At 46.9% G+C, this 132,280-nt stretch overlaps 1 protein-coding gene, 1 long non-coding RNA gene and 1 other non-coding gene across 4 annotated transcripts; 2 read left to right on the forward strand and 1 right to left on the reverse strand.

Moving 5' to 3' along the window:
* Positions 1 to 11,356: 11,356 nt before the first annotated feature.
* Positions 11,357 to 31,852, forward strand: LOC129394043 (uncharacterized). Its single transcript, XR_010109958.1, has 4 exons — positions 11,357 to 12,660; positions 13,089 to 13,207; positions 22,982 to 23,101; positions 23,561 to 31,852. It is a non-coding gene; the product is annotated as an uncharacterized LOC129394043 (long non-coding RNA).
* LOC112437346 (small nucleolar RNA SNORD77) lies at positions 12,584 to 12,653 on the reverse strand. The gene has a single exon (XR_003025969.1). It is a non-coding gene; the product is annotated as a small nucleolar RNA SNORD77 (small nucleolar RNA).
* A 30,267-nt stretch (positions 31,853 to 62,119) lies between the features above and the next one.
* ARID3B (AT-rich interaction domain 3B) lies at positions 62,120 to 121,310 on the forward strand. 2 transcript variants are annotated; one of them, XM_014341544.4, is made up of 9 exons: positions 62,120 to 62,268; positions 64,799 to 65,454; positions 96,038 to 96,109; positions 96,308 to 96,380; positions 112,979 to 113,162; positions 114,310 to 114,587; positions 114,714 to 114,968; positions 116,290 to 116,391; positions 118,774 to 121,310. In XM_014341544.4, exons 2-9 carry the CDS (start codon positions 64,876 to 64,878, stop codon positions 118,935 to 118,937), a joined length of 1,707 nt encoding a protein of 568 aa, XP_014197030.1. In that variant the 5' UTR covers positions 62,120 to 62,268; positions 64,799 to 64,875; the 3' UTR covers positions 118,938 to 121,310. The 2 variants fall into 2 exon arrangements, with proteins under 2 accessions (XP_014197030.1, XP_014197031.1); XM_014341545.4 differs by having other exon boundaries at positions 116,293 to 116,391.
* Positions 121,311 to 132,280: the final 10,970 nt, after the last annotated feature.

Below are 132,280 nucleotides of genomic sequence, written 5' to 3' on the forward strand. Positions count from 1 at the left end.
GGTTGCAGTGAGCTGAGATTGCACCACTGCACTCCAGCCTGCACAAGAGCAAAACTCTGTCTCGAAAAAAAAAAAAAAAAAGAAAAAAAGAAAAAAAATTATTTGCATCAAAGTTATACAAACAGGTTTTTTTTTAGTTTTAAAATCAAATTTATGGCCAGACACAGTGGCTCACACCTGTAATCCCGGCACTTTGGGAGGTCAAGGTAGGTGGATCACCTGAGGTCAGGAGTTCGAGACCAGGCTGGCAACATGGTGAAACCTCGTCTCTATTAAAAATACAAAAATTAGCTAGGCGTAGTGGCACACACCTATAGTCCCAGCTCCTGAGGAGGCTGAGGCACCAGAATCACTTAAGCCCAGGCAGAGGAGGTTGCAGTAAGCTGAGATCATGATACTGCACTCCAGCCTGGGTGACAGAGTAAGACCCTTTCTCAAAAAAAAACAAAACAAAACAAAAAAAACTTTATTTAGGCCTAATTTTCATGCAATAAAATTATTTTAACTGTACAATATGATGACTTTTGACATATATACACAATAGTATAAGTACTACCACAATCAAGATTCAATTATAACTCATGCCTCTTTGTCAGCACTTTTCATCCCCAATTTCAGCAGCTGGTAACTTTAAGGTTTTGCCTTTTCCAGAATGTCACATAAATGGAATCATGCTGTGTCCGGAATTGGTGGGTTCTTGGTCTCACTGACTTCAAGAATGACGCCATGGACCCTCACGGTGAGTGTTACAGCTCTTAAGGTGGCGCGTCTGGAGTTTGTTCCTTCTGATGTTCGGATGTGTTCGGAGTTTCTTCCTTCTGGTGGGTTCGTGGTCTCGCTGGCTCAGGAGTGAAGCTGCAGACTTTCGTGGTGAGTGTTACAGCTCTTAAGGCAGCACGTCTGGAGTTGTTCGTTCCTCCCGGTGGGCTCGTGGTCTCGCTGGCTTCAAGAGTGAAGCTGCAGATCTTCGCAGTGAGTGTTACAGCTTATAAAAGCAGCGTGGACCCAAAGAGTGAGCAGTAGCAAGATTTATTGCAAAGAGCGAAAGAACAAAGCTTCCACAGTGTGGAAGGGGACCTGAGCGGGTTGCCACTGCTAGCTCGGGCAGCCTGCTTTTATTCTCTTATCTGGCCCCACCCACATCCTGCTGATTGGTAGAGCCAAGTGGTCTGTTTTGACAGGGCGCTGATTGGTGCATTTACAATCCCTGAGCTAGACACAAGGGTTCTCCATGGCCGCATCAGATTAGTTAGACACAGAGTATCGACACAAAGGTTCTCCAAGGCCCCACCAGAGCAGCTAGATACAGAGTGTCGATTGGTGCACTCACAAACCCTAAGCTAGACATAAATGTTCTCCAAGGCCCCACCAGAGTAGTTAGATACAGAGTGTCAACTGGTGCACTCACAAACCCTGAGCTAGACACAGGGTGCTGATTGGTGTGTTTACAAACCTTGAGCTAGATACAGAGTGCCGATTGGTGTATTTACAATCCCTGAGCTAGACATAAAGGTTCTCCAAGGCCCCACCAGAGTAGCCAGATACAGAGTGTCGATTGGTGCATTCACAAACCCTGAGCTAGACACAGGGTGCTGATTGGAGTGTTTACAAACCTTGAGCTAGATACAGAGTGCCGATTGGTGTGTTTACAATCACTGAGCTAGACATAAAGGTTCTCCAAGGCCCCACCAGAGCAGCTAGATAGAGTGTGGATTGGTGCACTCACAAACCCTGAGCTAGACACAGGGTGCTGATCACAGGGTGCTGATAGGTGTGTTTACAAACCTTGAGCTAGATACAGAGTGCCGATTGGTGTATTTACAATCCCTGAGCTAGACATAAAAGTCCTCCAAGGCCCCACCAGACTCAGGAGCTCAGCTGGCTTCACCCAGTGAATCCCACACCTGCGCTGCAGGTGGAGCTGCCTGCCAGTCCCAGTGCCATACGCCCGCACTCCTCAGCCCTTGGGTGGTGGATGGGACTGGGTGCCGTGGAGCAGGGGGCGGTGCTCATCGGGGAGGCTCGGGCTGCACAGGAACCCACGGAGTGGGTGGAAGGCTCAGGCATGGGGGGGCTGCAGGTCCCAAGCCCTGCCCCACGGGAAGGCAGCTAAGGCTCCGTGAGAAATCGAGCGCAGCGCCGGTGGGCTGGCACTGCTGGGGGACCCAGTACACCTTCCGCAGCTGCTGGCCCGGGTGCTAAGTCCCTCATTGCCCGGGGCCAGCAGGGCTGGCCGACTGCTCCGAGTGCGGGGCCGCCAAGCCCACGCCCACCCGGAACTCCAGCTGGCCCGCAAGCGCCTCACGCAGCCCCGGTTCCCGCTCGCGCCTCTCCCTCCACACCTCCCTGCAAGCTGAGGGAGTGGGCTCCAGCCTTGGCCAGCCCAGAAAGGGGCTCCCACAGTGCAGTGGTGGGCTGAAGGGCTCCTCAAGTGCCGCCAAAGTGGGAGCCCAGGCAGAGGAGGTGCCGAGAGCAAGCAAGGGCTCTGAGGACTGCCAGCACGCTGTCACCTCTCAATACAGTATGTAGCCCTTTGAGTCTGTTTTCTCTCACTCAGCATAACGATTATGATATTTGTCCATGTTGATGTGGGCATCAATTTATAAAAACAATTTTAATGCAAACATTCAATAGGGCTTCTTTCCCATTTTCCCAAGATTTCATCCCTCTCTCTGCTATGGACACAGATGGCTTCACTCCATCCTGTATTCTCCGGACCATGATAAAATTCCAGACTCTCGGTAGTTTTTGCGTTCCAAGAAGTAGAGCCTAGAGTGGTGGCCTATAATTACAGTTACTCAGGAGGCTGAGGCAGGAGGATCCTTTGAGTCCAGCAGTTTGAGGCCAGCCTGGACACCACAGCAAGACCACCAATAAATAAATAAATAAATGGAACATGTTTCCCTGTCATGGTCATTTTCATCCATTCCTCTGGTAGAAGCATCAGATTCCTTCAAGCAAGGGTTTATGTTGGGGTCTCTCAATCTCTGCGTTAGCACAGGCATCCAGTCTTCTTATGGAGGGGGACGGGGAGGTGGAATGGAGAAACGAGAGAGGCGAATCAGAGACCTCACTGCCTTCTGCCCATTGGTGCTGCCCGTGGACGGCTGGCACAGGGGAGCACCCCATGCTTCTGCCTTCAATGGTGCGGAGAGGGGCAGAGGACAAGGAAACGCAGGAAACTAGGAGTGGGGCAGGCAGACATGCTTCAAAGGCTGGAGCCAAGGAGGGTGCAGGGAGAGTTGGGAGTTCCTGGACCAGGCAGGGGTCACCTCCTCACCACAGCCAGAATAGCTCTACCAGTGCCCATGCCATCTCCAGCTCCAAACACCGTTTTTTCTGTTTCCTAATTCATTAATTTCTTTCTTTTTTTTTGGAGATGGAGTCTCACTCTGTTGCCCAGCCTGTAGTACAGTGGCACAATCTCAGCTCACTGCAACCTCTGCCTCCCAGGTTCAAGTGATTCTCCTGCCTCAGCCTCCTGAGTAGCTGGGATTACAGGTACGCACCACCATGTGCCTGGCTAATTTTTGTATTTTTAGTAGAGACAGGGTTTCGCCATGTTGCCCAGGCTGGTCTCGAACTCCTAAGCTCAAAGTGATCACCTGCCTCAGCCTCTCAAAGTGCTGGGATTACAGGCGTGAGCTACAGCCCCCGGCCCTCACTTATTAATTTCTATTTATGTCTATATTCATTCCTACCTTCTACTTTCTCTTGGTTTACTTTGCTTTTTTCCTTTTTAGTTGATGTTTACTTTTACTGATATGTGTATTTGATGTAATACATTTCCTAACAATGCTTTTGCAGTACCTCATAAATTCAGATAAGCTGTGTTTTCATTATTGTTATTTTATAAAATTCTGCAATTTTGGTTTGTATTACCCTGTTGACTCAAGAGTTGCTCAATCGAGTTCTTTAAAATTTCTAGGCTGGACATGGTGGCTCACACCTGTAATCCCAGCACTTTGGGAGGCCAAGTGGGGCAGATCACTTGAGGTCAGGAATTCGAGACCAGCCTGGCCAACATGGTGAAACCTCGTCTCTACTAAAAATACAAAAATTAGCTGGACGTGGTGGCAGGCACCTGTAATCCCAGCTACTTGGGAGGCTGAAGCACGAGAATTGCTTGAACTCGGGAGGCAGAGGTTGCAGTGAGCCGAGATCGCGCCACTGCACTCCATCCAGCCTGAGAGACAGAACGAGACTCCATCTCAGAAAAAAAAAAAAAATTCTAGTTCGAAAAGTCTTTTTGCTTTTAATTTTGTTAATTTGTCATTGTATTGCATTTTGTGATCAGAGAATGTTGTTTCTGCTATTGCTAGTTCACGAATGTTTCTTTCAATTACTCAGTAGACAGTTCTCTGATCCACCAATTCTCAGGATAGGGTCCTCTCCTTCTGGGGCTAATTCTAGCCAATGCTGTCTGTGTGCTGCCACCTCCAGGACCTGGCTGCACTCTGCTGTCTTCCACACAACCCTCCTGACTTCCCGTTCAGAAGTGAGCTCTAGACCTAGCTCTGCTGGTTTCAGATATTTATCTCCCCATTTATATGTAAATTGAAGTTTGAGGTATGCCCTGTCTCCTAGTGATGCTGTGAGGGATGGGGTGATTTATTTAAGTTGCTTTCATTGTCAATCTGTATGGTTTGTGAAGGACTGTGAAGGGATTTTAGGCATCTGCCATTATTCCACAAGAATCAGGAAGCTTTGTGCTTTCTTTTTATTGTATCTTTGCTGCTTTTTCTTCATTCCTGCCTCCCATTGGCTTAATCAAATTTTCTTTTTTGCCCTTCCCTTCCCATCCACATTGAAGTCATAGTTCCATTTCGGTTCTCTCAGTGGTATCCCTTAAAAGCACAGCATCCACATTTAGCTTAGCAAACTCTAAAGTTAATCAGTATCACCACCTCCCTCCCAAACAGTATGAAGATCTTAGAATGCTCCAATTCCCAGCCAGGCATGGTGGCCCATGCCTGTAATCCCAGCTCATTGGGAGGCTGAGACAGGAGGACCTCTTGAGGCCAGGAGGACCCCTTGAGACCAGCCTGGGCAACATAGCAAGACCTTGTCTCTACAAAAAATAAAAATATTTAGCTGGGTGTGGTGGTACGCATCTGTAATGTCAGCTACTCGGGAGGCTGAGGTGAGAGGATTGCTTGAGCCCAGGAATTCAAGGCTGCAGTGAGCTATGATAGTGTCACTACACCTCAGCCTGGAATCCTGTCTCTTACTGAAAAAAAAAAAAAAGTGCTTTTTTTTTTGAGATGGAGTCTTGCTCTGTCGCCCAGGCTGGAGTGCAGTGGCATGATCTCGGCTCACTACAACCTCTGCCTCCCGGGTTCAAGCGATTCTCCTGCTTCAGCCTCCCAAGTAGCTGGGACTACAGGCATGTGCCACCATGCCTGGATAATTTTTTTTTTTTTTTTTTTTTTTTTTTTTTTAGAGACAGGGTTTCACCATGTTGGCCAGGCTGGTCTCCAACTCCTGACCTCAGGTGATCCACCCACCTCAGCCTCTAAAAGTGCTGGGATTACAGGCGTGAGCCACTGCACCTGGCCAAAAAGAATGCTTTGACTCTCATCATCTCCCTCTCACCGTATTATTAATTCAACAAACATTTGTGAGTGCCTACCGCATGCCAAGTTGATACAGTAATGAAGAAAAGAAGAGGAAAGGGAGGGAATGGGAGAGAATCTCTGTGCTAATGGATTACATTTTGGTGGGAGAGATAAACAAGATGCAAAATTAAAATCTGTAGTGTGGGCCAGCAGTGGTGGCTCACGTTTGTAATCCAACACTTTGGGAGGGCAAGGCGGGTGGATCATTTGAGGTAAGAAGTTCAAGACCAGCCTGGTCAACATGGTGAAACCCTGTCTCTACTAAAAATACAAAAATTAGCTGGGCGTGTTGGTACATGCCTGTAATCCCAGCTACCCAGGAGGCTGTGGCAGGAGGATCACTTGAACCTGGGAGGCGGAGGTTGCAGTGAGCCAAGATCACGCCATTGCACTCCAGCCTGGGTGACAGAGCAAGGCTTTGTCTCAAAAAAAAAAAAAAAAAATTTTTTTTAGTATGTTGCACAGTGAAAAGTACTAAGGTGCAAAACACTAAAGCAGGGTAGGAGAATATGAAGTGATGTGGCCACGAGAAGCCTCACTAGAAAAGTAAATTTTTGTTGTGTTTTGGAGACGGGGTCTCACTCTGTCACCCGGACTGGAATGTAGTGGTGCTATCACAGCTCACACAGCCTCAACTTCCCCACCTCAGCTTCTCAATTAGCTGGAATTACAGGCACATGCCCCACACTGGGCTAATTTTTCTATTTTTTAGAGATGAAGATTTCCCCATGTTGCCCAGTTGCCCAGGCTGGCCTCAAACTCCTTGGGCTCAAATGATTTGCCCACCTCAGCCTCACTGGGATTACTGGCATGAACCACTGTGCCTGGCCTGAATGTTTTCTTTTCTTCAAGACCGAGTCTTACTGTTGCCCAGGTTAGAGTGCAATGGCGCAGTCTCAGCTCACTGCAACCTCCGCCTCCTGGGTTCAGTTGACTTTCCTGCCTCAGCCCCCCGGAGAAGCTGGGATTACAGGTGCCCGCCACCACACCCAGCTAATTTTGTATTTTTAGTAGAGATGGGTTTCACCATGTTGGCCAGGCCGGCCTCAAACTCCTGACCTCAGGTGATCCACCCGCATCGGCCTCTCAAAGTGCTGGGATTACAGGCATGAGCCACTGCGCCCAGCTGAATTTTGTTTGTTTGTTTGTTTGTTTTGAGATGGAGTCTCGCTCTGTTACCCAGGATGGAGTGTAGTGACGCGATCTTGGCTCACTCCAACCTCTGCTTCCCGGGTTTAAGGGATTCTCATGCCTCAGCCTCCTGAGTAGCTGGATCTACAGGCACACGCCACCACGCCCAGCTAGGTTTTTTTGGTAGAGATGGGGTTTCACCCTGTTGGCCAGGCTGGTCTCAAACTCCTGCCCTCAAGTGATCCGCCTACCTTGGCCTCCCAAAGTGCTGGGATTATAGGTGTGAGCCACCGCACCAGGCTTATTTTTTATTTTTATTTTTTTTAGAAACAGGGTCTTACTCTGTCACCTAGGCTGGAGTGTAGTGGCATGATCATAGCTCACTGCAACCTCAAACTCCTGAGCTCAAGGTATCCTCTGTCTCAGCCTCCCAAGTAGCTGAGACTACAGGAATGTGCCACCAAGCTGGCTATTTATTTTATTTTCTGTAGAACCAAAAAAGGTCTCACTATGTTCCCTAGGCTGGTCTCGAACTCGTGGCCTCAAGCAATCCTCCCACCTCAGCCTCCCAAGCACTGGGATTACAGGTATGCTCCACCTTGCCTGGCTGAAAGGCAACTTTTGAATTAAGACATGAAGGAAATGAGAGCTAGCCATGTAGATATCTTGGGGAAGAACATTCTAGGCAAAGAGAATAGCAAGTACCAAAGACCTAAAGCACTTTTTGACATGTTTAAGGAACAGCAAGGAGCCCTATGAGGCTACAGTGAAGAGAAGGAGGAGAAGAGTGATAAGATTTTTTTTTTTTTTTTTTGAGCCAGAGTCTCGCTCTGTCGCCAGGCTGGAGTGCAGTAGCGAGATCTCAGCTCACTGCAACCTCCGCCTCACGGGTTCAAGTGGTTCTTGTGCCTCAGCCTCTTGAGTAGCTGGGACTACGGGCACATACCACCATGCCCAGCTAGTTTTTGTATTTTTGGTAGAGATGGGATTTTGCCATGTTGGTCAGGCTGGTCTCGAATTCCTGACCTCAAGTGATCCGCCCGCCTCAGCCTCCCAAATTCCTGGAATTACAGGTGTGTGCCACCATGCCAGCTAATTTTTGTATTTTTATTAGAGGCAGGGTTTTGCCATGTTGGACAGGCTGATCTCGAACTCCTGACCTCAAGTGATCTGCCCACCTTGGCCTCCCAAAATGCTGGGATTATAGGCGTGAACCACCACACCCAGCCAGAAGAGTGATAGGATTTTGAGGTCACAAACCTAATATGGAGACCAAAGTAGAATCGTGTGGTCCATATTAAGGATTTTGGTCTTTATTATGAGATAGAGACCCACTGAAGAGTGCTAAGGGACATGGTTTGGCATATGCTGTATCAGGATCATTCTGGTTGCTGTGTCAAGAACAGAATGACCAGGCACAGTGGCTCACGCCTGTAATCCCAGCACTTTGGGAGGCCGAGGTGGGCGGATCACCTGAGGTCGGGAGTTCGAGACTAGCCTGACCAACATGGAGAAACCCCATCTCTAGTAAAAATACAAAAATTAGCCGGGCATGGGTGGTGCATGCCTGTAATCCCAGCTACTTGGGAGGCTGAGGCAGGAGGATCGCTTGAACCTGAGAGGTGGAGGTTGCAGTGAGCCAAGATCGTGCCATTGCACTCCAGCCTGGGCAATAAGAGTGAGACTCCATCTCAGAAAAAAAAAAAAAAAAAAAAAAAGAACAATGCTGGAGAGAAAGCCAGCTAGGAAGTTACACTAATCCATGTGAGAGATGATGGTGACCTGCCCAGCATTGGGAAGTAGGAAGGCATGGGAAGTGCTTGAATGCTGAGTGTGTTTTGCAGGCAGAGCTGACAGAATTTTCTGACTGACCAATGAGGTGTGAGAAGTGAGAGGCCAAGGAGGACACCCAGTATTTTGAGCAACTGGAAGAACAGAGTTGCCATTAACTTCTTGTTGACTAGAATTTAATCACATGGCATAGGAGGCAGAATTCTAAGGATTCTTCCTATGATCCTTGCCTTGGCATAATCCCTTTCTTCCTTTTTGAGGATAGGTAGAAATCAACATGATCTCACTCCTGAGATTATGTTCTGTTATAAAGCAAAAGGATTATCCAGGTGGGTGTAATCTAATCACAAGCCCTTGAAAATCAGTTTTTCTGGCTGCTGGGCAGAAGGGGAAGACAGAGAGTGTATTAATCAGGGTTCTCCAGAGAGGCAGAACCAATAGAAAGGATGGATAAATAGATAGATAGATTAGATAGATAGATAGATAGATAGATAGATAGATAGATAGATAAAGGGGGTATTTTTTTAAAAAGAGATGGAGTCTCACTAGGTTGCCCAGGCTGTTCTTGACCTCCTGGGCTCAACTGATTCTCCTGTGTCCACCTCCCAAAGTGCTGAGATTACAGGCATGAGCCACCACACCCAGCCAGAAAGTATTTTTTAATTAAGGTGTGTACTATGTTTTTTTTAGGCATAATGAATGCTATTGCACATGTAATAGATTACAGTATAGTGTAAACATAGCTTTTACATGCACTGGGAAACAAAAAAATGTGAGCCAGTGCACCTGGCTGAGAGGGGATTTATTAGAGGAATTGGCTCGTGTGATTATGGTAGGCAAAAAGTCCCACAATGAGCCATATGCAAGCTGGAGACCCTGGGATGCTGGTAGCATGGCTCAATCCAAGTCTGAAGGCCTCAGAACCAGGGAGGCCAAGGGTGTAACTCTCAGGCCGAGCCCAGAGGCCTGAGAACTCAGGGAGGGGAGCCACTGATGTAAGTCCTGGAATCCAAAGGCCGAGAAGTCTGGAGTTATTGTCCAAGGACGGGAGAGGAAGAGTGTATCCCAGCTCCAGCAGGTAGATCAGCACATTCATTTTTTCCCTGGTTTTTCTTCTCTCCAGGCCCCCAGCAGATTGAATGGTGCCCACCCACATTGCAGGCAGATCTTTCCCACCTAGTCCACTCAGACTCACACACTAATCTCCTCTGGAAACACCTTCACAGAGACACTCAAAAGAATGCTTTAGTAGGTTTCTAGGTTTTCCTTAATCCAGTTAAGTTGACACCTAAAATTAACCATCAGAGAGAGATTCCAAGCATAAGAAAGGCACTGCACCAAGGCTGCCTTGAAGATGTAGGGGACTGGCCAGGTGCAGTGGCTCACACCTGTAATCTCAACACTTTGGAAGGTCAAGGAGGGCAGATCACTTGAGGTCAGGAGTTCGAGACCATCCTGGCCAACATGGTGAAACCCCATCTCTACTAAAAATACAAAAATTAGCCAGGCGTGGTGGTGCACGCCTGTAATCCCAGCTACTGGGGAGGCTGAGATAGGAGAATCTCTTGAACCCAGGAGGCAGAGGTTGCAGTGAGCCAAGATAGCATCACTGCACTCCAGCCTGGGTGGCAGAGCAAGACTCTGTCTCAAAAAAAGAAAAAAAAAAAGAAAGAAAAGAAAAGATGTAGGGACCACAGGAAGTATCCCGGAAGCCTCTGGGAACACAGAGCAGCCCCCGCTGCTCACAGCCAGGTAGGAATCAGGATCTCAGATCTACAGCCACAAGGAACTGGATTCTGCCAACCTGAATGAGTCTAGAAGTAGATTCTTCCCCAGAGCCCAGCCCATGGACACCTTGGTATCAGCCTTTTGGGACCCTGAGCAGAGAACCCAGCCAAGCCCAGACTTCTGACCTACAGAACTCTGAGATAATAAGTGGGTGTTGTTTTAAGCTGCTAAGTCTGTGGTCATTTGTCACACTGCAATAGAAAACAAACACATATGGCCACACCTAACTGAGAGAGGTTGGTAAATGGTGTCTCAAGCTGGATATTCATGTGCATTGCTAAACTTGGAGGAGGAGTTCTATGATGAAAGAAAGAGAAGCATGAATATTAGGGAGATGATAAGACATTCTTCCACACACTGTAAACCTGCCCTGTCCAATACAGCACACACTAACCACATGTGGGTATCTTTTTTTTCTTTTTTTTTGAGATGGAGTCTCGCCCTGTCGCCCAGGCTGGAGTGCAAGGGTGTGATCTTGGCTCACTGCAACCTCCACCTCCCAGGTTCAAGCAATTCTCCCACCTCAGCCTCCAGAGTATTTGGGATTACAGGCACCTGCCATCATGCCTGGATAATTTTTGTACTTTTGTAGAGACAGGGTCTCGCTCTGTTACTTAGGCCGGAGTGCAGTGGTGCAATCTTGGCTCACTGCAACCCCAACCTCCTGGGCTCAAGTGATCCTCCCATTTCAGCTTCCTGAGTAGCTAGGACTACAGATGCACACCACCACGCCTGGCTAATTTTTGTAGAGACAGCTTCTTGCTATGTTTCTTAGACTTGTCTCGAACTCCTGGGCTCAAATGATCCACCAGCCTCAGCCTCCCAAAGTGCTGGGATTGCAGGCATGAGCCACTGCGCCTGGTCTAAAAACACTCTTTTCATTCAGCACCATAGGTTTTAAAAGGCAGTGTTCCCATAAGAAATAATGGCAAAGAAAGGAACTCCCAGTCACATTCAGCAAACCTGTTTTCCCAGCTAATTCATGCACTGGTTGATGCAGGTAAGTGTACAGGGGAGGTTGATGGAGAGATAGGAGGGTCCTGGAAACAAAGGAAGACTGTGACATGAGATGACTGCAATCGTGGAGACTCAGATGGTGCTTGTACTACCACGGTTCATCTTTTGAGTATGGGCATGTCATAGTCTGGACCAGAATCTAAATTCTAGTAGCAAAGCAGGTAGGGTGGTTATTGCATAAGGAGGTATCACAACCTGTCATTTGGGGAGGGTGAGGGAAGGACTGGCTGTCACAGCTTGGCCTCACCAAGGACGTATGTGTAGTGCCCTCTGGTGGCCTGCAATGGCACGCAAGCCAGCCAAATCAGAATCCCCCATCTCTCACCCCCCACACCCCCACCCTCCTCCCAGCCACCCCCATCTCAGGCAAGACAAAGCCAGAGTCCTAACTGGTCTCCCTGCTTCCACTCCTGTCCACCAGAATGATTTGTTAAGATCATCAGATCATGTCACTCCTCTGCTCAAAATTCAGGGTAATTTCCCTTCTCCCTGAGTTATTTAGCCACAGAACTCACAGTGGTCTCCATGGCTGTACTCGGTATGGCGCCTCCCAGCAACCTTTCTGTCTCCACTTCCTGCCCCTCTCCCGGCTGCTCACCCTGCTGTAGCCACGCCAGGCTGCCTGCTCTTCCTCTGCCAGCATAACCCACCAAGCACACTCCCACCTCTGCATTTGCTGTCTCCCCCACCTGGAATGCACAGATGACTCCTTCATGTCCTTCATACATGTGTCAAATATCACCACATCATCTTTTGCACTAAATTAAAAAACAGCCCTCCTCCCAGCACACTATATCCCCTTTAGCTGGATTCATTTTTTGCCATAGTATTTAATACCATCTGACGTATTACATATGTATTTACATATATATATGTGTGTGTGTATTTATATTTATTACCTATCTCCCACTACTAAACTTTCTGCTTTTTTGAAAAAGCAGAAACTTTGTTTTGTTCCCAGTTGAATCCCCAGGATCTAGAACAGTGTCTAGCCTATAGTAGGTGCTCAAATATATATGTTGGGGAAATAAATGAATCAAGATCTGAATAATGAGCAGGCATTGTATGACCTTCATTGTTTCTTTCTTGAATATTAAGACACTATCACAAAAAGGACAACTCTACAAATATACATAAAATTCATAAAATTCCTATTATATCCCAGCAGCTGGGGCAAAGAAAAAAAAAGAAAAAAATTCCAGTATAATCCCAACAGTTTTTTTTTTCCCAACCACCCCAGATACATCAGACAGATGGTATACATCTCTTCGTGACTCAATCTGCTGAACGATGCAACTGTCACAGTATCCAACAGGTTTCTTTTTAATTGGATTAAATTATCTGATGATTTATTTGGAAAGAATAAAGTACTTGTAAATAGCCAATAAATGTAGAAAGAAGTACACTAAGGGTGCACTTGGCTTACTAGATCTCAGAAGACACTATAAAGATACCACAATAGCATCAATATAATATTGGCCTGGGCATAGACAAATAAACCAGTGGAATAGAAAAGAGAATCCAGGAATAGATATCTGTTTTTAAGAACATAAAATGTGAACAGTGCAATTTTAATTCAGTGGGATATGGATGGATTATATAATAAATGATGATATCTGTCAGGAAAATAATTAGACCTCCATTTTATATCATACAAAAACAAGTTCCAAGTAGATTAAATACTAAAACATAGCAGGTACTTTTATTTATTCATTTATTTATATTTATATTTATATTTTTGAGGCAGGGTCTTACTCTGTCACCTGGCCTGGAGTACAGTGGCACAATCACGCTTCACTGCAGCCTCAACCTCCCTGGCTCAAGCGATCTTCCTACCTCAGGCTTCCAAGTAGTTGGGACAGGTATGTGCCACCACGCCTGGCTAATTTTTTGTATTTTCTATAGAGACAGGGTTTTGCTATGTTGTCCCAGGCTGGTCTCGAACTCCTGGGCTCAAGTGATCTGCCCACCTCAATCTTCCAAAGTGCTGGGACTACAGGTGTGACCCACCATGCATGGCCAGCAGGTCCTTTTAGAACCCCAACTAAGTTCAGAATATAGTTAATTTGGTCCTCATGCCTATATGAAGAAATATTACTGATTTCATCAAAGTCACAATTTATAGTGTACATTCTTAATCTTTTGGTTGTAAAAAGTCCCATTTCACAACTGGGCTGAGAGTATGAAAGCCCAGATTGAATGAAGGGGGAGTCCGTGGTGTGGAGAGGGGGACTGGTAGTGGTAAGAATGGGGTGCTGGAGCCCAAGCATGAGGAGAGTTTCCATAGGAAAGTAGGGGTGGTGACTCTAGCTGCCCAGCTGAGAATATCAGAGTCCAAGCCAGGTAAGGAAATGGTTCATGGAGGGGCAGGACAAGAGATTGATCAAATAAGTAAATATTTTGAGAATAATGGGAGTGAAGCTTCTATTTAAAATGAAAGAATAAATATAGTAATGAGGAAACTAGAATAAACCCTGTGGCATTAGACTGGAATTGAAGGTATTGGGGGTGGATTCATGGTTTTCTTTTTTTCTTTTCTTTCTTTCTTTCTTTTTTTTTTTTTTTTTGGAGACAGAGTCTGGCTGTCACCCAGGCTGGAGTACAGCGGTGCAATCTCAGCTCACTGCAATCTCCGCCTCCTGGAATCAAGCAATTCTCCTACCTCAGCCTCCTGAATAGCTGGGAATACAGGCATGTGCCACCACACCCGGCTAACTTCTGTATTTTTAGTAGAGACAGGATTTCACCATGTTGGCCAGGCTGGTCTCGAACTCCTGACCTCAAGTGATCTGCCCACCTTGGCCTCCCAAAGTGCTGGGATTACAGGCGTGAGCCACCGCACCCAGCCCATGGTTTTCATTTGATCTAAATATCTTCACCATGTTGAATCTAGACAAGAGGATACATCAGACAAACGCAGATCAAGGGACATTCTATAAAATAACTGGCCTGTTATCTTCAAAAGTGGTCATGAAAGTAAAGGAAAGACTGAGGGACTGTTCCAGACTAAAGAAGACTAAAGAGGGATGAAAACCAAAAGCAGTGTTTTGATCTTGGGTTGTATTCTTTTGCAAGGACATTATTGGGACAATTGGTGAAACTTGAATGGAGTACATTGATGCGACTGTAGTAAAACATCATTGTCAGTGTCCTAGTTTGGATGGTTGTATTATACTTAGGTAAGGAAATGTTGCTGTTTGTGAGAAATACACACAGTAAAGTATTCTCGTGGGCAACAGGGCATGTTGTTGGCAACATACTCTTAAATGGCTCAAGGCAAAAAAAATTTTTTTGCCCTTGTCTTGCAATTTTTCTGTAAGTTTAACATTATTTCAAAATAAAAAGAAAAGGAAAAATTATTGTTTTAACTACTAACCCAATGAGGAAATAAACATAAAACAAAGCTGCACATGCACGATTAGAACTTCTAGGCTAGGCAGGGTGGTTCACGCCTGTAATCCCAGCATTTTGTGACGCCAAAGCAGGCAGATCACTGAGCCCAGGAGTTTGAGACCAGCCTGCATGCGAAACCCCATCTCTACAAAAAATACAAAAATTAGCTGGGTGTGGTGGTACATGCCTGTAGTCGCAGCTACTCAGGAGGCTTAGGTGAGAGGATCACTTGAGCCTGGGAGGTGGAGGTTGCAGTGAGCCGAGATCGAGCCACTGCACTCCAGCATGGGCAACAACTTCTAGTTACATGTACCTGTATACATACTTCAATACAAAATAATTGTCAACTACCAGAAAGAATGATTTGATGTATTTCTAGAAAGAAAGGAGCACTGGGTGCTGAGCGTGGTGGCTCATCCCTGTAATCCCAACACTTTGGGAGGCTGAGGTGGGCGGATCGCCTGAGGTCAGGAGTTCGAGAGCAGCCTGGCCAACATGGTGAAACCCCATCTCTACTAAAAATACAAAAATTAGCAGGGCATGGTGGCGCGCGCCTGTAATCCCAGCTACTCTGGAGGCTGAGGCAGGAGAATCGCTTGAACCCGGGAGGCAGAGGTTGCAGTGAGCTGAGATTGCACCATTGCACTCCAGCCTGGGCGACAAGAACGAGACTGTGTCTCAAAATAATAAATAAATAAAGTAAAATAAAATTAAGCAGAACATTTGTTACTGCCCATTAGTCTATATATATATATTCTAGTTTAAGGTCACTTTTCTTTCAACACAAAGTGGATCACCAAAGTGGATCTCCCAAAGTTCTGCTCCTGGGAGAATTCCCCTTCATCATTGTCTTTCAAGACTGTCTCAGAGTAATGCTGTCCATTGCCCACTTGTTTCCTGCACCTGTATACTAAGCTGACCTGCTGTAAAAAAGCACAGGCTTTTTTCTCCTCCTTCAGCTCCTTCATATAAGACTCCTCATAAAGGCAAAGGCATGAATTGAGGGAGAGTAATTGGTTCTACAGTGGTAGGGACCATGGGAGTCTGGGCTACCTGCTCATGCAGCTTTCCCAGGTCCTCTGGTCCTATTTGTGACTGATACTAGACATATCGCATCAATGGTTTTGTTTTGTTTTGTTTTGTTTTTTGGTTTTTTGTTTGTTTGTTTTTGAGACAGAGTCTCGCTCTGTCTTTCCAGGCTGGAGTGCAGTGGTACCCTCTTGGCTCACTGCAACCTTTACCTGATCTTCCCGCCTCAGCATCCCAAGTAGCTGGGATTACAAGCATGCACCACCACATCCAGGTACTTTTTGTATTTTTAGTAGAGGAAGGGTTTCACCATGTTGGCCAGTCTGGTCTCAAACTCCTGACCTCAAGTGATCCGCCCACTCAGCCTCCCAAAGTGCTGGGATTACAGGCATGAGCCACCACACCTGGCCCATGTCACATCACTATTATGATGGAGTGTTGCTGTGCACTGCTGACCTTATGAATTGGCTGTTCTGAGAGGACTCAAACCATAACGGGAAATTCCAGCTGCGCAGTCATTTGGTCATGATCCACCATTTTGTTTCTTCTAAGGGCCAGTAGCATACCAGAGTTGCTTTTTTGTGGTGTTTTGTTTTTGAGACAGAGTCTCGCTCTGTCACACAGCCTACAGTGCAGTGGCACGATCTTGGCTCACTGCAACCTCCGCCTCCCGGGTTCAAGTGATTCTCCTGCCTCAGTCTCCTGAGTAGCTTGGAGCACAGGTGCACACCACCACACCCTGCTAATTTTTATATTTTTAATATAGACGGGGTTTCACCATGTTGGCCAGGCTGGTCTCGAACTCCTGACCTCAAGTGATCCACCCACCTCAGCCTCCCAAAGTGCTGGGATTACGGGCATGAGCCACCACACCTGGCCCGGAGTTGTTTTTCAACAGCATGTTTAAATCTTCACTGCAGATGGTAGGGTCTTGCTCCAGAGCCCCAGTGCCACTTCCAAAGCTTGACACAAATTATACATAGCATCTTCTCCCACTTCTGATAATCTGCAGCACCATAGGATATGCTGAATTGTATTGTCCTAGGAGTAGGACTGTTTACACTGTAGCCTGTATCTACTGCAAAGCTCTGTCATGCTCTGGGCCCGCTTTAGGCCTTGCTCAAAGCTTCCAGTCTTTCGTGACACCTGGTATATAGACTACAGCAGCATCCTTAGGTGTAGAATATGCTGACTCTAGAATCTGAAGAGATCCACCAGGTGTTGCGCTTCCTTTTCTGTGGGAGAAGGCATAAAATGCAATAATTTGTCTTTTACTTTGAAGAGGATATCCCAACATGCCCCTGACAACTGTACTCCTAAAAATTTTAGGGATGTTGGGGCTTGGCGCAGTGGCTCATGCCTATTATCTCATCACTTTGGGAGGCCGAGGTGAGCAGATCACCTGAGGTCAGGAGTTTGAGACCAGCCTGGCCAACACAGCAAAACCCCCATCTCTACTAAAAATATTAAAATTAGCTGGGCATGGTGATGGGTGCCTGTAATGCCAGCTACTCGGGAGGCTGAGGCAGGAGCTGGGAGGCAGAGGTTGCAGTGAGCAAGATCGTGCCACTGCACTCCAGCCTGGGCGACAGAGCGAGACTCCATCTCAAAAAAATAAAAAAATAAAAATTTTGCTGGGCGCGGTGGTTCACACCTGTAATCCCAGCATTTTGGGAGGCTGAGGCGGGTGGATCACGAGGTCAGGAGATCGAGACCATCCTGGCTAACACAGTGAAACCCTGTCTCTACTAAAAATACAAAAAAATAGCCGGGCATGCTGGCGGGTGCCTGTAGTCCAAGCTACTCGGGATGCTGAGGCAGGAGAATGGCGTGAACCCGGGAGGGGGAGCTTGCACTGAGCCGAGATCACACCAGTACACTCCAGCCTGGGCAACAGAGTGAGACTCTGTCTCAAAAAAAAAAAAAAATTTATAGATGTAGAAGGTCCCTGAATCTTCACAGAGTGCCCTCTTAAGTTCCTGTCTTATTTACCAAGGCCTTCAGTGTATTATCCATCTCTTGTTCATCTGGCTCATTAACATATTGTCATCAATGCAATGGATCAGCATGAAACTCTAAAGTATGTCCAGATAGTTCAGAGGTGTACAATCTTTTGGCTTCCCTGGGCCACATTGGAAGAAGAATTGTCTTGGGCCACACATAAAATACACTAACACGAACGATAGCTGATGAGCCAAAAAATAAATCACAAAAAAGGCTAGACGCAGTGGCTCACGCCTGTAATCCCAGCACTTTGGGAGGCCAAAGTGAGCAGATCACTTGAGGTCAGGAGTTTGAGACTGGCCTGGCCAACATTGCAAAACCCCTCTCTACTAAAAATACAGAAATTAGCTGGGCATGGTGACGGGCGCCTGTAATCCCAGCTACTCGGGAGGCTGAGGCAGGAGAATCGCTTGAAGCCGGGAGGCGGAAGTTGCAGTGAGCTGAGATTACACTACTGCACTCCAGCCTGGGTGACAGAGCAAGACTCTGTCTCAAAAAAAAAAAAAAATTATAATGTTTTAAGAAAGTTTCAAAGCTCTCCTGTGCCATGTACAGCCTGCAAGCCGTGGGTTGGACAAGGTTGAGATAGTCCAAATCTCTTCAGACTATATTTTACATAGAGTGGAAGGCATAGCCCTGGGAGGAAAACCTCACATGTATATTGTTGCCCATTCCATGTAAATGCAAACTTTTTTCTGACTCTTTTTCTTTTTCTGATTAGGATAAAAAAGAACACATTTGCCAAATCAGTGGTTGTATAATATGTTCCCGAGGCCAAAGTAATCTGCTGTAGCAAAGATACTACATCTTACATAATGGCTGTAATCGGGGCTATAGTACTTGGTTGAACTCATGGCAGTCTACAGTCACCTTCCAGGATCATCTGGTTTCTATAAGGTCAAGAATGGTGAATTAAACAGATACGTGATAGAAACCACCATCCCTGTATCCTTTATATCCTAAGGATGGAACTAATTTCTGCTGTACCTACTCTCAACACTTTTCTTTGTTGTCCCCCAGGAGTAAACCAATCCTGGTTATGAACTCAGAGACTGGGAAATGACCACTGAGTGGCTCCAAGGACCCAATGGCTGTACTGTAAGCCAGGCCCAAGACAGGATTTCACTTACAACCTGGCCCCATGTGCTTCCCGCACTCTAACAAGGAGAGGTTATGATGGTGCTTCAGGCCTCGAGCATCATTGTCATCACAGACCCTATATCCAACAGACCCTGATATGTCTAGGTATTTTTCTTTCCCAGGTGCACAGTTACCCAAATAAATGGCCATTGGTCTTTTTGAGAAAGAACTGAGGGGATCATTATCACATATTCTTGTTATAGTATTGAGGGTCCTTCCTCCTAGGGACCCAGCCACCTCTTTAATCATGGGATTCCAAGTCTCAAGCTGGCTCTAGTCTGAACACTAGGAAAGGGATTGTGAATTTTTCTTGGGCTATGGCCTTCAGTCTTCTAGTCATCTTTCCTTAATTTCTTCTGCTAGTACAAGCTGAGTAGTACCCTTAACAATTGCCCATCTAATTTGCCCGTAGGGACATTTTGCTTTATTAGTCATCTCCATAACTCTCTGTTGGCCAGGTGTTCCTGGCTGCCACTCAAACCTCACCAGCCATGATGATAATTGCCATTGCCTAGCTTCCGGAAGTTAAGCACTGCCATCTGGCCTTTTGTTTGTTTGTTTGTTTCAGTGTCCCATTATCCTCATTGCTATCAGTAAGTCAAGTTCTGTACTAGTCTCTTCTATTATCAGTCCTAGCCTACAGAGGAGAGCGAGTACTTATCTTTTTAGTACTTTTTATTCTGGTGAGCCTCTCCCCAGCAAATTCTTTCTTTTTTTTTTTTGAGTCAGAGTCTTGCTCTGTCACCCAGGCTGGAGTGCAGTGGCACAATCTTGGCTCACTGCAACCTCCGCCTCCCAGGTTCAAACAATTCTCGAACCTCAGCCTCTCGAGTAGCTGGGATTACAGGCACCTGCCACCACACCCAGCTAATTTTTGTATTTTTAGTAGAGATGGGGTTTCACCATGTTGGTCAGGCTAATCTCGAACTCCTGACCTCAGGTGTTTCACCCGCCTTGGCCTCCCAAAGTGCTGGGATTATAGGCATGAGCCACCAAACCCAGCCCTTTTTTTTTTTTTTTTTTTTTTTTTTTTGAGATAGAGTCTCGCTCTGTCACCCAGGCTGGAGTGCAGTGGCACAATCTCGGCTCACTACAACCTCTGCTGCCTGGGTTCAAGCGATTCTGCCTCAGTCTTCCAAGTAGCTGGAATTACAGGTATACACCACCATGCCTGGCTAATTTTTGTATTTTTCTTTTTTTTTTTTTTTTTTTTTTTTGAGAAGGAGTCTCGCTCTGTCTCCCAGGCTGGAGTGCAGTGGCACAATCTTGGCTCACTGCAAGCTCCACCTCCTGGGTTCACGCCATTCTCCTGCCTCAGCCTCCCAAGTAGCTGGGACTACAGGTGCCCGCTACCACGCCCAGCTAATTTTTTGTATTTTTTTAGTAGAGACGGGGTTTCACCATGTTAGCCAGGATGGTCTCGATCTCCTGACCTCTTGATCCGCCCGCCTCGGCCTCCCAAAGTGCTGGGATTATAGATGTGAGACACTGCGCCCGGCCAATTTTTCTATTTTTTAGTAGAGACGGGGTTTCACCATGTTGGCCAGGCTGGTCTCGAACTCCTGACCTCAAGTGATCCACCCACTTTGGCCTCCCAAAGTGCTGGGATTATAGGCGTGAGCCACCACGCCCGGCCTAATTTTTATATTTTTTTGGAGAGACAGGGTTTCACCATGTTGGCCAGGCTGGTCTCAAACTCCTGACCTCAAGTGATCCACCCACCTCGGCCTTCCAAAGTGCTAGGATTACAAGTGTGAGCCACCATGCCGGGCAGCAAATTCTTCACGGCCTTGATAAGGAGTGTGTTGTTATGGTTTGAATGTGGCCCCTAAAAATCTGTGTGTTAGAAACTTAATTGTTCTCCCCTCATAAATGGATTAATGTCAGTTCTGCCCTCATGAATGAATATATGGAGTAATGAGAGTTCTGCCCTCTTGAATGGAGTAATGTCATTATCATGGGAGTAGGTTCGTTATCACGGGAATGGCTTTGCAATAAAAACAAGCTTTGTTTTTTTGTTTTTTTGTTATAAAAGCAAGCTCTATCATGGAAATGGCTTTGTTATAAAAGCAAGCAAGAGTAACCAGAATCTTTCTGGTTGCCCTCTCACCATGTGATGTTCTCTGCTATGTTATGACACAGCAAGAAGGATCTCACCAGATCCTGACTTCAGGCTCTTGGGCTTCCCAGCCTCCAGAACCATGAACTCAGTAAACTTCTTATAAACTACCCAGTCTGTGCTATGCAGTGAGAGCAACAGAAAACAGATGAAAATGTGTTCTCTGGGCCTTCTCATGAGGCATAATTAGCTAGGAGATCTTCTGGTTACCTATAGTCTATCCATTCTGGCACACCTATTTCCCTGAGTCTTTTCATTCTACCATCACTATCTGCCATAGCAATTCCGGCATGTAAGCTTTCTTTGGCATAGGTCATCACTTTTTCCATGCTTCTAGGATCCATCCTGGTAGTAAGATTGTACCATCTCCTATTGTCCTTGCCAGGATGTTAAATCTTGTATTTTGAAAGAGAGATTCCCGCCGGGCGCAGTGGCTCACACCTGAAATCCCGGCACTTTGGGAGGCCGAGGCAGGCGGATCACAAGGTCAGGAGTTCGAGACCAGCCTGGCCAACATGGTGAAATCCCGTCTCTACTAAAAATACAAAAATTATCTGGGCATGGTGGCAGGTGCCTGTAATCCCAGCTACTCGAGAGGCTGAGGCAGGAAAATTGTTTGAACCCAGGAGGCAGAGGTTGCAGTGAACTGAGATTGCGCCATTGCACTCCAGCCTGACAGGGTGAGACTCCATCTCAAAAAGAAAGAAAAGAAACGAAAAGAAACAAAGAGGGATTCCCAAGTCAATAAACTCTTCCCTATCCAATTTTATATTCCTTCTCCTTCATCAAGCACTCTCAGAATCCAGTTCCACATGTATCTCCCTGGCTCCTGCCAATACATGCTGGCTAGGTCTTGCTATTTCTGTGGCATATAGTCCCTTTCCACCCCTATCATACGCAGCACCTCTCCAGCTGGGTTATGCTGCAGCTAACCTAGTATAGGCTAGGAGGGAATGTGGGGGCAGATTCTGAGGGGGAGCTGTTGCTTTGTGGAGAAAGGCACTGCATTGTCCCTCAGCAGGGAGAGAGTGGTAGTTCTTACTAGGGAGGAGTGGGCCAATTCTGTAGGCTCAGGAGATTTAGAGGAATTTGTGGAGTCAAACTATTCAGGAGAGGCCAAGGCGAGTGGATCACTTATGGTCAGGAGTTCGAGACCAACCTGGCCAACATGGTGAAACCCCGTCTCTACTAAAAATACAAAAAAAACTAGCTGGGCATGGTGGTGCATGACTGTAGTCCCAGCTACTTGGGAGGCTGTGGCAGGAGAGTCGCTTGAATCCTGGAGGCAGAGGCTGCAGTGAGTCAACATCACACCACTGCACTCCAGCCTGGGAGACAGAGCGAGACTCCGTCTCAAAAAAAAAATCTTTAGGAGCATCCACTCTGATATCTCCATTCCACGTGTCAGGGTCCCAAGCTTTTCCAACCAGGACTTTGACTTTAGCATAAGAGATGTGCCTTATTTGGACATTTAACTGTCTTTGAAGTCAGTTGCTCAGATTATTATTATTATTATTATTATTATTATTATTTTAGATGGAGTCTTGCACTGTCCCCCAGGCTGGAGTGCAGTGGCACGATCTCCATTCACTGCAACCTCTGCCTCCCAGGTTCAAGCGATTCTCCTGCCTCAGCCTCCCTAGTAGCTGGGATTACAGGCGCACGCCACCATGCCCAGCTAATTTTTTGTATTTTTAGTACAGACGGGGTTTCACTATGTTAGCCAGGCTGGTCTTGAACTCCTGACCTGGTGATCCGCCCGCCTCAGCCTCCCAAAGTGCTGGGATTACAGGTGTGGGCCACCATGCCTGGCCAGTTGCTTAGATTATTAAGTCCTAGGCTTTGTCCTTGCTTTTCTCCACCCTTTCACTGCTAGAGATGTTGGCTTATTTGTATAAACCAAAGAGGCCTTTTCCTTTTCATAACCTGGATTTTTTTTTTTTTTTCTGAGATGGTCTTACTCTGTTGCCCAGGCTGAAGTGCAGTGGCACGATCTTGGCTCACTATAACCTTTGCCTCCCGGATTCAAGCAATTCTCCTGCCTCAGCCTCCCAAGTAGCTGGGACTACAGGTATGTGCCATCACGCCTGACTAATTTTTGTATTTTTAGCAGAGATGGGGTTTCGCCATGTTGGCCAGGCTGGTCTCAAACTCCTAACCTTAGGTGATCCACCCGCCTTGGCCTCCCGAAGTGCTGGGATTACAGGCATGAGCCATTGCACCTAGCCCCATAACCTGGATTTTAATGCATGTTACTGGCCCTAAGTTGTTTATTATCCTGTAGCACATCCATGGAGCTTGGCAATAGCCACCAATTCCATCATCCTCATAGCTACTACTCGCTCCATACATCTCAAGTACCTGGCACATTGTGCCCTTAGAGTATCCAGTTCTACTGGTACATTCTCCCAATTTGCTGCCATTTGTCTGTGCTCTGCCCACCTCCACTAATGGGATCCTCATCATCAGATGGGTGGTGATCCAGTTCCAAACCCCATCTTACCATCTCCTTTCTCATCTACTTTGGTAGCAACTGTGGAAGACCAGATTCTCAAGAAGGAGATGCTGAGATAGAGTTTGGGAGGCAAAATGTTTATTAAGGACCCATACCTGTGAAAGGAAGGAAGAAAAAGCAGGACTGGGCAGAGGGAAAGTCAACCTGTGCTGCAGGCTCGACCAAGCTCAGCCAATCAGCAGGTCACTCTAGAATGAGAAGTGCTCATCAGGGCTTTCCAGCATCAAGTTTAAATGGCTGGACCTTTATACCTCTGCCTTGCTCAGTCACCAAATGTGGGCTACCCCAGGAAGGGCATGACCTCAGGTGAGGCAGCCCTGCAGCTGAAGCAGGCTCTGAAGGAACTGAAAGCTGGTATTGTCTGCTGCCCTCTCTCTGCAGCTAGGCAGCATGTCCTTTCTTGAAGGTGATCTGGGCAACACATCACCATGTGTCTCACAATGACATACAGACATGAAGGGACATAAATCCTAAGTATACAATTTGGTGAACTCACCCAGCTCAAAAAGTAGAAATGATCTGCATCACAGAACCCCCATTTATTCCTCTTCTCAGTCAATCTCTCTTCCCAAGGTAACCACTATCCTTCTTCTATCACCATAGACTCATTTACCTGCTTTTTAAATTTTTAACTGTGGTCAAATACACATAATATAAAACTTACCATGTGAGCCATTTTTAAGTGTGCAGTGCGCCGTGTTAAATACATTCACATTGTTGTGCAACTAATCTCCAAAACTCTTCATCTTGCAAAACTAAAACTCTGTACCCATTAAACAAATCCCCATTATCTTTTCCCAAGCCTTTACTAACTACCATTCTACCATTCTACTTCCTTTTTTTTTCTTTTCTTTCCTTTTTTTTTTTTTTTTGAGAGAGAGTCTCGTTCTGTCGCCCAGGCTGGAGTGCAGTGGTGTAATCTCAGCTCACTGCGACCTCTGCCTCCCGGGTTCAAGTGATTCTCCTGCCTCAGCCTCCCGAGTAGCTGGGACTACAGGTGCCTGCCACCATGCCCAGCTAATCTTTGTATTTTTAGTACAGACAGGGTTTCACTTTGTTGGCCAGGCTGGTCTCGAACTCCCGACCTTGTGATCTGCCCACCTCAGCTTCCCAAAGTGCTAGGATTACAGGCGTGAGCCACCACGCCTGGCCTACCATTCTACTTTCTGTGTCTATAAATCTGACGCTCAAAGTACTTCATACAAATGGAATCATACAGTATGCATCTTTCTGTGCCTGGCTTATTTTACATAGCCTAATATCCTTAAGTTTCAGCCGTGGTGTAGCATGTGACAGGATTTCCTTCCTTTTCAAGGCCGACTAATATTCCGCTGCATCTTGCTGGGCACAGTGGCTCATGCCTGAAATCCGAGCACTTCGGGAGCTTGAGGTGGGTGAATCACTTGAGGTCAGGAGTTTGAGACCAGCCTGGCCAACATGGTGAAACCCCATCTCTACTAAAAATACAAAATTAGCCAGGTGTGGTGGCGCATGTCTGTAATCCCAGCTATTTAGGAAGGTGAGGCAGGAGAATGGTTTAAACCCAGGAGATGGAGGCTGCAGTGAGCTGAGATGGCGCCATTGCACTCCAGGCTGGAAAACCAGGGCAAAACTACATCTCTAAAAAAAAATAATAAAAAAATTCCACTGTATCTATATGCCACATTTTGTTTATCCATACATTCATCAATGGACACTTGGGTTACTTCCACCTTTTGGTTAGTATAAATAATATTGCTATGAACACAAGTAGATTGTTTACCTGCTTTTGAGCTTTTCATAGAAATGAAATGAATTCTACCATGTGTATTATTTTATGTTTGGTTTCTTTCCTTCAACATTGTGAAATTCATCTGTCTTATCGCATGTAGCAATAGTTTACTTTTCTCATTGATATATAGTAGTTCATTGTATAATCACATCCCAGTCTGTTTATTCCATCTACCAGTGATGGACATTTAGGTTGTTTCCAGGTTGTATCTGTTATGAATAGTGCTGCTATAAACATTCTTGTTGGTGTCTTTTATTATACGCATGTATGCATTTCTGGATGTAAACACCTAGGAGTTAAATTGCTGGGTCATAGATTATGTTTGTTTAGTTTTACTAGACACTGCCAAATAGTTTTCCAAGATGACTATACCAATTTACCTCCTCCGGAACACTGAATGAGCATTCCAGTTGTTTGGTATCCTCAATAACACTTGATGTCATCGGTTATTTTAATTTTAGTCATTCTCATTAATGTAAAGTGGTATCTCATTGTGGTTTTAATTTGTATTTCCCTAATGACTAATGAGGTTGAAAGACTTTTTATGTTTATCAGTCAATTGGATGTGAAGCGCTTGTTCATGTTTTCTGTGAAGTGCTTGTTCATGTTTCTTGCCCTTAATTTAGTTGTCTGTTTTTTTCCTTATTGATTTGTAGTATTGTGGTGTATGTATGTATTTTTCCAAGGGTGATTCTCCAGATGGCATGGGCTTGCTCCAGAACCCCAGTGACCCTGCTAGGACTTGCCACAAATTACACACAGTGTCTTCTCCCATCTCCCACACAAATGTGTGGGTGTGTATGTGTATGTATTTTTTGTTTTGTTTTGTTTTGTTTTGTTTTTAAGATAGAATCTCATCCAGTTGCTTAGGCTAGAGTGCGGTGGTGCAATCATAGCTCACGGCAACCTTGACCTCCTGGGCTCAAGTGATCCTCCCACATCAGCCTCACGAGTAGCTGGAACTACAGGTGCCCGCCACCACACCCAGGTACTTTTAAAAAAATTTTTGGACTGGGCACAGTGGCTCATGCCTGTAATAGCAGGACTTTGGGGGGCCAAGGTGTATACATCATCTGAGGTCAGGAGTTTGAGACCAGCCTGGCCAATATGGTGAAACCCCATCTCTACTAAAAATACAAAAATTAGCCGGGCGTGGTGGCGGGCGCTTATAGTCCCAGCTACTTGGGAGGCTGAGGCAGGAGAATCGCTTGAACCTGGGAGGCGGAGGTTGCAGTGAGCCGAGATTGCACCACTGCACTCCAGCCTGGGCGACAGAGCAAGACTCTGTCTCAAAACAAAACAAAACAAAACAAAACAACAACAAAAAATTGTTTTTGGAGAAATGAGGGTCTCCCTATGTTGCCCAGGCTGGTCTTCAACTCCTGGGCTCAAGTGATCCTCCTGCCTCAGCCTCCCAAAGTGCTGGGATTATAGGCATGAGCCACCAGCCTGCATGTATTCTTGACAAGGGCTCGAAGTTTAACATGAGGATTGCAAATATAGTCTCCCTCTCTATGGTTTGCCTTTTTTCCCTCTTAATGGTGTCTTTTGATTAGTTCTTCATTTTAATAAATTCAAATTACCAATCTTTTTCTTTATGACTAGTGCTTTTTGTGTTCTGCTCACTAATTATTTTTAAAATACACATAAGAATAAACATATACCCATCGACATAAAAATATTCTTCTGTGAACCATCTATGATCATATTGTGTAACACTACTGACCTCTTGGATGAAGCCCAACTGCCTACTATGAAACACCTGATCAAGCCCCTGCCAAGCCCTCCAGCCCCATCCCACTGCTCCCTGCCCTGCACTTCATCCTTCCACTAACCAAGCAACTGTCACAGAGCATGGCATTGCTAACCACCCTGCCTTTGCACCAGCAGTGTGGAAATAACAGTGTGTCGGACACTGTGGCCCACCCTCCTTCTCCCCTTTCCCACCAGAGCCCTGACTTTGCATAGGTGTCCACTCTCCCCCACATAGCCCTGTGCTTCAGGGCAAGATGCCCCCACCTCAGCCACAGGAAGGGCATCCTGATGGCCTAATCCAATTGTGGTTCCACATTCCTCCTGCCATGGACATAGGACCCAATTCTAGCTAATGAGATGCAAGAGGCTCCTGGGAAAGTCATCCTTGTTCCTGCCAAAGAGAACAGGAAGAGTTAGATCATTACTCATGTTGGATGTTGTTAGGCTGGATGATAAATCCCATACACTGAGGACAGCACTGAGACTTGTCTGATAGAAGCTGGGCCTTTGGTGACATGGAGTGCCAGTGATCATACTCTGCCTAAAGAACAACCTTCTGGCTGGGCATGGTGGCTCACATTGTAATCCTAGCACTGTGGGAGGCCAGGGCAGGAGGATCACTTGAGCCCAGGAGGTGGAGACTGCAGTGAGCCATGTTCGTGCCACCGCACTACAGCCTGGGCAACACAGCAAGACCCTGTCCCAAAATAATAAAATAATAATTTTTTAAAACACAAAAATTAGTCGGGTATGGTGGTGCATATTTCCCAACTACTTGGGAGGCTGAGGCAGTAGAATCACTTGAACCCAGGAGATGGAGGTTGCAGTGAGCAGAGATCGGACCACTGCACTTCAGCCTGGGTGACAGAGCAACACTCCATTTCAAAAATAATAATAATACTTTAAAGGCCAGGAGCAGTGGCTCATGCCTGTAATCCCGGCACTTTGGGAGGCTGAGGTGGGCGGATCACTTAAGGTCAGGAGTTTGAGACCAGCCTAGCCAACATGGTGAAACCTTGTCTCCACTAAAACTACAAAAATTAGCTGGGAATGGTGGTGCGCGCTTGTAATCCCAGCTACTGAGGAGGCTGAGGCATGTGAATCGCTTGAACCCAGGAGGCGGAGGTTGCAGTGAGCCGAGATCGTACCACTGTACTCCAGCCTGGGCAAATGAGCGAGACTCCATCTCAAAAAAAGATAAATATAAATAAATAAATAAATAAATAAAAGTGTAATCTGAAGCTCAGCATGGCATGGTGGTTCATACCTGTGATCTCAGCACTTTGGGAGGCCAAGGCAGGTGGCTGTCTGAAATAATAATAATAATAATAATTTTTAAAAACCAACCTTCTGCTGGTCTACATTTCCTTATGATTGAAGTCAGTTTGAATCATGGTTTCTGTCCCTTTTAACTGAAAGCACCTCACTAGTAGGACCTTAACTGACCTTGGATGAATTACTGAATGTGGATGTATTTGGTGTGTTATGATGTTTAGGACCAGCTTCATGGGTGTGCAACCTGTGCTGTCACACCAGGCCCACACTTAGTAGGGCCCCACGCTTGGTTTAATGTTCTGCTTTCATGGTTTTGAAATTCTTTTATATATATATATATATATATATTTTTTTTTGTATTATACTTTAAGTTCTAGGGTACATGTGCACAATGTGCAGGTTTGTTACATATGTATATATGTGCCATGTTGGTGTGCTGCACCCATTAGTCATTTACATTAGGTATATCTCTGAAATTCTGAAATTCTTAATAACTTACGAACAAGGAGCCCTGCATTTTCTTTTTTCTTTTTTTTTTTTTTAATTTTTTTTTTTGAGATGGAGTTTTGCTCTGTCGCCCAGGCTAGAGTGCAATGGCACGATCTTGGCTCACCGCAACCTCTGCCTCCTGAGTTCAAGTGATTCTCCTGCCTCAGACTCCCGAGTAGCTGGGATTACAGGCATGCGCCACCACACCCAGCTAATTTGGTATTTTTTAGTAGAGATGGGGTTTCTCCATGTTGGTCAGGCTGGTCTCGAACTCCCGACCTCAGGTGATCCGCCCGCCTCAGCTTCCCAAAGTGCTGGGATTATAGGCGTGGGCCACCGCGTCTGGCCTGGGCCCTGCATTTTCATTTTGCACTGGGCCCTCCTAATTATGTAATTGGTCCTGGTGATGTGACATTTCTTATCTCCTTGTTTTTCTTTTTCTGCCCTTTCAATCTTTGAATCTGCACAGCTTCATCCACAAGACTCTAATTCACATGCTTCATCTGCCAAATCCACCAGCTTAACTGCAAAATGAGGAGGTTGAACCATTATCTGATCTCTATGGATACCTTTTAGAACTGTTAAGAATTCACCACTGGGCATGGCGGCTCACACCTGTAATCCCAGCATTTTGGGAGGCTGAGGCGGGCAGATTGCTTGAGCTCAGGAGTTCGAGACCAGCCTGGACAACATAGCGAGACCCCATCTCTACGAAAAGTACAAAACTTAGCCAGGTGTGGTGGTGTGTGCCTATAGTTCCAGCTACTTGGGAGGCTGAAGTGGGAGGATGGCTTGAGAGGTTGCAAGGAGCCGAGATCGAGCCACTGCATTCCAGCCTGGGTGACAGAGCAAGAGCCTGTCTAAAAAAAAAACCAAAAAACAGACAAACAAAAAAACTTAAACTTTCTTGCAGATGAGCAGTCTGTGTTAAAAAAGAAAAAAAAAAGAAGGAAAAAGAATTCAACTTTCTCCCCAGCCATTTTGGTAAGCAATGACTTTTCAGTATTCCAGAAGGCAAAATTCAAGTGCCCTGGCCTGGCATTCAATATCTTGTTCCATATGTTGTTCTTGTTACTTTCTGACACCAGCACCCATTACTCCCCAGTAAGAATTACCCACTTTAACTAAAAAGAATGATGATGATAATAATAATGATAGTAACAATAATAGTGAAAACAATGCATTCAAATAATGGCTTATATACTGTAGTCATACATATTTACATTTGTTCCTCACAATAATTCTGTGAGATATTATGTGAAAAATAATTACTCTGGACCTTAATTCTATTACAAATAGAATTTACTAACAAGCACTATATCTCATGCAAAAGTTCAGAAATTTAATAAGTATAGTTAATTACTAGTCATTTATGACAACTTTTTTTTTTTTTTTCTGGAGACAAGATCTTGCTCTGTTGCCCAGGCTGGAATATAGTGGCAAGAGTGATCCTCCTGGGCTCAAGTGGTCTTCCTGCCTCAGCCTCTCAAGTAGCTGGGACTACAGACATGTGCCACCATGGGTGGCTATTTTTTAAATTTTTGTAGAGACAGAGTCTTACTATGTTGCCCAGGCTGGTCTCAAACTCCCGGGCTCAAGCCATCCTCCCACGTTGGCCTCCCAAAGTACTGGGATTACAAGTGTGAGCCACTGCACCTAGACTTATTACAACTTTTTATTTGAAATAATTTCAGACTTACAAAATGATTTCAGGAAAGGTCAAAGACATCCCATGTACTTTTTTTTTTTTTTTTTTTGAGACAGAGTCTTACTCTGTAACCCAGGCTGGAGTGCAGCGGTGCGATCTCGCCTCATTGCATCCTCCGTCTCCCAGGTTCAAGCAATTCTCCTGCCTGAGCCCCCTGAGTAGCTGGGATTACAGGCAGCTGCCACCATGCCCAGATAATTTTTGTGTGTTTTTGTTGTTGTTGTTTTGTTTTGTTTTGTTTTGTTTTGTTTGAGACAGAGTCTCACTCTGTTGCCCAGGCTAGAGTGCAGTGGCGCAATCTCAGCTCACTGCAATCTCCACCTCCCGACTTCAAGCAATTCTTCTCCCTCAGCCTCCTGAGTAGCTGGGATTACAGGCATGTGCCACCACACCCTGCTAATTTTTGTATTTTTAGTAGAGACAGGGTTTCACCATATTGGCCAGGCTGGTCTCGAACTCCTGACCTCGTGATCCGCCCGCCTCGGCCTCCCAAAGTGTTGGGATTACAGGTGTGAGCCACAGGGCCCGGCCTGTATTTTTTGTTTTTTTGTTTTTTGTAGAGACGGGCTTTCACCACGTTGGCCAGGCTGGTATCGAACTCCTGGCCTAAAGCGATCCGCCCGCCTTGGCCTCCCAAACTGCTGGGATTACAGGCGTGAGCCACAGCACCCGGCCCCATATACCCTTTATTCAGATTCTCAAAATGTTAATATTTTACCACATTTGCTTTATCATTTTCTTTTTTTCTTTTTTTTTCCCAAGACGGAGTCTTGCTTTGTCGCCCAGGCTGGCGTGCAGTGGTGCAGTCATGGCTCACTGCAACCTCAGTCTCCCAGGTTCAAGCAATTCTCCTGCCTCAGCCTCCCAAGTAGCTGGGATTACAGGTGTGTGCCACCACACCTGACTAATTTTTGTATTTTTAGTAGAGACAGGGTTTCATCATGTTGGCCAGGCTGGTCTTGAACTTCTGACCTTGTGATCTGCATGTCTCAGCCTCCCAAAGTGCTGGGATTACAGGCATGAGCCACCGCGCCTGGCCCCATATGACGTTTATTAAGATTCTCAAAATGTTAACATTTTACCACATTTGCTTTATCATTTCTCTCTCTCTCTCTCTCTCTATATATATATACACATATATATATACACACACACACACACAGGTAATATATATGCATACAGACATATATACACACACAAATATATGTATGATATATGGGATTATTTTTCCAGAACCATTGGAGAATAAATTGCAAACAGGATGAAATTGTATCTCTAAATACTTAAGTATGTGTTTCCTAAAACAAGAATATTGTATTCTCTTGTATAACAGTAGCACAATTATAAAATAAAAATAATAACATTGATATAATAATATTACCTAACCCAGAGACCTTATTCAGATATCCTCCACTGTCTTGATAATGTTTTCCACAGCAAAAAGAAAAATTATTTTTCTAAGGTCAGGCATGGTGACTCATGCCTGTAATCTCAGCACTTTGGGAAGCCAAGGTGGACAGATCATCTGAGGTCAAGAGTTCGAGACCAGCCTGGCCAACATGGTGAAACCCTGGCTCTACTAAAAATACAAAACTTAGCCAGGCATGGTGGTGCACACCTGTAGTCCCAGCTACTCAGGAGGCTGAGGCAGGAGAATCACTTGAACCCAGGAGGCGGAGGTTGCAGTGAGCCAAGATAGCATCACTACACTCCAGCCTGGGCGACAGAGCGAGACTCTGTCTCAAAAACAAGAAAGAAAAATTATTTTTCTGGCTCAGGATCCAATCCAGGATCACACACTGCACTTAGTTGAGAAATCTCTTTAGTTTCTTTTAATCTGGAATAATTCCTCAGTCTGACTTTGCCTCCCACGATCCTTTGTCACTTGAAGAATACAGGGCAGATATTTTGTCTGAGGTTCTTGTTTTAGGTTTATCTGTTTTTTCCCCTCATGATTAGATTCAGGCTATACATTTTTGGCAGGAATATTCTAAAACTGATGCTGTGTTCTTGGTTTATTAAATCAGGAGGCACATGATATCTATTTGTCACATTACTGACTACTGGTGATGTTAATTTTTATTTTTAGGTCAAAGTGGTGTCTGCCAGTTTTCCACTTTAAAGTTATTCTTTGTCGATTTTTAGTTAATAAGTATCTTTTTTTTTCTTTTTTTAGAGACAGGGTCTCACTCTGTTGCCCAGGCTGAAGTGCAGTGGCGCAATCATAACTCACTGCAGCCTCAAATTTCCAGGCTCCAGTGATCCTCCCACCTCATCCTCCTGAGTAACAAGGACTACAGGCACGCCACCAGGCCTGGCTAATATTTTATTTTTGTAGAGACAGGTCTTGCTATGTTACCCTGGCTGATCTCCAACTCCTGGCCTCAAGTAATCCTCCCAACTTGGCCTCAGCCTCCCAAAACTCTGGGATTATAGGCATGAACCACCATGCCTGGCCAATAAGTATCTTGTGGGGAGATATTTTGAGACTATATCCCGTTCCTCATAAAACTTTTACCCACTAATCTTAGCATCCATTGCAAAAATTACAAAGTCTTTCATTGAAAAAGTATACACAAGCCAATGGTTAAAAAATTCAAAACAATACAGTGAACAAGTATGTATACATACTCACTTTTTGTTGTATAAAAAAAGAGAAATAGAGTAAATAGTATAGTGAAAAGTAAATCTCCTGATATTAGATCCTCAGGACCCTTCCTCCTGTTACTTGTTTGTGTCTTTGTGGCAGACACGATGCCATATGATATTGAACCTCATTTCATTTCCTTTTTTCTGGGCATAAAGGATGACAACATTTCCTGTCCTGCTTTGCGGTGAGGCTGAGACCATGAGACTAGTTCTGGCTCAAGGGCTATGAACAGAAATGATATTGGGCACTCTTGGGCCAAAGCATTTAGTGCCATTTTATGACTCTCCAGCTCTCTCTTCCCCTGCTGCAGCAATTGTGAAAGCCATGCATTTAGATGGTGAAGCCACAAAATGGAAACAGCCTGGATCCCTGAGTCACCAGATGCAGAAACAGCTGCCCTGAAAAGTTGTCCATCTTGCACTATACATGCCCATGTACGAGAAATACAAGCCTTTTCTGGCCGGGCGCGGTGGCTCACGCCTGTAATCCCAGCACTTTGGGAAGCCGAGGCGGGCAGATCATTTGAGGTCAGGAGTTCGAGATAAGCCTGGCCAACATGGTGAAACCCCGTCTCTACAAAAAATATAAAAATTAGCCAGGCATGGTGGCAGGCGCTTGTAATCCCAGCTACGCAGGTGGCTGAGGTAGGAGAATCACTTGAACCCGGGAGGCAGTGGTTGCAGTGAGCCGAGATCACACCATTGCACTCCAGCCTGGGTGATAAGAGCAAAACTCTGTCTCAAAAAAAAAAAAAAAAAAAAAAAAAAGCCTTTTCTGTGGTTAAGAAATGAGAATCAAGTTTAAGATATTTGAGATTTTTCTTTTTATTATTTTTTTCCTTAGAGGTAGTTGTGGGGTGGAGGTGGGGGTCTTGCTATCTTGCCCAGGCTGGACTCAAACTCCTGGGTTCAAGCAATCCTCCAGTCTCAGCCTCCCAAGTAGCTGGGACTATAGGTACACACTACCACACCAGTTTCTTTGAGATTTTTGTACATCGGGATATATAGCTCATTCTTTTTAAGATTTGCCAAGTGTTCCATTGTATGACTATAATATATTTAGGAGGTACATTTCTTTAATTTAAATTTTTGAATTGATATTATATACCATATGGTTTTAAATTAAAATGGTTCAAAAAAGTATATATGTGAAAAATTCTCACTCTCATTGCTGCCCTGAGCCAATAAATTCCCCACCAAAGGTAACCAATATTTCCTGTTCCTTATGTGTACTTCCAGAGTTATGTCATACATAGGATATTTAAAGGAACCTCACTCGTCTCAAGTTTGGCCGAGACACCAAAACAATAAGGTCACACTTCAAAGTTACGGGCAAGTCCACCAATACAGGATTTGCAAAAGAAGATTATAGAAAACCAATTTTCATGCCAGGCGCGCTGGCTCACGCCTGTAATCCCAGCACTTTGGGAGGCCAAGGCAGGTGGATCACGAGGTCAGGAGATCGAGACCATCCTGGCCAACATGGTAAAACTCCATCTCTACTAAAAATACAAAAATGAGCTGGATGTGGTGGTACGTGCTTGTAATTCCAGCTACTTGGGAGGCTGAGGTAGGAGAATCACTTGAACCCAGGAGGCAGAGATTGCAGTGAGCCAAGATAGTGTCACTGCACTCCAACCTGGCGACAGAGCAAGACTCCATCTCAAAAAAAAAGAAAAAAGAAAAGAAAACCAGTTTTCAATCTTCATTCACTACCCATCCGCAGCCTGCAAAAGACGTTGAAGAGATTGAAAAAAAAAAAAAGACTCAAGGTTTTAGAAAAAGCTATTGCTGAACTGAGTCACTGAGTCATTGCCTCCAACCTCATCCTAAGGGGTACATGCCCCTCACCTCACACTAATAAAACGTATTTTACTGGGATCACATAGTAGAATATGTGTTTCTTCGTCTTTGAGAGGCACAGTGGGCTGAAGTCTGAGTTGTCTGGGATGTGTAAAGGGTTAAGGGTTAATGCAGGCATCCTGTGGGGTAGAGAAGAGGCTGTGATTTGGGATATAGCAGCACTTGCCACAATGGGTCAAATGAACATATTTTCTCTAATCTAAGTATGATACAAACATGCAAGAGCTCTGGAGAAGCATTGCCTTGGATCCTGTTCGAGAAAGCTGCCTGGAAAGTAAGTGGACTTCAGCAGAAGGAAGGCGGAGGCGTAGCACCAGATGCCTAGAGTCTCGAGAAAGAATTGTAAATAAACAACTGTAAAAGCCATGTATTCATCTATGCAGGAGAGACTGCAGGCCAAGTGTGGTGGCTCATGCCTGTAATCCCAGCACTTTGGGAGACCAAGGCGGGCAGATCATCTGAGGTCAGGAGTTCAAGACCAGCCTGGCCAAGATAGTGAAACCCCGTCTCTACTAAAAATACAAAAATTAGCTGGGCATGGTGGTGGGCATCTGTAATTCCAGGTACTCAGGAGGCTAAGGTAGGAGAATCACTTGAACCCAGGAGGCAGAGGTTGCAGTGAGCCAAGATCGCACCACTGCACTCCAGCTTGGGTGACAGAGGGAGACCTCATCTCAAAAAAAAAGAAAGCTGCCGGGAAAGTAAGTGGACTTCAAAAGAAGGAAGGTGGAGGCATAGCACCAGATGCCTAGAGTCTCGATAAAGAATTGTAAATAAACAACTAGAAAAGCCATGTATTCATTTATGCAGAAGAAACTGCAGGCGGGGCACGGTGGCTCATCCCTACAATCCCCACACTTTGGGAGGCCAAGGCGGGTGGATCACTTGGGGTCAGGAGTTTGAGATCAGCCTGGCCAACATGGTGAAACCCCAACTTAAAAAAAAAAGAAACTGCAGAGATGAGATCCCCAATGATGGGAGGAGAAAGCTTTAAGGAACTCAGAAATACAGCCCACATACAAAAAGAGTAAGCCTTAAACACCTGCCAGAGTACAGATGCCATTCATGACAGTACTAGTCAAGTGTGAACTTTACCGTCTCCTTTATTACTTTCTCCATATGTTCCAACCTTAACAGGCCTTATGGCTGTGTGATTCATTCACTGCTAAAGGGTGCCTAAATGAAGGCACATATGGTGGCTGCAACCCAGTCTGAGTTCCATTCTCCAAACTGTATGCCCTGGCATGGGGTTGTATCTATTTGGAATAAGAGCAGTGTTTTCCTAATTCACACAGAGGTACAGTTCTCTCACCATGGGGCTGCATACACCCAGAAGGGGAACATATTCCTAATCTACAGAGGCACCAGATGGACTAGCAGCCACCCAGTTTGGAGGGTCTCAGAGACAGTGACTAGCAAGAGGAGGAGAGGAGGGGAAGCACTGAATGAGGAAGGAGCTGAGCTGGCCACACACTCCTTTTCCATAGTAGGTGACCCACCTCATAGAGGCCCAATCTGGGAAAGAGGGTGGAGCCTCTGTATAAATGAATTTTACAGTAATGGATGTTAGAGGGGGCTGGAAGTTTTTTTTAATCACTTAACTGATATTATTTGGGAAACTAGCATGACAGGAGAACTTTTTTTTTCTTTTTCTTTTTCTTTTTCTTTTTTTTGAGACAGAGTCTCACTCTGTTGCCAGGATGCAGTGCAGTAGTGTGATCTGGGCTTACTGCAACCTCCACCTTCTGGGTTCAAGCAATTCTTCTGCCTCAGCCTCCCAAGTAGCTGGGACGATAGGTGTGTGCCACCACGGCCAGCTAATTTTTGTGTTTTTAGTAGAGACAGTGTTTCACCATGTTGACCAGGATGGTCTTGATTTCTTGACCTCATGATCCACCTGCCTTGGCCTCCCAAAGTGCTGGGATTACAGGCGTAAGCCACCTCGCCCAGCCAGGACTTTTTTTTTTTTTTGAGATGGAGTCTCTCTCTGTCACCCAGGCTGGAGTGCAGTGGCGTGATCTTGGCTCACTGCAACCTCCACCTCCTGGGCTCAAGCGATTCTCCTGCCTCAGCCTTATAAGTAACTGGGATTACAGCATGTGCCACCATGCCCAGCTAATTTTTGTATTTTTAGTAGAGATGGGGTTTTGCCTTGTTGGCCTGGCCGGTCTCGAACTCCTAACCTCAGGTGATCCACCTGCCTCAGCCTCCCAAAGTGCTGGGATTACAGACGTGAGCCACTGCGCCCAACCTAGGAAGAGTTTTAATACTTATGAGTAACCAGAAAAGTTGAGGGATTTGACCATGGTTTCACCTAAGGGGGCACGGGAAAACTAGCCCCAAAGAATACATTAAAAGGCCAGTGAAAGATGAAAGTTAAGATTTTTCTGATTCATACGCTGTAGTGGAGACTCCCTACTAATAGGCATTCTATCCTTTAGGCACAAAGCTAGGCTCTGTTTCCCAGCATACATTGCAGGTTGGTATAATCTTTTGTTTTGTTTTGTTTTGTTTTGAGACAGAGTCTCGTTCTATTGCCCAGGCTGGAGTGCAGTTGCTAGATCTTGGCTCACTGCAACCTCCACTTCCCAGGTTCAAGAGATTCTCCTGCCTCAGCCTCCCGAGTAGCTGGGATTACAGGCGTGCACCACCACACCCGCATAATTTTTGTATTTTTAGTAGAGACGGGGTTTCACCATGTTGGCCCGACGGGTCTCGAATTCCTGACCTTAAGTGATCACCCGCCTTAGCCTCCCAAAGTGTTGGGATTACAGGCTTGAGCCACCACGCCCAGTTGGGTATAATCTTTTTATTACATTTTTTCCAGTGAAATGCAAAACAGGTTTGGGTTAATACGATGGGTATGACTTGCAGAACTGGCCTATAACTACACCCCCACCCATAACACTCTTCTATTTTTTCCCACCTTTTGCCAACTTAAAGTAGATGATGACAAGGGCTCAAGTGATGACAGATAGAAACCTGGGTCTGTGGATGATGGCAAAGAGGAGAGCTGCCCCACCAAGCCAAACAACTGTCCAAGACTACTATGTGAACAGGAAATAAACCTCTATTTTGTTAAGGCATTATATTTTAGTTTTGCTCATGTTAAAAGAATCACAAATCCTTCAAATCTGGAAAACAAAAGTAGAATTCATTTCTTGCTGGGCAAGGGAGAACTGCAAAGATACATGTAATCCCTGTGAACAAAGTAAAAAATAGGTTTATATGGGATTTTAGGAAAATATAAGTGATTGGTTTTGGCTCAAAGTGAGTAGGGTTAGTCACTGATTAGATAGGTTTCAAGAACAGGTGACCTATTGATGTAAGGTTTGATGACTGCAGGTGATTCAGCCCAAGACTGATATTGATTCATCTTATAGTTTCCTGTGTAAATGCCTGCAGACATCAGGTAGGTTCTTCAGGCAAGAATGGAATTTTCTATTGTCATCTCCCATTTTGCCCCTACTTGACAGGTCATGGAAGAGGCCATTAAATATTGTCTAGAACAGTGGTGGGCAACTGTTTTTCTGTAAAGGGACAAAACATAAATATTTTAGGTTCTGTGAGCCCTACTGACTCTATCGTAACAACTTAACTCTGCTGCTGTCGCACAAAAACAGCACATATGATTCGTAAATGAATAGGTGTGGCTGTGTTTCAATAAAACTTTACTTAAAAAAACAAGTGGTGGGCCAGACTTAACTCATTGGCCATAGTTTGCTAGCCCCTGGTCTAGAACTCTAGATGTAGTCCACTGACATGGTTTTCCTTCGGGGGTGAAATGGTGGCTGTGGTGATCATCATGATTTCATTTTGTTTTTGATTCAAGATCATCTGTTGCACCATCTGATGAGACAGCCAACACACAGTAGAGTTTAAAATTCTGGACACCAGCTAGACAGTATATAAATACAACATTAAAATGTATGCCAGGCACAGTGGCTCACGCCTGTAATTCCAGCACTTTGGGAGAACGGGGTGGGCAGATCACTTGGGGTCAGGAGTTCGAGACCAGCCTGGCCAACATGGTGAAACCCCGTCTCTACTGAAAATACAAAAATTAGCTAGGCGTGTTGGGGGGCGTCTGTAATCCCAGCTACTAGGGAGGCTGAGGCAGGAGAATCTCTTGAACCCAGGAGGCAGAGGTTGCAGTGAGCAGAGATCGCATCACTGCACTCTAGCCTAGGCAACAGAGCGAGACTCTGTCCTTTTTTTTTGAGACAGAGTTTCACTCTTGTTGCCCAGGCTGGAGTGCAGTGTCGCAATCTTGGCTCACTGCAACCTCCGCCTCCCGGGTTCAAGTGATTGTCCTGCCTCACTCAGGCTCCCAAATAGCTGGGATTACAGGCATCTACCACCATGCCTGGCTAATTTTTTGTATTTCCAGTAGAGATGGGGTTTCACCATGTTGGCCAGGTTGGTCTCGAACTCCTGGCCTGAGGTGATCCACCCGCCTTGGCCTCCCAAAGTGCTAGGATTACAGGTGTGCCCGGCCGGAGACTCTGTCTTTAAAAATACACACACACACACACACAGGACTAGATTTTTTTTTTTTTTTTTTTAGAGTCAGTCTCACTCCATCACCCAGGCTGGAGTGCAGTGGTGCAATCTCAGCTCACTGCACCCTCCACCTCCTGGGTTCAAGCAATTCACGTGCCTTAGCCTCCCTAGTAGCTGGAATTACAGGTGCGCCACCACACCCCGCTAATTGTTGTATTTTTAGTAGAGACGAAGTTTCGTCATGTTGGCCATGGTGGTCTCAAACTCCTGACCTCAGGTGATCCGCCTGCCTGGTCTCCCGAAGTGCTGAGATTACAGGTGTGAGCCACCATACCCAGCCTACAACTAGTAGAATAAGGAAGGACTGGAAAGTGCACCAAAATCATGATCCAAGTTTTCACAGATTAAACCCTCTTTTTGACCTGAAGTATGGGGATAAGACAAAGAAATGTTTTTTGTTTGAGATAGAGTCTCATTCTGTCACCCAGGCTGAAGTGCAGTGGCATGATCTCAGCTCACCGCAGCCTCGAACTCCCAGGCTCAGGTGATTCTCCCACCTCAGCCTCCTGAGTGAGTAGCTGTAACTACAGGTGTGCACCACCAAGCCCAGCTAATTTTTGTACTTTTGGTAGAGATGGGGTTCCGCCACGTTGGCCAGGCTGGTCTCGAACTCCTGGGTTCAAGGGATCCACCTGCCTTGGCCTCTCAAAGTGCTGGGATTACAAGTATGAGCCACCGTGCCTGGCCCAGACAAAGGAATATTGACCAGGTTGTTATCGTTTGAAATTTTTTGAAGTTTCTCTAATCTCTTTGCTAATGTTGAAAATCTCTGAGACATCTTGGGAAATACAAGTGCAATATTTTCCTTTAGCACAGCACAAGTTCCTTTTGGTGAGATAAGGAGAATATGTCATGGGCGCTCTATTTTGGCTGACTGCCTTCTTGCAATAAGTCTAAAGCTTAGAAGGTCTTTGTTAAGCTTTCAGTCATTTGTACAGTCATAAACTTGAAGAATTCTCTCAAATATATGTGCCCCCTGTAAAGCATGGTGTGAAGCTCTCTGGGGACAAAAAATATTTTCAAAATTCTCTTATGCCAAGGTTTAATTGCTTATAACAGAAATGAAGGGACCGGATGCGGTGACTCATGCCTGTAATTCCAGCACTTTGGGAGGCCAAGGCGGGTGAATCACCTGAGGTCAGGAGTTCGAGACCATCCTGGCCAACATGGTGAAACCCCACTCTACTAAAAATACAAAAATTAGCCAGGTGTGGTGGCACACACCTGTAATCCCAGCTACTTGGGAGGCTGAGGAAGGAGAATCGCTTGAACCTGGAAGGCGGAGGCTGCAGTGAGCTCAGATCATGCCATTGCACTCCAGCCTTGGCAACAAGAGTGAAACTCCATCTCAAAAAAAAAAAAAAAGAAAGAAAGTAATGAAAGGGTTTCCCTTTAGGCCAGGTACAATGGCTCACACCTGTAATCCCAGCACTTTGGGAGACTGAGGTGGGAGGATTGCTTGAGCCCAGGAGTTTGAGACCAGCCTGGGCAACATAGCAAGACCTCATCTCTACAAAAAACGTTTAAAAGTTAGCCTGGCACGGTGGCCTATGCCTGTAGTACCAGCTACTCAGGAGGCTGAGGCAGGAGGATCACTTGAGCCCAGAAGGTCAAGGCTGCAGTGAGCCATGTTTGTGCCACTGTACTCCAGCCTGGGCAACAGAGAGACCCTTTTTTTTTTTCTGAGACAGAGTCTTGCTCTGCCACCCATGCTGGAGTCCAGGGGCACGATCTCAGCTCACTGCAACCTCCGCCTCCAGGGTTCAAGCAATTCTTCTGCCTCAGCCTCCCGAGTAGCTGGGACTACAGGTACGCACACCACCACGCCTGGCTAATTTTTGTATTTTTAGTAGAGACGGGGTTTCACCATATTGGCCAGTCTGGTCTCAAACTCCTGACCTCGTGATACGTCCGCCTCAGCCTCCCAAAGTGCTGGGATCACAGGCTGAGCCACCGCGCCCAGCTGAGACCGTTTTTTTAAAAACGGATTTCTCTTTAGATAATTTTGACCAAAAGGGTCTAGGAGTGAGGTCCTGAATTATTATTATTATTATTATTATTATTATTATTATTATTATTTTGAGACAGGGTCTTGCTGTGCCCAGGCTGGAGTGAGTGGTGTGATCTTGGCTCACTGCAACCCCAGCCTCCTGGGTTCAAGTGATTCTCCAGCCTCAGCTTCTCAAGTAGCTGGGACCACAGGCACCACCATGCCCAGCTAATTTTTATATTTTTAGTAGAGATGGAGTCTCGCCATGTTGCCCAGGCTGGTCTCAAACTCCTGGCCTCAAGCAATCTGTCTGCCTTGGTCTCCCAAAGTGCTGAAATTACAGGCATGTGCCACTGTGCTCGGCCATGAATGATTCTTAATACAGGAATCAGTTGCCATAAATAGAAACATATTGCCAATTTTCAGGGAGTAACCAGGAGTTCTTTATTCCACAAAGCAAGTACCACTCATTAGGAGTCACCTAGGAACTGGGTTCAGGCCAGGATAATCCAGAACTCTCATTATGGATCCTGGGAGAGATAATGAATCTGAGTCTACTTCACTTTAAAACTAACTTAAAATATCTGAAAATAATGCTTTGGTATGCCTTTGTGGTAAGAGTTGTACAGGTTATGCATTTTTTAAGATAAACCATACCAGTGATTCTTCCCCTGGGCTGTCAGTGCTGCAAAAATTTGAACACACGAACTGGTCCCCACCTTAGGCCCTTTAGTTTGATTTCTGTGTAAGCAAAAATGTCCTACTTTAGGCATGACAATATTGGTATTGGTGGCTTAGAAATATAAGGTTTGTGATGGTGATTATCAGTAATTATGTTAAGAGTTCATAATAACTTCATTCGTTATGAAGTCATTGATACCACTTGAGGGGATTACTACCCAAAAGAATTATACAACATAAAGGGAAGTGAGTGCAACCCAGCAACTGAATCTGGCTAGACTGTGGGCTAACTGTGGATAAGTAATTGTTGTATACGAGGAGTTTACTAAAGGCAAGAGTATCAACAACAGAAACAGGAATAATAAAAAGCCCGTATACAGTAGACACAGTGGCTTACACCTGTAATTCCAATACTTTGGGAGGCTGAGGTGGGAGGATCTATTGAGCCCAGTAGTTCAAGACCAGTCTAGACAAGATGGTGAGACCACCTGTCCCACCCACAGTCTCTACAAAAAGTTTTTAAAAAATTAGCCAGCTGTGGTGGTGTGTGTCTGTGGTCCCACCTACTTGGGAGGCTGATGCAGGAGAATCCCTGGAGCCCAGGAGTTCAAGGCGACAGTGAGCTATGATTGCACCACTGCACCATTGCACCACTGCACAGAGCTAGACTCTATCTCTTGGGAAAAAAAATATATATATATATATATATAAAATATATATATATATATATGATCTTGTAGTATGCTACCTTCCCTTCTGGGTAAGAAATAAAAGGGGGAAATAAGAAAATACACATGTATATATTCATTTGTGCAAAAAGAAACACATGACAAACTGGGTTCAGTGGCTCACAGCTGTAATCCAAGCACTTTGGGAGGCCAAGACAGGGGGATCACTTGAGCCCAGGAGTTGTAGACCAGCCTGGGCAACAGAGTAAGACCCCATCTCTACACAAAACTTAAAAATTAGCCAGGTGTGGTGGCGCACACCTATAGTCTCAGCTACTCGGGAGACTGAGGTAGGAGGTTGAGCCTGCAGTGGGCCATGATCACACCATTGCACTCCAGCCTGAAGAACAGAGGAAGACCCTGTCTCCAAGAAAAAAAAGAATGGGCTGGGCGCGGTGGCTCATGCCTGTAATCCCAGCACTTTGGGAGGCTGAGGCGGGCGGATCACCTGAGGTCAGGAGTTCGAGACCAGCCTGGCCAACATGGCGAAACCCCGTCTGTACTAAAAATACAAAAATTAGCCAGGCTTTGTGATGCACACCTGTAGTCCCAGCTACTCAGGAGGCTGAGGCAGGAGAATCACTGGAACCCAGGAGGCAGAGGCTGTAGTGAGCTGAAATTGCACCACTGCACTCCAGCCTGGGCGACAAGAATGAAATTCTGTTTTTAAAAAAAGAAAAAAAAAAAAAAAGAATGAGGCTGGGTGTGGTGGCTCACGCCTGTAATCCCAGCACTTTAGGAGGCTGAGGTGGCGGATCACTTGAGGTCAGGAGTTCAAGACCAGCCTGACCAACATGGAGAAACCCCATCTCTACTAAAAATACAAAATTAGCCGGGCATGGTGGCACATGCCTCTAATCCCAGCTACTTGGGAGCCTGAGGCAGGAAAATTGCTTGAACCCGGGAGGCAGAGGTTGTGGTGAGCCGAGATCGCACCATTACACTCCAGCCCGGGCAACAAGACCGAAACTCCGTCTCAAAAAAAAAAAAAAAAGAAAAAGAAAAAAGAATGATAGTGACATGTCAAAATAACACAGAAGGCAGCTTGAAAAGGCAGCCAGATCTGCCTGTAAGAGATTAGAATCAAGTATGGGTGGAGGGACTCCTAGTTATATGGGCCTGCCTGCCAGTGGCCGAATCAGAGGGAGACAGTCTATGGGTTCCTGAATGGGCAGAACACAGAGTCATAGAGCAAAGGACAGTATTTAAGGCCATGGGAACTCAAGTGTGTCTGATAATTTAGTTAATTTAAGCTTAGTATTCCTTTTGTGGTTTTGACTTTTCTAGATGATTGAGAGGTAAGGAGCACGAGGCTTTGACATGACAGGCAATGCTTTACATAGCTCAAGAATAATTGCCCCAGTAAAATAAGTTTATCTATCATTACACAATTAAATTAGAATAGCTCCTGTAGGGAATACAAAGTCCATTAGTTTCTTAGCCACTGTGAGTGTCTCAAAAAAAAAAAAAAGAGGTTTAATCACCTCATGGTTCTGCAGGCTGTACAGGAAGCATGGCAGCATCTGCTCCGCTTCTGGGGAGGCCTCAGAAAACTTACAATCATGACAGAAGGCAAAGCGAGATCAGGAGGCTTACATGACAGAAGCAGTACCGAGTGTGGTGGGGAAGTGCCACGTACTTTTAAACAACCAGATCTCATGAGAACTCACTATCATGATGACAGCACCAAGGGTGATGATGTTAAACCATGAGAAACCACCCCCATGATCCAATCACCTTCTGTAAGGCCCCACCTCCAACATTAAGGATTACAGTTGAACATGAGATTTGGGTGGGGACACAGACCCAAACCATATCACCCCCACTGCGGTAAACTGTTCTATGGAGAGCTTTTGTAAGTGTTCGTTTGAACTTTTCTGGTGCTACATGGAGGCTGTCCTCATGGATCTTATAACCCAATAGTGTGCATAGATGATGGAATTCTTGAACCTCTCCATGGGCTCATCATCATTCTGTTGCTAAAAGAACTCACTTTTAAAGACTTCAGACAGGGCAACTTATAAGTATAAAGATCTGCTAAAGCATTTCTTCTCATTTTTTTAAAGTGTGGGCCTCTGCTTAATGACAGCAATTTCCAAGACATCATGAAACTTATTTATTTGGTGTCTATTTTTAACAGGGATACCAATTGAGAAGGAAAATGTTCTGTTTCTTTCCATGGTATTCTGAAGCCATGGCCCATGAGTCAGAATGTTCGTGTGTGTTAGTCATTCCTTGCTGTGTTTAACAAGATATAGTAAGAGATAAGCTCAGGTAAGAACATACTGACTTGCAGGTGAAATGAAAAGGAATAAAAGGAGTCCAGCAATGGGGCCTTGTAGGGTTGGAGAAGCTGCTGAACCCCAACAACAGGAAAAAAGACTGAAAAGGCTTTGAGAAACACAGGTCCACTAAGGTATTTCAATTAAACAGAGGAATTCAGCACTACTGCAAAGAACAGTTTAAAGGTGTTTTCTCTTACCTAAACCTATTGTTTCCTATGGCCTCACTGTAACTGCCATTAAGTTGAGAGAGAGAGGCATGGAGTGAAGAAAGAAAGAGATAAGCAAAAGTTGATATTTATGTCTTGAAAAAAATCCAGCCTGGCCAACATGGTAAAACCCCGCCTCTACTAAAAATATAAAAATTAGCCAGGTTGGCCGGGTGCGGTGGCTCACGCCTGTAATCCCAGCACTTTCGGAGGCTGAGGCAGGCAGATCACGAGGTCAGGAGATCGAGACCATCCTGGCTAACATGGTGAAACCCCGTCTCTACTAAAAATACAAAAAATTAGCCAGGCGCAGTGGCGGGCGCCTGTAGTCCCAGCTACTCGAGAGGCTGAGGCAGGAGAATGGCGAGAACCCGGGAGGCGGAGCTTGCAGTGAGCTGAGATCACACCACTGCACTCCAGCCTGGGTGACAGAACGAGACTCTGTCTCAAAAAAAAAAAAAAAATTAGCCAGGCATGGTGGCAGGCACCTGTAATCCCGGCTGAGGCAGAAGAATCACCTGAACCCGGGAGGTGGAGATTGCAGTGAGCTGACATGGTGCCACTGCACTCCAGCCTGGGCGATGGCATGAGACCCTCTCTTTAAAAAAAAAAAAAAAAAATATATATATATATATATATATATATATATATTTTTTTTTTTTTTTTGGCACAAGATACTGTTGTGGCACAAGATACTGTTTGCTTTGAGGCAAATCGATCCAAAAAGTTTCTGAGTGAACTGTATTGCCAAAAATTCCCCAGCCTGGTCCGAATAAATAAGTAAAACCATAAAGTAACACTTGGAAATCCAAAGTTGCAACATCAGGAAGGAGGCTTTCAAGGCTGTGTATTTCCCAAGGAGGACAGGCACCCCACTTCACACAAAGCCAGGAAGAACAATGGCTGAGGAAGAACTTGCCAGAGGGCAGAACAAGGGTGGAAGGAGAACAATGCCAGGATAATTTTTCCTAAAGAGCAAAATCTGGTCTAATCTAGGAAATTCATCCACTGCCAGGAAAGGATGTCTTCATAATGCATATCTAGCAGAACTCCATAATTGCTTTGGACAGGAAGGTTGGGTTTTTCCCATTCTCCCTTTTCCAAATAGGATTTGCTATTGCCATTTTCGTGTCTCTGCTTCATCATTGTAGATGGGTAGGTGGGTTTTTTGGGGTGGGAGAAAGTGGCAACCACTTGGCTTTTAGTTCATAGATTGCTGGACCATGAGGAAATTCACTCAGGCCAATTACAGAAGACCACAATCCAGATTCTGATATGAATCCTATAAATGAATGGAAGTTTTTGTCATAGCTCTTGGGAGAAGGGTGAGTATGAGATTTGCTGGTCAGAGAGGCTGACTGTAGCAGCGACCCCTTGCTATCTACCAAAAGTCATTATTCTCTTTAGGCACACAACAAGACTGTTTCCCATACTCCCATTCAATTTGAGTGTGGTCATGTGACGGTTTTCTCCAATGTAATGTGAGTGGAACCAATGTGTGTCACTACCTGACCCAGGGGATAATAGATGGACAGCTTCTGGGCCCCTTAATGAAAAAAGTGGAGGAGAGTGGCCCCATTGACCTGAATATCCGCCGGGGACTGTTAGGTGAGCAAGAAATTAAGTATTTTACTGAGTCATATTTTGGATCTGTCGCAGTAGTTTAACCTATTATTAACTGATACACACCCCATGAGTCATGCTTGTTCAACATGACTATATATGTATATCCTTTTAAACAATAATTATTAATGGTAACATACTAAACACCCTGTAGTGAACCTTGTTTTTTTGTTTTTTGTTTTTTTTTCATTAAATTTCCTGGTAAGTGTTCTGTATCAGTACATTAATAACTTCTTTGCCGGGCGCAGTGGCTCACACCTGTATTCCCAGCACTTTGGGAGGCCAAGGCGGGTGGATCATGAGCTCAAGAGATCGAGACCATCCTGGCTAACATGGTGAAACCCCATCTCTACTAAAAATACAAAAAAAAAAAATCTGGGCTTGGTGGTGGGCACCTGTAGTCCCAGCTACTCGGGAGGCTGAGGCAGGAGAATGACGTGAACCTGGGAGGTGGAGCTTGCAGTGAGCCAAGACTGCGCCACCGCACTCCAGCCTGGGCGACAGTGCAAGGCTCCGTCAAAAATAAATAAATAAATAAATAAACAAACAAAATAACTTCTTTGTTTTAATTTTCTTTATTTTTGCTTTTTTTTGGGGGGGGCGTTGGCAGTGGAGACAGGATCTTACACTGTTGCCCAGGCTGGAATGCAATGGTGCCATCATAGCTCACTGCAGCCTAAACTCCTGGGCTCAAGTGATCCTCCCACCTCAGCCTCCCCAGTAGCTATGACTACAGGTGTGGACCAGCATGCCCAGCTAATCTTTTAGTTTTTGTAGAGACAGGGTCTTGCTTTGTTGCCCAAGCTGGTCTTGTATTCTTGGCTTCAAGCGATCCTCCCACCTGGGCCTACCAAAGTGCTGGGATTATAGTAGTGAGCTACTATGTTTGCTTTTTGAATAGCTTAAGTACCACATGTTATTTTGCCCGTTCCCTACTGATGGACATTTAGTTTGTTAACAGTCCTTTGCTATTGTCCTTGGTTCAAGTTCTTTCTTTCCTTCCCTCCCTCCCTCTTTCTCTCTCTCTCTCTCGTTCTTTCTTTTTAACGGAGTCTCGCTTTGTCGCCCAGGCTGGAGTACAGTGGCACCATCTAGGCTCACTGAAACCTCTGCCTCCCAGGTTCAAGTGATTCTCCTGCCTCAGCCTCCCAAGTAACTGGGACCACAGGCACCCGCCACCATGCCCGGCTAATTTTTGTATTTTTAGTAGAGATGGGGTTTCACCATATTGGCCAGGCTGGTCTCAAACTCCTGACCTTGTGATCCTCCCACCTCAGCCTCCCAAAGTGCTGGGATTACAGGTGTGAGCCACTGCACCTGGCCGATTCAAGTTCTTTCAATTGGCACTCTGCAAATGCAAAGGTCAGCTACATGTCCAGCATTATCTAGTTCTATTCTTTAATTTAGTACTTCCCTTAGATTCTTTTAGCCAAGTTACAAAGATAATATGCTCTATTGATTCTCTGTGGTCTACTATTGTAAAATACATATTGAAAAATAAACTCAAGTGATTACAAGTCCAATACTTACACAGGTAGGAGGACTATAACATGGTGACCTAACAGCATGATTACAATGAGACAGCCCTGGGTTCAAATCCCAGCTCTACTACCTATAACATGTAACTTAATCTTACACAATTTACTGAACTGTAAGCATCCATTTTCTCACCTGTTAAGTGGTGACTATTGTGAAGATTAAATGATAATGAAGTGCTCAGTACATGATATTCAGTTAACAAGTACTGTAGAATTTTTCTTACTATGTAACTTTAAAAAATTACCAAAGAAAGCCAAAATGAAGGCCAGGCACGGTGGCTTACGACTGTAATCCCAGCACTTGGGGAGGCCGAGGCAGGTGGATCATCTGAGGTCAGGAGTTCGAGACCAGCCCGGCCAATATAGCGAAACCCTGTCTCTACTAAAAATACAAAAATTGGCTGGGCGTGGTGGCTCACTCCTGTAATCCCAGCACTTTGGGAGGCTGAGGAGGGCAGATCACGAGGTCAGGAGTTTGAGACCAGCCTGACTAACATGGTGAAACCCCGTCTCTACTGAAAAAAAAAAAAAATTAGCCATGCGTGGTGGCGGGCGCTTGTAATCCCAGCTACTCAGGAGGCTGAGGCAGGAGAATCGCTTGAACTCGGGAGGCAGAGGTTGCAGTGGGCCAAGATTGCATCATTGCACTCCAGCCTGGGCGACAGGGTGAGACTCCGTCTCAAAAAATAAATAAACAAATAAAATAAAAATACAAAAATTAGCCGGGCATGGTGGTGCATGCCTGAAATCCCAGCTACTAGGGGGGCTGAGGCAGGAAAATTGCTTGAACCTGGGAGGTGGAGGTTGCAGTGAGCTGAGATCGTGCCACTGCACTCCAGCCTGGGCAACAGAGCGAGGCTCCGTCTCAAAAAAAAAAAAAAAAAAAGCCAAAATTAAACTTTAGTCTGAAGATAGGACATGTATAATAACTGTCTTTATTGTTAAGATAGGAAATTGGGGCCAGGTGCGGTGGCCCATGTCTGTAATCTCAGCACTCTGGGAGGCCAAGGTGGGCAGATCACCTGAGATCAGGAGTTCAAGACCAGCCTAGTCAACATGGCGAAACCCTGTCTCTACCAAAAATACAAAAATTAGCCATGCATGGTCGTGGGGCGCCTTGGTTTTCAAAAGGTTAAATCATTGTTCAGTTTTTTCAAAATGATTTTATTTTACATACTTCTCTGCAACTTGCCAGTCTCTCTCTCTCTTTTTCTTTTTTCTTTTTTTTTCTTTTTTTTTTTGAGACATGGTCTCACTATGTTACTCAGGCTGGAGTGCAGTGGCATGGTCATGGCTCACTGCAGCCTCGATCTCCTGGGCTCAAGCAACTCTTTTACCTCAGCCTTCTGAGTAGCTGAGACTACAGCCACCATGTCCAGCTAATTAAAAACTTTTTTTTTATAGAGATGGGGGTCACGCTATGTTGCCTAGGCTAATCTCCAATTCCTGGGCTCAGGTGATCCTTTCGCCTCAGCCTCTGAAAGTGTTGGTATTACAGGCGTGAACCACCTCTCCCAGCCTGCCAATTTCTTTTCTTTTCTTTTCCTTTTTTTTTTTTTTGAGACAGAATCTGGCTCTGTTGCCCAGGCTGGAGTGCAATGGTGTGATCTCAGCTCACTGCAAATTCCCGGCTTCAAGCAATTCTCCTGCCTCAGCCTCCCAAGTAGCTGGGATTATAGGCGCCTGCCACCACTCCCAGCTAATTTTTGTATTTTTATTAGAGATGGGGTTTCACCATGTTGGCCAGGCTGTTCTTGAACCTCTGACCTCATGATTCGCCTGCCTCCGATCCCAAAGTGCTGGGATTACAGGCGTGAGCCGCCACACCTGGCTGCTAATTTCTCTTTAAATTGTACTGCTGACATCTTCTCAGTCAGTAGAAGTATATCGACTTCATTATTTTTAATACCTTTAGTCATTTTTTTTGGTAACCATTCATTTTTAATAAAGAGGGATTCTTCAAATTTTGTGGTTCTTTTTTTTTTTAAGGGAGTCTCACTCTGTTGCCCAGGCTGGACTGCAGTGGCGCAATCTCGGCTCACTGCAACCTCTGCCTCTGGGGCTCAAACGATTCTCCTGCTTCAGCCTCCCAAGTAGCTGGGACTACAGGCATCTGCCACTACGCCCAGCTAATTTTTGTATTTTTAGTCGAGACAGGGTTTCACCATGTTGGCCAGGCTGGTCTCGAATTCCTGACCTCAAATGATCTGCCAGCCTTGGCCTCCCAAAGTGCTGAGATTACAGGCGTGGGCCACCGCGCCCGGCCTCAAATTTTGTGATTATTCATTTAAATCTTGTAATCAAACATTAGGGTGACGTGTTGGAGCTGATCCCATACTGTAGGTTCAGGAAATACAGTCATTGCAGACATCATCATTAACGTTAAAGCAAGCAACACAGAGGCTTCTCTCTTGGGACTGAGAAGGGAAAGAGGTGTAAGAAACATACACAAATGTAAAAACTATTCTCCTAGTACTTGGCTTCTGGAAGTGAAACTGAAGGACTGTACTGTCCATATTAGGAAATGACTGGCTGCTGGATGACCACAGTGTTAAGCTTTTTGTCCCTTTTTGTGGGGAGAGAGAGAGATGAAAGGGAATTGGTCAGGAGGACATTAGATCAGTTAGCTTTCTAATCAATCTCTTCTCTTCCAACACAATCTCAGTACAGTTATAAGCATTAGGAAATCAAACTTTCACTTTAATTAGAGAGATTGAAAATCTGGCTCCATTTTTAAAGGTGAGGGTTCTAAATTATATTCCTAAATGATGTTAACTATTGTTCCCCGAAATTGCATCAGGGTTAAAAATTTGTGTTGAGGTTGGTTTGAATTAATCTAAATATTCAACATGTGCTCTTGCCATAAAGCAGAAAGCAAAGGCCTGAAGTAGACAAGCTTTTTAACCTTTCTGGCATTTCATAGATTTCACCTTACTAAAATTCTGAAAACTCCCATTATAGTATAATTAGCTTCCTTTATTTTATTTTATTTATGTATTTTTTTGAGACACCTGTGTAGGTATCTGTGGACACATTTATGAGAATCGGTTGGCCCTGCAACTCTCCCAGTCAAGCTCACTGCCAGGCTAACTTTGGCTTGTGTACCCTCTCCTCTTAGTTTCACCAATACTTGACAGAGTCTGGCTCAGCACAGCTCTGTGGGATGGAGGGCCAGATGGCTCCCAAAGAGCCCTGACCAGAGGCACAGGCCTGTGACCAGGTGTCCTATTCTAGGACAGATGGCTTGAATTGCCTCCTGCTCCCTTTTGCTCTGACAGTCTCTGGGACTACTGAGCGCTGGGGCCACTACAGAAATTGGATGGTGCTTTGCAAAGATGGCTTTTAATTAAGTATCAGGGAGAGTGAGACAATCCAATATTTTCAAAGATGAGTCACTCTGGGATTGGCCTTTTTGCTTGCCTTAGAGGTCTAACCTCTTCCATTCACAGGTGAGAGACAGAACAATGTAGTCAAGTCAGTTCATCAGCATGTTGGCAAATCGGAGTCCCAGGCTGGAGAAGACCTTTGTGGTGAAGGCATGTGGAAAGAGAATGTGGCAAGAGAGCAGCTATCTTCAGGGGAATGTTGGTCTGCCCACTGCCAGGTGGGCTTGTTACTCTGAAAAAGTTTTCAAAGTTTACCTTTGAGCCTCAGTAACTAGGTACTGGCATTTCCCCAGGGTTTAGTGGTTAGTGGAGGCTGACACATCACATAACCCAGGTCACCAGACACCAAATACCAAGTGTCTGACTTAAAATACAAACAGTTCTATGAAAGAGGACACCCAGTAGTCAGCCTGATGGTCGTATCCCCTACCCACAGGAAAACACACTGAAAGCCCACTCAGGCTGCAGATACGTTACTGACGCATCCACCACCACAGCTAGAGAGATACCCTCAGGAATGTGTTGACTTGATATACCTCCTTGCTGGGCCCCCTAGTCACATTCTTTCTTTACACAAGTTAATACCATTTACTCAGCAGAGGCTTTACACATGCTAATAGAGGCTCCTCAGGCTACACCTTCATCTCAGGACAAGTGGAAACCTTAATCATCTGGTTTCATTTTAATTTTCCATGACAGTAAAAGGTACAGTGACTACAGAACAGTCCTTTCCTGCCTTCCTGGGGTAGTTAATCCTAAAAAACCTCTTGTGGGGCAATTCAAGTTGAAAATGTAATCAAGTACTTAATTTCAATGGGAAAACATTTTATATGTGCACAGCGTCCCAAAATTAACACCCACTCATGCTAAAACATCAAATCTCATTAAGACAGACACAATTACATCAACAATTACACTGGCTATCATAAACAAAACTAAAGGCATTTTTCCTTCATTAGTTATGATCTCATTAGTTACGAGATTATTATCCCATAATATGGCCATTTACCCGTTGTTTCTTAGCTTTTATGCACTGTACATTTAAGAGTAAATTTAGGCCAGGCTCAGTGGCTCACACTTGTAATCCCAGCACTTTGAGATGCCAAGGCAGGTGGATCACTTGAGGTCAGGAGTTCAAGACCACTCTGGCCAACATGGCGAAACCCTATCTCTACTAAAAATACAAAAAAAAAAAATTGGTCAGGCACGGTAGTTCACGCCTGTAATCCCAGCATTTTGGGAGGCCAAGGCGGGCAGATCCCAAGGTCAGAAGTTCGAGACCAGCCTGGCCAATATGCTGAAACCCCATCTCTACTAAAAATACAAAAAAAAAAAAAAAAAAATTAGCTGGGCGTGGTGGCGCCCACCTGTAGTCCCAGCTACTTGGAAGACTGAAGCAGAAGAATCACTTGAACCTGGGAGGCGGAGGTAGCAGTGAGCCGAGATTGTGCCACTGCACTCCAGCCTGGCAGCCTGGGCGACAGAGCGCGACTCCATCTCAAAAAAAAAAAAAAGGTCAGGCCTATCCCAGTACTTTGGGAGGCCAAGGCAGGCGGATCACTGAAGTCAGGAATTTGAGACCAGCCTGGCCAACGTGGTGAAACACTGTCTCTACTAAAAATGCAAAAATTAGCTGGGTGTGGTGGTGGGCACCTGTAATCCCAGCTACTCGGGAGGCTGAGGTAGGGGAATTGCTTGAACCCAGGAGACGGAGGTTGCAGTAAGCCAAGATCGCACCACTGCACTCCAACCTGGGTGACAGAGTGAAATTCTGTCTCAAAAAAAAAAAAAAAAAAAAATTAGCCGGGTGTGGTGGTGCACTCCTGTAATCCCAGCTACTCGGGAGGCTGAGGCAGGACCCGGAAGGTGGACGTTGCAATGAGCTGAGATCGACAGAGAAAGACTCCGTCTCAAAAAAAAAAGATATATACGGCCAGGCGGCTGGGAGTTCGCGACCAGCCTGACCAACATGGAGAAATCCTGATTCTACTAAAAATACAAAATTAGCCAGGCCTGGTGGCACATGCCTGTAATCCCAGCTACTCAAGGGGAATCGCTTGAACCCGGGAGGGCAGAGGTTATGGTGAGCCGAGATCCCGCCATTGCACTCCAGCCCGGGCAACAAGAGCGAAACTCCGTCTAAAAAAAAAAAAAGACTAAACATACAAAACATAAGTAAAAAATGACGTCCAATGTTTATACAACTTAACCTTTTTTTTGTTTTTTGAGACAAGGTCTCATTCTATTGCCCAGGCTGGAGTGCAGTGGCATGATCATAGCTCACTGCTCAAGTGATCCTGCCTCAGCTTCCCATCAGAGTAGCCAGGACTACAGGCATGCACCACCATTCCTGGCAGTTTTTAAAAACTTTTTTGAGGCTGGGCACGCTGGCTCATGTCTATAATTCCAGCACTTTGAGAGGCCGAGGCAGGTGGATCACTTGAGGTGAGGAGTTCGAGACCAGCCTGGCCAACATCGTGAAACCCCATCTCTACTAAAAATACAAAAAATAGCTGGGTGTGGTGGCGGGTGCCTGTAATTCCAGCTACTCAGGAGGCAGAGACAGAAAAATTGCTTGAACCCAGGAAGCGGAGGTTGCAGTGAGCAGAGATTGCGCCACTGCACTCCAGCCTGGGTGACACAGTGAGACTCTGTCTCAAAAAAAAAAAAAATTTTTTTTTCAGGCCATGTGCAGTGGCTCACGCCTGTAATCCCAGCACTTTGGGAAGCCGAGGCGGGCGGATCATCTAAGGCCAGGAGTTCGAGACCAGCCTGGCCAACATGGTGAAACCCCATCTCTAATAAAAATACAAAAATTAGCCAGGCATGGTGGTAGGTGCCTGTAATCCCCATTACTCAGGAGGCTGAGGCAGGAGAATCACTTGAACCCAGGAGGCGGAGGTTGCAGTGAGCTGAGATCAGGCTATTGCACACCAGCCTGGGGGACAAGAATGAGGCTTTGTCTCAAAAAAAAAAAAAAAAAAAAAAAAAAAAAACCTTTTTGTACAGACAGGGTCTTGCTATGTTGCCCAGGCTGAACTTGAATGCCTGGCCTCAAGTGATCTTCCCATCTAGGCCTCTCAAAGTGATAAAATTATAGGCAAGAGGCACCGAGCCTGGCCTTAACCTTTGTTTTAAAAAAAGAGTAACAAGGGCTGGGCACAGTGGCTCACACCTGTAATCCCAGCACTTTGGGACGCCAAGACGGGCGAATCACGAGGTCAGGAGATCGAGACCATCCTGGCTAACACAGTGAAATCCTGTCTTTACTAAAAATACAAAAAAAAATTAGCCGGGCTTGGTGGCGGGTGCCTGTAGTCCCAGCTACTGGGGAGGCTGAGGCAGGAGAATGGCATGAACCCAGGAAGCGGAGCTTGCAGTGAGCTGAGATCACACCACTGCACTCCAGCCTGGGTGACAGAGTGAGACTGTCTCAAAAAAAAAAAGAAGAGTAACAAGGGCCAGGCACAATGGCTCACGCTTGTAATCCCAACACTTTGGGAGGACAAAGCAGGAGGATCACTTGAGTCCAGGAGTTCAAGACCAGCCTGGGCAACAGGGTGAAACCACATCTCTACAAAAAATACAAAAATTAGCTGGGCGTGATGGTGCACACCTGTGGTCCCAGCTGCTCGGGAGGCTAAGGTAGGAGGACCGCTTGAGCCTGGGAGGCAGAGGCTGCAGTGAGCTGAGATCATGTCACTGCACTCCAGCCTGGGTGAAAGAGCGAGACCCTGTCTCAAAAAAAAAAAAAAAAAAAAAAAAAAAGTAACAAGTCTTGGCACAGTTGTTTGTGCCTGTAATCCCGGCACTTTGGGAGGCTGATGCAGGAGGACTGCTTGAGCCCAAGAGTTCCGCACCAGCCTGGGTAACACAGTGAGACCTCGAGGCTGACACAGGAGGATCGCCTGAGCCCAGGAGTTCAAGACCAGTCTGGGTAGTACAGTGAGACCCGGCTCAATTAAAAAAAAAAAAAAAAAAGTAATAAAATGAATGAAAACCTTGCAAATAAAATTACCTTCACTGAACAAGTGAAATAACAAGAGACTTGATGTGTATTATTAAGCCTTAAATATGTTTTGCTATAAATCAGCAAAACTACGAGAAATCTGATGAGATAACTTAAGGTAACATAGGCCAGCTCTGTGAAGCTGATGCATGTTGGCTTCAGGCACTCCAAGAAGTACACCAAACAAATCCATCCTGAGAGATGCAAAGACATGCTTTGTGTTTCAGTTTTTATTGCAGAACAAACTACCTCAAAACTTACTGGTTTCACTCTTAAACAATAAGCATTTATTCTTTTTCATCAGTCTGTGGGTTTGCTGGGGAAGTCTTCTGGTCTGGGCCAGCTTAGCTGGGCCTGGATGGTCTAGAATGCTCTTGTTCATATGTCTGGTGGTTGCTGGCAGGCTAGCTGGTCTAAGGGGCCACACTCATACATGTCTGGCAGTTGGTCAGATTGCAGATGGGGTGATGACTATGTGTCTGTCATCATCCATTAGGTTAGTAGGAGTTATCCTCGTGGTAGTGGAAGAGGTCACAGCAGCAAGAGAAAAAGAGCCCCTGTTGTAATCACTTCTCAAGACACTTCTTGCTTTACATTTGCCAGTGTCTTACAGGACAAAGCAAGTCACACGGCCAAGCCTAGATTCAGTGAATGGAGAAACAGACTCCACCTCTGCATTGGAGAAGCTGAAAAACACTGTGGCTATTCTGTTCAACCCACTACACTTTAGAAGCTAAAGTAGAGATTAAATGATATTCCTTGTAACATGAATGGGCACGTATCTCAGGGTTTAATCATCTAGGTTTCAGGGCATTCTACATTTTCTGTTACTTATATCATATTTCTGTGATGGGAGGAGCATGCTTTTCTGTTTCAGCTACTGAGGTCAACTAGTAGGGCCACTTTCCTAGGACCTTTTCTATACCTTGAGACAGAGATAAAACTGAAGAGGTAGGCAAGAAGCTAGATCTTCTTAGGGCCCCGTAGGCCACATAAAGGAATTTAGGACTCGATCCCAAGAGCAATGCGAAGCCATAGAGCATTTTAAGGAGAAAGATCCGATCACTTGAGCTGTAGTGAAGACAGTAACTCTAGAAGTTTTGCCAGGAAGGGGAATTAGTGAGATAAGGCTTTAGTCAACAGAATGTGGGATTGAGGGAAAGGCTTTTTCTTCCTTCTTCTTTTGAAAGCAAAAGATGAGTGAAACTAGAGTTTGCTTGAATACTAATGAAAGGATCCAACATTGCAAGAGGTTAAAGGGAGATCCCTAAGAATTGTGAAGGGAAACTTGAACAGCTATGGAGTTTGGCTTTTTTGTTTTTAGACGGAGTTTTCGCTCTTGTTGCTCAGGCTGGAGTGCAGTGGCACCATCTTGGCTCACTGCAACCTCTGCCTCCCGGCTTCAAGAGATACTCCTGCCTCAGCCTTCTGAGTAGCTGGGATTACAGCCAACTGCCGGCATGTCTGGCTAATTTTTGTATTTTCAGTAGAGACGAGATTTCACCATGTTGGCCAGGCTGGTCTGGAACTCCTGACCTCAAGTGATCTGCCCGCCTCGACCTCCCAAAGTGCTGAGGTTACAGGCATGAGCCACTGCACCCAGCCTGGAGTTTGGCTTTTAAGAAAAAAACTTCATACAATAAAATTGACTTTATTTTTGTTATATACAGTCCTATGGATTTTAACACATGTACAGATTGAAGTAACTACTACCAAAATCAGGATTCAAAAGAGTTCCATCACCCTAAAACCCTCCTTTTTGCTATCTCTTTAGTCATTCCCTCCACCCCCTTAGCTCCTGGCAATCACTGACTTACTCTCCAAACTATAATTTCAATATTTGTATGTGTGTCATTTGAGACTGACTTAGTTTACTTGGCATAATCCTTTCATTATTATGTAGTTATAATGCCTACTTGTTGTGTATATCAATACTTTATTCTTTTTATTGCTAATATTCCATTGGTGTTGGCTTCTGCTGGTATTCCTTAGGTCAGCAAATGATACCATTATTCTAACAATTACTTGGGCCAAAAACCTTGGCATCATCCTTCACTCTCTTCTCTAGCCTATACAACCAATCCATCAGCAAATCTTAGTGGTTCCACTTTCTTATCTTTTTATTTAGTTATTTTTTTTGAGACAGGGTCTCTCTCTGTTGCCCAGGCTGGAGTGCAGTGGCATGATCATGGCTCACTACAGCCTCCATCTCCTGGGCTCAAGCCATCCTCCCATCTCAGCCCTGACTAGCTGGGACTACAGGCACACACCATCGCACCTGGCTGATTTTTGTATTTACTGATAGAGACGGAGTTTCACCATGTTGCCCAGGCTGTTCTCGAACTCCTAGGCTCAAGCGATCCACCCGTCTCAGCCTCCCATAGTGTTGGGATTACAGGTATGAGCCACTGTGCTCACTGACTCGCTCAGCCAGCTCCACTTTCAAAATACAGGTGGAATCTAACCACTTACCACTACCTCCACTGCTGTTACTTAGTTCAGGCCACCATCATCTTCTGCCAAGATTAGTGCTTCTACTCTTACCCCTTACCCTCATAGTCTATTCTCAACACAACAGCTAGAATGATCCCTTTAGAGATATAAATCTGATCAAGTCGCTCTTGTGTTCAGAACTCTCCAGGGCTTTCAGTGGTGACCGGCAAAATTGTTGCCATAATTGAGAAGGCCCTGCATGGTAAGGCCCCAGCTACCTTTTTTATCTGGTCTCTTAGCACTCTCCCCATCACTCACTCTGAATCAACATAGTGATCTCCTTGCTATTCCCATAGCACCTCAAGCAGGCTCCTGCCTCAGGGCATTTGAATTTGCTGTCTCCTCTGCCTGGAACACTCTCCCCCTAGATATCTACATGGCTCACACCCATTAAGTCAAGTCCAGTTTCTGCTTAAGGGCTCCTTATAAATTCTTCTCTGACTAACATCTAAAATAGCAGCTACCTGACACCACTGTCTAATCCCTACCCTGCTTTGTTTTTCTTAGCATATATCCCTGACATTACATACTTGTTTTCTCTCCTCGAACTAGTAAAGATCCTTGCGAGCAGGGAATTTGTTTTGTCCATTTCTCAGTAAGCACCTACATGAGTGCCTGGTCTGGCATATAGTGGGAGTTGAATGAATATTTTTGATTGAATAAATAGGAGGTAAGGACAGGATGGGAAGGCAAGTAAGTAGGTTTCTCGATTTCAGGACATTCTACATTTTCTGTTACTTACATGATAAGGAAGTCAGGGGAAGTGGTAAGGGTATAGGTCAGAGATTTGTAGAGATCATGGAGAGCAAGTTGACTAGAAAAATATAATGAAATTTCTAGTCACAGTTCACAGTCCTTTTTTTTTTTGAGACGGAGTCTTGCTCCGTCACCCCGGCTGGAGTGCAGTGGCGCGATCTCAGCTCAGTGCAAACTCCACCTCCCGGGTTCAAGCAATTCTTCTGCCTCAGCCTCCAAAGTAGCTGGGATTACAAGTGCTTGCCACTGCGCTCAGCTAATTTTTGTATTTTTAATAGAGACGGGGTTTCACAATGTTGGCCAGGCTGGTCTCGAACTCCTGACCTCATGATCCACCCACCTCAGCCTCCCAAAGTGCTGGGATTACAGGTGTGAGCCACCGCATCTGACCCACAGTCCATTTAAAGTTGGTCTTTATTAATGTAATGATGCCAATCTGTTCAGCAGGACACTTTTTCTTTTTTTGAGGTGGAGCTTTGCTCTTGTTGCCCAGGCTGGAGTGCAATGATGCAATCTCAGCTCACTGCAACCTCTGCCTCTCAGGTTCAAGCTCTCCTGCCTCAGCCTCTGGAGTAGCAGGGATTACAGGTCTTCACCACCACGCCCGGCTAATTTTTGTATTTTTAGTAGACAGGGTTTCACCATGTTGGTCAGGCTGGTCTCAAACTCCTGACCTCAGGTGATCCACCCGCCTCGGACTCCCAAAGTGCTGGGATTACAGGCATGAGCCATCGTGCTCGGCCTCAACAGGACAATTTTTTTGTTTTTGAGATGAAATCTTGCTCTGTCACCCAGACTGGAGTGCAGTGGCGTGATCTCGGCTCACTGCAACCTCCGTCCTCCAGGTTCAAGCGATTCTTCTGCCTCAGCCTCCCCAGTAGCTAGGACTACAGGCATGCACCACCACACCCAGCTAATTTTTGTATTTTTAGTAGAGACGGGGTTTCACCATATTGGCCAGGCTGGTTTCTAACTCCTGACCTCGTGATCCGCCCACCTCGGCCTCCCAAAGTGTTGGGATTACAGGCATGAGCCACCGCGCCCAGCAACAGGACAACTTTCTATGACAAGGTACAAGCAAGGAGAAACACATAGGTCCATCCAGGGTGAGGGATTTCGTTGGGGAAAAAGGAGTGTTGTGGTGGGATTAAGATTAAGTAGGGGCAGGACTATATTAATGTACCACTGAATCTAAAATGGATAAGGAGGGAAGTGAAGAGGGGATTAATGTATAAGAGATAAAGTAGAGGCTTTCAACCGATTAGATGCTCTGCTCTGATAAAGTGAAAGAACAGGCCGGGTGCAGTGGCTTACGCCTGTAATCCCAGCACTATGGGAGGCCGAGGCGAGCGGATCACCTGAGTTCAGGACTTCGAGACCAGCCTGGCCAACATGGCGAAACCTGTCTCTACTAAAAATGCAAAAATTAGCTGGCTTGGTGGCGCACACCTGTAATCCTAGCTACTCGAGAGGCTGAGGCAGTAGAATTGCTTGAACCCAGGAGGCGGAGGTTGCAGTGAGCTGAGATTGCGCCACTGCACTCCAGCCTGGGCGACAGAGCAAGACTCCTTCTAAAAAAAAAAGTGAAATAACAGTAATAACAGTTATGCTGTAATTCTATTTTTTTTGGGGGGGGGGGAACAGTGTCTCTGTCACCCAGGCTGGAGTGCAGTGGCACAATCATGGCTCACTGCAACCTCCGCCTCTCCTGGGCTCAGGTGATCTCCCACCTCAGCCTCCCGAGTAGATGGGACCACAGGCATGCGCCAAAACGCCTCATTAAACTTTGTATTTTTTGTAGAGATGGGGTATCGCCTTGTTGCCCAGGCTGCTCTCCAACTACTGGGCCCAAGAGATTCGCCTGCCTCAGCCTTCCAAAGTGCTGAAATTACAGGCGTGAGCTACTGCATCAGGCCTATAATTCAAAAGTAGTCAAGCTGAGAGAATAGCAGGCTGTGGTTGAAAAGAGGGTTGTTCAAATTACTGAGTCGTAACGCGATAGCGTTTGGAGGGACAAGGTCCAGGTTTTAACTGGGATTGGGAGGCTGATATAAGGGTCGCTAAAGACGAGGCCCGATGTTGAATGGGTTGGCCACATAGGCTCTGAAATTATCAAAGATGGTCAGACGGGAGACAGACAAGGAGCTGGATACACAGATCGGCAGATTATCTCCAAACGGGGTGAAGTAGGTGACAGAGTCTAAGGGGAAGGGCTGAAGAAGCAAGTGTTTTTACAAGAGGTGACAGCACCTGGCACATAATCCCGACCTCTGCAAACTGAGACCTGAGAATACTAATTCATGTGAGAAAGTTTCAAGGGACGCAACATTCTCGGGACAGCCAGGTCTCTGTCCCAGGAAGGAGCGGAGAAGTTTAGAGACAAGCTGATCTAAACACGAGAACCTCTGAGGAAGACCGGCTTGAAGGCAGGAGATTGAGGAGGGGACCGAAGCGACGGCAAACCCTACACTCCTCTGCTCTTTAGTTACTTTCCTCCCAGCCAACCGCCCAAGCCACACCAACCTCCGCAATAGAAAACGCTCGGAGAACACGATCTCCCGCCCAGCTCTTTTCAACTCCCCGCGGAAGTGCTTACACCGGAACCCCTCTGTGTCCGCACTTTGCCATTGGCCGAGGCTTCCGCTCGCTTCCATTCGCTTCCTCCCACAACTCAGTCGGGCTGCGCGGTCCGTAGGAGTCACTTCCGCCTCGTCCCACTCCCACCCCCCCCGCCCCCCGGTCCCTTTTTAGCCGCTTCCGGCTTCGGTCCCGCCCCGCCCCCTGTGGCCCCGCCCCCGCCCCTGGCCGGCGGTCCAGCCCCGCGGCGCCGCTTCCGGTGCGGGCCCCGCCCCGGCTGTGGCCCCCGGCTGCGGAGGAGTCCGAGACGCAGCTGCCGCGCCGGGGCCTGAGCGGCCGCCTCCTCCGCCGCCCGAAAACCCGGAGTGCCCCGCACAGGTAAGTGGCGCGGGTCCGGGCTCCCTCAGGCATGGCGGGAGAGGAGGCTGCGACAGGTGGAGGGGCCGAGGCCAGGAGCCGAGGCAGGTGTAGAGAGAGAGGGGAATGCGCGGGTCGGGGGCGCGGAGACCGCGAAGGAAAGTGAGAGCGCCGCGGGAGCCCCGAGCGCCCTGTGCCCATTAGGGCATTTCAGATAAAGCGTTTGAGATAAAGCGATGAGAAGGGTGAGGGGCCCTGGAGCTGAGTGGGCGCGCAGATAGGTGGGGCGGGGGCCATCGGAAAAGAGCCAGCGGATTGGCTGGGAGGGTTGGTAGAGGTAAAAGTGATAGGGCTGAATGGGGGGAGGTGAATAAAGAATGGGGGGAGGCGTGCAGGGGTGACCGGGAAGGTGGGCTGTGGGGCTTACAGGGGCCCGGGGCCAAAAGAATCCGGCAGCAAAAGCAGGGGAATGGTCAGCAGGCCGGGTTCAAAGCTGCAGGTAGTCCGTTGTACCCGGCTTGGTGGTCCGGGAACTTTAGGGGAAATGGGGGAGGGGCCCGTGTGAAGGGATGAAGAGGTTTAGATTTGAGACATAAGTTCTCCAAATGTAGGCAGGTGGCATTGTTTGGATCGCTGGCTGCTTAGGGACTGCGGGAAAATGGGCTCTTTGGGGGAGGGTGTGTGTATTGAGTTGTAGAACTGAGTCATCTCAGTCTTACTATAAGAGGCTGTGGGAGGGACACCTCCCCCTCTGCTGGGGACAGCATTCAGAGAAGATGGTGCCACAAGACAAGAAGCAGTTGTTCAGTGACTGGCAGGACTTGGTTGAGAAGTTATTCCGATCGTGATTGATTGACTGTAATGACTATGAGGACATTTAAAATGAACACCGAATTATTTGCTTTATTCTGTAATTTTCTTTGACCCAAATTGTTTTCATTTTAAATGAACACTTTTGCCAACTGAATTTAATGTGGATGTAAATCTTGTCATGCTTTTTTACACTGTAAGAAGAGCTAAAGCAGAATGAAAGTATTGCTGCAAGCGTAACTCACACTTTCTAAAGTGCCAAGAGAGGAAGTAAAGGCAGTAAGAGGCAAATTGGAATGCGAATCTTTCACAGAACACAAAAGGCACAAACAGGGCTATAAGATAAACAGATAATGAGAATTTTTAATCTCTACTAATTGGCCTAGCTTTAAAAATTGTACCCTTTTTTACTCTAACCTGGAAAAAATCTTAAATCCAAGCAGTTTTTATTGCTAAAGATGTGATTACTTCTCCGTGAATTTTTGAAGATGCTAAAGACACTTTGTTTTTTGTCTTTCGACCCAATCCTAAAACACTGGAACAATGCAGATATCAAGTCCCAACATGTGCAGTGCAGCTTCTTTCATGTGATGACAAAATTGTACGCCATGTTGCAAGTCCTGTTCACCTAAAATTGCCCTTGCATAGTAATCCATTCAGTTATGGAGACTTGCTGAAGAAACATAACTCAAGTGAAGTTTGTTGGGGGTGAGGGCCTGCAGGGGAGAGGTGGGGGAGTAAAAGGAGAAGAGGGTGTGAAAGTGATGTGTGTTTGGAGACTGATTGGTAAGAATGCAGATAAACCTGCCCCCAGAATGCTTTTGGCCCGAAAGACTTTTCTTTTTGTGTTTGTCAGAGAATATCATAATAGAAATGAATCAGAAAGAAAGGGGATGTGAAGAGATTTACTTGGCTGTTTATAAAAAAGAAGCAGCATTAACTTGTTGTTCAGACAATGTTGATATCTGTTTCAAATTAATTAACTTTAAAATCTCCAGAGGAATTCCCCCGTTTGCTTTTGAGTGACGATTGCAATTTGAGACTCTTGCCTCCTTGCATGTTTCTTTCATGTTGTTGAAATTGGATTCTTTTTGAGGCTATAATGTCCAGTTAGTATGGCTCAGTCCACTCAACAAGCAGGCTGGCAATTTGATCAGGGAAATTTGAAAAGCTTAGACCCAAGAGTAGCTTGCTTGGTCTTGCTTTTTCTATGAGAGTAAAACTGTCTGCCTGATAGTTCTGTGTCTAGCTTAGAGGTGATATCTTTCTCCTGTGGGTTGGGAACATACTCTCTCCTTTGCAGGCAGGTCCTTCTTTTCCTTTATTATTGTTGTTTGCATAATTATGCTTCTGCTACAGTGCAAACCCAGTTACCTTTTCAGTAATTAATGTTCAGTAACATTAGTTCAGTAACAGATTAATGTTTGATAATGTAGAGGAAGAGAGATCAGAACACGTTAGCAGACTAGATATTGGCTGGATGTACTTCTTTTAAAGCCTGCTACTACTACTGAAATTCATTCCCTATTTCCCCTCTTAGATCCTGTTTCTCTTCTTCCCACCTTTTCCTACCCACCCACGAAACCCCCACCACTCACTCATCTTAAAACTCAGGTTTAGGAGCATATGTTTAGCGTTCGGAACTCATGGCCCTCTACTGGAGAAAAGGAAACCTTTTTATACCTGTTTTACATGGTTGTTTTTTCCCCCTCCTTCTTTGTGGTTTCTGTTAATCACTAAGGTTTAGACCCGGTGTGCCTGGTGGGCTGTGCCCAGGTTCAGAGTCATGCCACTCTGTGGGTGAAGCTTGAGGCAAAAATGGAGCCACTTCAGCAGCAGCAGCAGCAACAGCAGCGGCAGCAGCAGCAGCAGCAACAGCAGCAGCAACAGAAGCAGCCACACCTGGCTCCTCTGCAGATGGATGCCAGAGAGAAGCAGGGCCAGCAGATGAGAGAAGCCCAGTTCTTGTATGCCCAAAAGCTGGTCACACAGCCGACTCTCCTTTCCGCCACAGCTGGGAGACCTTCTGGCAGCACTCCCTTAGGTCCCTTAGCCAGAGTTCCACCCACCGCAGCAGTGGCCCAAGTGTTTGAACGGGGCAACATGAACTCAGAGCCTGAGGAAGAGGACGGAGGTTTGGAAGATGAGGATGGGGATGATGAAGTTGCAGAGGTGGCTGAGAAAGAAACCCAGGCTGCTTCAAAATATTTTCATGTGCAGAAAGTAGCTCGCCAAGATCCCAGAGTGGCACCCATGTCCAATCTACTTCCAGCACCAGGGCTCCCACCACATGGACAACAAGCTAAAGAAGACCATACCAAAGATGCTTCCAAGGCCTCACCTTCTGTCTCCACAGCAGGACAGCCGAACTGGAATCTGGATGAGCAGCTCAAGCAGGTCAGTCTTTCTGGTATTGTAGGTCATTTGGTCTTCCTGAAGGTCGGAGAGGGGTCATGGACTGACAGGGTCAGGGGCTGTGCCAGTCTGTGCCTTCTCACCCCACTTCGGTGACCAACAGCCTAGACATGAATAGACTTTGGATTTTTTTCTTATTTAATATTTATTTTCTTCATTAAAGCAATGAAATATATGTTACTCTTTTTTTTTTTTGACATGGAGTCTCACTCTGTCACCCAGGCTGGAGTGCAGTGGCATGATCTCGGCTCACTGCAACCTCCACCTCCCAGGTTCAAGCGATTCTCCTGCCTCAGTCTCCTGAGTAGCTGGGACTATAGGCGCGTGCCACTATGCCTGGCTTATTTTTTGCATTTTTAGCAGAGACGGGGTTTCACCATGTTAGCCAAGATGGTCTCGATCTCCTGACCCCGTGATCTGCCTGCCTCGGCCTCCCAAAGTGTTGGGATTACAGGCATGAGCCACCGCCCCTGGCCTGTATGTTACTCTTAATATAGGTTTTGCCAAGTTTGATGTGAAAGAATGTCAATACAATCTTCTTTGTTAAAGGAAGGATGAAGTTGCAACAGTGTTGTGAGGAATATCTAAAATGAGATGTGTGACTAATTACAGCTTTTCTAATAATAATGTTTCTAACAGTAATGTAAAAGAAAGTTCTTGCCTAAGACAGTTTCTTAGCTCCAGGCTAACCCTCTTTAAGGACAGTTGGTTGTTTTGGAGCTAAACACAGCTGACCAGAAGCACTTGCATTGTATATATTTTCCAACAAAGAGCCTTGTAGACATGATTTCATTTCACTCTTACATCATCCCCTTGACAACAGGGAAGGGTAGACCTCAAAATTTCCTTTTTAGTCAAGGAAAGCTGAAGTGACTTCCAAATGGCTGAGCATCAGAGTCAGTTAGGGAGCTTTTTAAAAAATACAGATTGCTGAGTCCTAATGAATTATCTTGGAGGGTGGAGCCTAGGGAATCTTTGTTTTCAACCAAGCCTCTTCTCTTTGTGACCCATAATATAGTTTTTCCTCGCCCAAAGGATGGGAGTGATGATAAGTTGTTCCAGCTTAAGTGACTTGTTGGTGCTTAGTAAGGGAGTTCATGGGTACCCTGCAGAAGCACACACACTTCTTGTGATCCAGTGGTACTGTTTAGAAATCATTTGTGAAAAGCTGTGGGTTTTCACAGGGCAACTGAGAAGTCATATAAGAAAGGTCCTTTGGAACCCAAAAAATCAAACATCTTGGATCAGGAGGTCTGTACAGTAGATCTGAGTTTTACAACAATAGTGTTTGCAGCCAGCAGTGGGATTCAAATCCCATCACTTCCAAATATTGCCCTTGTGATCTTTTAGTAGGGCTCTGAATTGCTCTGAGCCTGTGTCTTCTCATCTGTGAAGTAAAAAGAGTGCCACTGCCTCCCATGGATGTTGTAAGGATTAACGGAGCTAGCACATGTGAAAGCTTGTCCAGTGCCAGGCACATGGTAGGTAATAGTGCCCGGGGGAGCTCTTTTATGTAAACAGTGCCATCCTCTCCTGCATCACACAGACATGCCTCTGAAGTGGGAGATGTACTGAGATACACAGAGGTTTTCACTCATATCACCCAGGGAGATAGTGGCAGAGCTAGGACTAGAATCAGAGAATCCCAACTTCCACGACAGCAGCACCCTGGCCGCCAGCCCAGACCCGCCTCCCACTGATTGCTTTGGTTTAGCAAAACATCTGTGAGTTGCCGGCTGCCCCCGCACTGCTGTGTGGTTGGCAGAGTTCCATACCCGGCCGCTGAGTCAGCTCATAGCAGGATCCTGCCCTGACAGCGCTGGGAAAGTTCAGGCCCGAGGCGGCTGGGCTGCCCCCGCCTTGGCAGCTGGCCAGTGTCTGCGTGTGTGCGGTCGTTCCTAGAAAGTGCAGCCGCATGCGAGGAACAAGTGGAGCTCCAGAGCCTGTCTGTCTTCAGGAAGTGTCGCAGGTGTTGAGGTCAAGCCATTAGAGGTTTAAAAAAAGACTCTTCAGAACTGGCGTGTGCATGTGCACACGTGTGCACCGTGGCAGGGCACCCAGCATCATGTTATCTAGATGGTGGCAGCCCTATGACTACGTAGCTCAGTATTCAGGGGGCTGGCTGTTGGCATTTGAAACTCTTTGCATTCACTTTATGTTTCTGAGGCATATTCACTAATTATAGACTGCTTGGCAGAGCACCTGCCAAAATGTTTTATAAATACCACAGTAGCTGAGGTATAATCCCTCACCCGAAATTTACCTTCCCCCAGGATTTGGAGATCAAGAACTGAACTGGGGGGCTGTGGGTAGCAATGACTTAAACCGTCAGATGTGCACGTCCTTTTCCCCTTTAATTTTTAACATTGATTTGGTCTGTGCTCTCCTTTTCTATAAATCCTGATTTTAAAGGAGTAAATCATATGCTTGGGGATTTTAAAACTTTTTTTTTAGTATATTTTAGAAGGGCCAAAAATAATAATATTCTTGGGGAGAGCCTATAGAAACCATTACAGATCATTAGACTAGCTTGTTTTGTTGTTCAAAATCTTTTCTTTATGAAACTTAATGGAGTGCAAAAATAGAATATCCCTTGCTCCAGCAACAATTACAAAGACCTTTACAATTGACACAGATCTTTCCCCCCCGCCTTCCCCCTCCCCCCCGACACAGAGCGCACTCTGTTGCCCAGGCTGGAGTGCAGTGGCGCGATCTCGGCTTCCTGCAACCTCCGCCTCCTGAGTTCAAGTGATTTTCGTGCCTCACCCTCCCTAGCAGCTGAGATTACAGGCATATGCTACCATGCCTGGCTAATTTATTTTTTTATTTTTATTTTTTTTTGTATTTTTAGTAGAGACAGGGTTTCGTCATGCTGGCCAGGCTGGTCTCAAACTCCTGACCTCAAGTGATCCGCCCGTCCTGGCCTCCCAAAGTGCTGGCATTACAGGCGTGAGCCACCGCGCCCACCCTGACACAGATCTTATTGTTAATGTGATACAGTGTCCATCTTGTTCTTTTGAACAACAAACTTTTACAGAGGCTTCTTTGTGCCAGACCTGTGCTGTATGAAACAAGGCATGTTTCTCCCTCAGGGAGTTCAGGTCTAGCGGTGGCAGTGTGGGAACCTCAAGGGGGATTCGAACTTGGGTTACAATAATTTGATTCTGTCCTGAGTCTACTGGAGCCCAGCCACCCAGTCTGCTATGGCAGAGATATTTTAAAACAGAGTTTTGTTTCAAACATTCACATGCCAAAGTTTAAAAAGTTAATTTTGTCTACAGCATAGCATAGCTTGGCAAACCAACAGGAATACTCAGAAGTATTTTGCAAGATTTTGGGGTAAGGGAGGACAGGCATCTGCTAACTGAAAAGTGAAACTGGGAAAGCTTAAGGGTTCCAGAGATTATTCTTTGCATCTGAAATCCCTTACTTAGAACATGTAAAGTCAAAATTATTTCGTGGATTCTCTTTGAAGAAACTCTTAGAAAATATTTGCTTCTCAAGGCCTGGATTGTTAAGGTGTGGTATTATTCTCTGACACCACAGTGATGGGAAGATGGATAACGCCATTGAGCCAAGTGTTCTAAAACCCATCAGATTCCTATGGGCAGAGTAAATAATTGTAAAACAAGAAAACAGACAAAGAACTGAGTGTTCCTTTTCTCAAAGGAGATCATACAGCCAACTAGGGGATGTTGCTGGCCTTTTGGGGGTGGTGTTCTCCCCCTCTGGTAGAAGGTGGTTCAAGCAGTACAGGCTGGGTCTGTCTTGAGCCCACTGGTAGAGCTAGGTTACTAGAAGGGTGTAGACCCCCTTCGATAGAATAGAAAGAAGAAAGATGGCTTGGCAGGCATGTGGGGCCAGGGTGCATGTGTCCGATTTTCTGCATACTTTGGCAGTCGCTTTGGTTACTGCATGTGGCTGTGATCCAACCACGGGCTTAACATACATTCACAGCCAATTCAGTTGAAAGCACTGGGAGCCATTGCACAATAAATGTTGGCCCCCTCCTCTACCCTTCCCCTTCTAGCATGTTGTACAAGATTTTGTTTTGTGACTGCCTTCTAGGATGGAAGGGTTTAATTTCAGAATATTTGCAATTAAAGAATTCCTAACGTCCTAAAGCTTGCTAATCACATGTGTTAACAAGGACAGGGTATTACCAATTTCAAACACCTCCAAGCCGCTTGGGGCACCGTCAGCTCATGACAGCGTGGGTTCTCTCTGAATTTGTTGGAGAAGCACTTCTGCAGTACAGAAGCAAAGGAAGCTCCATGGCAAATGGGAAGAATTGCCATGTTAGATGGGCACTGGGAGAGACAAAGGGAATGTGATTTGAGAAGAGGGAGTTTCGTGTTTGTTTTTGTTTTTTGGGGTTTTTTTTTTTTTGCCTATTAACCATGAGCAAAATCAATCTCATCTTACTGTGAGAGGCGACTTCCTGCTGGGCAATTAGTGGAGACTACTGTCCATTTCCTCTAATGCCATGACTGACTGACTGGTGTCCAGAAGCCATCCCTCTAATTAAGGTGTAGTCCCTTGGGTTAGGCCTACTTTTCTTTCTTTTTTTTTTCTTTTTTTTTTAGACGGTGTCTCGCTGTCACCCAGGCTAGAGTGCAGTGGCATGATCTCGGCTCACTGCAGGCTCCACCCCCCGGGGTTCACGCCATTCTCCTGCCTCAGCCTCCTGAGTAGCTGGGACTACAGGTGCCCGCCACCACGCCCAGCTAATTTTTTTGTATTTTTAGTAGAGACGGGGTTTCACCGTGTTAGCCAGCATGGTCTCGATCTCCTGACCTCGTGATCCGCCCACCTCGGCCTCCCAAAGTGCTGGGATTACAGGCGTGAGCCACTGCGCCCGGCCGGGATAGGCCTACTTTTCTTGGTAGATACTGCATGACTATCATTAGCTGGGTGTGGTGGCACACGCCTGTAGTCCCAACTACTCGGCAGGCTGAGGCAGGAAAATCACTTGAACCTGGGAGGCGAAGGTTGCAGTGAGCCGAGATCATGCCACTTGCACTCCAGCTTGGATGACAGAGTGAGATGGTGTTAAAAAAAAAAAAAAAAGGGAAAAAGAAAAGATACAGCATGACTATGGAACATTTGAGGCTTTTTAAAAAAACTGTGCAAAGTATTGCCCAAAAAAGAAAATGTTCGTAGGCTTTCCTCGTGTTCTTTATAGAGCTACCTTGCATGCCCTTGCCTTCTGCAGTCACAATGGAATCCATCTAGTTGAGTGGTTCTCAATTAGAGGTGACCCCTGCCCCTTCCCAGGGGACATTTGGCAATGTCAGGAGACATTTTTGATTGCCATGACTGGAGTAGGGGGCAGTGTGCTATGGGCATCTAGTGGGTAGACTAGGGATGCTGCTAAACATCCTATAATGCACTGGACAGCCCCCCAACAGCAAAGAGTTATCTGGTCCAAAATAACAGTAGTGCCAAGGTTGAGAAACCGTGCTCTAGATTGTGCAACCAGAAAGAGAACATAAGCTTCGCTATCGTCAGACAGCACCAGAGACTCTGTTCCTTTGTGTTTCAGTCTCAGTAACTGAGGAGTTTGGCAGCCTTGAATTTTCTTGACTTCTGCTTTCAATATCTATGCCGAGCTCATGTCTTTCCTCTAGTCATCTAGGTGAACAGACTGTCACTTGGGAAAGGTTTGGGGCCTAGAACTTGAGATCTCTTACTTGATTCTATCAGTGATTCTTTCAGCCCAGCACTCCATGATATCTTTGATATCTTTGGTGATATATGAGAGAGCTTGGTTGCCCTTGTAGACATTAACCCCAAAAGGTTAAAGTGTAAATACTTGGCAGACTTGTTACCTAGTAACAGATTTAATTATTAAATCAGCATTGGTTTTGGAGCCAGAGGATGTGGATTAAGACCCTACTTCCCGCCAGGCGCAGTGGCTCACACCTGTAATCCCAGCACTTTGGGAGGTGGAGGCAGGCGGATCACGAGGTCAGGAGATGAAGACCATCTTGGCTAACACAGTGAAACATCATCTCCGTCTCTACTAAAAATACAAAAAAAAAAAAATTAGCTGGGCGTGGTGGCAGGCGCCTGCGGTCCCAAGCTACTCGGGAGGCTGAGGGAGGAGAATGGCATGAACCCGGGAGGCAGAACTTGCAGTAAGCTGAGATCACACCACTGCACTCCAGCCTGGGTGACAGAGCGAGACTCCATCTCAAAAAAAAAAAAAGGAAAAGAAAAAACACCCTGCTTCCACCGCTTGCTTGCTTTAGTACTTTGGACAAGCGTTCTAATCTGCCTCTCTGAACCCATGCATCATTCTATTCCAGAGGATGATAATCCTCTCCCACTATCCTCAGGAAGTGATTTTAAGGATATTACAAAGGTGGAAGAAAAATATGAGTGTGAAAGAGCTTTGCAAGGTTTGGGCGAATTGTCATCAACACCTAAGTCCTTTTTGAAGCTACCGTCGTCCCTCACATGCAGGGGATTGGTTCCAAGACCCCCACATATACCAAAATTTGAGCATATTCAAGTCCTGCAGTCAGCTCTGTGGAACCCACATACATTAAAAGTCAGTCTTCCATATACATGGGTTTCACATCTCGTAAATTTTGTCTTTGATCCAAGTTGGGTTGAAAATAGTTTACATATAAGTGGACCCAGGCAGTTCAAATCCACGTTGAAGGGTCAATCATAATTTTTCAGTCTTTATGACCTTTGTAGATAAGATGCTCCATAAATCCTACCCACTACTCTAAAACAACTCCTTTTCAGGTTTTCTAGAGCCCTGACCACACTCTGGTGTTCTGAAGTTCTCTGAAACCTTTCAGGATTATGTGAGCTTAAACCATGGCGCTTCTGAAGCTGTGTCTTTCCGTATTAGCATAGGGATATGTGTGTATTGTTCTTTAGGTAGAAGTAAGCTTTATAGATACTAAGTCCTTATAAATACACAATCACTGACTTGACTTGGGTCCTTACCCTCTCACCAGAGGCTAATTTCTCTACATGTGTCCCAGATCCCATCCCCTCGCAGGTTTCCAGGGACTTGCTCCATCAGTGAACCCTCCATTTCCTGACTCTTTGGGCTCCTTCTCTTCCAGGCCTTTTCCACGTTTACGCATCTTCTCTCTGTCAGACTTAAAAACAAGCAAACAACAACAAAAACCTTTAATCTTAAATTTTACCTGAGTCAGTTGTTAACAAGGAAATGAGAGACCACTTTTAAAAAATTTCCTCTTGATTGCACATTATTGCCAGCTTTTTTTCTATTCCTAACTATCCCCCACATCCTTGCAACAAAGCTTCTCAAAGGAATTGGTTTTACTCTTTATTTCCATTTGTCACCTCCTACTCACTCCTCAGCATACTCCAGTCTGATCTCTGTTTCTTCCATGTCCCTGAAGTTCCATGTTGCTAAGCCCAGCCTTCCCTGACCTCATTGATTTCTCAGCATTATTGAATACAGAGCACTCCCTCCTTGAATATTCTCTTCTTTTGCTTTCTGTAGTCCTTCATTCTGCTTATGCTTATTTTCTTTTCCTTTTCTTTTTTCTTTCTTTCCTTTTTTTTTTTTTTTTTTTTCTGAGACGGAGTCTCGCTCTGCCGCCCAGGCTAGAGTGCTGTGGCGTGATCTTGGCTCACTGCAATCTCCGCCTCCTGGGTTCAAGCGATTCTCCTGCCTCAGCCTCTCAAGTAGCTGGGACGACAGGCGCATGCCACTACGCCCAGCTAATTTTTTGTATTTTTAATAGAGATGGGGTTTCATTATGTTAGCCAGGATGGTCTCAATCTCCTGACCTCGTGATCCACCCGCCTTGGCCTCCCAAAGTGCTGGGATTGCAGGCGTGTGCCACCGTGCCCAGCCAGCCTTCCTTCCTTCCTTCCTTTTTTAGACAGGGTCTCACTCTGTTGCACAGGTTAGAGTGCAGTGGCACAAACACAGCTCACTGCAGCCTTGACCTCTTGAGCTCAGGTGATCCTCCTGCCTCAGCCTGCTGAGTAACTGGAACTACAGGCATGCATCACTATTCCTGACTAATTTTATTTTTGTGAGATGGGGTCTCACCATGTTCCCCAGGCTGGTCTTAAACTCCTGGACGCAAGCAATCCTCCCACTTCGGCCTCCCAGAGTGTGGGGATTACATGCATGAGCCACTGCACCCGATCGGTTTATTTTCCTTTACCTCTTCAACTGTTTCTCTTCTGTCCAGCCTCTGAAATGCTAAGTTCCCCAGGGTTTACTCCTAAGCTTACTTCTGTGTATGTTCTCCCTGAGCAGTTTCACTCTCATGGCTTTAAATACTATCTGTAAGCCAGTGGGACTCCAGTGTATATTGTTTGAGCCCACATTTCTAGTCTAAGGTATCTCCAACTCCCTGCTTGGCATTTCTGTTGAGACGTTTTACTAGCATCTCAAATTTAATACCTGTGAGACTGAACTCTTGATTTCCAACCTACTCCCCTACAATTATTTCCTCCTTTACTGTCCTTCTCAGTAAATGGCATTTCTGTCCACTTATTCATATCAAAACCTTAGAGTTGACTGTCTTTCATACCTCCTGCTCTTTTACTCCCTATGTCTAGTCCATCACCAAGTCTTAGCAGCTGTCTCATCTAAGTATCTAGATATTGCCACTCCTGCCTTCTGCATCGTCACCTACCTGGTCCAGACTACCCACCTACCACTATAGCTCTCAACAGGTTTCTGTGCCCACCCCCTCCCCCATTCTAATCCATGCTCTACACAGCAGCTAGAGCCATCTTCTAAAAAACAAATCAGATTATGTCACTGTGTTAATGCCCTCCAAGTATGATGTCAGTTGCTCGAATTATAAAACCCAAAATCTGCATGATCTGACCCTTGCCTACTTATCCAGCCTTATCTTTGACAATCTCTTGGTCTATCACTGTGCTCCAGTTACCCTGACCTTTGCATATGCTGGTCCTTCTGTTTAGAACACTCTTGTCTAGGCAAACTTACTCAGCCTTCGGGTCGCTCCTTTAACCGTCACTTCCTCTAAGGCATTGTCTTCACTCTTAGTGTAGATCAGGTCCTCCTGTTATGTCCCTGTCATTGAACATTATACTTTTATATTTGTACAGTTCTTTTGTTTATTTCTTTGGTATCTGATTTCTATTCTAGATGGTAAGCTCCAAGAGGACAGGGACCGTGTTTGTTTTGCTTATCATTGTACCCTAGCACCCAACAGTGATGGCACATGGTAGGCACTCAAATACTGGTTTCTTCCACTTTCTATGGTTTATTCTGTTCCTTTTTAAATGCAAAAGGCTCCATTTCTTTTGTTTTGTTTTGTTTTGTTTTGAGACAGGATCTCACTCTGTTGCCCAGGCTGGAGTGCAGTGGCATGATCATGGCTCACCTCAGCCTCAACCTCCTGGGCTCAGGTTGATTCTCCCACCTTGGCCTCCTAGGGATTACAGTCCCTCCTTGGGACTACCGGCATGCACCACCATACCCAGCTAACTTTTGTTATTTTTTGTAGAGGTGGGGTTTCACCATGTTGCCCAAGCTGGTCTTGAACTCCTAGGCTCAAGCAATTCACCCTCCTTGGTCTCCCAAAGTGCTGGGGTTACAGGCATGAGCCACTGTGCCTGGCCTTCCATTTTGTTTGTTTAAAATAGATTTTACTTTTTTAGATCAGTTTCAGGTTCACAGCAAAATTGAGCAGAATGTGCAGAGATTTCCCATATGCTTCCTCCTCCCACACCTGCACAACCTCCTGTCAAAATCCTGCACCAGAGTAGTATGTTTGTTATAACTGATGAACCTACATTGACACATCATTATCACCCAGAGTCCATAGTTTAGTGTTCTTAATACTGTGTATTCCATGGAATTTTTTTTTTTTTTTTTTTTTTTTGAGACGGAGTTTCACTCTTGTTGCCCAGGCTAGAGCGCAATGGCGTCATCTCGGCTCACCGCAACCTACACCTCCCAGGTTCAAGCGGTTCTCCTGCTTCAGCCTCCCAAGTAGCTGGGATTACAGGCATACACCACCACACCCGGCTAATTTTGTATTTTTAGTAGAAACGGCGTTTCTCCACGTTGGTCAGGCTGGTCTCGAACTCCCGACCTCAGGTAATCCACACACCTTGGCCTCCCAAAGTGCTGGGATTACAGGCATGAGCCACCACGCCCAGCCTATTCTATGGATTTTGACAAATGTGTAATGACATGTATCCGCCATTGTAGTATCACACAGAGTAGTTTCACTGTCCTAAAAATTCTCTGTGCTTCACCTATTCATCTTTCCCTCCCCCTTAACCCCTGGCAGCCCCTGATTCTTTTCCTGTCTATGGTTTTGTCTCCTCCAGAATGTTATATGGTGGGATCATTAATGTAGCCTTTTTAGATTGGCTTTCTCCACTTAAGCTTTTAAGCTTCCTCTATATCTTTTTATGGCTTAGTAGCTTATTTCTTTTTGTGCTGAATAATATTTTGTTTTCTGGACATACCACAGTTCATCCATTCACCTCCTGAAGGAAGTCTTGGTTGCTTCAAAGTTTTGGCAATTATGAATAAAGCTATCATACACATCTGTATACAGGTTTTTGTGTAGATATAAGTTTCAGTTTATCTGGGTAAATACCAAGAAGCGTGATTGCTGGATTGTGTGGTAAGAGTATTTTTAGCTTTCTAAGAAACTGCCCAACTGTGTCTCAAAGTGGGTGTACCATTTTGCATTCCCATCAGCAGTGAATGAGCTTCTGTTGCTCCACATCCTCACCAGCATTTGGTATTGTTAGTGCTTTGGATTTTGGCCATGTTCCTTTAACTGAAATTTTTATTTAGCTAATTATAGATTCACAGGAAGTTGAAAGAAAGCAATGTCATGTACACTTTGTCCAGTTTCCCTATGGTAACAGCATATACAGGTATAGTATGCTGTCATACCTGGATATTGATGTTGACATCATCCACTGATCCTACTTAGATTTCTTCCTCAGTTTTACATGTACTCATTTGTGTGTGTTCTGTTTTTAAGCCATTTTAGTTTTACGTTGAACACATTTTTCGAAATTCTTATTACTTAATAAATGCATTCGAGGCTATAGCGTTTTCCCTGGATCTCACTTTTGCTGTACCCCACAAGTTCTGATGTGTAGTGGTTTCATTGTTGGCTAGTACTAAACATTTTATAATTTCAGTTTTAATTGCTTCTTCAACTCATGGGTTGTTAAAAGTATTTTTTGGTTCCCAAATATGTGGGTTTTATCTCTTTTCCAGTATTATTTTATAGCTTGATTACATTGTAGTTGGGAAACGAGCATGGTATCAATTCTCTGAAATTTAAGATATTCTTTGTGTTGGCCTTATGTGTGATTAGTTTCTATAAATGTTCCATGTGTGCTTGGGGAGAATGTATGTTAATCCATTTCATTATAAGGATTAATGATACATTTGGATCTATTTCTGCCCTCTTTTTTTGTTTTGTTTTTTAATTTTTATTTATTTATTTATTTATTTTTTATTATTTTTTGAGACAGAGTTTCGCTCTTGTTGCCCAGGCTGGAGTGCAATGGCACAATCTCGGCGCACTGCAACCTCCGCCTCCCGGGTTCAAGAGATTCTCCTGCCTCAGCCTCCTGAGTAGCTGGGATTACAGGCATGCACCGCCACACCCAGCTAATTTTGTATTTTTGTTTGTTTGTTTATTTTTTTTGAGACAGAGTCTCGCTCTGTCGCTAAGGCTAGAGTGCAGTGGCACGATCTTGGCTCATTACGAGCTCCGCCTCCTGGGTTCATGCCATTCTCCTGCCTCAGCCTCCCAAGTAGCTGGGACTACAGGCACCTGCCACAACGCCTGGCTAATTTTTTGTATTTTTAGTAGAGAACGGGGTTTCTCCATGTTGGTCAGGCTGGTCTTGATCTCCTGACCTCAGGTGATCCACCCACCTCGGCCTCCCAAAGTGCTGAGATTACAGGCATGAGCCACCGTGCCCAGCCCTGTTTGTTTTTGAGATGGAACCTCTCTCTGTCACCCAGGCTGGAGTGCAGTGGCATGATTTCTGCTCACTGTAACCTCTGCCTCCCGGGCTCAAGCAACCCTCCCGCCTCAGCCTCCCAAGTACCTGGGATTACAAGCATGCACTACCACACTCGGCTAATTTTTGTATTTTTAGTAGAGACGGGATTTCACCATGTTGGCCAGGCTGGTCTTGAACTCCTGACTTCAAGTGATCTACCCGCCTCAGCCTCCCAAAGTGCTAGGATTACAAGTGTGAGCCACAGTGCCTGGTCGTGCCCTCTTATTTTGGATTTTCAATTTAACTATACTTTTCTTGTTTTCTCTTTTTCTGTCTTGTATTGATTTGATCGAGTTTTATTTATTTAGCCTTTATCTCCTTTGCTGGTCTAGAAATTATACTTTTCTGTTTTTATTCTTCTATTGGTTACTTTTAGATTGTAATTTATATTCTTTTTACACTACAGGCATATCTCAGAGATATTGCAGGTTCAGTTCCAGACCACCACAATAAAGCAATATTGCAATAAAATAAGTCATACATTTTTTGTTTCCTGTATAAAAATTATGTTTATTCTCTGGTCTATTAAGTATACAGTAGCTTTCATTATACCTAAAAAAAACAACAATGTACATACCTTAACTAAAATGTTTTATTGCTCTTGAATGTTCCCAGCACAAAGAAATGGTAGATGTTTGTGGTGATGGAGATGCTAATTACCCTGATCTGATCACTATACATAATATGTATGAAAACAACTCTGTGTACCTCATTAATATATATAATTATTATTTGTCAATTAAAATTAAAGTAATACTTTATTACAAGAAAAACAATAACAAGTATCTGAGCCTTCAGCGAGTTGTAATCTTTTTGTTGATAGAAAGTCCTGCCTTGATGTTGATGGCTTCTGACTGATCTAGGTGCTGGGTACTGAAGGTTGGAGTGGCTGTGGCAATTTCATAGAATAAGACAACAGTGAAGTTTGCTACGATTGACTCTTTTTTTTTTCCTTTTTTGAAGCAGGGTCTCACTCTTTCACCCAGGGTGGAGTGCAGTGACGCAATCACAGCTCACTGCAGCCTCGACCTGTTGGGCTCATGTGATTCTCCCACCTCAGCCTTTTGAGTAGCTGGGGCCATGGGCATGTGTCACCATGCCCAACTAATTTTTAAAAATCTTTTATAGAAACAGGGTCTCACTGTGTTGCCTAAGCTGGTCTCAAAACTCCTGGTTCAAGCAATCCTCCTGCCTCAGCTTCCCAAAGTGCTGGGATTACAGGCATGAGCCACCATGCCTGGCCCCAGTTGCTATTTTGACTTCCTCCCATGAATCATGAAATATTCTTGATGACACCTAGAACAGTGAATCCTTTCCAGAAGGTTTCCAGTTTGCTTTGCCCGGATCCATAAGAGGAATCCCTGTCTATGGCAGCTGTAGCCTTACGAGCTGTATTTCTTTCTTTTTTTTTTTTTTTTTTTTTGAGACGGAATCTCACCTTGTTGCCCAGGCTGGAGTGCAGTGGCACGATCTCCGCTCACTGCAAGCTCCACCTCCCAGGTTCATGCCATTCTCCTGCCTCAGCCTCCCGAGTAGCTGGGACTACAGGCGCCCACCAGCATGCCCGGCTAATTTTTTGGTATTTTTAGTAGAGACGGGGTTTCACCATGTTAGCCGGGATGGTCTCGATCTCCTGACCTTCTGATCTGCCCGCCTCGGCCTCCGAAGGTGCTGGGATTACAGGCTTGAGCCACCGCGCCCGGCTATCTGGGCTTTCAACATGCCTTCCTCACTAAGCTTAATAATTTCTAGCTTTTGATTTAAAGTGAGAGACATACAACTCTTCCTTTCATTTGAATACTTAGAGGTCATTGCAAGGTTACTAATTGGCCTAATTTCAGTATGGTTGTGTCCAAGAGAGTAGGGAGGCCCAAGAAGAGGGAGAAAGATGGAGGAACAGCTAGGGTGGTTGGTGGAGCAGTCAGAACACATACAACATTTATCAGTGAAGTTTGATATCTTATATGGGTGTGATTCTAGGCTCTCCAAAGCAATTACAATGGTAACATCAAAGATGACTGATCACAGATCACCGTAACAGATGTAATAATTTTTTTAAGTGTGAAATACTACGAGAATTACCAGTATGTGACAGAAACACAAAGTGAGCACGTGCTGTTAGAAATTAGGTGTGCTGTGCTTTCAAACATTGGTACCTTAGAAATTCTAGTTTTAACATCTACCTCTCCAATCCTATTTGCCAGTTTATAGTGGCCAGTATTTTAGTTCTAATTTGTTTTAACCCGTCCCCAAATTAGTTTTTTTCCCCTCACAGTTATTATTTATTTAGACTTACGAAGTTTATCCATTTCTTTTCTCACCATTACTTGATCCTACTCATTCCCTCTGGGCTCACTTTCCTTTTCCTTTTTTCTTTTGTTTTTTTTTTTTTTTTTGAGACAGAGTCTCACTCTGTTGCCCAGGCTGGAGTGCAGAGGTGCAATCTCGGCTCACTGCAACCTCTGCCTGCCAGGTTCAAGCGATTCTCCTGCCTCAGCCTCCTGAGTAGCTGGGACTACAGGCGTGTGCCACCATGCCCAGCTAATTTTTGTATTTTTTTAGTAGAGACAGGGTTTCACCATATTGGCCAGGCTGGTCTCGAACTCCTGACCTCGTGATCCACCTGCTTCGGCCTCCCAAAGTGCTAGGATTACAGACGTGAGCCAGCATGCACAGCCTCCTTTTTCTTTATTTACTAACTTTTTTTAGCAGAGACTTATATGTAATAAAAGTCTTGGCCAGGCATGGTGGCTCATACCTATAATTCCAGCACTTTCGGAGGCCAACGCAGGTGGATTGCTTGAGCCCAGGAGCTCAAGACCAGCCTGAGCAACATGATGAAACCCTGTCTCTACCGAAAAAAAAAAAAAAAATTTAGCCAGATAGGGTGGTACCTGCCTGTAGTCCCAGCTACTTGGGAGGCTGAGGTGGGAGGATCACTTGAGCCCAAGAGATGGAGGCTGCAGTGAGCTATGATGGTGCCATGCACTCCAGCCTGGATGAGAGTGAGACCCTGTCTCAAAAAAAAAAAAATTGTGGTATGTTTGAAACTTTCAAAAAATCTTTTTATTTTGCCCTCACTTTTGTACAGTTGTTCATAGCTTTAGATTCTATGTTGACCATTATTTTTTTCTTCACCCTTAATGATAAGATTTCATTGCCTCCTAGCAACTGTTTTTGCTGTTGAGAAATCTAGTGTCAGTCTGTTAATCTTTTTCTAGCTTTTTATTTAAAGTGAGAGACATACAACTCTTCCTTTCGCTTGAATACTTAGAGGCCATTGCAAGGTTATTATTGGCCTAATTTCAATATGGTTGTGTCCAAGGGAGTAGGGAGGATCTTTTTCTCTCTTGTAGCTTTTAAGATTTTTTCTTTTTGACTCTGCTATTCTGCACTTTAATTACAGTATTCTAGGTTTCGACTTACTTTTTTTTTTTTTTTGAGACGGAGTCTCACTCTGTCGCCCAGGCTGGAGTGCAGTGGCATGATCTCAGCTCACTGCAAGCACTGCCTTCAGGGTTCATGCCATTCTCCCGCCTCAGCTTCCTGAGTAGCTGGGACTACAGGCGCCCGCCACCACACCTGGCTAATTTTTTGTATTTTTAGTAGAGACAGGGTTTCACTGTGTTAGCCAGGATGGTCTCGATCTCCTGACCTCATGATCCGCCTACCTCGGCCTCCCAAAGTGCTGGGATTACAGGCGTGAGCCACGCACCCGGCCTTTCAACTTACTTTTATTCCACTTGGGTCTCTGTCTGCTCCTTCAATCTGGTTTGTGTCTTTTTTTTTTTTTTTTTTTTTTTGGTTACTATTTTTTCTTAACCAGTATTCTAATAGAAGTATTTGAACCTTCTCATTCAGTCTCCTGTGCGTCTTTTCTTTTAAAATCTTATGTATTTATATCATTCTCCTGCATTCTGGATTATTTTCACATTTAATTTTCTAATTTCTAATTCTGTCTTCAGCTCTATCTGTTCTGCTTTATGGCTCTTTAAAAAATGGTTTGTCATACTTATTGTGTTTGTTTATAAATTTTTTGGCATTTAAAAATCTGCCTGTTTTTACTTTATGGTTTCTATTCCTTCAGCTCTTTGAACATCTTTGACTTTTTAAAACTTTATATTGGAATTGCTAAAACTCATTTATGGAAATTTCATACATACAAAAAAAAAGAATAGTAATGAACCATCTGTGTTCTTTAATCAGCTTTGAACAAGTATCAACAGTCTGCCATTCTTTTTAAACATGCTTATTTTAAAGATGCTTTTAGAGTCTATTATTATCTCTAATTCTTGGGGTGCAAGTTCTTCCTGTGTCATGTTACTGTCCCTTAAGATGGTTTATTTCCTCTTGGTTTGTTTTTGTTTTTTTTCCAGTGTAAATTCATTTTGAGTGGGGATTTGTTTCTGTAGGAATCCCATGTGCCTTGGATGGTGGAAGCATTCCTAAGGGCAGTTTTGTTTTTCCCTCTGCTGGGGCTGCACAAGTTTAGCTCGTTGCATTGGTTTGGGTAGTGTGAATTTGAAGCCTACATCTGTGCCTAGTGAGAGCCCCTCAATATGAGTCCCCTGCCAGATGGCACGGTTCCTTGCAGCTTCGCCAGGCTGGTGGGCAGTGTTTTTAGGCCCAGTTTATGGCGGGTAGTGAATGTAGTCTCTCATGGCCTCTGGCTTTATGCAGTTATTTCTGTTCTGGTTCCTGGCATGCAGGGGCCTACAGCCTGGACTCCCTTCTCTTGGGGTTGATTCAGTCTCCAGCTCTCAGTTCAGCACTCGGCTCTTAAGAACCCTATTCGGGTCATGTTCTCCCTTGAGCCCTTCAGCTTTGCCACTTGCTCACTGATTGCTACCATTTTGTTTCTGCTGCTGTGGACTCTGCTTTCTTTCTGGGTTTCAAGCTCAGCTATGTATGCAACGGGTAGAGTGTTAAATGTTATCCAGCTTTTCTGTGTGAGGTTTTCTTTGGGGAAGAAGCAAGGGAGATGGTGGAGTTCCTTCACATCAGACTATCCTCACTCACAGTTTTGTTTGCTTGTTTTCTTGTTTTTGTTTTTTAATAACTAAGACTTTTTGACCTCTTATGTGCCAAGTACCTTATTTCATTTCATTGTGTGAGGCAGGTCCTAATATTATCCCCTTTATGTGTTTGTTTTATTTACAGATGAGGGAAAAGGTCAAGTGGGAAGCTTGTGGTCTCACAGTTGGGAAGCTGGCTAGTGAACCCAGGTGGTCTGACTTCTAGCTCCATACTCCCTCTTGCTCCCTTCCAGATAGAACAGGAGAAAAATAATCTTTCCTTAGTGGTTTTATTACTCTGCAAATGACTTTTACTTAATTAGTTATTTTTTCTGATTGTCAAGGTAATGCAGGCTCATTTTAGAAAACATGGAAAATGTAAAAATTTGTAAAGAAGAAAATACAATCACTACAGCCACGTAACTTAGATTTAATATAACTATAAACATTTGTTGTACTTGCGTTTTGAAGAAAAATGCCTACTATAGATACAGTTTTAAATTTTATATACAGGCTGGGTGCCGTGGCTCACACCTGTAACTCCAGTACTTTGGAAGGCCAAGGCAGGTGGATCGCTTGAGCCCAGGAGTTTGAGACCAGCCTAGGCAACATGGCGAAACCCTGTCTCTACTAAAAAAAAAAAAAAAAAAAAAACACACACACACACAAAAATTAGCCGGAGTGGTGGCACACACCTGTAATCCCAGCTACTCAGGAAGCTGAGGCAGGAGAATCACTTGAATCTGGGAGATGGAGATTGCAGTGAGCCATGATTGCACCACTGCACTCCAGCCTGGGCAACAGCAAGACTGTCTCAAAAAAAAAAAAAAAAAAATTTATATACAATTTTGTGCTTAACTTTTATCACCTAACAGGCCTTGAGCAATTTAAAGTATTACTTTAAAATATTTTAGTTTTCAAAGTATATTACAGAAGTAATAATAACTCAAATAATTTTAGAAATTTGGAAATGTATGAAATAAAAGTCTGACTCTTCAGGTGTAATTGTTAACAGTTTGGTCTACACCTTCTTGGAGCTTTTTCTTTTCACAAATATATTTTGTCTGTTCTACATATTGTTCTACCACTTGCTTTTGTACTCTGCTCTGGCAGTCCTCCATGAGTGTTCATGAAGATCTATTTTTCGTGTTTTTATAATTATTTATTTAAAATCACATAAGCGGTATGAATAGGTGCTCATGAAAATTAAAACAATATGGAAAAATACAGAGTAAAAATTTGTAGTTAAAAAAATACCATGGTGTCCTGTTGCCTGTCCTGCGTCCTTACACCTCACAAGTAGGAGTGAATCAGCTTCTAGGACTGTTTCTGTGTATTTACTGACTGAAGTGTGCAGTCACAGAACATGTGAGTGTGAATGTACTTGTGTATGTGTGTGTAGTATGTGTAACCCTATGCCCTGGTATATGTATTTCTGTGGTGGGATAGATTATTATAGATGTTGATTAGGTATCTATGTATATGTTAGCTTTTCAATATATACTGTTAATTACCCTCAAAGATATTACTCCGCTTTGCTACCGGTGATATATTTTCCCAAACCCTTGTCAACATTGGTTATTATCAGTCCTTTTATTTTTGCTGTCTTTTCATATGTTTATGAAACTCCTGGGCTCAAGCAATCCTTGTGCTTCAGCCTCCCAAAGTGCTGGGATTATAGGTGTGACCCACCGTGCCCAGCCCATAGTTTGTCTTTCAACTTGATGTGTGGTTCTTTAATCAAGTAGGGGTTTAAAATTTTGATGTAGCTAAATTTATTGATTTTTCTCTTTATGGTTTCTGTCATACTTGAGAAGGCCTCTCCCTAAGATTACAAAAAATATTCTCTATTCTTAATACTTTATGGTTGTGTTTTTAATCATAGCTCTTTACTACATCTAGAATGAATGAGAAGGATGAATAGAATGAATAGGAATCAAGTGTGTTTAAAGAGTGTTGCTATTTTTGATGGCTGCATAATGTTTTATCACATGGATAGCACCTTCATGTGTTGCCCATTCCCTTAATGTCAGACATTTAGACTGCTTTAAATTTTTTACTCTTATAAATAAAATTATACTGTATTTCTAGTTATTTCCTTAGGATAGAGTCATAGACCAGAATTACAAGATCAGGAGGAGACTAAGAAAGTGAGGCAGTTATAAGCAGGGACTTAAAGCTGCCCTGCCTGCAATTGATTCCCAACTCCACCATTTGGTCACTTTGTAACCAAGTCACTGGACTTCCTTTTGCCTTGATTTTCTCATCTGAAGAGTAGGGATAATAATAGTACCCACTTCAGAGCACTGTGCTGAGGATTAAATGTCAATACATATAAAATGCTGGAATAGTGCCTGGCAGGTAGTTAGCACAGATAGTCCCTGACTTAAGATGGTTCAGCTCAACTATGTTTCAACCTTATGGTGGTACAAAAGCCATGCACACTCAGTAGAAACTACTTCAAGTACCCATACAACTATTCTGTTTATCCTCTTCCATTGTAGTATTCAGTAAATTACAAGATACTCAACACGTTATTATAAAATAGGCTTTGTATTAAATGATTTTGCCTAAATATAGGCTAATATATGTCTTCTCAGCATGTTTAAGGTAGGCTAGGTTGCACTCCAGCCCTGGCGACAGAGCAAGACTCTGTCTTTAAAAAAAAAAAAAAAAAAAAAAGCAGGCTAGGTTAAGCTATGATGTTTAGTAGGCTAGGTGTATTAAATGCGTTTCCGACAACGGTATTTTCTTTTCTTTTCTTTTCTTTTTTTTTTTTTGAGTTGAAGTCTTGCCCTGTCGCCCAGGCTGGAGTGCAATAGCACGATCTTGGCTCACTGCAACCTCCACCTCCTAGGTTCAAGCAATTCTCCTGCCTCCACCTCCCGAGTAGCTGGGATTACAGGCATCCACCACCACACCCAGCTAATTTTGTATTTTTAGTAGAGACTGGGTTTCACCATGTTGGCCAGGCTAGTCTCGAACTCCTGTCCTCAGGTGATCCGCCCACCTCGGCCTCCCAAAGTGCTGGGATTACAGGCATGAGCCACCATGCCCGGCCCAATATTTTCAACTTCTGGTGAGTATATTGGGTTGTTAATGCCATCATAAGTATTTTTTTGTTTTCTGAGACAGGGTCTCACTGTCTCCCAGGGGGGAATGCAGTGGTGTGATTGCTGCTCACTGCAGCCTGAAACTCCCAGTCTCAACCAATCCTCTCACCACAGCCTCCCAAAGTGCTGGGATTACAGGCACGAGCCACCTCACCTGGTCCCCATCATAAGTTGAAGAGCACGTGTACTCAATTATTAGTTGTTGCTGCTGCTGTTTTTATTGTGATAGGCATTTTAAGGCAAGTGACTTTCCAGAAAGTCATACTATTTTATATTTCCAGTATGGGAATATGGGAGATCCCATTGTACCAACCCTTGTTGTCACTGAAAATTATTCTTTGAAGCTTTGCTAATTTTACATATGAATCGTGGGCCCCTTTTTTAAAAATAAAAATTCTTATGTTTAGCTCTTGGGCCTTAAAATTTACCTGCTATCTTTAGGAAATGACTTATATTGCCTTCTAGACCCCTTTTCTAGAGTTGTCGTTTAGAACTAGCAGCCCACCTTCTTTTAAGTGTGTTCTGATTTTCCCCCAGATTATTCACTTAGCATGTGCTGAGTCTCCTAAGTTTATTCCCGTTGGCTTGTTCTTCAGGTATCAACATTCATTTGAGCCTCGACCACCTGTCAGGCCCTGTGCTTGATGCACCAGCCTCACAGAGGAGTCAATCACTATCCCCGTGTGAGAGAGCCTCAGCCTGGTAGAGGTGGCAGGTGGCATAGGGACAGTTGTCATCAGAGAAGGAATGTGTATACCATAGTAGCACCCCAGGATGGGGGTGTGGACCTGGAGGAAGCCTTAGGAGAAGCTCTGAGAAATCTGTGAATGGAGCTGACTTTTAAACACAAACTGTGACTGTGTTCTGCCTGAGGACACCCAAACTTGTGGAATCCCAAATTTGAAAATAAAGGAGGGATTTTTTAACTTTATAAAGTAACTTATGATAGCAATTTTTAAAAATGTTGTTCTTCCTATACATTTAAAATGTGTTGTTTGGGGGAAAAAAAAAAGTTTTATGAAACTTTTGGGCAAGTTTCCCAACCTCTTAGGTCTGTTTCCTTTCTGTCACCAGCGGGTCCATTGAAGTGTTCTTGTGCTGGGCTCTCCAACTCTGACTTTGTGCAACTCTGTGTGGAGCTTCTGTGGTGGGAATGGATGTCAGCAACCATTGTGGAAGTTCAGGTGGTAGCTCAAGGGTTGGAGTAAGCCGTAGTGCTGCCAAGTCAGATTCTGCAGAGAAAAGGAGCTAGGACTTACTTACCTCTGTGGCTCTCAGACTTGGACTTGGCTGGGCCAGTTCATGCCTTGGTATCAGGGTGTCCTCATCACCAACAATGTATTTTAGTTTTTCTGCCACCTTTTGTAGGAACATCTATTTCTGGGAAGTCTTCTTGATCATTGCATGGAGTGATTCTGTGCCTAGTGGAAAGGTGGGACCGCTGCCCTCTCTTCCTCCCCTGCTCTGCCCCCTTTCTACAGCTTAATCAGAGAAATGTCCTTTAGCTCTTTTCCAAGCCACTGAGTTTGAATTGATCTCCGCTGCTAGCAAGAGGTGGGAAGGCTCTTTCTGGTTCCTGCTAAAGTTACCTGACAGCGGAAGGTGTGCATCTGATAATTATAACTCTAGTGTTTCCAAGGCCTGAGCGATTTAGTTAAGAGCACTAATCCTGATCTTATCAAGAGGGTTTTGTAGTCCAACAGTGTTGCTTATAACAGTATCTGTTTTACTTCCTGGGGCTCCCCTCCCCTCTTAGGATTCTCCTGTAATCCTGCCCATTATGCCTTGTGCGTGTCTCATTACCTCCTGAAATAAGTTAAAACTGGTATGAGGGCAAAGAGCGTTTTTTCTTTTCTTCATACCAAGATCTGAGAATTGGATTTTTAACATTACATCATTAATCAGGCCAGTAGTAGAGTAGTCACAAATGTGGTATACGTAATGTCTGCAGAGCCATGGATCTGGCCAATGATAAGATAGTTTATTTGTTGCTTATTAAAAACAACAACAGCCACAGTCAGCCCAAATGCTTTAGTTACATTTTGTATTTTGGAGCAGTTAGTTGCCATCCATGAGCTTGGGATCAGCCCCTTTGAAGTCTAACGATTTTCTTTTTTTTTTTCTTTTTGAGACAGGGTCTCACTCTGTCACCTGGGCTGGAGTGCAGTGGTTCAATCATGACTCATTGCAGCCTCCATCTTTCAGGCTCAAGCAATCCTCCTATCTCAGCCTCCCAAGTAGCTTGGACTACAGGCACATGCCACCACACCCAGCTAATTTTTTAATTTTTTGGTAGAGATGGGGTTTCACCATGTTGCCAGGCTGGTCTCAAACTCCTGGGCTCAAGTGATCCACCTGCCTCAGCCTCCCAAAGTGCTGAGATTACAGTCATGAGCCACCATGTCCGGCCTGAAGTCTAGTGATTTTCTAATGATTACTTTGAGGTTCAGGTCCTAGGAATTTGCTTAAATCCTTGACCTTGGGATTCATAATCTATTTGATTTATAGAGAATAGACACATTACTGTTCTGTGTCTTTTTTTTTTAATTAATTATTATTTTTTATTTTTTCGAAATAGGGTCTTGCCCTGTTGCCCAGGCTGGAGTGTAGTGGTACAATTGTATCTCACTGCAACCTCAGCCTCCCAGGCTCAAGCGCTCCTCCCACCGCATCCTCCCAAGTAGCTGGGATTATAGGCATGTGCCACCATGCCCAGCTAATTTTTTTATTTTTTTAATTTTGTAGAGATGGAGTCTCCATATGTTTCCTAGGCTGGTCTCAAACTCCCGGGCTTAAGCAGTCCTTCCACCTCAGCCTCCTAAAGTGCTGGGATTACAGGTGTGAGCCACCGCACCCTGTTCTGTGTCTTCAGAGAACTCTCAAGAATCTCTATAAAAGTTGTCAGTATGCACAATGGCAATTTAAGGACAGGGCAGTTTCTGAGAGGTTCCAAAATATCAGGAACCCAAGTGAAGACTTGTTAGCTCAGCCCCTGGGCTTTAAACCCCAAGGAAGGGTTAACCCTTGCCTTGGGGAGGAATGAGGTATGGGAACTAAAATTGCTTTGGACATCTGAGCTGTGCTTTAATAAGATATTCCAGGTGGTCAAGGAGTAATCCTAAAATAGCCTAGATACTTAATTGCTTTTAAAGTCAGGCGCTTCTGTCTCTGGGGAAGTGCAGCTCTAAGGAATGCAGAGCTGGCTCCTAAGATCTTAGAGGCATGGTCTGGTTGTTTTTTTTTTTTTTTTTTAATCCCAGTAAAAAGAAAAGGCCCAAGGTAGCCTTCTTGGATCAGGAGACCTTTGTTAAATCTACCTCTTTCTTCTCATTGGAAGATGGGCAGTAAGCCATTGGCTTCTCCTGCTGCCAGGTGCCATAACCTGGCTTCTTCCAGGGCTGTGAGATTGGTGTTGTCACCCCACCTCACTAGGCAGTGGTCTGTTTTCATTAGTGCTTAAAGGCTTCCTGCTTGATCCCCTGTCCAGCCTCTGTTTGCATCAGAACATACCTTTCTCACTATAAGAATTCAGATTAATCCTTCTCTTTCTCTTTCATCCCCTCAATCCAGATCCAGTTGATTCTCCATTTATGGCACTGATTTCTCCCTCATTCTGCTACTCTCCGTCTCCCCCAGTCCCACATTCTCAGCTTGGGCTACTGCACAGCCACCTACCCCCAGTGCAGGCTTTCCCTCTCAGATTTTCAATACCATTTACAAAATCTGTCAGCATTACAAGTCATTACTGAGGGGCATTAAAAATGTTTTTGATTAAATGAAAAATCATACTACTCTCTTACTTGTAATTGAAAGACTAAATAGGCCAGGCGCAGTGGCTCACACCTGTAATCCCAGCACTTGGGGAGGCTGAGACGGGCAGATCACCTGAGGTCAGGAGTTCAAGACCAGCCTGGCCAACATGGTGAAACCCATCTCTACTAAAAAAAAAATACAAAAATTAGCTGGGCATGATGGCGCATGCCTGTAATCCCAGCTACTCAGGAGGCTGAGGCACCAGAATCACTTAAACCAGGGAGGCGGAGGTTGTAGTGAGCCCAGATTACACCACTGCACTCCAGCCCAGGTGACAGAGTGAGACTCTGTCTCAAAAAAAAAAAAAAAAGAGACTAAATAAATTTTGTGAAGGTGTCCGTTCTATGAGAAATTCTCTATGATTTCAGTGCAGCCTGGTTCCAAATCTTCATTGTAGGGTGGAAAGCAAATGATAAGTCGTGACAAATGGTTCAGATTAATCTAGAAAATAATATAATTTTTAAATTAAAAAAATGAGCATAATTGCATTTTGTAATTGTTTGTCTCTCTCTCTCTCCATTAGACAGTAAGCTCCATGAGGTGATCATCTGTCTTGTTCCTTTTCCTTCAGAACCTTTTACCATAACTGGTAAATTCTAGGTGATCAAGTGTTTGTACATGAATGAATATAATGGAAAAAAAAGGAAAAGTGAAAATCCCCCAGTTCCAATCCGATTAGGTGTCTGTGTACATTTGTATGTTTCTGTTATTTTTTTTCCAACAAAAATGGGCCACTAAAGCAGTCTAAAACATTGATTTAATCATGTGCTTTCCTGTCCAGAAAACATCTACTGCCTCCCCACTGTTCACAGTTCAGAGTTTAAATTTCCTTCTGGTATTCAAGGCATCTCACAGCCCCTTTCAACTTTAACTATTCAGACTTTCTGTCCTTATATCCTCCCTGTCAAAACATGCCTTGTTTATCCCCCACTCCATGCTCATTTAGACTGCAAATCTCCCTTCAACCCATTCTTCAAGGCCAGCTTAACCTCCACCTCTAAGCCACCCAGCCTTTTCTTCTACCTCCTGAGTACCTTGGGTTTTCCTATTTGTTGTCTTGCTATTATTATATGCTATATGTGTTCAGTTTGTTTTTCCAACTTCATGGTAAGACTCCCAGTGGTGGGAACAATTTTTTTTTTTTTTTTTTTTTTAGTGGTATTCTCAGCAGCTTGCACAATGCCCTACCTGGAGTAGGTTCTCAGGAAATCTGTGTTGAATAAACTTGTCATCAGGTCTTTGCTTCTCAGGACAGAAAGGGCCCCTAGAGACCATCTCATCCACCCTGTCTCATGTTGGATTCCACGCCATGACATGCCATACAGATAGTCATCCAGAGACAGGAAGTTGCCCACCTCCTGGGAAGCTCACTCCATTACCAGGCAGTTCTAATTGTTTTAAAAAGTCCTTCTGTAGACCTGAAATCTTCCCCAGGGTAACTTCTGCCTATCACACTAGTTGTGCCCTCTGGGGCTTTAGAAAGAAAGGAGGAAAAAGCCTAGTTTCTCTTCACTCACTACCTTTAGATTTTCAAAGATAGTCTGTTTATTTCCCCTGTGTGCTGTTGAAATGGGTTCCAGGGTTGAGATGCTGGAGAAGCACTATTCTAATTTTGAGTAGCAGTCAGGTCAGACCTTGATTCATTATTTTTGAAGGCCTGTGTGTGCATGTCACAGTGTAAGCTGCCATCTTCCTCTGGTCCATTCAGAGGTGTAGCCCTCTTCTCTTTTTCTCCTCTCCCCTGATCCTCTGTCTTCTGGGGGAAGATGGGCCCTTTCTACTGGAATGGTCTATTTTGGAGGGAGGGGTAAAAAGTTAGCAATTCTTATTTCAGTAGCGCCAGATAACTCTCCTGGGCAAGCATTGTGTGAGGGCTGCTTTTTGTTTGGCTAAAGTGCCCAGGTGAAGCCATGAGATAAAGCAAGGATAAAAGAGTCTCCCATTGATAGGAGCTGCCCCGTGCCATGACATGGGCATTTCAGGCATCTCTGGACAGAGGATTTTATTCTGACTTCCTTTTCTTCCTTTCTCCCTTCCTGATCTCCTTACCCAGAACACTTCGTGTTATTCTTTCAAACTACAAGTCAGTATGGTGTAACAGCGAGAGCCAGACATACCTAGGTTTACATCCTGGCACTGTCACTAAGAAGCTCTGAGACCCTGAGCAGGTTATTTGAGCTCTTTGAGCCATTGTTTTCCCATTTCTAAAATAACCACTTCTACATTATAGAATTAAGTGAGAAAATGCTTATAAGGCTCCTGGTACAATCCTTAGTATGCAGAAGGCACACAAACACTAGCTTCCTGCTACCTTTTCTCTTTCCCCCAACCTTCTTTTCCTGGGGAAAATTAGCTGTATGTGGGTATAGTAGCCAAAGCTAGTCTTGGGTGTGTATTTGGGAGCAAACTATCAGTTTCCTGTGAGCTCCTGGAGAGATCAAAGATGTTAAAAGACAGTTCTCAAGTAGGAGAGGCTGAGAAGGCTGTAAATGGCAGTAAGTGGCCACTCTGGCTACTGTTGACTTCCCACACACATTTCTGGGCTATATAATACTGCTGCCTGCTGCTGATGGTGTAACAAAGCCTGTTCCCTGGGCAGGTTAAACTTGCATGCAGCAACCCTTCAACTGAAATGCTTTCCTCATCAACCTCTTTTGATCCCTAAAATGTTGAGCTGTCTCTTTTTGGGTTTGTTTTCCCCACACTCCATCTGCCTCTGCTGTTCCCTGCTTCTGCCACCATTACAGTCTCAGTCAGCCACAGTCAGCATCTGAGAAAAAATTATTTCTGGGCTGATAATTTTCTAGTAGTCACACCCATACCCTATTGATAGGCCAAGAAACCTGCTGCACACAAACTTGAATTGCATAAGTGAGCCATGTTTTACAGCAGTTGATCAGAGTTAAGAACCAAGAAAATAACTGGTTAAGCCTGTAACCCACCCAATGAAAGGGGGAGGGGAAGACGGAGGAGCTGTGGGGTTGGAGGTCCCACAGGGGAGCCCATCTCTGTCTTTTAGCAGATATATCGGTGCTCCCTCTTCTTTATTATTATTATTATTTTATTTTTTTTTTTTTGGTAGAGATGGAGTCTCCCTGACCAGCCTGGCCAACATGGCAAAACCCCATCTCTACCAAAAATACAAAAATTAGCCGGGCGTACTGGCATGTACCTGTAGTCCCAGCTACTCAGGAGGCTGACGCAGGAGAATCGCCTGAACCTAAGAGGCGGAGGTCGCAGTGACCTGAGATCATGCCACTGCACTCCAGCCTACACGATAGAGCAAGACTCTGTCTCAAAAAAAAAAAAAAAAAAAAAGAGACAGTCTTCCTATATTGCTCAGGTTGGTCTTAAAGTGCTGGAATTACAGGCAAGAGCCACCATGCCCAGCTGGTCAGTGCTTTCTATGTGCTCAGGGCTGGAGATACCCAGACGAGTAACTGAACACAGGTGGTAGAGCCCAGAGGAGAAAGGTGTTGAATCTGCCTGGTGGGCAGAGGCAGGAGGCTCTGCTAGACTGCGAAAGGCAGGCAGGGCTCAGGAATTACTCTCACCTCAGCCAGAAAATCCTGTGAAGTGGGACCAAAGTTTAACTGCCTTAAGACAAAGAATGGAATGCACGTTGGACATTTTTACATCAACCCCAGCTGAATTGACCATCCTTGCCTTGGAGCTGGACGAAAGAAAATACCTCCTCTCTGGGCAACTATTTTCCCCACATTTTCTTTAAATAGAGTAACTGACAGTTCCTATCTGTGGAATGGGTCCAACAGTGGCATTACTCAAAGAGTTCAGTGTCTCATTTCTTTCCTGCTCTGGCAAGTCTTCCTGACCTCTGTGGTCACCAAGCTGGAGGCATTTTAAGCTAAGTGGGTCACACTTAGTGGGCTCTGTGCAAGGCCTCACCATCTGACTGTCAGATTCTCTTGCAGGTTGGACAAAGCTGGAGAAGCCAAGAGGACCCTACCAGCCCCAGCCCCCATCCTGCCAAGGCATTCTCCATGTGTGGAGCTGAGCGCTCACACTTGGGTGTTTATTTTCACACATAGTCACATAGTGGTCACAGTAGCGTGCTTGTTTTCACACTGCTGTCCTTCTGTGGAAAGCCCTGTCTGACTTTTTAGGTTGTGGATTCCACCCTTTCCACCCAACTGAGTGTTAAATAGTTTTTGAGTGAGCATTCAGAGTGCTTGGAAGTTACTATAATTAGCACAAAAAAAAAAATGGTGTTTTCATCTCTCTTGGTGACTGATAGAGAAAGAATCCTTCTGTGAATGAGATCAGCTTCAGAGCTCTCGCCAGAGAATTGGGAATTGAGCTGCCGCAGTAAACAGCTGACATAACAGAAGCGGCAATGATCCCCCATTAAATGTCTTTCAACTGATAGGGGCTCCTGGGATAATTGACTTTCCAGCAGGAATTACTGGCTCAAACAAAATCACTGGGCATTAGGGCAACCTACTGCATCCTTTGAAAGGGGGAATGTAACTCTGTCTGGTTTTGCTGACCTGACAGGCATAATTCATCTTGATTATTCATTGTGCTAGTTGCCACCAGATGACACCAGATTTCTGGTGACTGTAATTACAATGTGGGATGAGCTTTAACTTTTTTTTCTTTTTAAACAATGTTCCTCCCACTTGGCTATTGGCTCCCCTGAGCTGAAGGTGCTGTAGGAAGGGATCCAACAATGTTTGCCTTGAGAGATGATGAGTGCATGGTCAGATAGCATTTACCAAGCACTTCCATACACACATCTTTTACTAGATAAGCAGGGAAACAATTTGATGTAGTCTGTTTCATTTTAACTGACAGAGTGTCACTTCTTAGTTATACTTATGTCACTGTGTGCCAGATTGCTGCTATCAGAAAGTGGGTCTTCATCTCAGAGCCCACTGTGAATAGGGGAAGCAAAGTTGGCCCCAAAATATAACTGCATAATGCCTTCTGCTTTCAGACAAGCTTTATTAAAGGGGCAGGTGGAAGAGAGTGGAATTCAACCAAGCTTTTATTTCGTTGACATGGTTTTAGAAGAAGATTCCTGAGTAGTCCAAAGAATGTTCTCCCAAGAAACCACTGCTCCCCAGCCCCACATGTCCTTTCCTCACCACATACACACCCCAGCCAGCTGGGTGGCATGGTACGCATGCGCCTGTGGTCCTGTGGGAGAAATGAATATGACAGGTTCAGTGTGTCCAGGCCACTGGGACCTCCACTGACCAGTGGGTCGGGGTGAACAAGAGAGTTATACTGTGAGAGTTCATACCCTCACTAGCACAAAGACTTTTTGACCCCCCTGTAAGGTATGTGTATGTTTTTTGAAGAGGTGCTTAATTGGTGTGCCAGGCAATGTGCTATGTGCCTGATGACAAAGATAAATAAGACACCTTTCCTTTCAAGGAGCTTACCATATGGTGAGGATGACAGATACTTCCCAAGTAATATGTTAAAATCTAAGCTAGAAGTGGACAGAGATTGCTTTTAGAGGGTTGAAGGGAAGGCTTCCCGCTGAAGAGATAACTGATTGGAGGAATAAGAGTTACTGGACTTGGCTGGGCGCAGTGGCTCATGCCTGTAATCCCAGCACTTTGGGAGGCCAAGGTGGGCGGATCACCTGAGGTCAGGAGTTCGAGACCAGCCTGGCCAGCATGGTGAAACCCCATCTCTACTAAAAATACAAAACAAAAATTAGCCGGGCGTGGTCACGCACACCTGTAATCCCAGCTACTCAGGAGGTTGAGGCAGGAGAATCACTTGAACCTGGGAGGCAGAGGTTGCAGTGAGCCGAGATCGTGCCATTGCATTCCAGCTTGGGCAACAAGAGCAAAACTCCATCTCAGAAAAAGAAAAAAAAAAAAAAGTTACTGGACTGATTAAGGATAGGAAGCAAGTTTAAAGAATATTTGCCATCCCTTCCTATTTAGTTGAATGGTGTTGCTTCAACCCAATCAATTAAGTTGGGCTTAGATTTTCACTGTTTCTCTAATAAAAATGAACTCTCGCCCTAGTGGCACAGAGTCTGTACCTTGGGAACAATCTCAGGCCATGGTGGCCCTCATATCACCATGAGTTCTTGCCATGCGGCTTAGGGTTTTGAATGGTGAGGCTTGGCTAAGAGACCAACTTCAGGATGTATGTCCTGCTCGCTTTGACCCTTATCACTTACAGTGTTGTATAGGAAACCAGGCGAGGTGTCTTCCCAGTCTGCAGGAAAGTGGTGCATCTCAGAGTGATGGCTTCTGGCGATCAGCCGGGAATGAGCCCCTTCTAAGCAACGTGGGCCTTTGTGTCCTCCTCTTCCAGGATTATCAAGTATAAATGACACCCACGACACCTACCCTTCTCCAACAAATGGAGATGATTCTTCCACCCGATTCCCTCTTTATTTTGGAACCAAATCAAAAGCAAAAAAAAAAAAGATGTCCCTGTAAGGGTGGCAGAATTAGTCTGAGTTGTCTTTTATAGTATGAGTGAGGATAGCACAATTGCTAAGCATCTTCATCTTTGCCCTAAATGATTGCCTTGCCCTCTGTCCTAACTCTTTCTCTTCCTTTGCCCCTCTCAACTTTGTGTTTTGTTCCCTTTTAGAATGGTGGTTTGGCCTGGAGTGATGATGCAGATGGAGGCCGGGGAAGAGAGATCTCTCGAGATTTTGCCAAGGTCTGTAATACTTCCTTTGTGATACAGATAGGGGCAGTTCTGCAGTGGCTTGTTACAGCTGATTCCCAAGAAATAAGGACCAAGGTAGCTAGTGAGTTGCATTTGTAGTGATTCAGATGGTCATAGTATATCTGGTATAAGACTTCAGCAAGATGGAATTTTTCATTGTGTGTTTTTCTTGGGGGATTGGGATTGCAGCTGTATGAACTGGACGGTGATCCTGAAAGGAAAGAGTTCCTGGATGACCTCTTCGTCTTTATGCAGAAGAGGGGTGAGTGTGCATCTACGCATCATTCCAATTCAGGGAATACTGATAGAGTGCCTACTGTGTGCTAGTCACTGTTAGACATCCTGGCCCACTAATCCTCATCCAGGAGGACAAGAGGCATTTACTGCCAGTTGGTTCTGGATTTAGCCAATTAACCGATAGCCAGATTGAAGAGGACAGAGAAGGTGTTGGCACAAAGTAGATGGAATGATCGTCCACTTTTGGCCCTGCCTGATTTTGTCTCTTCTTCCAATTGACTGGTCTCTGGAGTCACTTCAAATTCAAATATGCCTTTTTTAAGCCTTAAAGCTACCCTGGACTTCACTTAATCTAGCATGTGGGCCTTCTTATTGGCATATCTAGTCTCATGGAGAAAGGTAAGTGAAAGAAAAGAGGCCCCTCAGGATATTTTGGAAGGGTCTGAAATGATCCATGGAAAGAAAAGGCCAACACTTTCTTCTTACCCATTGGCTTTCGATGTTTGTATTTGCTGGCTTGGTTAGAACATTCCTGCAGTTTAACAGTCAGGTACATAGGCATCTGCCTTTTTTTTTTTTTGAGATGGAGTCTCGCTCTGTTGCCCAGGCTGGAGTGCCGTGGTGTGATCTCAGCTCACTGCAACCTCTGCCTCCCGTGTTCAGGCAATTCTCATGCCTCAGCCTCCCAAGTAGCTGGGACTACAGGCACGTACCACCACACCTGGCTAATTTTTGTATTTTTTTTTTTCAGTAGAGTTGGGGTTTCACCATGTTGGCCAGGCTGGTCTCAAAATCCAGACCTCAAGTGATCCACCTGCCTTGATCTCCCAAAGTACTGGGATTACAGGCATGAGCCACCGCGCCCAACCGGCATCTGCTTTATAATGCACCCTCCCAATTCTCTTTCCTTCTCTCCTCACTCTGCACATCCCCAAGAGCCATCTTCACTGTAGACTATGGTGTGACTGAGTTTAGAGCTGAGTGACTCAACTTCCTGGCTTTGTATTCAGTCATAGCAATGGGTTCATCAGCCAGGTCAGCCCTCAGAACACATGGCCAGCACCCCAGCCTCTCTAGGAGAAGGCCTTCAGCAACCTGTGTGGCTCCACCTTCGTCACCCTCAGGACAAAACCATAGGAGAGAGCTACTCCCAGTAGCCTGCTCCCAGCATCCTGTTATAGCTGATCACGCATCCCTTGGTGCCTGTGTCAACAACTTTATTGAGACCTAAGAATGAAATCTTCCTCTTTATCCTGGGCCAAGCTGTAATGGCAGCCCCCAGCAGCTAAATATTCTAAGTTAACTTCTCTCTCTCTCTATTTCCCTCCTTCCTCCCTACTCCTTTACCTTTGGCAGCCTTATTGCCTTCTTGGTGTAGCCTGCCTGTTACTGTTGGTTTGCTTAAAAAAGGCAATCGAAAGTTTTGAATCTTGGTTTTCCCCAGTCTCTAAGCCCATCAAAGCAATCTGAGCAGCCTTAATTAGTTTGCTCCTCCAGCTGTTACCTGGAACTGCATGTGTCAGTAAAAAACAATATAATCCTGAGGCTGGGCGCGGTGGCTCCTGCCTGTAATCCCAGCACTTTGGGAGGCCAAGGTGGGTGGATCAGGATGTCAAGAGGTCGAGACCATCCTGGCCAACATGGTGAAACCCGTCTCTACTAAAAATACAAAAATTAGCTGGGCATGGTAGCGCGTGTCTGTAGTTCCAGCTACTCAGGAGGCTGAGGCAGGAGAATTGCTTGAACTCGGGAGATGGAGGTTGCAGTGAGCCAAGATTTCACCACTGCCCTCCATCCTGGCGACAGAGCGAGACTCCATCTCAAAAAAAAAAAAAAAAAAGAATATAATCCTGAAAGATAATGTGACTGGCAGCAATGAACCTCCCCGTTTGCCCTGAGAGAGAAATCCACTTAATACTTTGGTCTCCCCTTCCAATTACCTTTTAATTATTTACAAGCTCCACAAGCCCAGCTGGTGCAAACCCAGGAGCTGATCCTGTCTCAAAGGGGCTGCCATAGCAATATAGATTTTAATCAGCAGTGGAGCTCCACCACTTTATTTTCCACTTTATTGTTTTTCTCCCTTCCCTGAAGGATTTTTAAAGGAAAATGGAAGTGAGATCAGCCAAGCCGATTGTGAAGATCAGTAATTGTTTACTACTATATGTCCCCACTAGACTAGGAGCTCCTCAAGGAGGGCCACTTTGTCATTCTTTCATGTCCCCAGTGCTAGCACAGGGCCAGGCAGGAAGGTGCTCAGGACATGTTTGCTGTGTGAGCAGTCTTGTTGGTTTTCCTGGCTCAGATTGCAACATGCAGGGTATTCAAGCTGCCTTGAGGTTTGGGTGCATCTGTGTCCTTCAGCCAGCTGCCCCGTAATTGAGAGTCAGCAGTAGAGAACAGTCTTTGCTGTATATCCTGCTGTTCTGTGGCAACTGGGACTGCCAGATTGCCATCTAGTATATTTCTGAGTGAACCCAAAGCAGGAGTGAGTGACTCCCTTTGATAATGTCACTTTATGATTCTTCAGGTCCTGAGTAAATCTTTGTCCTGTCTTCAGCACTTACGTCAGGTATTTCACTGTTTGCTGGCATTACCAACAGAAGGGAAACGGTTCTGTCTGCCACTTGTTACTTTAATAAAAGGTTTCTCAGCCTCAGCACTGTTGACTTTGGGATGGGTAGTCCTTGTTGTGGAGACTGTCCTGTGCACTGTAGGATTTTGTTTTTAATTTTGAGACAGGGTCTCACTCTGTTGCCTCAGCTGGAGTGCAGTGGTGCGATCATAGCTCACTACAGCCTCAAAGTGCTGAGCTGAAGCCTTTCTCCTGTTTCAGCCTCCTGAGTAGCTGGGACTATAGGTAGGCACCACCATGCCTGGCTAACTTTTTTGTTCTGTAGAAATGAGGTCTCACTATGTTGCCCAGGCTGGTATTGAACTCCTGACCTCAAGTGATCCTCCCACCTCGGCTTTTCAGAGTGCTGGGATTACAGGTATGAGCCACCGCACCTGGTTACTGTAGGACGTTTAGCAGTATCCATGGCCGCTATCCACTAGATACCAATATCAGCCCCTCAGTCACAACAACCAAAAATGTCTCTAGATGTCATAAATGTCCCCTGGAGGGCAAAATTGTCCCGTTGAGACCCTCTGGCATGGAAAGATGAGAAAGAGAATAAAGATGTAAAATATCCTCTGCAAGAAAAACTCTTAGCTGAGTGTGGTGGCTCATGCCTGTAATCCCACCACTGTGGGAGGCTGAGGTGGGAGGCTCAAGTGAGTCTCAGTAACATAGTGAGACCTTCTCTCTACAAAAAATGAAAACAAAATTAGCCAGGCGTAGTGATGCATGCCTGTAGTCCCAAGCTACTTGGGAGGCTGAGGTGGGCAAATTGCTCGAGCCGGGGAGTTGGAGGCCGTCATGGAGGCCAACATTGCGCCACTGCCCTCCAGCCTGGCCAACAAAGTGAGACCCTGTCTCAAAAAAAAAAAACTTTTTATGAAAATCATCTTACCTCCAGTCAGGTACATGAGAGCAAGCCGTGTTAGGTAGCATTGTTTCCTGTGACTGAGTGCCAAAGGAGTGAGTGCTGGGGCCTCACCCTGGCCTGCAGTGCAGAGAAAGGCTCTGAGAAGAGCTGTGGCTCTAGTGTATCAGACCCAACCATGGAGGTGGAGGAAAAAATGCTGTGACACATGTGGCCCTGGTGTAGCTGGAAGAACCCTTGTTGATGGCCCAGAGCCAGGGGCCATCCTGGATGGGTCAGCTGGCATGAGACTCTGAAGAGCCATGTTTGCCCAAAAAGCGCTTCAGTCTGTAGATATAGCTGAGTTATTGAAGGCAAAATATTGGCTTTCAGGAAACTTGCCGTGGCAGTGTATAGTTGGGCTAGAGAGGAGAGACTGAGGCAGGAAGATAGTGTAGAGGTTGTTATTCCCAGCGATCTCCTTTCTAGAAAACTCTTATCTGGTAGTCCGAACTAGAGTGAGTGGTTCAGGAGGGTTGGGAGTGGGGCATGGTGGCTCATGCCTATAATTCCAGCACTTTGGGAGGCCTAGGTGGGAGGATCACTTGAGACCATGAGTTTGAGATCAGCCTGGGCAACATAACAAGACCCCATCCCTGTAATTTAAAAAAAAAAAAAAAAAAAAGAGAGAGAAGATGTAATCCCAGCTACCCAGGAGGCTGAGTCAGGAGAATCACTTGAACCCGGGAGGCGGAGGTTGCAGTGAGCCAAGATCGCACCATTGCACTCCAGCTTGGGCGACGAGCGAAACTCCATCTCAGAAATAAAAAAGAAGAAGAAAATTTTAAAAGAGGGGTGGGAGCAGATTGCACTTTTATTTTAATTAATTATTTTATTTATTTTTGAGACAGGGTCTCACTCTATTGCCCAAGCTGGAGTGTAGTGGCGCAATCATGGCTCACCGCACCCTTGATCTCCCCAGGCTCAGGTGATCCTCCCACCTCAGCCTCCTGAGAATCTGGGCCTACAGGTGTGCACCACCACACTCAGCTAATTTTTCTGTTGTTGTTTTTTTGTGTGTGTGGAGACGAGGCCCTTATGTTGCCCAGGCTGGTAGCAAACTCCTGGGCTCAAGTGATCCAACTGCCTGAGCCTCCCAAAGTGCTGGGATTACAGGCATGAACCACCATACCGTGCTGGGCCTCAGATTACACTTTTAATCATGTGAGGCTTGCTGTCTTTGTTCCTTTTTTTGAGACAGAGTCCCAGTCTGGAGTTCAGTGGTCGATCTCGGCTTACCGCAACCTTCCCATCCCGGGTTCAAGTGATTCTCGTGCCTCAGCCTCCCAAGTAGCTGAGATTACAGCCATGCACCACCACGCCTGGCTAATGTTTATATTTTTTAGTAAAAACAGTTTCACCATGTTGGCCAGGCTGGTCTCAAACTCCTGGCCTCGAGTGATCTGCCTGCCTCGGACTCCCAAAGTGCTGGAATTACAGACATGAGCCACCGCACCTGGCCTGTCTTTTTTTTTTTTTTAAGCAAAGTCTCCCTCTGTAGCCCAGGCTGGAGTGTAGTGGCACCATCTCGGCTCACTGCAACCTCCACCTCCTGGGTTCAAGCTATTCTCCTGCCTCAGCCTCCCAAGTAGCTGGGATTACAGGCATGTACCATTGCACCTGGCTAATTTTTTGTATTTTTAGTAGAGACAGGGTTTCACCATGTTGGCCAGGCTGGTTTTGAGCTCCCAACCTCAGGTAATCCGCCCGCGTCGGCCTCCTAAAGTGTTAGGATTACAGGCATGAGCCACCGAGCCCGGCTGTCTTTGTTCTTAACAGAATGGTGAGACCAAGGGCCCTTAGACATTTGTGACTTGTCACTTGTGGAGTGTCTGGGGGACACAGGAGGCAGATCTTGCTAGTTGGGACCAAGGAAAAGCCTCATAGACCTCAGCAGCAGGTCAGGGACTTGGCCTCCATAGCTAATATGAAAGGTAAGCAGTAGATATCACAGGAGTCACTGGAAATAGCCTGAGTTAGCCTGGACAACATAGTGAGACCCTGTCTCTACAAAAAAAAACATTTTTTTTTTAATTAGCTGAGTGTGGTGGCATGCGCCTGTGGTCTCAGCTACTTTGGAGGCTGAGGTGGGAGGATCACTTGAGCTTGGAAGGTCAAGGCTACAGTGAGCTGAGTTCATGCCATTGCACTACAACCTGGGCAACAGAGTGAGACCTTGTCTCAAAAAACAAAAGAAAGAAGGAAAGGGAAAGGGAAATGCAAGGAAGAAAGAAAGAAAGAAAAGAAAGAAAATAGCCTGAGTTTGAAAGGCCTGGAGACACCCAAGTGGGCTGTGAGAGGGGCCAGCAGCTTTGACACAGCAGGCTGTGCCCAGAGAGGAAGCAGACAGCTCTGAGGGATGCAGCACACAGCAGGCCGCCCCGAATGACCACAGCTGCAGGTGATAAAATGGCTGTCCAGTGGGAGACAGGGACGGGCCATAACTGCTGCTTTGTGCTGTATCTCTTGCTTGTTAACATGTTTGGGTGAATTGACTGCAACAGATGGGCCTCTCAGCCCTCAGCACCTTGGTTTCTAGGCAAGACCGGGGTGACTTGCACCTTGGTGACCCCCTCCCCTCCCTGAGCAGCAGAGCAACCTGCGCATAAATAAGCCTGAGAAGATTGGAGTGGGACGAGGCGCAGTGCCCTGTGGGGGTGGAAAGAGCTCTGGACTGGCAGTGCAAAGCCAGGGCTAACATCCCTTCGTTCTCCTGATCTTGAGCACATCCTCCCCACTCTGGTGGCCACAGTTTCCTTATCTATTGAATGAGAGGGTTCAATTAGTGTCATCTTGGAAGTTTCTATTGTCTGTATTGTGTGTCCATGATTGTGTCTATTGAGCTACCCTTGATGAACAAAAAATCAAAAGAAGAAAAGCCCCTTTAGCAGTTTTCTATCAAAGTAATTGTATGAAACGACACCAGGAATCTCCGAGACCAAATGCTTCTCTCCTGTCCTTGCTGTGTAATGTATTTCCTCTTTTGCTGACTGAAGCCAGATTCAACTAAGCAAGTTGCCCTCGATTGTCCCCCACTGCCCTATTCCTGCCAGAATATTTCTCTAGAAAAGACTGGTTAGGTTTAGAACTCTGATGCCCCTTTGGGCTCACCTTTTGCTCTGTGTGTGTGTGTGTGTGTGTGTGTGTGTGTGCAAAAAATACACACGTTTCGGCTGGATGCATTGGCTCATGCCTGTAATCCCAGCACTTTGGTAGGCCAAGGCAGGCGGATCACTTGAGGCCAGGGGTTTGAGACCAGCCTGGCCACCATGTGAAACCCCATCTCTACTAAAAATACAAGAATTAACCAGGCATGGTGACACATGCTGGCAATCCCAGCTACTCAGGAGGCTGAGGCAGGAGAATCGCCTGAACCTGGGAGGCAGAGGTTGCAGTGAGCCAGGATCGCACCACAGCCTGGGCAACAGAATGAGACTGTCAAAAAAACAAATAAAAAACAAAAAACGTGTTTCTTTGGCAAACATAAAGCCAAAACAGTTGTAAATAAAATTGTCTGGCTAATTTAACTCCCTGTGGGTGGTTTCTGAAATACCATTCCCTCACAGATTTTCCATTTAGTCTTTCAGTGCCCAAGGGGAGGGACTAATTTCTAAGTCTAATAAGCAAAGGCTATTATAAACAATTTCATTTTTCCTTCATCAGTGAGGAAGAAAAGCTGTTTTTTGTTCCCTAGGAGGTGAAACAGAAGTGTGGTTTCATTAAAGAGTCAGGATGATGATGACGATAATGGTGATTTTACTGTTACTTGCATTTTTATTATACCATACACATTACAGAACCCTTGCAACCCATTATCTGATCTGCTGCTCCCCTCAGCTCCAGCTCTGTAGAGTAGAGAGAGCAAAGGTTATCACCTGTAACCCTGAAGAAGCAGCCCCAAGGTTAAGTGACTCACCTAAGGCCACAGAGCAGACTTAGCACGCGGTCTCCTAACTCCCAGGCCAGTGTGCTTTGCTTCTCCTGCCTTATCTTTGAGAAACTTGTTCCCTAGAGGTAGCAACCCCATCACTTCCCTTTGGGGCAGCAGGCAAACCTCATGTCTTCTGCAGCATTCACCGCCTCCAAGAGGGTGGTGGCCTGCCTCCACAGGCCACCGTTCAGTAGCGCTTCTGAGCATCTAGCTGATGAACACAGGGTAGAACCTGATGTGCAAGATGGGTCTTCATCTCAGGGTCAGGGCTGTTTCTCAGAGAAATAGGGAAGGGCAGATGTGACAACTCAGAGTGGCACAGAGGCTGCCATCTGTCAAGGCAGGATGGGGTAGGGCTTGGGAGACACAGGAGGCACCCAGAATGCCCACAAGCAAGGCTCTCTTTTCCTGCCCCTGCCCCATCTGGGCACACCAGGCTAAGGAACTGCCTGGTCACATGGAAGACAAGTTTTTTGGTCAAGCCCTCACTTGTAGACCTGCCCTCCCGCCCCCATCAGTTCTCTTCAAGGCTGCAAACTGACCTTGGTTTTCCCAAATGGATTGCTGGATCTTTTTTGATGTGTATATACAAAGAATTTACTGTGGGAAAAGGGCTTGGTCTGCTTCAAAGTGCAACTTGAGTGTTTTTCCTTCTGTTGTGTGCTTATCTATCCATCTCAGGCAAGGAAGTGTTCATGACATATATTGCTTTGCCTTTTGGTGGAGGCAATTTCTTGTATATTCTTTGTATCTTACCATAAATGGTCTGTGCCCTGGACACCCTTCCTGGCAGATGAAAATATGTTGTCTTTTTCAGACGATATAGGCTTTGGGGCTTCATTTTCTAACTTTATCCCGAAATGAAAGTCTAAAATGCAAATCTTTAAGTGTCTGGATTAGCCCTTTGTCTGAGGCCAGATCTTTTTCTCTCTCTAGGTGACCCAGCTGCTGTTAAAAAAATATACTGGTTTTTTCCCCATTTTTAATAGTCATTATAATACTCTATAAATACCCAGTTATCCACGATCATAGGAAGGGAGTCTGGTTTTTGAAAGTCACAATTAATTTGAATAGCCTGCTTTTGCCGTTAAATTCAGCCTCTTCCCCTTCAAAATCTTTTATTGGTATTTCTAACACATGGGAAAATTGAGTTATTTGATAGTTTTGCCTCTTTTGTCCCAAAGTGAACCAATATTCAGTAAATCATCTAAGAGTTGGTATGGTGAAAGGTTGCAGTGAGTGTTTGGCCTGCTTACACCATGGGGAAGTTCTGCTGGGTTTTGAGAGTCTAGTGGCACAACAGCACTGGAAACTCAGACAGCTGTGCACTGCTCAGGCCAGAAGGCCCATGAGGTGTGCCCCAGCCCAGCCAGCCTTCCATTCCTCTCCTGGAGATGCCAGGCAGATCTGCCCAGTGGCAGGCAAAGCAGGGAAGACCCTGCAGTCCACCTCCTACTGACTCATTGGCCAGTTTCTCTGAATGCAGTTGTCATAGCCATAATCTTTTTTTTTTTTTTTTTTTTTTTGAGACGGAGTCTCACTCTGTCGCCCAGGCTGGAGTGCAGTGGCGCGATTTCGGCTCACTGCAACCTCCGCCGCCCGGGTTCATGCCATTCTCCTGCCTCAGCCTCCCGAGTAGCTGGGATTATAGGCGCCTGCCACCACGTCTGGCTAATTTTTGTATTTTTAATATAGATGGGGTGTCACCATGCTGGACAGGCTGGTCTCAAACTCCCGACCTCAGGTGATCTGCCCACCTTGGCCTCCCAAAATGTTGGAATTACAGGCGTGAGCCACCGCACCCAGCCACCATAATCTTATTGTTAGGCATAGCAGAATACAATATTACATTTACTGTTGAACTTCACCTAAAGAGATTAGTCCAAGCTGGAGTAGCAAAAAAGGTAATGAATTTAAAATTAGCCTCCAAGGTTGTAGAACCACCAGCTCTCCCATGCATTACAGCTGGGAGTGTAAAGGGATACAACTACTTTGGAAGTCTGTTTGGTAGTGTTTGCTAAAGCTAAACATACCTGGACCTTGTTACCCAGCAGTTGCACTCCTGGGTGTATTCCCAACAGAAATGAGTGCTTGTGTTCACTGAAAGATACAGGTAAGCATATTCATAGCAGCTCCATTCATTATGGCCAAAAACTGGAAAGAATTCCAATGTCCATCAGTAGTAGAATGGATAAATAAATGTAGCATAGTCACATATCGGAACACTACACAGCAGTAGAAAGTTATGAACTAGCCGGGTACAGTGGCTCACACCTGTAATCCCAGCACTTTGGGAGGGTGAGGCAGGTGGATCACTTGAGCTCAGAAGTTCAAGAGCAGCCTGGGCAACATGGTGAAACCCCATCTCTACCAAAAAAAAAAAAAAGAAAAAATTAGCTGGATGTGGTGGCACCTGCCTGTAGTCCTAGCTACTTGGGAGGCTGAGGTGAGAGAAGTGCTTGAGCCTGGGAGGCAGAGGCTGCAGTGAGGCGAGATCATGTCACTGCACTCTAGCCTGGGCTACAGAGTGAGACTCCACCTAAAAAAAAAAAGTTATGAACTACTGCTTTACGCAGCTGGGATGACTCTCAGACCTGATATTGAGCAAAAGAAGCCAGACATAGAATATATACTATGTGAGTCCATTTATATAAAGTTCAAAAAAAATGTCAGAATAGCATTTTATTTCCAGAGTGGGTAGGGTGGAGGGATGGATATTGATTGGAAAGAGGCATGAGAGAGTTTTCTAGGGGTGCTGTAAATGTTCTGTGTTTTGGCCAGACATGGTGGCTCACGGCTGTCATCCCAGCACTTTGGAAGGCTGAGGCAGGCGGATCACCTGTGGTGAGGAGTTTGAGACCAGCCTGGCCAAATGGTGAAACCCTGTCTCCACTAAAAATGCAAAAATTAGCCAGGCATGGTGGCAAGCGCCTGTAATCCCAGCCACTTGGGAGCCTGAGGCAGGAGAATCGCTTGAACCTGGGAGGTGGAGTTTGCAGCGAGCCAAGATCACACTATTGCACTCCAACCTGGGCAACAGAGCAAGACTCTGTCTCAAAAAAAAAAAAAAGTTCTTTATTTTGATCTGAGGGATGGTTGTGGAGGTATATTTGGAAGTACACATCTAGTGAGCTGTATGGTTAAGGTTAATGCACTATACCATATGTAAGTTAGACCCACTCAGTGGGCAGTTGGAGGTGGAAGGCTTAAGGATTCTTGTCAGTCTATACTAGCATATTGGCACATGCTTGCCTCTGGCCTGTCTTGTGGAACAGTGCAACTACAAGCTGCATGGCAGACTACCAGACGCTGCTGCCTGGTTTCCCAGTGGGAGACCTTTTTCCTTTTCCTTTCCCTTTTCTTTTTCCTTTCCCTTTCCTATTAAAACTTTTGTTAGAGGTTCAGGTGGTACATGTGCAGGTTTTTTACATGGATATACTGCAGGGCACTGAGGTTTGGAGTACGATTGATCCCGTTGCCCAGGTTGTATGCATAGTACCCAATAGGTAGTTTTTCAGCCCTTGTCCCCTGTAGTAGTCGCCAGTATCTGTTGTGATATTCTCTATATGAACAAGTCATGGGGGGAAATCAGCAGTCATTTCTCTGCTGGCTTCTGGGGAGCAGGTCTAGAGCAGGGCAAGAATGAAGATGCAGAGGAATGTTCAGGAAGCCTGCCTGCCTGCACACATTCCCTGCTTAACACAGGTCTTAACTCTTCCAGTCTCTCTGGTCAGCTCTCTTGACAGTCAGGCTATGGAAATGATTAATGATCTTTCTCAAAGCCTGGAAAAAGCAGCAAGAGTCCCTGGCAGGGCCACACCCTGGGTCCTGGGCCCTCACCCCTGCCCAGTGGGCAGGAAGGCAGCCATATGAGTCTGTCTGGGGTCCCTGCCCCTGTTTGCTTCTGGACTTCCCTGGAACCGGCCCATTCTCTGCAATGGGGAGGAAGTGGCTTTCCCTTCAACACTCTTACCATCTCTCATCTTTGTCTCCAAAGCCAGAAGAGGCCATCTCTTCTGCCCTCACCCCTATCCCCAGCTACGTCTTGGTTGTCTGAGTGGCAGGAAGGAAAACAAAGTACCAGGGAGCAGCTTTTGTTTGGCCACATCTGCACTGGAAGCTCCTGATCACAGCTGTGGCCTGCTAGTGCCAGCACCCAGCGGCATTCCCACCAACAAGGGTTAAAGCCCCAGGAGTCCCGCCAGCTTCACTGGGTCCATGGCCCTCATAAAAGCCTTTTACATCCGTCCCTCGGGCTGCAGGCGCCCTGGCTGAAATCTGATAAGGGGCCTCTTTGTTGCAACTGTCAGTCTCCTTTATTGAGGAGGGAACTGGAGACCAGCGGCACTTCTTGGGGTGCAGATAAGGCCCTGGATTCCTGTCAGAGAGAGCATGATTAATTACCCTCAATCCCAGCTCCTGCTTTGATAGCAGTGACTGACAGTCCACAGGCTTCCCCATCAGGTGCTCACCCCCTTCTGGGAGGCATGATGGGGGTGGAGATTTGGTCTCCTGTAGGGCCAACACCAGTGACCCACAAAGATCTCTCTTCTGTGGGTGTTTGCCTCCTTCCTGGTGCCCTGTGGGTTGCTTTTGCATTTCTTGTGGACAGAGGCCTGTCTCTCTCAGGTGAAGAGCTTCCTTAGAGGAAGATAGAATACAGCCCAGAGAGCAGGCCAGAGACCCCTTGCTCCCTCCCGCAAAGACTGGGAAAGGAGCCATTGCTTGTGGACGTGAACTTCACAAATCTGGCCTTAAGCCGGGGGCCCTTCACAGAGAAAATCTCAAACTATCTGTATCAAGGCCACTTGACAATATTACTCTATAATTCAGGCAAGTTCCTAAAACCATGTGATTCTCCTTTTGGTAATAATCACAACTGTCAATTTTTGTTTATCGATTTATATATTGCTGGTTTGAAGGTACATCAGCAGAATTTTTGTTTTAATTTTTTATTCATAGACTTTAGAACTGAAAATCATCTAGTCCAAATTCCTCACTTCACATTTGCGGAAACTGAGGCCTGAGTCTGTCGAATGCCTATTGGTTCTTGTTCAGCAGGTAAACTTAGCTTAAAGGCCTTCTCTCTTTCTTCATAGTAGAATCTACTTTGGACAAGAGAAATGGCTACCAGGTCCATTAAGCACAAAGCAAACTGCTGAGACCAACCTGCAGATTCTGCTTCTCTCAGTTGTTAGAAGAATCAAAGACGCGGCAGGCTTTTGTGTCTGGATTATCTGATGGGAGAAAGCGCCACTGTCATCTAGAGAGCCCTCGGCATAGCCTCCGCTCTGTTTCTGATGGCACCAAGGGCCAGCCTGCACTGGGAGCCACTAACAGTTTCACAGAGGGCCAGCCACAGGGAATAATGCGCCCAATCTCCTTATCAGCTTGATCTCCAGAACCAGGGTGCCTGATCAGGGCATGGGGGCTCGTGTGAGGAGAGTTCACTGTGGAGTGAGGAAAACAGCTTCCCAAGTATGCCCTGGGTGGAGCTGGGCCACACAGCAGGGTGCAGGGGCCACCACCACGGTTTCCAGTGCACCTCTTACCTGCGGTTTCTCTGTAGTGTGATGACAGTTCCCAGAAGAGTCCATTTTCCCCTCTGGGAAGAGATCACTTATTAGTTAGGTTACAACCTTGACTTCAGACACCACTGTGACCCTTCCTTGTCTCCTCAGGTTCTGTATCTGCCATTGTTCCCCTGGCCCTAAGCAGTTCTCAGTCTAATATAATACAGTCACGTTGTGTGTGACTATAAAGAGGCTAATTTTTAATGAAATTTCTACATCTATAACAATGTTGTCCTTCAAAGATGCCATCTCAAACAGCCAGGCAATTAGTCCAATGACTACTCAAAATGAATTTGTAATTCCTCTCTGGGGAGTTGCCTTCAGAGGCAGTTTGAACCACACTAGAAAATCTCAGCTGGGTGCGTGGCTCACGCCTGTCATCCCAACACTTTGGGAGGCTGAAGTGGGAGGATTGCTTGAGTCCAGGAGTTTGAGACCAGCCTGGGCAACATAGTGAGACCTCGAGAAACATTTCTGGGTAGGTTAATTTATTAAACGCTATAAGGCATGGTAGGCATGGTAAAGGAAAGACAACCCCTGCCTTCATAGAGCTGACAGTCCTCCTGGGATATCGGATAGACAGATGTGAAACAATTAGAGAAGGACAATTTGCTAAACTTATAGGGGCGTGATAGAAATTCTGAGAGGGAAGAAACCCACATGAACTGGGGTAGTGAGAACATGCTTCCTGGAAGGAGTGGATATGGAAGAACACTGTGGAGGATTTGAGGGGAGGCACAAAAGAGCGTGTTTGGGGGGCAATAGGGAGAAGGCCCAGTGAGTTGGAGTACAAGAGAGTTGCTTGGATATGCCAGGAATACTTCACATGTGATCTTCTAAGGGAGTGTTGAGGAACATGGGTCATGCGATTGGACATGTGAGATGGGCTAGGTAAGCAATAAGAGTTTTCCTAGGTTTTTAAACAAGGAGGTGAGTAATATGGTAAAAGTAGTATTTTAATAAGATTGGCTGCAGTGTTGAAGTTGATCGTATGGCTAAGAGGCTGCTGCAGGCATCTAATTGTGGGCCAGAGAGGGCCTGGACCAGGATGGTGGCTGCAGGCCAAAAAGGAAGATGCCTTTGAGAGGTACCTCCGAGGACGAATCATGAAGCCTTCTAACACCCTGAAAGTGGGTGATAGGGAGAGGAGAGGAGCCAGTGCTGACACGAGGTTCCTGCCTTCCTGCCTAACTTCCAAGGGTGGTAGTGTTGCTGGGAAAAAATGAGGTGTGGGGAAAGGGAGCTAGTTTAGGGGAATGAAGATGAGCCCAGCACAAACATTCTGACTTGGAAGTAAACGGGTCACATGTGTGAAGATGCCCTAGGAGCTTCCGGAAATGTGAGCTTAGGAGCCCTGTGTGAGGGGACCTTGGGAGTGGTCCTCTCAGACACTCCAGGTAATGCTTTGGAAGGTGTGGACTCAAGGCCATGGGTGTGTTTGGGCAGATAGGCCTCCAAAAGGAGGTCGACGTTAGCTCTGTCCTGCTGGGGGCCCACATCAGGCTTTTGTCTTTCTGGTAGGGGGAAGGTTTACTGTCCAGAACAGCACTGGGAGAAGTCAACCAGCACATGAGCTGTGTGTCTTAGGAGTATGCCCGTAATCCTCTGTTATTTTACCTATGAATTTGTGGATCTAATTCCATGACCCCTTTGTCCTTGACCCTCCAAGGACCAGCAGGTCAAGATAAAGGTCTTCAAGCTCACTAACTCCCTCCCCACACTTAGGAAAGAGGCCTAAGCCAGGTGCTGTGGCTCACGCTGCAGTCCATGTGCTTTGGGAGGCTGAGGCAGGAGAATTGCTTGAACTTAGGAGTTTGAGACCAGCCTGGGCAACATAGGAAGATCCTGTCTCTACAGAAAATGTTTTTAAATTCCCTGAGTGTGGTGGTGTGTGCCTGTATTCCCAGCTACTTAAGAGGCTGAGTGGGAGGATGGCTGGAGGTTAAGTCTGCAATAAGTCATGATTGCACCGCTGCACTCCAGTCTGGGCAACAGAGTGAGACCCTATCTTTAAAAAAAAAAAAAGAAGAAGAAGAAGAGGCCTGGTCCTGCCGCAGCAGCCCCACATATCCATGCCCACAGTGCTTCCTTTTCATTCTCTGGCTTGAACCATCCTGTAAAAGAGTTGGTGAGGCTGCCATTCAGAGCTGAGAAAACTGCTGTGCCTTTAGGGAAAGAAGGCGGATGGAGCAGAAACAAACAGCTCTTCCTGCTCAGGTTGGTTTAAGGTCCACCAGGCAGCCCAGTGAGACCTCAGCGAGACTGGGGCAATGGGAGGGGGCAAGGCAGAGGAGCAGCAGTCTGTGTACAGTAAAAGGAGTTTGCCATCAAAAGGCAACAAGTCTCATACCCTGCCCTGGACGGTGACCCTTCCCTGTGGAATTCTCCCCTCTGACCTCCAGATCATTAATCCCGAGGCTGCCAAATGACAGTCATCCATCACGCCTCCTGATGAGCATCCCAGCCGGCTGTGAAAGGACTTGCCCCGCCCTCACCACATCCCCTGGTGCTCATTAGTAGCCCTTCCTCCTCGGTGCCAGGTTTCCTAATCAAGTCCCTGGCTCCTCTCACTTCCCCTCGGGGCCATTGGGCGGAAGCTGCTCTGACCCTCCCCCTTTCAGAGGCCAGGGAGTGGGTGGAGTGATTGGTGTGGGGAGAGAATTGAGTGGCTTTTCATTCCTCTGGAGACCTGTGTGTCCAGCAACTCCTTTGACATGGCGGGGCACACGAGAGAGAAATAAACCATTTCTCCATCAAGCAGGAGAGGAGAAAGCAGGCATGTGCAAACAAGCACACTCTTTTTTTTTTTTTTTTTTTTTTTTAAGACAGTCTCACTGTCGCCCAGGCTGGAGTGCAGTGGTGTGATCTCGGCTCACTGCAAGCTCCGCCTCCCGGGTTCACGCCATTCTCCTGTCTCAGCCTTCCGAGTAGCTGGGACTACAGGCGCCTGCCACCACGCCAGGCTAATTTTTTTTGCATTTTTAGTAGAGACGGGGTTTTGCTGTGTTAGCCAGGATGGTCTCGATCTCCTGACCTCGTGATCTGCCCGCTTCGGCCTCCCAAAGTGCTAGGATTACAGGCGTGAGCCACCGCGCCCAGCCAACGAGCACACTCTTATAAGCAGCACTGAGCACTGCCAGGAGGGTGACTAGGCAGGGCTCCCCTTCTAGGAAGTCAGAGAAAGGCATCCCGGAGGAAGCTGCCGCTGAATGGAGTCTGAAAGCTGCAGAGATAAGTCGCCAGATCACTAGGAATAGTCTGGAATCATACTGCCAGCAAAACAAAAACAAAAACACACACACACGAACTAAAAAACAAGCACCTTTGAAATCATCTAGTCTGGCCCTCTTATTTACAGACGGCAAAACAGAACCAGAGAGGCTAAGTGCTTTGCCAAAGGCCCACACAGCCTGTGCGTTGGACCTGTCCTGACAGCTAGTCTGAGTGTTGAGGCTTGGGGAGTTTGAGTTAAATTACACTTCCAGGTTGATGAGCATTGTTTCCAGCTCGGCTAAAGGTGGGCATACACGGAATCTTTCTTCTCAGCCTGATGATGATCCCGCTGTCTCTTTCTCTCATTGGACAACCACAGGGACCCCCATCAACCGAATCCCCATCATGGCCAAACAGATCCTGGACCTGTACATGCTGTATAAGCTGGTGACCGAGAAGGGGGGCCTGGTGGAGATCATCAACAAGAAGATCTGGAGGGAGATCACCAAAGGCCTAAACCTGCCCACATCCATCACCAGCGCCGCCTTCACCCTCAGGACGCAGTGAGTGGCCAGGGCCTGGGAAAAGGAAGCCGAGGCTGGAGAAAGGGGATGTTGTAACCTAGAGGAGAGGAAGGAAGGAAATTCCTTTGTATGGTTAGCAAGATGAGTGGATTCCCGAAACAGTGGGGAGCTTTCTGAGATGAATCCCTCACTAAACCAAGTAGTGATGAGAACCACCATTTACCAAGTGTCTACTCTGTGCTGGTACTTTACTATTTCATTTAAACCTCACAGTCAACCCTGTAAAGTAGGTATGCCCCCATTTCCCACATTACAAAAATGAAGTCTCCATGGTTAAATAATTTGGCTAAGGTCATATACTAGCCAGTAAGTGGTAGAGCTGAGATTCAGACCTGGGCTTCTGTCTCTAAGACCTGTGCCCCTTCCAGGACATTGTCTTCCAAACAGCATCTCCACCCCAAGTGGCCCCTCTTACCTGACATTCAGCTTACCCAGTGGCAGAGGACCCAGAGAAAGGCAGGCAGGAAGGCCCCCTTGGATTGGTGACCTGGTTTTGTCAGCATTTGAGTTAATTACATGGGTGATGGAAGCGGTGAAACCAATAGTAGCACTGAAGAATGAGGGCCAGAGAGGAATCTTTTCTTCTGGAACACTCTGGAAGTTGTTCTGTGAAGAGTATGCAATGAACAACTGACATCAGTTAGGTAGCATGTTGTAGCTACAACCAGAATGGCAAGGTTCTTGGGTAGAGAACTGCTTCTTGGGACCTAAGACACAAAGAATGACAGTGTCTAGGTCCCATGCACAATGGGAAGAATTGCTCCTATCTGACTAGCCCAGCTCTGAATGGTTATAAGATCAAGAAGTCAGAAAGCCCTTGTAAAACATGGGCCTAATTTTTCCCAGGGCTTCAAAACAAATGTGAAAATGCCAACTAAGATGTTATTTATTTCCCCTAATGAATGGTGCTTCAAAGTAGAGCCTATTTAGGATTGAGTGGCAGTCAGAGGAGGCTGGGGCAGAGTGTCCGGCCATCCCAGACTTTTCTGCCAAGTATACCAAGGTTGCAATCCTTTGCCCTAGAGTCCTGCCCAACAGAGACTGCTTCCAGAGACCCACCAACCTCAACTGGGTGGTCTCTGGTGCTGTTTTGGATTATTCTCCCTGCTTGCTTCTTTTCCTCCAGGTACATGAAGTATCTGTATGCCTATGAGTGTGAGAAGAAAGCCTTGAGTTCCCCAGCCGAGCTCCAGGCAGCAATTGATGGCAACCGCAGGGAGGGCCGGCGGCCCAGCTACAGCTCCTCCCTCTTTGGCTACTCACCTGCTGCGGCTACTGCTGCTGCCGGGGCCCCTGCCCTTCTCTCCCCACCCAAGATCCGCTTTCCCATCCTTGGGCTTGGCTCCAGCAGTGGCACCAATACCAGTAGCCCTCGGATATCCCCAGCAACCACTCTCAGGAAAGGTCAGCAGGGCTCCTGGGGGAGAAGGAAGAAAGGGAGGAAGGGATGCCAGTTTCCCTGTGTTCAAGACTGGGGTTTTGGGGCAAGAGGGTCAATTGTGGATTGGTCCAGCTCCAGTTCCTTTGCAGGTGATGGAGCCCCAGTGACAACAGTGCCTGTGCCAAATCGTCTGGCTGTGCCCGTGACCTTGGCAAGCCAGCAGGCTGGTACTCGGACCGCCGCACTGGAGCAGCTGCGGGAGCGGCTGGAGTCAGGGGAGCCTGCTGAGAAGAAGGCGTCGAGGCTGTCTGAGGAGGAGCAGCGCCTGGTGCAGCAGGCCTTCCAGCGCAACTTTTTCAGCATGGCACGGCAGCTCCCCATGAAGATCAGGATCAACGGCAGGGGTGAGCCAGGCTCAGGGCCGGGCCTTCCCTTCCTGGAAACCCCAAGCCCGTTCACGCCTCCTGGGACTGGTGGGGCAGGGGTGGTGAGGCACATACTCCTGACCTGGAAGAGGCCCCTCCAGGTTCTGCCTTCCAGGCCCCTAGAAGAGAGGCACTGAGATCTTAGTTCACCAAGCTGAGGTTGTTTGGTAGAGGGGACCACATGTTGCCTCAGGCAGTGCCCTGTTCTCTAGTAAGAGGGAAAAGCAGTTATTCACAGAGGAGGAGCCAGAGGCCTTCAGAGAGCTGCTGCGTTTCCCCACCAGCCATTACCCCAGCACCTCACTGGATGTAGGCAAGAGCAGGGCACCGTCTGCAGGTCTGGGAGGAAGACACCCCATGTTCCTGAGGCTCAGCGAGGGGCCAAGTTGCCCCGGGCTGGACAGCGGGACTCAGGAATATAGACAGAAGGAGGAAACACAAGTTTGGCAGCATAATTGACATCCTTTCCCTTCCTCTTCACATTGTTCTGGTGCCCCACATTCTCTTCCTCAAGCCACACGCCCCTTTTCCCATTCACACACATTCTTTCCCATTCTGGTCCTGATGCTATCTCAAAGCAAACATGAATGAGATGTGTGGGAAGGAGCCAGGTGTGAAGGGAGCTATACATATTCCCAGGCTGCCCCTCCCTACCCCATTGCCCTTGGGGACCAGAAGGAAACTGGGAGGTAACAGCTCATCCAGGGCCAGGTACCCTGCTCCTGCACAAAGCAAAGGGCTGTTAGAAAAGACAGCTCACCGGGAAGAATTCTGAGTCTGGGTTGAGCCAGGCAAAGGCCGTGTGTGCCAGCACTTGCAGGCTTCCACAAACGCCAGCTGCCTGGGTGGTCATGGAGGGGAGGGGCTGAGGGCGTAGACTCCTCTCTTTGAGGGACTCAGAGTCAAAGGAAAGAAGGGGCAGGTGGGTCCTCAAAGTTGGGGCTGGGTCTCATTGATCTCTGATTTCCTGGGCCTGGTGTATAGTGTAGTTCAGGGTTTGCCCGTCACTTGGAAAGTGCCAGTGCAGAGTGGTGGGGCCGGAGCCGGCCTCCGTGCCTACTGTGATTCTTTTTCTCTGGGAGCAGAGGTAGTTGGGGGGATGAACTGGGTCAGTGGAAAAAGCCAGCAACAGGAGATTGGCGAGCCTGGGATCTCCTGCCATACCCTACACTCAGGAGAAGGTTACATAGATGCCTTCTAACAGCGTGAGGCTTTGACCAGGGGTGGCCAGGCAGCATCAGAGAGGACAGCAGGAGTGCTGTGGAAGGCTTGACCAGGCCCACTGTCTCCCTGTCCCCAGCAGAAGACAGAGCAGAGGCCTCGGCTGCAGCACTGAACCTGACCACGAGTAGCATTGGGAGCATTAACATGTCTGTGGACATCGATGGCACCACCTACGCAGGTGAGGCCCTGGAGCTCTGGGGGAGGCCCACGTGGCTGCAGCTAGCCACAGGGCAGCTCTGCGGCTGGCCCTGCCTCTTACCCTCTGTCTGAACACCTCCCACAGTGGCTTCCTTTTTCCTGGTCTCAGAGTTGCAAAGGTCAAGTGGTCCTCTGGACTAGTAGACTGTGGATAGTTAACAGGATGGTAGGTCCCTCCCACTTTGGCAGAAACCCTTCACCTAACCCTTTTAGACCAGTGGTTGGCTCGTTAATTGAAGAAGTCAGTCAGTGTCCCACAATCCCCAGGTCTTCTCATGCACAGCCTTTCTCTGACTGTAATTCAGCTCTTCTCTTCCTTTTGCAGACTGAGACACAGGCAAAGGAACCCCGGTATAGGAGAATCAGCTTACATTGTTAAGCTCCCCCCCCCCCAGTCTTTTACAGTTATCTTTTCCTAAACCTAATTTGGCAACAGTGTTTTGTTGGTTGGTTGATTTCGCACCTTTACAGAGTCTTTCTAAGGGTTTAACTTAGTATTCATGACTGGGCACGGTGGCTGATGCCTGTAATCCTTGCACTTTGGGAGGCTGAGGCAAGAGGACCACTTGAGCCCAGGAGTTTGAGACCAGCCTGAGCAACATAGCAAAATCCCAAATCTACAAAATACAAAAAAAAATAGCCAGGCATGGTGGTGCACACCTGTGGTCCCAACTACTTGGGAGGCTGAGGCCAGGAGGATCACTTGAGCCCAGGAGGTCGAGGCTGCAGTAAGCCATGATTGTACCACTGCATTCCAGCCTGAGTGACAAAGCAAGACCTTGTCTCAATTAAAAAAAAAAAACAAAAACTTAGTATTCGTAAAAACAGCAGTCCTTTTCCCATTCCCATTTCATTGGTTTACGGACGAGCTTGGGAACAAGCCCACCTGACTCTTGTTAAGCACAGCATTGCTGGGCGCGGTGGCCCACGCCTGTAATCCCAGCATTTTGGGAGGCCAAGGCGGGTGGATCACGAAGTCAGGATATCGAGACCATCCTGGCTAACACAGTGAAACCCCGTCTCTACTAAAAATACAAAAAGTTAGCCAGGCGTGGGGGCGGGTGCCTGTAGTCCCAGCTACTCGGGAGGCTGAGGCAGGAGAATGGCGTGAACCTGGGAGGCAGAACTTGCAGTGAGCTGAGATCGCGCCACTGCACTCCAGCCTGGGCGACAGAGTGAGACTCCGTCTCAAAAAAAAAAAAAAAAAAAAAAGCACAGTATTATGAGTGGGGGCCACCAGGCCTGGCCCAGGGCATCACCCACCTGTTTTACCAAGGGCCCAATGGCATGCGGAGTGTCAGCCAGCCTGGCAAGGTGTCTCGTGGAGACAGGCGAAAGCCCTACAACTGCACCTTCTATCACAACTGGGAGTGTTTTCTCAGGGCCTACTCCCATTCTAAGGGCCACACTCCCTCAGAGCACCGCCCTGCAGGCCTCCTGGGAGCATGCTCTGGATCTCTGCTGGGCCACTCACTTCAGAGAGGACAGAGTGTAGAGAAGCAGTGGTGCCAAGTGGGCTCACCAGTCATGCTATGTCTGCAGACTCTGCTCAGAGGTCTCTACCTGTCACAGGAGGCCCCTGGAGGAGGTGGGGCCTGGTGCCCTTTGCCTCTTCATTGTGCTGTGGTTTGGGAGGGTTGGGGGTTGGAATTAGGTCCATGGAGAAAGCAGGGAAGTAGGAATTCAAGGCCTGGATCTTGATATCCTTTTGTCCTCTGTCAAGGAGAAAGGAGAAGGTAACTCCTTCCCTCTCAGAATGAGGAAGGGTCAGAAGTTGAAGGCTCCTCAAACCCCTGACAAGAAGGGAGCCAGTCACCCACCCCACCTGGCTCTGTCACCCAGGCTGGAGTGCATTGGTGCGGTCATAGCTCACTGCAGCCTCAACCTCCTGGGCTCAAGCGATCCTCCTGCCTCAGCCCCCTGAGTAGCTGGGACTACCCACGCCCAGCTAATTTTTAAAAAATTTTTTATAGAGACAAGGGTCTTGCTGTATTGCCCAGTCTGGTCTCAAACTCCTGGCCTTGAGCTATTCTCCCGCCTCACCCTCCCAAAGTGCTGGGATTATAGTTGTGAGCCACCACACCTGGCCTTGGTGTTCCTCTTTGTGTACCCTGGGTACACCCTGTCTCAGAGCATTTATGACATTTTAGCAAAATTACTCTGTCGACTTATCTGTCCCCCTCCCCAGCCCATCAGCACTTCAAGGCAGGACAGCATTTGGATCTTCTCCCATCACCCCCTAGCACGGTGTCTACAGCGGAGTCAGGCACAGGCTAGGCCAGCGGTGAATACTTACTGAAAGGAGCTGGCCCTCCCCTTCGCTCTTCCTCTGCCCACACTTGCTTCTCTTCCACCCACCAAGGTGTGCTGTTTGCCCAGAAGCCTGTGGTCCACCTCATCACGGGGTCTGCTCCCCAGAGCCTCGGCAGCAGCGCCAGCAGCAGCAGCAGCTCTCACTGTTCACCAAGTCCTACCTCATCCCGGGGCACCCCCAGCGCAGAGCCCTCCACCAGCTGGTCCCTCTGATGGGCAGGACCCAGCTTCCCACTTGCCACTCTCCTGTCGAGAGTGAAGGAAGTTGATGCACAGAATTTACCTCATCTCACGGAGCCCACGTCGACGAGCACCGTTTGGCCAGACATTGAGAGTTTGGACGTGTCCGTCTGTCCAGGCTCCATTCAGGTCCTGCTGTACTCTGGGGGCAGGGAGAGGCTAGAGGGGCAGGACAGACAGCGTTGTCCAATCAGGGATTGTCCTGGAGAACTGGGTGGGGGTCTGTGGGTGTCCAGCTTCCTCCAGGGTTCCCCAGCCACCTCCCAGCTCGGGGCACAGTGTATCGACAATCTGTCAGCCGACACAGGGCTGGAGGCCCTCCATTTCCCTCCCCTTTTAATTTATTTCCCTGCCCCTGCCTTCTGCCATGACCCCAGGGCCACTAGTCTCTTCCCCTGTTTTTAAGTCCCATGTGGGGCTGCCAGGAGCCAAGAGCATGCCTTCATGCCCTTCTCTGCTGAGCATGGGATGGGGCCCTTCCAGCCCACTTTGCCTACTGTTAGGTTCCTGGGGTACGGGTCCCTCAAACACAAGTCTTGAATCAGTCCTCAGGGCCCCAGATCCCCCTTCTAATGGTCTGAAGGAAGAGGCTGTGAGGGCAGTTCAGGGCCAGGGCCCACAGGGCATCTGCTGATGGGAAGGCAGAGCCTCGGGGCTGCCCAGCCCTGGCACCTGCTTCACACGGACCATTCTCTGACCGCCCCCCCCCAAACTTCATGCTCCCCACTTGCCCTTATTGGCCTGCTTTCCCAAAAACAGCCCACTCATCCTTTCCCCAGCCCTCTTCAGCCCTCCCCAGTCCTCCCCAGCCTTCTTCAGCCCTCTTCTATTTCTTATGGGGCCATCTTGGCCTCACCATCCCCACACGTGCCGATGTCAGGTTCATTGAAATACCTCAGATTTGTAATTGTTGATGTTTGAGTCTTCAGGAAGTATTTGCATCTCTGAAATCTTTTTTATATGTGTTTTGCTGACTTTTGTTTTTTTTTATTTTAAAATTTTTATTGTTGTAGCACCAAAGAAATGAAAACAGATCACCCCCAAAGCCAAGCAAGTGATTGGGTACCCCGGCCCCTCTGGCCCTTCCCTCAAGCCCAGTGAGGAGGTGGGTGGAGGCATGCAGGGGAGACGACTCAGGGATCGCGGGGGCGGGGAAGTGGAGTGGAGAGGCCCGCTCTCACACCGGGTCGGGCCCTGAAACCGTACCAGTTCTGAAGACCGTTTTCTGCCACACCCCCACCCCCAGCTGACCAGGGAGGCAGAGGACACCTCCCCATCACTCAGCATTCCCAGCTCAGGGCACAGGCAGGCTGGGGTCCTCGCTGGCCTTGCCAGAGGTTGAGCCGCCCCAGGGTATGAGGAGATGAATAACTCCACAGCTCCTCCTGGACCCTGCGCGGGAGCAGGCGGCTCCTGTGCTGTAAAGAAAATTGATTCGCTTGCGGCCCACCTCAGTCGAGGAAGCCCTGGAATGTTCAGCAGACCACCACCACTGTGACATGGGGCTGTGGCAGTGGGAGACACCGCGCGTGGCGTGGGTGTGTGTGGCGGCGTGGCTCGCATTCAGTCCTGTGTAGGAGAGGAAAGGGAATCAAAAGCTTGAGCACAAACAGATACCTCAGCCCGGTAAGCTGCAGTTCTGCTCAACTGCGTCTTTTCTCAGCCCTCCACACACACACACACACACACACACACACACACACACACACACACACACACACACACACACACACACACACACACCCCCCATCTCCCGAGGGCTGACCTCCTCTGGCCTCAGCCTGCAGGGTGTGGGCAGAGAAGGGCATCTGGGACGTGGTGCCAGTGAGGAGCCCAGTTGGCTGGCACTGGGCCCATTTGAAGGTGTCTCAGACATTTGGCCAGTATGTCTTTCTCAGGGGTTTGGTCACAAAGGATGGACTCTTCCCACCCAGAGTATGCAGGGAAAGCACACTGTGTCTTTCCGGTCATTGGATCCTCTCCCTTTCCCCAGGCAGCTCGCCTGGCCACACCGTTGGAGTGAACCCTCACTGCCCTCAAGGACAACAGCAGGGTGTCACCCAGAGCCCGATGAGGGGTGCCAGCAGGTGCCCCCACGAGTGGGGCCTTGGCCCAAGCAGAGCTTCCCCTGAAGGTGCCATCAGCCAGGGCAGCTCTGTCCCCTCCTGCTCTCCATCTTATATGTATTCTAACCAGGAAAAATGTGATAGCACATGGGTAGCCTAGGCAGTGAATAAATACCTCAGATGTCCTCCTGCAGCAAGTGTCTGTATATGTTGTGGTTATTTTCTATCTTACATGTTCTCGAATGTTTATATTTCAATAAACCTCTACCTCTTCACACAAGCAGGTCTCTCTCAGTTGCTTTGAGTGGCCTTTCCACTGGACAGTACTGGGGAGAGGTGAGCTCCTTCAGAGTGAAAGGGGACTGAGTGAACTACTCCTGACCCCTTGATTTCTCCTGAACCTTCTCCCCTTCACCCACGCCTTCTTCAAAGGGAAAGCTCACTGAGCTCACTCTCAGCTTACCTTCTGTGTTAGCAGGTTTCTCTGGCGTTACCTCATCATCAGAACTGACTCCAGCGATGTCACATCAGTGTCCTGGCAGGCACAGGGCCAGCGGGTCACCTTGATTCAGCAAGCCCCTGTCGAGCTCCTGCTGGGTCAGACGATAAGGGAGGACCCACAGGGTTATCTAGACGGACATGGATTCTTTAGAGTACAGCATCACTGGGACTGAACAGCAGGCTACCACTGCTGGGATAGAAGCTGCAGCAGCCGCAGAACTTCTGGAAGGCTTCCCACAGGTGGTAGCGTTAAAGCTGGAAGAGTCAGAGTTTGCACCTGGAGAGAGCAATTCTTGCAGAGGAATACATGCATACATACATATGAATACTTAACGGAAATGCTGTGGCATCAAAGGACCTGGCATTGGGGAACTATGGCTGGTGCCTTGAGTCAGTGGTGGGGGGAATTGGGAAAAAGTGAAGCTGGGGCCAGGATTAATGGATTTGGGGGCCATCCTCTGCAAATCAGGATGTATTTTCACCAGGGCATAGGCTTAGAAGCTTTTCTAGAAAGGTGATGCCACGCAACCTGCTGGGCGTGGAACCCTGGGGCACAGCTCAGGCCTATCCTCAGAGCCTTTCTCTACCACGATGCACACTCCTCTGGGCATATTCTGAAGATGTGCAGAGAGGCAGGCCCTGTGTGGACTGGTAATTGCCTCTGTCATCCATGACAACGTACTGACTGCACCTGTTTATGTAACCATGTGAGGTCAGGCTAGCAGGGTTTCCTATCTGGCATTTTTTATTTTGTGTGTTTATACATATATATATGTGGTTTGGTTTTGTTTTTGAGACATTGTCTTGCTGTGTCACGCAGGCTGGAGTGCAGTGGCACAATTATAGCTCACTGCAGCCTCAAACTGGGCTTAGGCGATCCACCCACTTCAGCCTCCCAGATAGCTGGGACTACAGGTGCATGCCACCACACCTGGCTAATTTTTTCTTAAAAAGTTTTTGTAGAGATGAGGTCTTGCCACGTTGCCCAAGCTGGTCTTGAACTCCTGGGCTGAAATGATCCTTCTGCTTCAGCCTCCCAAAGTGTTGGGATTACAGGCGTGAACCACCACACCCAGCCTCTGGCATTTTGAAATGCTAGAAAAAGAGGGTGTTATTGGGACAATCTTGAGCGTCCATTGCTGATTTTTTTTAACCTTGTGAAAAACAAAAAATGATACTTTAGTACTTTACTGGTAACCACTCATTGGTATCACACTTCACAACTTCTGGCCACATGGAAATTAAAAGGACCCATCTAGGAGGGAGCTGAGTGATGAAGAGCAGAACCAGGCCCAGAGGCATTTGAGATGGAAACAGCACGTGGTGGCTGGTGAGGCGGGGATCCTGGGAGAGTTCTGGCAGAAGTGGCTTCCAATAGAAATGGTGAATCTCCGTTCCTTTTCAAATTAACAAGAAAATATTGGAGAATATCTTGACCTTAAGAAGAATTTCTCAAGCTAGACCCTTCAAAAAAGTTTAAGTGGCCAGGCGCGGTGGCTCATGCCTGTAATCCCAGCACTTTGGGAGGCCAACGCGGGAGAATCACTTGATGAGTCTGAAACCAGTCCTGGCAACATAGCAAGACCCTCCTCTCTACAAAACAAAATTTAAAAATTAGCCAGGCATGCTGGTGTGCACCCAGCCCATAATGATTTCTTTCTAATGCTTATTCTTAAGACAAAAACAAAAAGTAAAAGTTAGGGAGAGGTGGCAGAGTCACAAATAGATGTTTTGTCTAAGAGAAAACAAATGGCTTGACCTCATTCGTGATCAGGGAAATGGGCAAGAAACCACCTCACACTATTGGATATAGACACAAAAGTCATTCCATACAAGGTCCTGGCAAGGATGAGGAGCAGCAGGAACTCTCACACTCTTGGGCTAACCAATTTGGAAACCACTTCGGTATTACCTAGTAAAGCTGATCATGCACTTGGCCCTAGGGCCCTGTAATTTCACTCCTACATTTGTGCCCCAGGAGATGGGCAGGAAGGTTCACACAGCACTGATGGCTGCATACTAAGTTGGCTGTGAAACTACCAATTGAAACTGGTATGGTGAGGTCCCACAGCTAGGGAGTGGAGGAGCTGGGGCTGTAGTTCAGTGGCTGCAGGGCCTAGAGCCTGTGCCCTGAACACAAGTGCTAAGCCCTCTATACACGTTATCTCATTTCATACTCCACCCACAGCTCTATAAGGCAGTTTTTTTTTTCTTTAAAATTATTTGTTATAAAATTACACAGACGAGGTCTCACTATGTTGCCCAGGCTGGTCTCGAACTCCTGGGCTCAATCGATCCTCGTCTCGGCTTCCCAAAATTCTGGATTACAGGCGTGAGTCACCGCGCCCAGCCAAGCTACTTATTTTGTTCATTTTTCAGATGAAACTGAGGAACAGAAATGTGCTGGAAGTCACATACTAGTGAATGGCAAAGCTGGGACGGGACTCCAAAGCGGGTACCCTTAACCTCTCCCCCAAGTCCTCCCCTTCAGGGAGGGGAAGAGGCCAGAGGGAGGCAGAGGATCTAAGGGTGGTTGTCCCCAGGTCTCTGCTATACTACTCTGCGCCCAGTCGAGGATCCCCAAACGGCCTCCAGAAGCTCCTAGAAAAGCCTGCCCGGCAGCAAGCCACAGGCCCCGCCACGCCATTGGCCAGGATTGAGTCACGTGCCCTCCCCAGAGCCAATGGGAGCGAGGGGGCAGGGTGACCGGGAATGACCTTAGACTGCCCGCCCTGCGCGGAGGGAGATCCAGTACAGGCTGCGCCTCTGCCCCTGCGAGGGGCACCCCTGGGTCTCTGGGAAACGGAATGGAGGGTCTTATGGAAGAGAAGGTTTGGAACCACCGCTGGAGGGAAGGGGAGAAGAAAGCAAGCAGGAGTGGCGCGAACAGGAAGGGACTAGGGATAGAAGCCGGGCTTGGACACAGTGAGGCACGAACCCCGACAGACACAGAGACAGACAAGGGGTGCTGATCTCCTCACTGGGCGGGGTAGGCAGGAAAAGGAACAGGAGCTGGAGCTAGAGCGAGGGCTGCGAGCGGCGAGTGGATACCCGGCCTCAGGGAGGAGCTTCCAGGAGGGCAGGGGTCTCCTTTGGAGCAGCACCGGGGACGTTTTGCTCGGCAAGGGCTCTTTGTGCGAAGTAACCGAAGCCAGTCAGGCTAATGGCGGCAGAGAGAAGGATTTATTCTTGCACCCAGGGTGTGCGGAGAAGCCCAAGGGCATTTGGACCTGTGTTGACGTCCGGAAGGGCCCGGAACCCAGGAAGCTCTGCCCGCAGAGGGTATTCCTCTCCCTCTGAAGACCACCTCAAAGCTCAACTTTATCACCTCCACGCATGAGACCGCCGGCGGCTGAACTAAAATCTCACCATCCCAATTCCAGTTTCTGGGAATTGTCACCTCCATTCGCTCTCATTGAAATCCAGCTTTTTTCACGAGGTGAATAACAGGGCAGTTGACAGTTCCCAAGTTTTCTGTGTCCAATCTTCAGCCCTGGAGGGACTCTTCTGCTCCAAGTCCAGCGATCCCGGGAGGGGGCCCACTGGTCCAGTACGGCTCAGTACCCAGCCCTGGATCCACCAGCTGACGCTGGAAGGAGTGGGTCATGAAGAACTCAGCACGAACGCAGCTGGGTACGAATTCCCAGAGATGTCCTGTCCCTCCACGGTACCAAGGACCCCTCCTTTAAGAAACTGCTTCACTGAAGGCGCAGATGGAGGGAGGGGTCGGCAACAGAGTTGAGAGGGGTTCCGGGGGCACATGGCTCAGCCGGAGGAAGCAGGCTGAGGAGGGGCGTTCAGAATGGCCAGATGACCTCGAGGGGAATGCCAAGCCTCAGCCCACTTTGCCTGTGGCTCCTGAGGATGGTCATGCTGTCAAGCTCAGAACAGCTGAGAAACTACCTTTCTGGGGCAGATTAGGGGACCAGGGGTCTTAGTTGCTGGTTTGCTGTGTGACCTATGACAAACTCTGGGCAGTTTGTCTGTGAAATGGGGACTCTAGTGTGATCGGAGACACAAGTGAATGAGAACTCACTTTGAAATGTCTAAAGCCCAGTGCCTAAGGCCTTCCTTGGCAAGACAGAGGGTCCCTGGTGGGCACTGTCCGATGGCATTAGGGCAGTAATTGGGCCAACCAAGCCTACAGGCCCGCAGCACCCCCTATGGTGTTGGGCAGTGCCTGCCTAGCTCTACTCTTAGCCACAGGGTCCCCTGGGAAAGTGCCAGGTGGTCTCATCCACCAAGAGCCATATTGGCAACATGGGCATTTCAGGCCTGTGTCAGGGAGGGGAGAAGGAGTGGTTTCTGCCAGGGAGGCCTCAGACTGCAGTTGCCTATGACAGGCTCCAGGCTTCAGGCCTCATAGAAACCCTGGCCTTGGGGGCTGAAGGCACAGCCAAACGGGCCTCCGTTCTTCCCAAGTCCTTGCCCAGCCGCGGTTGCCTAAGGCCTTTTTTTTTTTTTTTTTTTTGAGACAGAGTCTCACTCTCACCCAGGCTGAAGTGCAGTGGTGCGATCTCGACTCACTGCAACCTCCACCTCCTGGGTTCAAGCGATTCTCCTGCCTCAGCCTCCTGAGTAGTTGGGAATACAGGCACGTGCCACCACGCCCAGCTAATTTTGAATTTTTTAGTGGAAACAGAGTTTCCCCATGTTAACCAGGCTGTTCTTGAATTCCTGGCCTCAAGTGATCCACCTGCCTCAGCCTCCTAAAGTGCTGGGATTGCAGGTGTGAGCCACCATGCCCAACTCACTGAGGCCTCTCAATTCAGCTTTTCTATGCCAGGACCCTTCAGCTCACTGGGCGGGGGTGCAGGGCCTGACCTCAATCTCTTGTGCTGCAGAGTGAGGCTGTGAATCTGCCTCCCGCTGGCTCTGGGCACAGTCTCTACACTGCCTGGGCACTGCCCCTGGCTTCCAACTTTTCTCAGATGCCCTTCTTTGGGCTCCAGGGCCATGGCTGGGATCTGGGGGCAGATGAGACAGAGGCTGATACCATGGGGGTCAGAGAGGCAGGGCAGGGGGTAGCTTCCGCTCTGTCCAGGGACGGGGAGGCCAGCTCAGGAATCCATTTAGAACCAGTAAAAGCCTGAGCTGGAAGGGCCTTTCTAGCCTTCTGTTTCCCCTCTACAACCTGCAGATGGGAAGGCCACGGGACAGAAAGGAACTGGGCAGAGGTCACTCCCCACCCCATCTAGAGGGTCCACATATGCTACCTTCAGGGGCTGCAAGGTGGAGGTGGCTGGAGGCTCCTGTCCTGGTGCTGGAGCCCTTGGTGCTCAGACCTGCAGCAGCTCCCGCTCCCTGAGGACACAATTCTCAGCCTGACCATCAGAACTCTTAGGGTCTCCTAGACCCCATCGGCAGCTCTGACCCTCTTTTATGAAAGCACCCAAAGAGCACCTGAGGCAAAGGACAGCATCCCCCACCCTATTGAGCTCCTCATTGCAGGAGCTCAAAGATGATGACCTCAGTCAGAATGAAATGGTATTTAAGCACAAGCCAGTAGCTGTTGCCATCCTGGGGAATGTGCTGTATTGTCTGTCACTGGCAGCATTGCATTACATCAAACTATTGCCCGAATATCACAAGAAGTGCAAACAAAGCCTTATGGATTGAACATTGCATAAAATAGGCCTTGTGTGTGGCGCAGTGGCTCAAGCCTGTAATCCCAGCACTTTGGGAGGCCCAGGTGGGTGGATCACCTGAGGTCAGGAGTTCAAGACCAGCCTGGCCAACAAGGAGAAACCCCATCTCTATTAAAAATACAAAATTAGCCAGGTATGGTGGCGCATGCCTGTAATCCCAGCTACTTGGGAGGCTGAGGCAGGAGAGTCGCTTGAACCCAGGAGGCAGAGGTTGCGGTGAGCCGAGATCACGCCATTGCACTCCAGCCTGGGCAACAAGAGCAAAACTCCATCTCAAAAAAAAAAAAAAAAAAAAAGGCTTTGGGACTAAAGCCCGTATGCAGCCGCCCCTGGGCACATATACGTGGTTTTATGACTTTGGTACTGACTCAGCCTAACTGGACCCCAGATACAGGAGAAACTGAGAAGGACGGAGAACATAAGCACTGTCCCCGGTGCACTGTGTCCCGTGTCATCCTCACATCAATCCTGTGTCATAGGTACTGTCCGTGTTCCCATTTTACAGAGGATACTGAGGCTTAGTGAAGGCAGGACTTGCTCATGCTCGCCAAGCTGGGGAGTGGTGGAGAGTGAAGTGTAAGACTTCTCGGTTCTACCGCCATTCTCCTTCCATCCATTGCTCCAGGCCCAGGGGCCCAGATGGTCTGATTCCCTGTGCCCCACAGCCCACCCTCCTGCTGCTGCTTTCCCTGGCTTCCCCTCTTCAGAGAGAAGGCGGCAGACCAGGAGATAGGTCAGGCCTCAGGCCGCTGCTCAGCCCCACCCATCCTAACCCCTGAGGGGATGAGAGGGCAGCCTCCACAACGTGTCCCTAAATGCCCCTGCCCCCCTGCCCCCCGCCCCAGGTTCTCAGAGAAGAGGAAGAGCTGTGGGGGCTAAGGAGCATCTCTGGGAGGGAGGGTGGGGTTTCTCCCCAAAGAGCCCCTCAGATGCAGGCACCCCTCACCCCGCAGTCACTGCTTCTCTACCAGCTCCTTTTCAGCTGCTGCTGCAGCCTCAGTTTCTCAGGGAGGCTCTCCACCAGCTTAGAGGTGGGCGGGGGGAAGCAGTGAACACGTTCCAGGCTGAGCCCTCCCAGTGGGCAGCAAGGGCTTGGGAGGAACTTGAGTGACGGAGTGTGGGGAAGGAAAGGTCAAGGCCTGCATGGGCACCATGCGGCAGGCAGCAGGGATCGGGCATGGGGGAGCTTGTGGGAGCCATGCAGGCCAGTCGGAAGCACAGTGCAGGGGGGCAGCTGCTGAGCACCTGGTCCTGGGCAGCCTCCAGGGCCCACTGCTGAGCTCTCAGCTCTGAGTCTCAAGCTTCCAGCACATTGCAGACCTTCTCGAGCTCAATCTGCATCTCAGCCAGCTCTGAACCCACCTCCTGCAAAGAAGTCTGTGATGGAGGAGGGTGGGGCTGGCGCGTATCTTGATCTGCAGGCTCCCCAAGAACTTCGTTCCCCCTTGGATTCAGAGCTCCAGCCTCACAGGGGCCTTCCTAGGGACTGTTCTTCGCCCCAAAGAGGCCACCATGGCGGCATCAGGTGCAGTGCTGACGGAACAGCACCAGGGGAGGGGGCAAGAGGGCTCACCTTCCCCTCCAAGCTGTGCAGGTGACTGAAGTCCAGAACACTTGCCCTGAACCCCTGATCCTTCACTCCCTCTTTTACCCTGAGTCCCGCAGCGCTCCCCATACGGGTAGTACTGCCTAGCCCAGGAGCCCCTGAGGGCAGGCCTCACATCGCCCTCCATCTCCACATCCTTTCCAGGGTCCCTGCACAGTTTGCCTGCACAGGGCTGGGCCCGCAAAGCCTCGCTCCCCAACGCACTTGTTTCATCACTTCAATTGGTGAGTCCACCCTGCCAAGGAGTGAGGCCTAGTCTCCTCTCAGGGCCACGCTGAGGTTGTACGAGGACAGGGCAGCCGGGGTTACGGGCCTGGGATGAGTCTAGGCTGAGTCCTCGGTGCTCAGTGGAGAACCCCCATCCCAATTCATTGGTTCCAACAAGCCAGGCTTCCTACTCCAACCCCTGCCCCCCGGCCCAGGCCCTGCCTTCACTTCACATGGCCCCTGTCTCAGCTCCTCCAGCTCCTGGAAACAAGGGCCCAGTGTGGTCCCAGAGGGCCCAGTCCACATGGCAATGGGAGACCAGAGCCAAGTTCTCTGCCTGGGAGGTCCCACCTCCATCCAGCCTGATCTCAGGGAGGGCAACCAGGGCTGCCCCACACCAGCTCTCACCCCTGGATGGGGCTGTCCCAGCTCCACCCCAGTCTGCCCTTGAGCTCACCCATTGGCCTCTGGTGGAGTCCACACTGCAGACTCCAGCTCCTTGGCAGACCTGGGCTCCCACAGCTCCTGGGGGATGGGAGGCAGAAACGCTGCTGGGGTGTGGCAGGGACAGCAGGACCCTGTCCCCTTGCCCCCACCCCGTTCTGTGTTCTGTGCATCATTAGCTCCACCAAGGCCACTGGGTAACTCAAATGGGGCACAGGCCCAGTTCTATACAGGTGGGGAGACCGACGCAGGGACAGTGACCCAGTGAGTAAACTGAACAGGGTCATAGGATCACTGAGTGTCAGAGCTCCCCGGAGTCCCCCCAGCACCACACCCAATGTACAGATGGAACCTGAGTCCCAGAGTAGTGAGGGGCTTGGCCAAGGCCACTGGCCAGTTTGTGGCAGAGCTGGGACTGCCACAGTCCCATCAGTGTTTGTGGAACCCGTCGCTTTACTGGCCAGTGAGGATTCCCAGCGGCCCCACCCACAGGCTGTGGGGCTGGAGGTGTGTGGGTGGGTCTTGGCTGGTGCCCACTCAGGTAAATGCCTGTGTAGTACCCAGGAGAAGCCACAGTGGGCTGGGTGGGGCAGGGGTGAGGTGGGACCCACCTTTCATTTGCAGACTCCGGGGGCTGGCCTGGGGTCTCTGCTGCGGTCTGCCCTGTGGGCAGAGGGCAGGTGGCAAGGACTCAGGAGCACTTGGGCTGCTCCAGGGTGGCTGCCCTCCCTTCAGGCTGGCAGGATTGTCCAGATTCTTACGTCCCTGTCCTTGGGTGGGCAGGCTCAGGCCACCTTGACCTGGGGGCACCCGACCCTCACCCCTAGCAGCTGGTGCTGAGGGTTCTGGTGCCAGTGGCGGCCAAAGTCCTGCTTCTGTCCACAGGCACCCAGCTCAAGCTGGAGGGCAAGGCCCTTTCTGTTCACGGACAGATGGGCCATAGTAGCCCTGGAGGCCCCACACCCCTGGGCCTGAGCTCCCCGGTACTCAGGGCCAGGGTGGGGAGCTTGGGACCCATTAAACAATCAGGAAGCTGAGGCCCCATGAGAAGAGCTGTGGCTGTGGCACAGCCCGGGCCTCCACTTTATTGCACAAGGCCCCTGACTTCAGGCTTGGGGAGGGCTCTAGGGTACTTAGGAGGGGTTCTTTGGGGGCCCTGACTGCAGGTGGGGCCACCTCACACCACCCCAGGCAGCCCAGCTCCTGCCCACCTTTTGCCTCTGGATCCCAGCAGCCATCTGGTCATTCTCCCTCTCCAGAGCCTGCATCCTGCTCCTGTGGCTGACTGGGGAGGGGCAGGCTGCATCCCCATCTAGGGGCCCTGCTCCCCCATCCTCTCATGCCTGCAGAAACCTTCACCCTGGCTCTTGGGTTTGGGCAGGTCCAGCCTGCAGAGGGGAGCGGATCTCCTCCTGGGCCCTGGCCTGCCCTCCCTGGCTGGCATGTGGACTAGGGGCCTGGGGGCTCACTGGATGGTGCCCGCCCAGACTCACGGCAGCTCCTCCTGCGTGCACTCTGGCCTGTGCAGCTGTGTGAGGGTCCTGCGGTTACATGATGGGAAAAGCAAGAGGGAGCATCTGGGGGCCTGAAGTCCCAAGTCACACCCAAACCAAACCACCCAGCCAGGAAGATAGCAGGAAGCAAATTGGAGGCGTTCTGGGTTGAACTGTATCCCCAGCAACAACAACAAAAAGATATATTGACATCCCCAGTACCTCCTAATGAGACAGAATCATTACAGAGGTAATCAGACTAAAATGAAGTCAATAGGCTGGGCTTTCATCCAAGGTGACTATACAAAGGGGAAATGTGGACACGGGCACACACAGAGGGAGACGCCACGCGGACATCCCGGAGGAATGTCAAAGCCTGCTGGCAAAGCACCAGAAGCTGGGGACAAGGCCTAGAACAGACCCTCCCTCACAGGCCTCAGGAGGAACCAACCCTGCCGACACCCTCACCTGAACTTCAGCCTTCAGAACCAAGAGACAATGAATGCCTGCCGTTGAAGCTACCGTCTTCAGCACTTTGTTATCACAGCCCTCGCAAACTCACAGAGGGTAAGTGGGATCCAGCCCCATGTGGCAGCTCTCTGGCCCCAAAAGGACCCTGACTTCGAGGAGAACTTTCTCCTCAAAGTGACCACACCTGCAGCAGCAGGAACTGTGCAATCATAGTGGCTAATGCTTCATGACTGAATGCCATGTGTTTTCACGTGCTTGTCAAATGTCATCCTCTTAGGCGCTCATTCAGGGAGGATAACTGTTATTTTCACTTTTACGGATAAGGCCCAGAGAGGCAGAGGAACTGCCCAAGGTCACACAGCTAGTATATTGTGGAGCCAAGATTTAAGCCCACAATCTTAGCCACTAATCTGGGGACAGTGCAGACTACTGAATCCTTGGATGGAAGACAGACTGAGGTAGAACACCCAGAGAGGGTTGGGTGGAGGAGCTTGAGGCTGGGGATGGGACTGGAGGTGGAGCATGCCAGAGGCCCTGGGAGCGCTGGGTGCTGAGCCCGTGAACCCCCTGGCCAGCCGGACGTTGATGCAATATGGCTTCGTCCAGACCCTATCCAGCTGCTGCCCCATCTCCAAGAGCCTCGCCCTGCTGGAAGTGCACTGCTAGTCTGGTTCATCAGCCACTCTGCACAGGACCCCTGCCCAGGACCCAGGGTCTGCATTTTAGGCCATCCTTGCTGGATAGGCCCAGAGCCCAGGGTCCCCACCTGCCTGTAGAAGGTGAGTCCTGGGTTGGCCTTCTAGGGGTCCAGGGAGGGAGTAAAAATGGCCTGGACAGTCTCTGAGGGGCTGGAAGGCCCTGCACTTGGGGCCCAAAGTGG

The sequence above is a fragment of the Pan paniscus genome, chromosome 16 (assembly GCF_029289425.2).
Source record: "Pan paniscus chromosome 16, NHGRI_mPanPan1-v2.0_pri, whole genome shotgun sequence".
Lineage (NCBI taxonomy): Eukaryota > Metazoa > Chordata > Mammalia > Primates > Hominidae > Pan > Pan paniscus.

Excerpts from the sequence above, each read along its gene's own strand:
- ARID3B (XM_014341544.4), top strand. The coding sequence starts at position 64,876 with ATGGAGCCACTTCAGCAGCAGCAGCAGCAACAGCAGCGGCAGCAGCAG. Across the intron at positions 65,455-96,037 it reads TGGATGAGCAGCTCAAGCAG|AATGGTGGTTTGGCCTGGAG; the intron begins GTCAGTCTTTCT and ends GTTCCCTTTTAG. Across the intron at positions 114,969-116,289 it reads GATCAGGATCAACGGCAGGG|CAGAAGACAGAGCAGAGGCC; the intron begins GTGAGCCAGGCT and ends CCCTGTCCCCAG.